Source organism: Adiantum capillus-veneris, chromosome 6 (assembly GCF_014529385.1).
Source record: "Adiantum capillus-veneris isolate H3 chromosome 6, ASM1452938v2, whole genome shotgun sequence".
Classification (NCBI taxonomy): domain Eukaryota; kingdom Viridiplantae; phylum Streptophyta; class Polypodiopsida; order Polypodiales; family Pteridaceae; genus Adiantum; species Adiantum capillus-veneris.
The window spans coordinates 102,744,894-102,889,072 of NC_140936.1; the positions used below are offsets into that span (position 1 = coordinate 102,744,894).

At 46.1% G+C, this 144,179-nt stretch overlaps 3 protein-coding genes across 7 annotated transcripts; 2 read left to right on the forward strand and 1 right to left on the reverse strand.

The window, feature by feature from the left end:
• The first annotated feature begins 15,987 nt into the window (after window positions 1-15,987).
• Window positions 15,988-116,962, forward strand: LOC147455998 (DUF1997 family protein, putative (DUF1997)). Of its 5 annotated transcripts, none has more exons than XM_086514594.1 (8): window positions 15,988-16,183; window positions 42,666-42,751; window positions 42,844-43,068; window positions 102,360-102,468; window positions 113,140-113,185; window positions 115,536-115,624; window positions 116,354-116,422; window positions 116,496-116,624. In XM_086514594.1, exons 1-7 carry the CDS (start codon window positions 16,127-16,129, stop codon window positions 116,405-116,407), a joined length of 666 nt encoding a protein of 221 aa, XP_086370720.1. In that variant the 5' UTR covers window positions 15,988-16,126; the 3' UTR covers window positions 116,408-116,422; window positions 116,496-116,624. The 5 variants fall into 5 exon arrangements, with proteins under 5 accessions (XP_086370720.1, XP_086370719.1, XP_086370718.1 ...); XM_086514593.1 differs by having other exon boundaries at window positions 15,990-16,183; window positions 116,513-116,653; XM_086514592.1 differs by having other exon boundaries at window positions 15,991-16,183; window positions 116,364-116,422; window positions 116,496-116,620.
• On the forward strand, window positions 56,717-57,485 carry LOC147455999 (uncharacterized). Its single transcript, XM_086515375.1, has 4 exons — window positions 56,717-56,766; window positions 56,863-56,909; window positions 57,164-57,208; window positions 57,316-57,485. Exons 1-4 carry the CDS (start codon window positions 56,717-56,719, stop codon window positions 57,390-57,392), a joined length of 219 nt encoding a protein of 72 aa, XP_086371501.1. The 3' UTR covers window positions 57,393-57,485.
• On the reverse strand, window positions 58,358-59,650 carry LOC147456000 (uncharacterized). The gene has a single exon (XM_086515173.1). It carries the CDS (start codon window positions 59,648-59,650, stop codon window positions 58,847-58,849), a length of 804 nt encoding a protein of 267 aa, XP_086371299.1. The 3' UTR covers window positions 58,358-58,846.
• Window positions 116,963-144,179: the final 27,217 nt, after the last annotated feature.

The window sequence follows — 144,179 nt, forward strand, 5'->3', positions numbered from 1 at the left end:
TGAGGGAATTCCAATTGGCAAAGTGGCCCTTTGGAAACTGACTATACCACTTGTGGAGGGGAAAAGCACCATACATGCATCTTCTCAGTTTAGCCCACGACTTTGACATAGTGACAAGAAGCACCTCACATGGTCAACAACATCCTTAGGAGATAGTCCCTTAAAAGTAGGACTTGATGCTGACCATCGAGAGAATGGTGGTCAAGTCCTCCACCATGATAGGATTGATGAGAGAGGCACAAGGTGGTTTTGGAGGTGATTTTGGAGAGGGAGAGGATGGTGGGTATGGTGAAGGTGACCTTTGTGACCAAGGGCAAGGCTTGGGTGAAGGTAGAGGCAATGGTGCAGGCGAGGTAGCAGAAGGCGAGTACAAGTGACGACGATGATGAATTTTCATTGAACTTATTAAACGTGCTCCACTGGACTTAAGTAACAGGCATGCATGGATGCAAAAACAAGATTTCTAAATTTAAAGCTAAAATCTAGGCAGGTGGTTGAAGTTGCTGCAGATTGTTATGGAAACCTACAACATGGCCACACTATTGGCTTGCCTCAATCTAACTTCCCCATCGGCTAGTCTAGCTTGCAAGACCCAATAGAGCGGTCCCATCGAGCATGCCAAAAATGAGAGTAGATGTAAAAGGAAATGGTGCATATTTCTCTCTAGTGGTGGGGTGCTATGGATGCAATATGCATGCAGACTCACAAGCTAGCTCAAAACTGACAGACAAAATGAAACTTGAAAATAGAACTGAACAATGAACGTTTGAAGTCAACAATGACCAAACAATAGACAAATGAGACAACCACAAGCCCTCTAAGGAAACACCTTGTACACATCCAAATGACCATACAAGACTATGGCTACTACCAACTCTACCCAATCCACAACTACACAACAAGGTACAATGGGGATGTAGAGGTTGAGGTGCAATGGAAGCCAAGGCCATTGTACGGCCACCACATATCTGCTGCTACTAGAATATCTAACCAATTCAACCCCTAGAAATTGAAAATATCTTCTATTAGTGGTCTAGTGAAACCACGCGTGAGTCTTATCACTAGTCATCTAGCAGGCCACTTGACGGTCCTACCCCGGCTCTGGTCCACCATCGCCTTGACCACTAAAGAAGTGTTGTCTCATAGCTCCCAAATGCTCTAAAGGGGTTGGTGGTCATAGGCTATCCACACTTTAAGTGATGAACACTACCTCTCTAGTCAAGATGGTGTGAGCCCCACCTGGATGGCCGATGTGTCCACATTGGGCGCCCGTCGATGGTACTATCCAAGACTGCCCGGGCACCAGGACCAAGTATGGTCAAACTCAAAGATTGTGTTCTGTGGAGTACATCCACCAATGTGGCTATACAAGTTGAGCCATGTGTAGCCCTATAGCCAGCCCCACATTGTTGTTTAGGGTGATGGTGGACAAATGATAGGGATTCTAGAAGAGTAGGGAATGTGTATTTCACCAGCACAAAAGTGGGAAGAAGGGGAGACTTTAGAATCATTTCCATTCAGATATGATAGAGAGCTTGAAGGCAATTCATCTTTAGGGAATTTATTTAGCTATAGAGAAAGAGGACAAGGACCAAAAATAGCCCCATCCCACCTCTGTTAATCTATTATGAGGAGTAGCACAATCGCATGTATCATTTACCAGTGAATTGTGTAATTTTGTAGATTTTGGTGCAATTTGATGCTTGATGTGCCTACCAAGATCGACTGCATATGGTGGGTTGGCATGATTTTATGTAGTAAATAAGGTTGGATACAGGAATTTGAGTCTAAGATCATAAATTTTTTCAAGTTGTAATGGGGTCCAAAATGGGGCTAGTATGGTCAAATACGCTCTAGTTACGAGAATTTTTTGGGCTCTTAAGCAGTTGATTGCAAAAACTTAGGGTGAAAAGGTTGGGGAAGATGGGGCTTTTGTGCTCTAAAACAGCTGATTGGGCCACATGCTTGGTCGGCTTTTACAAGGCTCAGTTTGGGCTTGGTTTGGCCAAGTTATGGTCAATTTATCAAATTTTTTGGGCAAGTTTGGTGGCTTTGTGTGAAGTTGTTGAGGTTCGGGGTGGCGGGGGGGGGGTTGTTCTCACAAGCTACCATGTGGTACCTAGGATATTTTACATGCAGAAAATAAAGTGAGCAAAGCAGTGTATATATAGCATATTGAGCCCCTTCTATTGGCATCATTAAAGAGACATGGGCTTTCTTGAGCTCCTTGAGCTCGTGTGGGCTATGGTGCTCTATCGCGAGCATTGTCCTGCCATGCAAGCTATTGTGCTTGGAGGTGTGTCTCTGTAGCACCAGCTGTGTTGCTTGGGCATCCGAGGCAAAGCTTGGTGCCCAATAAGGGGCCACCCTTTTAGTTGAGATATAAGGGGATAGTCATTACGACGTGACTGACCCTCCTTGGGGATTATGAAGAGGTTGTGCATGAGTCGGTGGTTGGGAATGATTGGCCATGAGTTTGGCAACAAAAATGGAAAAAAGGGGGCACATTTATAGAGTAGAGGTGTTTTGGGGTGTGCTATTTTGAGGAAAAGGAAGGGATCACAAGAAGGAAGAGGGGAGTTATCTTTTTTGTGATTGTTTTGGAGAGAGAGGGAAGGTTTTTTGTGGCACCTTCTTGCAATCTCAATGAGAGTGAAGTAGGGGAAGAAGATCAAAAGGAGGTTTTGTTTGCTATCAAAGGGGAAGCCGATCAAAGCTCTAACAAAGAAGCAAGGGAATTATTTATGCCTGCGGAAAAGGGAGACTCGTCTAATGAGATCGCTTTTGTGTGTGTGTGTGTGTGAGAGAGAGAGAGAGAGAGAGAGAGAGAGAACTTGGTGGGGATTTTTCTTTGAAGTGCTCTCTTGATGCCGAATTGAAGAAATGGTAAAAAGGTTTGGCAACCTATATGGTCCTCATGAGAAGATACACCAATGTGAGGAAACATCGGAAGGTAAAGCAGTGTCTATGTTTAGCACTTTCATCCTAATCATTTTGTGAATTATGATGCATTAAAACCACTATTCTTGAGAATATTATGAAGGGAAGATATACATAATGATGTCTTGGCAAAAAACAAGACCACTAAGTAGAAAGATATGCTGGTGGAAGAGTATGCCTTGAAATTTGTTTAGTCATCAAGGAGGTTATAGGGGAATAAATGGTTAAGCAATGAAATGTTGGCCAAATAAGTTGTGAAAGGATTAAGAAAGGAGTTACAAAACAATGGCGCGCTAGTATGGAAGCTACAGGAGTATCTCACTTGGTACAAGCTACAATCAAAGTGAAGAAAAGATTTGGGACAATGAGCTCCCATAAGAAGAAGAAGGGAAGCTCAAAGGCAAGATTTGACAATGATTCAAGTGGTTCAAAATGCAACTCGGATATAGATAGTAGTGAATCAAATGAATCAAAAACACAATCAAATACTCAGGAAGATTGGAATGACGAGAGAGACAATAAAACAAACAAGGTGAAAAATCACAATGGCCTACATATATTGACCCACTACTTAATGACCCGCTTTCTAGAACAAATGATGACCATCTCTCACGTTGGCCTACATAAGACAATCTTAATTAGTGTCCCTCTTGCAATATAGAAAGAAAGAGTTCTTTATTACAATTTTTTATTTTTATTTTTAAGTGCTCAGTAGAGCTTGAATTGTTCATTAAGTTGCCATGCGACACTTATCAATACACAATTTCTTTCAAGAGTTGAATTTTTTACTAAGCCCTTATGTAGGTTAAACAAGTGAAAGATCATGAGGCTTGCCTATTTGAAGAAACTAATAAAGCTATCTCAAGTGCCTTTAATTACGTTTTAAAGTTCAATATTTAGAAAATATGAAAAATATATTGTATTCAACGATGGTCTTTATTGAAAAACTAAAACGTAAGTATATCACACCAACCAAGGTGATATATATATATATATATATATATATATATATATATATATATATATATATATATATATATATATATATATATATATATATATAGAGAGAGAGAGAGAGAGAGAGAGAGAGAAAGGGGGGGGGGGGGGGGGCAAAAACTTTTGAAAGGATTTTATAGTCTTTTCAATGGTAGTTTTGTAGCTTTGTTTCTTTACCAATAGTGAAATTTTTGAGAATAGCATTGAAATGTTAGATTTTCAACCAAGCCAAAAATGGTGAAAATTCATCGTGGCTCACATAAGACTATTGAGAAGAATTTCATAACCTGAGAAAAATAGAAAGTGACAATAGTATTTTAAACAAGTGGTATATTATGTTTCCTTGGAAAAAAGTGTAACAATGGACTATTTAGATTACAATAAGCGGTTTCTTTGTGAGAGAGAAAAAAATAGAAATAAGCAATTTCTTTAGATCATCATAAGCGATTTCGTTGTGAGAGAGAAAAGTAGAAAGTGAGATTAGTATTTGAAAACATGTGGTATCACAATAAAATATTATGTTTTTTTGAAAAAATTGAAACAATAAACTATTTACATTAAAATATATTTCAAACGCATAAAAAATAATGCTTGACATAATACGCCATGCCCCTCTTTAAAGAGTGAGGTACACAAGTGTTAACACCCATGCATAAAAGAAATAGTAGAAGAAAAGTTTATTATCATTAGCTTGCCATGTGGCAATAATCCGCCGGCTTTTTTCAATGGTCTAGATTTGCACCCAAAATCCAACCCTTTACTAAGGACTATTATGTAAAGAAAAGAAGGGAAATCTATTGACAAAGGGAAAAGCTTGCCTCAATGGTTCCCTGCAGAATCCACTAAGAAATATGTAAGATGGCATGTGAAAAAAAAAAAGGAGACTTTTCTATATAGTTAAGTCAAATGACATTTTTTAAATAAGGGCCATGATCTAACCGTTAATAGAGTTTCGTTTAGAAATGGGGTATTTTAGTTTCAAAAGTTTTAGAGCCATATGAGAGAGCTAATGATATAGAAAAAAAGGGTACCCAATATACTCTCGGTCCTATATTTGACCACTATTGTGCTTTGCATAGAGAAAGATGCCCAGATATATACTTTTAAACACATACTACCATGTCGCGACATTGAATGATCGAGCAAGAATTTTGATTAGAATGGTAAGAACATAGGGCCTTGCTATAGTTCACATGCTAGTATTGGAATAGTAAATTGACAAATTCTAGTATACTATTCAGGTGTAATTAGAACCTATACTCTTTACATTAAGACCTTGCTTAGACTAAGGTCTAGAAAACTTTATTGTATGAATGTGTTGTAATGTACTTGAAATCTACATAAGGGGATTCTTAGCATGCCAGTTGTTGACATGGGTGAGTGAGGAGATTGCTAGTCAGGGAAAGTTGTATAAAGATGTCGTTCTTGGCGGTGCTTTTCTCGGTATGTATGCCAAAGGTGGCACCCTTACAGAAGTGGACGAGAGTGAGTATATATGTTATGTTTACACTGGTTGTGAAACTATGTATTGTCTCTAGATGTTTTTACCTATGCTTGGACTTTAACAAACTACTTATAGTGATGTTATTCTCTTATAGGAGTAAAGGCAGCACAAGAGGTCAAAGGCAAGTTACGTGTATCAAGAAGGGACATCAAAACACACAGTGAGTAAGCTCTACCACATTTTTCCTAAAGATAGGGTTTGGGATCTTATAAGAAGGGGTGGTTGGGTGGAGAACAACACATCATTGAGACATCATTAGTCCCTCTTACATCTCAATTTTTCACTTTTCCGATTTTCTAGATATTTTGAGAAAGTTTTGTATGAACGTTTTCTACTTCTCTGATTTTGATGCTTTTTGTATCTCAAGAGTAAGTGGTTGTTGACATTGATGTAGTTTTAGGTTATTTTGGAGCTAACATGAAATTGAGTTGGATTCTAAGAAAAGAATAATGACTTTATCTTTGGAGCAGCTCATGAAACTTGTCAAGTAATCAAGATGAGCACTTTGCTATCTTACATGCTCATGCTGATTCTTCTCTGTTTGTAAATTATAGGCTTTTGAAAAGTTCCATTTCCCAATAAAATTTTTAAAAGATTTAATCTTTTTAATTTCACTTGTGTACACTATAATTGTCATATACATATGTTTGACTATTTTTGGTAGGTGGTTGATGCACAAGTGGATGATCCTACTTTTGGCTATTTTTGGGTGTCCTTGTTCACAACTTTTTGCCAAAAAGTAATATTGCTCATGTGGGAGATTCTAATTTTAATTGATTATGATAGAGATTGAGTGTGATTGGTTGCATAGCTGATGGTCCTTGCTAAGAAATACTCACTGTGTTTTTATTAAAAACAACACAGAGTATCTTTGTCATCTTAGACTAGATTCTCATCAACAAAAGCTTCTTATTCATTGAAAAATAAATAACAATCTTGACATCTCTCACTAACAATGTAATCATTACTATGCTAGCCCATGCCATATCTTGCATAATGCTAGATACCCTTAAAAAGTTCACATACTTTACCCTATTTGGAGGTTAGAAGCCCTCAATTCACATCTCATGAAACTAAATTAGAGTCCTACTAGAGATATAAAATAGATTAGAGCCCTACCAAACATATAAAAACAAGCACATTCAAAACAGATCGACCATGTAGGCATAGTTTTCTTTGTCCAGTGTAATGTTGTGTTTTCTCCACTAGTTGTGAAACTAGATATTTCCCTCATCCACTAGACCTTCATGACTACATGCAGATTAACAAGATTGTTTGCACTTGGTGAGAACACCACACAAAACATTCCAAAACACCACATCCAGCACATCACATTTGTCAATAATGTTTGCTATTTTCAAAGCTCACCAAAATTAGCATACACGTAGCACAAAGCATTAGCAAGAATCATGTTATCTTTCCCCATGCACTAATGTAACATCCTATGTACTGGCGTACTAGTCTCCTCCCAACCATCCTTTCTTATGCATGCCTGGCATGTGGTAGTAAGCCTTAGCCTAGGGACCCTTCCCACTCGCCCTTGGACTTGCCCACACAACCCTTGCCCGCACACGACTCCCCCTTTGGAGAATAGTTTTTGTCCTCAGCAACAAAAGTGGAAATCATTTTCTAATCACACTAGTGTTCTCCCAAGTGGAACCTTCTTTAGTTAACAATCTCCACAAATAGCCATGTCGATTGAAGAGATGTAAACATGTATATAATTCTTGCAACATAAACACTTCATAGATGGAATGTCTTAATGCACAATAGGTAAAGATTACCAAAATGTGCATTGCTACCATACAATCGCTATTAAGGTTTTAGTACTTTATTATCTTGCCACTTTTGTAGGAAAAATCATAATCCAAAAAGACAACCTCGGCCACATAATTGTCTAAAAAGAGAGTGCCATAATGATCGTCATAGAGTAAGAGTGACACAAATTAAAAAATGGCACATGTGTCATATTCAATGAGAACTCATACTTTTTTCATGTAGAATTTGTCTCATATAATGATATTGATACCTCAACCGTCCATGTCAATATCCCTGCCAAAAAGGAGTTAAGGTATGCATGGTTAAACTAAACTCCATGAGATCCTAGACCAAATTGTCCACCTTGTGATGGATAACAAGTGCCATAGAAAAGATCTCTACCCTTATAATAATGGGATCTTCATAATCTAATCTTGCTCTCAAGGTTTTGGAAATCATGGATTGTTTGTCTTGCATGGTTGCTACCTTTGTAGTTATGCATGCCTTTGTAAAAAATGAACATGCTATGTAACAAAACCTCCATAAGCAAATCGTTAGTTGGGAATTTGAGTGAGATGAGTGTAGTTGTACTGCTTGTTTCACAAAAATTCTACCATATGTGTAGCATAAATGGTACAAAAACATTGTCATGCTATAATAGCATCATGGGAACCTTGTCTGCAGGTTGAGCCATCCTAATAGCTTAGAGATTTTTTCATGACCCAAAAACATTGTGATAGTCTAGGATCCTTGTCCTTAGTATACATGCCATGCATGTAACATAGAGTACAACAAAAAAATGCCTTATTGTAAAATGATAGAGAGTGGGCATAACAAATGCCACATGATTGGTTTGTTGTGATTCACAACCATGCTTACTAAGAAGAAACGATGTCATCTATTGCATGAATGTGAGAATGATGAAACTCAACCATAAACGAGTCATGGCTGGTCCATAGATACATGAGTGCCTAGAAAGAGATATTCATATTCAAAACATAAACTAGTTATATATGAAAAAATAAATTTCAATCCAAAAGTAAACTTATAAAAATGTGTACACCCTTGTGTAGAAATCATAGGCACCCTCGTGCAACAAGACTTAAAATTTGTGTGCTTATACACCCTTGTGCATGCTTTGCATGTCATACCTTGGTAGAATTTCATATATGGTTGCAAATGTTAAAAACTTTTGCTTATTTGGAATTTTACGTCCACCGTACTTGCATGCCTTGTATATCTCTTTAATGGGTGTAGCAGCAATTGTTGCACTCCTAGATGCAATATGTAATGATTGAAAGTAGCTACAGAGTATGTGCACCCCAATTGTGGAAACTGTATTTACCTCCTTGTGACTTACCTTGTGTATATAACTATTGTGCTCTCTTTGAATATCGAAAGTTCTCTTGTGATCTTGGAATCCAAATCTTGAGGATGATTGTGAAAACTCTGTGTGCTACTTGAATTTGACTAACTTTTTCTTGAAATTTACAACCAATAAATGGAAAATACTTGATTCTTTTATGCAAAACACCATGCTTCTGGTTTTTCGTTCCTCAATTGCTTGCAATTCCATGCAAGGTGTCTTTTCTTACATGCATTGACTACATTGAGCAAACTGTTAAGAGATCAGAAAAACACATTATTCGTCTTAGATGTCATAAAATATAATATCTAACCAACCCAAATGATTTTCTCATATTAAATTGATCACTTAATGTGGGAGAATAAATGGGAACAAGTGTTAAGATATAGATATGTGCTTATAGATCTATCTCAACACGGGGCCAATAGTAAAGGGGCCCAAATGGGAGATGGTCTATCAAGAGCAAGGCTAACCAATGGAGCATAAGACCTTAGGGTTAGCTTCATTGAAGACCTCCAATAATGTGTGTAAAAGTCCTTTGACCTTAGGTAAGCTAGGGCTGAGCTTGAGGTGGGAACCCAGCCCAAGCTCGAGGTGCTTGTCGTGCTTGAGGTGCTTGTCATGCTTGAGGTGCTTGAGGTGCTTGACTGGCTCCATGCTTGAGGTGCTTGACTTGGTGCATGATTAAGGTGCTTGAGGTGCCTTGAGAAGCTTGCCTGAGATGCTTGTGGGAACACCCCCTACTTCAAGTGCTTAGTCATGCTTGATGACTAAGGGGCTTGCTCATCCAAAGTCAAAAATATCCCTACAAGGAGGGGGGCGAGCCTACAAGGGGGGGGGGGATGAGAGAGAACACACACACACACACACACACACACACACACACACACACACACAAGGGAAACCCCAGCTTGAAGAGGCAACAAGGACACTTGTCAAGTTCCTTCCCATGTTGCCCTCATGGAGTGCCTGAAGCCTATTGGTCGGCCACCCAAGGGGTCCAATGATAATTTAGGATATTTAATTAATTGATTTTGCATTTATCAAGTCCTCTCTCTCAAAGGGGAAAGGGGGACACTTGTCCCAAGGCTACCCATGTTGCTTGTAATGGCTCCTGCTTGTGATTGGCTAGGCCTGGAGGGGTCCAATGAGCTTCAAGCATGAGCTACAAGGGGGGGTTGACCCAAGCAAGCTAGGGGGGTGCTTAGGGGGTATACTCACCCACACACACTCACAAACACTCTCATTGTGTACTATGCAAAGTGCAAGAGATCCCTCTCCTTCTGCAAGCAAGTAGAGGTTGAGAGCCTATACCAACACTCTTGGCTATGGAGTGCAAATCCATCCAAGAGCCATGCTTCAATGCTTGAGCTTGCCATCTATTTCTTCTTCATTACTATGCTATTATGTATGCTAGCACAAGAGTTATGATAAGTGAGGAACTAGCTCTTTCTCGTATGAAATGTTTCTTCTTCCTCTTCCCTACCCTCATTCCCTGCTAGCTCTCTCCACCTTCGAAGGTGTTTGAGGTCTAGGGACTGAGGCTTGGTATAGTTAAAGCTTTCTTCAAGTTTAGGTTATGCTATGATGGTGATGCATGAAGCTTTCCATCTTCATTGCTTCACCTAGGTCACAAGGAACACAAATCATGTATTGTAACAAGTCTCTCTTTATGGGAGAAATCATAATACAAATGCCTATTGGAGGGGGGACCGGCTCCACATAAATCCGGTCCTCAACTGTTGTCATGTTCTCTAAATTCTCTCTCTTGCAAAAGTATTGTCCATGCCAAGTTAACTAATTGCTATAATTATGTTGCTATCTTCAATTATGTCTACCCGCTATGCTCACAAAATCATTTCTTGAAAGTACACTCATTAAATTCCGCTACTCTCAAATTGAATAGGCAAATTCCATTACATTAGACATGCCTTGCATGTGATGAAAGCATCATCAAAACTCACCTTGGCTGAAAGAAAACCACTTTGAAGAGTACGATTGTCCAATTAAAGAATCTTTCATCTTTATTGCATTGACTATCATGCCAATATTAGAGCCATTGCCCAACTCTTTGGCCAAAGCTTGGTAGAAACCTACCTGATGCTACTTAAACTTGAAAAGAAAAAAATCAACTCTCGACAACTTCAAGCCATGAAGAAAAATATTTCTCAACAGAAATAGTTGCCGATCATAGGGAAGGTTGCTTGAAATTACGAAGTTTGAGTGCTTTTGGCCCCATATCAAGGATCTCTTTGCCTTGCTCCTTCAATTGAATTTTGAAGCTTCAAGTTTTCAATTTCTAAAGTTTCTGCATTTTTTGTAGCTTATAGGACCTTTGTGCTTGTCATTCCTTGCTTGTTGCAACATGGCTTACTACAAGAGTCGATGCTTCGAAGCCTTGCCCCTTTGTGGGACCAAGCCCTTGATGGCCTTTTGCGGGACCTTGGGCACTTAAGCTCATAAAAAAATATGAAAGGAAGCTCCACATCAATGGAATGTCAAGACTGTAGATGATGAGTGAGAGAAAATGGGGCCACCTGTTGCAAGCTCAATTTGATGAGCTGCATAGTCGAGTTTGCTTCAGCTTGCCAAGGCAACCTCAACGAGCCTACTCATGGTGCCTTTCATTCTGGTCGACCTTGGCCTTGCCTGTCTACAAGTGTGGTTTCCCACGGTCTCCTCCCCCACACAGTATAAATCCTCATTGCAGCTCTTTACAGGGATGCCTCACACACCTCTACTTCCTCCTCAAATCGGCAACATAGTCCAAAAATAGGAAGTCTAGAGCTAAGAAAACAATTGCATGTGGCTCCATGCAAAAGAATTTTTCTTTTTGAGGGCCTTGACCAAGAAAGAGAAGAGAAGGGTGAAAAAACCTTGCTCCTCATGAGAGTGGAAGAGAGAGAAAACATTCGAGCTCCGATACTAGTGTAATTCTTGAGGGCCTTGACCAAGAAAGAGAAGAGAAGGGTGAAAAAACCTTGCTCCTCATGAGAGTGGAAGAGAGAGAAAACATCAGAGCTCCGATATTGGCACGTTAGTCTCCCCCCCCCAACCATCCTGTATATAGCCTCCATATAGTGCCCCTTGCCTATGAGTGTCTGGCATGTGGCAAGGCTTACCCTAGGGACCCTTCCCACTTGGCCATGGCCTTGAAACATGACCCTTGCACACATGCCTAACTATAACAATCACATCTTGAATCTGCCATGTCAAGGTTTATTGTAAAAATTCATAGCTATGCCAATAGAGCGGATCATTTTGTAGATGAGCCGTTGCTCAAAGACAAGACATTTGTGAAGGAAACAAAAAAACATTTTCTTAAAGAGTGAGAGTGCATCTGGTCGCTAAAATTCTCAACATGATCATGCTTTCCAACATCAATGCCTTGCACATTGCCACATGCCTGCAAAATATACCCATACTTGACTATAGACAAGTCCTCCCTCCATGTTCACTAAAGGCCATCTTGAATAGGAAGCTCTTCAAAAGATTCTTAGACAATAGTAAAAGCTTCCTTTTGGCAAACGTTTCATGAATATTTTGCACAGTAGCTACCTAGCACTTGCATGTGACTTTTGCTGCTCCTGAAACTAATGAAAGAGCCTCTCTAAAAAATAAGTATGTGGCATGTGGATCAAGAGTGGCTAGAATTTGAAACATCCTATTATGCTAGCAAAATAATCAAAACTAAGTCATAAGCTAGATAGAATCCTTCATGTGATTAATATGTGAGAAAAAAATTCATGTGATTCATCAAAAGCACTTGAAAGATTCATAGTAAAATACATATGATACATGAAACTCAAATAAGAAATACAAAATTCCACTATACACTCGTGGTCTTGCAATCTCTACACAAAAATTAAATCCTACGTAGTTCATAAAGTAAATGAAAAAGTGATTAAAAGAACCTTCTCTTATAAGAATCTCTATTGATTTATATATACAAACAAAAATACATGTGATAAGTAAAAAAATGAACATTTTTCATGACAATATTTTCACTTTAATACAATAGTAAGCTTAGCAAATCTAGCATAATCAATAAGATATCCAAAATATGGAAATTGTGAGAAACAAGACTATTTATGTTTTCATTGCTTTGTCTTCAAAGATTGATAAAATACTTTGTTTATTTTTTGCAACGGAGACTTGGACCAACCTATTGTAATGAACAGCTCATGAATAGCTCAAAACTTAAGATCAACTTTTCAAACATGGAAACCCAAGTTTCAAGGAAAAAATTATGACACTTTATGAATGCTGAATCGTAGCCTTTTTCTTGCATGTAGCCTTTGTGAAGCTGCATGAGGTTAAAAATGACTTGTTTTCATGGGGAAAAAAGAAACCTTGCTCTAATACCACGTTGCAAAGATGTAAAAGATGATAAGTGAGAAGCGATCCATAGAAATTGGGTGTAGATTACTCATACTATATGAATTTGTATGGGGGGACCGAATGGACATGTGTAAAGCAACTACATATAAAACTCAATAAGAAGGCATTCCCTAATATCATTTTAGGATTGTTGATAATCTTCTCACATTTATGCGTTTTCACCCTTTTTATGAAAGCAATGGCTACAAAAACTCGTAGGTGATCTTTCTTATCAATCAAGTCACAAATGTTGGGAAAATGATGCTAAAATCTCTAAATTTTGGAGACTTCAGCTCATGCATATCGATGACAAAAGCAATGAAGTGGCATTCTCAGTTTCATTGCAAGGTTCGGTAAAGAAGCAAGGCAAAGACTTGCATGCGTTTGAAAAGGAAATTGGAATTCTATTAATTCTTGTGGAAGAGAATGATAATCTTGAGAAGACACTTTCGACAAAAAATGCATGCTTGACACAAGTTGAGCATATAGTTGAAGCATCTAACCATTCTCTTGCACATATAAGTGCACTCAAAGAATGAGTGAGCAAAGTTGAGCATGAATGTCTATTGAAAGAGGAAAAACTTGAAGCAATGAGATGTGACGTAAGTGAAATGAAGAAAGTATGAGTAGCTTAGTCATGGACTAAAACATGTAACAAGAATGTGGTGTCAAACTTGTCCATCAAGCATGCTATGCCGCAAACAAAAGAAGCAGACAAGGTAGATGTAGAAGAATTGAAGGAGCATAAAAGAGGTTCAATTTTTTGCTTGAGGCATGCTATGCATCATGCAACATATGTAGGCAATGTAGATGTAGAAGAACATAAGGATCATAAAAGACATTCCTTCAATTCTTGCAGTTTCTATCTACTGAGAGCTTCTTCAAAATGCACTTCAGTATGTCTTGAATTTATATATATTGTGAATATAGAGCATGAACACTAGGAGTTCCATGCTCATGAGAAGGACCAATTGAATGCACTATGTTTAAGAAAACCAAATGTAACATCATCCTTGAGATTAATTTGATCTATTTTAAATGGGTGCAATGTTTTATATATGTAGATTGCACTCTAATGCAACAAAATGCTCGCCACAAAGTATGTGAGGCTTGGAAAACCAAAAACCCATAGAGCCATTCTATGATGTAAGAAACACCTCACAAAGACTCAATACATCCAAACATTTTTGGGTCATACAAGTCATAATTGTGCATACATTTAAATAATACACCTCACAAAGACTCAATACATCCAACGGTATTGGGTCATAATACACCTCAGAAAGGCTCAATACATCTAACATTATTGGGTCATACAAGTCATAATTGTGCATACATGGGTAATGGCTACTCATGGAATGAGGGGATTGAAATTGATGAAATTATATATGAGGTAGATGTGATCCTTCTTATGGAGCCTTGGGAGCATGATGCATAGGGATCAAAGGATTAGGAAAAGTATAATGTACACTCTTAAATGTGGAGGAAAAATGAAAAACCACAAAGAGATCAAGGAGGATTGGCATGTTTGATTAAGAAACGTTGGGAATATTATGCATCTCTTGTTAGAGATAACAAGCACAAACGATACACATAGTTGAGAGTAAGTGCACCCAATCGCATGCCTATTTTTGTGGTTAGATGCTACATCTCTTATCACAATTCTAGCTTTTATGCTTTGCATAAATCTTTTGTAGATTTGGCGAAAGATAATGGGGATTTTAAGGACAAAGATGAGGTTATTATCTTGGGTCACATGAATGCATGCATAGAAACTTTGTAACTTGATACACAATATGTCATGCCGTATTACTAAAAAAGAATAGAATACTTAATCATGCATGACTGAGCTCATGGATAAAAAGGATTCTAATCATTTTGGAAAATCCCTTTTGCATGTGTGCTTGGGGTGAGAGAACTAAATATGGTAATTGCAAGCATAATATGTGAAATTCTTCTATTTGCATTGACTTTAAGCATGCACCTGCCTATGCTTCAATGGTTGAACAAATGCTGGCAAAAGACAAACCTACGTATAATGGAAAGCTTTCATGAATGTCATTTAGCCTTAGATGTTGTGAAAGGAAATGCTTTACTATAAAACACAAGCCTCATAAGGGCATCATTAAATGTTGTCCAAGGAAGAATTAATTAAATAATTCATGTCAAGATGCTCAAGAGTTAGTAATGGGCTTGGGTGCAAACAATAATAAAGAAGCTAATCAAAAGCATGTAAATTTACACAATGCACTTTTCAAAAAAAAGGCTGGAATTTTTGGATTAAATCTACAATTTCCTCAAGCTCACGAGAAAGCCGATGTATGTTTTAAATCGTGGAGACATTTGAAAGGACATCACAATAAATTTTGGTAATTTGACATACATGGACATGTATATGCATTGTTAAAATAATATGTTCAACCGCATGTAGGTGAGACGATGTGATACCATTCTCTTTCAGGTACAACTTCTCCCTTTATCCTCAATTTATGGGAGAATACAAAATTGACCACTCGCAAGGAGAGGATCTAACATGGAATAATCCAAAAGTAAACATATGGTTGGATGGTCATATGCTTAACCTTACACTTGAACATGGCATGCCTCATGATTGACCACTAATTGGATCAAGCCTTTCCATAAATAAGAATATGTGAACAATGTGACCAACTACAATGGTTGGACCTCTTATGGAAAACCTATTTGAACTATAGGCAAGAACAATACCTTGCTCATCATTAGCTGTAATTCCTCGCATCATGGAAATGGCATGCTCTCACATCTAATAAAAATTTGGGAAACATTGTGCAAACTCTGGCATGCAAAAACTTACATGTCTCGTGTTTTTAAAATAAAGATTGAACAAGACACAATAAACGATAATCATGTTAGATATGATTAAAATTTTGACTTCCACAAGTTTTAATCCTTCTTATGGTTGTTTTGCAAGGTGTAACCATTGCATTTAAAATCCCACTAAGAGATGGAGAGTAAGCTAACGAGGAGACGCAAGCAAGCTAGATTACTCAAATGCTATGTATGTGTGCACGTAAAGTCGATGGCCCCAGAAAAAAGAAAAGAAAAAGGATAGCACTTTTGAATTAGCACGACATCGTCGAGCTGACTGGCTACTAAGGGGAACAACGGATGAGCGCAATGTAGATTCTGCTGGAGCAGGTTCCATGGCTCTGGCCTCAACGTTTTTGACTCCATGTGCAGAGTCCACCAAGGATATTCAAGTGAGCTTGCTTTATCAGCCTGGCTCTATTATCTAGCAGAGAGAGAGAGAGAGAGAGAGAGAGAGAGAGAGAGAGAGAGAGAGAGAGAGAGAGGGAGGAGGGATGTGCGTAGTCCGAGCACATTTGAGGTTACGGAACATGTTTAGAGGGATCAAACTTTGTCGTTGATGTTTTATAATTGTGAGTGCTTATTTCTCCTTGTCTGAATTATATTTACATATTTGGGAGCACTTTGCAAAACTCAGGCAAATGAAGTTGATATTGTGCTAGTTCTTTCTACCTTATGTTTGTGCTAGTTTTTCCTATTTATACTTTTGTTTAGTGCTAGGCTTTGTTATGGCTGAGTCTGCCCTACATCTCTAGAGTTATGACAGAAATTCAGTACGCAGATCTTTGAATTGATGTATGTTTGTGTGTATGTATGATGTGGGTGTGTGGGAGCATACATTGGTAACTAGTTCTGCATCCACTATTGGGCACTAATGATGTCATAGTATTTAGTCGATTCTATGCATGTTGGTGCTGATGGTTATATTGTCTTGTGGATGACTACCATGAGTGTATACCTTGCACTTTCATATGGGTTTATCCAGGTATATCAAAATGTGCACTTTGTTGGAAAAGTAATGCCAGATCCATGACGGATGTGGAAGTTTATTTGTGCAAAGATTTAATGATGCCATTATTGTCAAAGTCCACGATGCGGAAGCGTAGAGACCAAGGGGAGAGAGAGAGAGAGAGAGAGAGAGAGAGAGAGAGAGAGAGAGAGAGAAGAAGAAGAAGAAGAAGAAGAAGAAGAAGAAGAGAAGAGAGTTTTAACATCGTAGGAAACTATCCCAAGAGACCCTAAAGATCTAGCCGATGAGGAGTTGAAGGAGACTCCTGAACCAATCAACCTTGGCAATGAAATAATTGAATGTGTATACAATGGAGGCAAGGGGTTGCTTATATAGCAACCTCGATAAATTGCCCTACACAAGATTTTGACAAATAAGTAAAATAAATACCTAAACGCCAAACTAAATAATGGGATCACATTGGGCAGTTCACTTGAGATGCCAAAACTCTTTAACACCCTCTCTGAAGCTCATAGTGGACATCAATAGTGAGACCAAGTCGATGAAGAAGCTACCATGGACACCCCACTGGTGGCTACCAATTGGATACACCTTGGTGTTGCTCTCCTCAACTTTGTACCTGAAAGTAATGCCATCTTGAGCATCAATTGCCTTTTTAGAAATTTTGAATTGTTGACCACGCTACGTCCGATAATCCCCATTTGTGAATTGTGAACACATCACTTTTAAAATATAAAACTCCAAGATAATGAACTGTGGAACACATCCTGTCGGCACGCCTATCCATAGTGTTTTAAACGTCTGATTGGTTCCTTGCCAGATGCATGTGCATTGAACTCCGACCTACGGGTCCAAAGACCAATAACTTCCCAACTCAAGGGTCCAAATAAATCATAGGGAGCACTCCTTGCCTCTCTCTGGCTGAAGCTAGTGGTGACACTTGTCATTTGACTAGATATCTGACGTCAAGGCCACTGTGGCCGCCGCCACGTGTGCCATGCCGATCTCTGTCAAATCTTTATTACCGTAATCTCTGTCCAGCTTGCCTTTATCCTTATCTATCTGTGAGTTCCTGCTTTTGCCTTTGGCTTCAAACTCTTGAGCAAACAAAGCGTTGAATCACATTCATAACAACTGCGGTCGTACCTCGTGGGTACCAAGGCAGCTAACTGAGTACTAGTACTGCTATCCTTGTCCAACCGACCTTTGCCACTGTCCTCTAGCAAACTCTGCCATTTGCTTTTGACTTCATTTGCCGGGTTTCTTGAGAACTGTGCTGGTGCATAGGCCGCTAACTGGATGGTGGATCCGCTATCCACAGCCACTTGTTGGTTTTGGTTGTTGTCATTGCGGGCAGTCAAGCAAGGGGGGGCCATGATGAAGTTGCGAGATCTGGAACTTCGAGTACCTTCTCGCACTCCAAAGTATGGCCGCACAAACCAAGCCGTAGGATCTCCAAGCAATACCATTTCCCAAGCCGATCCTCTCCTCTGCAATTCCCAAGCAGCTCCAATATCCGCCTCTTCGTCTGCCAATTTCCAAGCTCTTCGCAAAGTGTGGCAAATAGGGCTCTGAAATCCCCTGTCGAAGGCTCTCCAATGCGAGGCTACCAAATTCTTAGTTGTCCAAAGGTGCCCTCCATACTCACTCACTCTCGGAGCGTTTTAAAACGCTGGTACATGAGGAGAGAGGAGGGGGCACTTCGGTTAGCAACTGGGGGAAAACGTGGTTGTTCAAGGGGCTGCCCGATTGGGCGTCTCAAAACGCAAGGGCACAAGCTTGCCAAGGGACTCTTGTTTCCCTAGCCGCTGCAGGGCAGCATTTCAAAATATTGTCGGGTTGGGAGGCAGCAGCAGGAGCGTTTCAAAACGCTGTGGGAGGGCAGTGACGACGGCTTGGAGAATCCTGCTAGGCTGCGTTTTAGGCAGCAACAAAGCGTGGAAATGAGACGACGGCAAGGGTTGCGTTTTAAAACGCTAGGAGCAGAGGGTCCTCCTGGCTCCTCCAACTTGGTTGCATTTTGGGCAGCGACAGAGGGTGTGAAATGGGGAGACACCGGCGAGGAAAGTTGTTCTCTTCTCACGAGGCTGCTCCTCCACGACCAAGGCTCTTCACGCACGGAGCTTCACCAAGCAGCTCTGATACCATGTCAAAGTCAAGGATGCGCGCGAGAGAGAGAGAGAGAGAGAGAGAGAGAGAGAGAGAGAGAGAGAGAGAGAGAGAGAGAGAGAGAGAGAGAGAGAGAGTCCTGAACCAATCAACATTGGCAATGAAATAACTGAATGTGTATACAATGGAGGCAAGGGGTTGCTTATATAGAAACCTCAGTAAATTGCCCTACCCAAGACTTTGACAAATAATTAAAATAAATACATAAAAGCCAAACTAAATAATGGGATCACATTGGACAATTCACTTGAGATGCCAAAACTCAAAAATTATCTCACACATTACCAAGTCTTGGGACCACTTGTTGACAAAGAGGGGAGGGGTGGCACTAGTATAGCTCCCCTACAATTGAGTTGCAAAGCCCTACAATTGTTGACAAAAAGGCTTGACATACATGAATGAGAGGGAGGAAACTAAATGTCAGCCTCCTCATGAGAGAGAATGCCCTTGCAAGTGGGTTGCCAGCTTTACAACCAAGGGCCCTAGCCTACCTAGTCATTTAGCACGTATATAAGAGTTGAACTTGTAACACCCCTTGCTTGCAGATTTGGGATGTGGATGTGGAGAGAAGTCAAAGCTTGAAGAAGAGTTCTCATAAATAGGTTGCCAGGTTGTCTTTCGTCTAGCTTAGCACAAAGCCTACTACCTTTCATTTGAAGATGCAACTATAAACTCTGCTTCGAGAGGTGCGTGCTACTCCAATGCTAAGCACATGGTTAACAAATAGTTGGCAATTAACCTCGAACGTTAGTCTTTCCTTTCGATTAAGTCCATCCTTTCCAAAAATTGGCCTCTCTGTTTTCCTACTTAGAGGCTAGAAGCTTGCCATGCAGACTTTTTGATTGATGGCGTAAATTGCATTTCTTTCTGCAATAAGTTTCAATGGGTTTCTTTCTAAGTGGCATTTCTTCTATGCCATTTAGGCATCTAGTAGACAAGAGGTGTTACACACATAGGATAAAGCCCATAAACCTAGCAACTCTCTCCTTGGGGTTTAGATTATGATATTCAACAACTTTGAAACACTCCAATCCAGGAGCAAATGAACATCTCCAATCCAGGAGATGATTCCCAATCCAAGAGACAAAATTGTTAAAGTTGTGGCATCTCAAGTGAACGGCCCAATGTGATCCCAATATATATTTCTACTTTAGATATTTATTATACTTGTTTGTCAAACTTTGGGTAGGGCAATTTGCTAAGGTGACTATATAAGCACACCTAGCTCCCATTGTATAATCATCAAGTCATTGCCAAGGTTGGTTGGTTCAGTAGAGTCCGTCTCTCTCTCTTTCTCTCTCGTGTATTCTCCTCGCTTGTGTACGCTTCCGCATCGCCATCTTTGACATGGTATCAAAGCATTGTGCTCGTTGATAGCAAGGGAGGGGAACCGGCGCAAAGAGGTGGATTGGAGCCTTGCCAATAGGATTCCAAAACGCTTGCGTTTTTGTTGACCATAGCGGTGCCGACATTGGACTCTATCGGAGAGCGTTTTGTGTATCTGTCAATAGCGCTAGGCGTGTTGTGGAGGCGGCAAGACCAGTGGCGTTTTGAAATGCTATCTGCAGCCTAGTATAACGACATCAACTTGCAGCGTCCATTGGTAGTCTCCACAGCGTTTTGAGAAGCATGGCCTGATGCCCAAAGGTTTGGCGTGCTGTTTGGTGTTTGCATTTTGAAATGTTGCATTGCAAGAGATCTCCTACTAGCGTTTTCCGTAGGCTAGAGGACGAGCGTTTTGAAACGCTGCATGCAATGGACTTCATGGCCTTTGAGCGTTTTGATATGCTATCTGAATAGCACAAGAATTGGAGTGACCCCTTCGTTCGAGATCTTCCGACTTGAAGGTCAGTTCCTTCCCTTGCGGGGATTTCCCGAGAGACAAGCTCTCAATTCGGTTTCCGTCTGTTCCTAGAGCGAAAAAGCTCTATAGACCGTTTCGGATTCTGTTCCCAGAATCCTCTGAGCATAGGCCAAGGTTGTCCGGGTGGACGTAGTGTGAACCCGGCCAGTGTGGCCGGCCATTATCATAAAAGGGAACCAAGGCCTCATTTGTATCTATCGACCCCACTGACAGAGTGCTAGTGGTTAGCCCGTGAGGCTAGGAGTGCGCGAGGTCACCTCGAGGAGGTGAGGCCGGGTGGTATGGCACGCTCAGTCTTACAGGTGCACGCCTACGTCCTCGGACGCTGGTCGAAGCACGGGGGAGCTGCTGGATGGTGGCTATGGTCGGGTGGTTCGTCCGACCCGTGTCTGTAGGCAGTCTTTGTAGCCGGGAGATCCACTGCGAGGTTTTGTTTTTTTTACCCAAGGATTCTAAGACTATGCGAACAGGAAAGCATTATAAGCTTTCAGCTAGATATTGTGGTCCATTCTTGATCACAAAGAAGATTGGCCAAGTTGCCTATAAACTGGCTCTTCCTTCTCCTTCGGATGTTAGTGTACATCCAGTGTTTCATGTCAGCTGCCTTAAAGTAAAATTGGGCGAAGCCGACGTTGTGCCTATCGAGGAAAATCTATGGCAAGATATGCAAACTGAGTATTTCCTCGAGAATTAGAGGCAATTTTATATCATCGTACCCGTCATTCGCGCCAAAAGGCTTATGCCGAGTACTTAATTAAATGGAAGGGTCAATCTGAAAGGTTTGCTACTTGGGAACCAATTAGAGCTTTGAAAGCTGAGTATTCCCACTTTATTGATGAGGACATCAATGATTCTTAAGGGGAGAAGTATGTTATGTCCCGCTCACAGGAGAGGGGATCTAGCCTAGACGCCGTCGGGATGGGCGTCCAGTGTCCGGGCGGACATATAGTGAACCCGGCCAGTGTGGTCGGCCATTATTATAAAAGGGAGGCCAAGGCCTCATTTTAATATTTTATTAAAAAGGGCTGCCCACTTATTAAGTGGGCGGCCGGTCACTGTTTTAAAAAAATGTGGACTTGGATAAAACTCAATAAAACTGAGTGAGCTGAAAATTGATGCTATGCAATCACATTCTAGGCGTCCCCGAATGCAGTTCTCAGGCCCAGATGTAACAAACTGCTGACGTGTCAACCTACTGAAGAACGGAGCTACCAGCCGAGGGGCCTAAACCCTTGAAGAAGCAGAAGCAATAGAAGAAGCAGCAACAGATTTCCAAAAATTCCGTTGACTGCTGATGTGGTAGGACTGTACGGATTTTCGCTTTTCATGTTGGCAGTGCCGACGTGGCAGAACTGTATGGATTTCCGCTTTTTATGATGGCAGTGCTGACGTGGTAGGACTGTACGGATTTCCGTGATTTACGCTGGCATCTTTTTGGCATTGCTTTTGGATCAGAGGCTTTTGAGTTTTGAAGGCTTTTCACTGTAACTGCTTTTCAGGCCAAGGGCCTTTAAATATGAGGTTAGGGCTCATTCTCTGGCATGCTTCCTGGAGAAGGTGCAGAGTCTGGAGTTCGGCTTGTACTGAGTTGATGCAATATAAAGAACTACTGAAAGGGGCGCCAAGGTTTGGGGCCAATACTCTCTGGGGTGGAATTCCGCCACTTAGTGTCGCGTGTCTCTCTCTCTTTCAGTTTAGTTGTTATTGAAGTGCTAAAAGTCTGTTCAGTCTGTTCTTTTCTATTGGCACGTGGTGCCCGTCTTGTGACAGTGGTATCAGAGCATCAGGCGTGTGCTTTTCTGAAAGCATACCGGTCCTACAAAAGAGCAGACAGAGCTATTGGAAGTTTATTTGAGGAATCTTCGGCTCCCGATCCCGGACTTATCAACCACTCGCGCATTGGGCGTGCTCCCGTCTTCATGGCTCTCTTACAGGGCATAAGCCATAAAGAACCCAAGACAAGGAATTCATGGATTCAACAGAATATTTGTAGTTTCTGCTCAACGAGCTTCACGACATTCTTTCGCGGCATCCTCAGCAGAATCTTCCGATGCTGCAAAGTTTTCAACAATTTTTGAACTACAAGTTACCCCCTCTGATGCCCCAGGTGGTACCTCCTCCTCCGGCATTAGAGAGTACGAGAGCTTCCAACCGGCAACCTTCTCAGTCGTCTGTTCCGATCGGGGGAGTTTTTAGGAATATGGTGCAGCTAACCTTGATCCAGTGCAACCTCCTTTGCCACCGCCATTGCCCCCACCTCCACCACCACCACCGCCACCAGGCTACAATGGTTGGAGCCCATATGGATACCCTTATTATCCATAGGATATGCGCCTAACCAACCCAAAGATTTCAAAGATGGCGGCACGACAATCAAATTTTTCACTTTTTCCGGGGTGAAAGATCGCAAGAAAGCATTGCAGTTCCTACAGCAATTCGTGTCACAAAGTGATGACGTGGCGGACAACAGAAACCCTAAAATTCTTGCAAACCCTAAATTTTGCCAAAAACCCTAATTTCCGGAAATCGTGGAGGCTATTAAAAGATTTTTTTTTTTTTGAAAATGATGAGCGACGCAAATTTTGCTTTTTCTCTACAATATGAGAAAGAGAGAGAGAATGCTTTTGCTTTCAAGTTTTGACTCTCTGTGAGAGAGAGAGCAATTGCTTTTGATTTGAAGCTTTTGGGGCTCTGCTTTTGGGCATCCCTTGTAACCTTTAAATTAGTGGTGAGGGCCTCACTTCTCAGAGCATCTGGACGCAGGGTCTGATAGTGAAACCCTAGCCACTCTCTTGTACTTTGATCTGATTAATATAAAAAGAAATACCGAAAGGGGCGCCAGTCTTTGGGGCCAATATCTCTAGGCACGGAACTTCGCCAGGCCAGTGCAAATCTATTGTGATCTGTGAATTGTTTTGAAGTGGTTATTTGGTGCTGTCGCGGTTGACTCTTGACTTGGAGTGTCCAAGTCTGTTACAGTGGTATCAGAGCACGACCGATTTCTCTTCTACGGGAAATCTGATCTCCGAATTTTTTTTTCCGTGGCACCTATGGCTTCAGGCAATGATCAGTCGACTCCCTCTGCATCTGGAGATGCGGGCTGGGATCACAACGAAGATTCAGACAGAGTATGGCCCGCCTCGGCCTACTCAGGCGGAGCAAAGAGAGATGGAGCGTCGTCAATTGATTGGCGATGCAACAAAGATGATGCTCAATTTTGCCAAGGACCCGAAGATGGCAAAATATATGAACGAGACCTCTTTGGAAGAGGTACAGATGGAGTGGCAAAGAACCACAACACCACTCCCGAAACCTGCTCTCAAGCAACCTTCTGCCTCCAAGAAATATACGGAGAAGGAATTGGAGAACGTGGTTGATGCACGGATTGCTCAGCTTTTCGACATGCAAAAGAAAGGCAAAAAGCACGGCAAAAAGCAGAAGAAAGGCACTGACTTCCCGGGATATTTGGGTCGTCGGTCGACATTTGACAAGGCAAAGAAATTGAAGAACCGTGTCAAGTTTGAAGACCTACCCAGTTCTTCTTCTTCTTCTTCTTCTTCTGATAGTTCTTCTAGCTCTTCAGACTCGAGCTAAGAAGACAAAAAAAGCAAAAAGCGAAGCAAGAAACAAAGCTTCGGAAAGGGCAAGAAAAAGGCAAAGAAGGCTACATCTCGCCCAGGGACTGACAGTTCTACCGAGGACTCGTGTACAGACAGCTCAGATTCCGATGACGGAAACTTTTATGTGAACAAGAAGATTTTTTTTTTACAAAGCTAACCAGTATGACTTTCTCGAAGATGAAAGCAAGAAAGTCCGAGAGTTTAAGGAAGGTGGCCACTCAATCAAGTTTGATACTTTTCAGGATACTCAGATGCTTTGAAGGCTTTGTCTTTTATACAGCAGTTTGACATCGCTTTCGCAGGAGGACGCTATTCAGAGCACTCCAAGATTCGGAGAGCTACCTCTTACCTTAAGGGGAATGCTCGTACTTGGTGGTCCACGCTTCTTTTAACAAGAGTGCGCCAGTTAAATGGCTGAAATTTAAGAAGCTTTTTATTTCTTCTTGGTTGACGCAAGAATATGAACGAGATGTACGAGCTGCTTGGAACCATCTTCGGATGACAAAGAAAGATACAATCAATGCTTATTGTGAAAGATTTTGGAGCTCTTTTCTACCCGCCTCTTCATTCAAGAAGATCTCGTTCAGAGAACAGATTGAGCGGTTTACCTTGGGTCTACCTACAGAGATCCGAGATCACTGCTTGGAACAGAAGTCAGCTTCTATTCAGGAGTTGATGAGTCATGCGAAGCGGGGCTTTGCCATTCACTCTGGAAGTCTGACCTACCCCACAGATGAGGCCATGACACAACGAACCGAACAGACTTCAGGGAATGAAAGTAGAAAGAAAAAGAGCAACCTAGAGAAAAATGATGCACGACCCAAGCTTACTCCTGAGGAGAGAGCTCGCTTCATCAGAGAGGGGAAGTGCTTTGGATGCGGGGAATAGGGACATATCTCCGCGAAGTGCCCTAATAAGGCACAGAAAGAAGAGAATGATAAAGACGACGACAGGTCTGAGAGTTCAAGAGCAGCTTTGGAATGTGGCAGAAAAGGCAGATAGAAAAGCAGAACTGGTACCACATGGCGTGGGACCTGCACCGAATCTAATGAATGAAAGTACAAACTTTGCCGCTTTTGGGGCAAGGTGAAGGATTAGGAAGCTCTTTTGAAGGAGCCAAGGCCAACTTCTTTTCACTTGGAATTGGCGGCTCGATTTGGAATTACGCCCGACAGACTGACGCCACTGGCAGAGGTAGTTCGACTGGCACCCGGATGGGATGTTGCCATTACACCGAGCATTGGCAAACTTTGTTTGCAATGACAGGGGTGTTCAGGGCACGCGAGTGAAGTTCTACTCAGATCCCTTGGTACCACAAGAACTACGCTGTGGTTGACTACGGGGCCGAGAAAGCGACTTTGATAAATGAAGGGCTTAGAGATTGTACTTGATGAACTTTAGTTTCTTACTCATTCTTTTGGGAGAGAACTGAACGCTGGATAAAGGTTGAATATGTTTTGACGTGATCAAAAGAACAAGTATTGGGTTGTTGACATTGGAGCCACCACTCACATGACTCCCCAACAGTCATGGTTTAGCTCTCTCAAGGAGACTCGACCGTCACTATGGGTGACAACCATGAGATTCCAGTGTCTGGCACAGGCCAAATTACCCTCTTTCGTTCTACCTCAGACCCGAAGTTCAATTCAATGGAGGCGCTTTACGTTCCGGACATGGCCTTCAACCTCCTCTCTGTGTCGAGTTTGGACTCTCAGAGAGCTGGCATACACTTTGGGAGTGGCACAACCACCATTTTTGATTCTACGAGACAGGCACTATCCTTGCACGCGGTGAGTGCGATGGTTCCCCATACCACCTCACTGCTCTTCTGTCTAGGACCACAGAGTCTTCTTCTCTATGGCATGCACGATTTGGACATCTATGTTATCAGCAACTTCAACAGGCTGCTAGGACCTCTACGTTGGAGGGTTTACCAACGATACGCTCCTCACCAGGCGTATGCGATGGGCAAGCAACACAGGGTTGCCTTTCCGAAGCAAGCATCCAGCAGAGCTTCGACACCACTTGCACTGGTTCACATTGATCTATGTGGCCGGATGAGCACTCCTTCATTTTCTGGCTCACAGTTTTTGCTTGTGCTTGTGGATGATTTTAGCAGGTGTACTTGGGCTTTGTTCTTAAAGCTCAAGTCGGAGGCTTTCAATTTCGTTTGAAATTGGAAGACGATGGTTGAAAAGGAGGACTTGCACGTCAAATGTGTTCTCTCAGACAGAGGGGGTGAGTTTGTAACAAACTTAGACACTCCAAGTCAAGATTCTACCGCGACACAGCAGAGATTCACTTCAAAATAGTTCACAGTTCACAATTGATTTGACACGGCCCGACGGATATTGGCCCCAAAGACTGGTGCCCCTTTCGGTATTTCTTTTTGTATTAATCTGTGTTCAAAGTACAAGAGAGTGGGAGGGTTCTCACTCTCAGGCTCTGCGTCTAGATGCTCTGCAGAGTGGGAGCCCTGCCCACACTTATAAAGGTTTACAAGGGATGCTAAAAGCAGAGCCTCAAAAGCTGAAAGTCAAAAGCTTCATTTAAAATAAAGCAGCTATTCAAAAGCTCTCTCTCTCTCTCTCTCTCTCTCTCTCTCTCAAGCATGGCGTAAGAATTGTGTAGCCAAAAGCTGAAACTTTCGTATGCTTTTGCCACATCAGCAGTTCCGTACAGCCAACGCTTTTTTCCGCCGCAATCTGCGCCGCAATTCGCGGGGGTGCGTACGGTGATGCCACGTCAGCATGACAACGGGATTTTGGGACTGCCTGGGTGTGTGCGTGTACTGCTAGCCATGCCACGTCACTAGTTTGTGACATACCCCCCTCTTGAAAGCATTGTAATTGCCCTCGATTACGCCTGCAAAATAGACAGAAGCCATAAACTGTCTTAGCAGACACTGACTGTTAGTACCGACGCACTAAGAACACACATCTAGCACATGTACCAATCGACAGTGACATCACACGACATCACAGGACATTACTTGACATCATAGGACATAACATGACAAATCACATTCAAAATTCATTCGGATCTCAGACCATGATTAATCGGCAACGTATTTAGCAATCGCATCTAGATCCACTCGGGACCTCATAGATGCTCGATTAACTAATCCTTATTGCAATCACGTCTATCGAGATCTTTCAGACCGAAATGCTGCAATCATTTCGTCTATCAGTTCCTACACTTAGACAAGTCAATAACAAATCAATATCATATTATCGGGAATTCTAGTTCATAAGGTCATACAACAGAATACTGTCAGCTCACAGTATCCCTGAAACTCAAAAGAGACATCAGTGACTTTAGTATAAAAAATCGGGGCAATTTGTCGCACGGCACCAAATTCCGCCCAGCTGAGTTCGGGGTTCAATTTGGAATAGACTATGCTAAACCAAATGCTTCCATGTAAAGGTTCACAATCTGAGGAGTATCTGCCGGTCCTCCTGCTCCGTCCACTTCGCATCTGGGCGGAATTTGTTGCACGGCACCAAATTCCGCCCAGCTGAGTTCGGGGTTCAATTTGGAATAGACTATGCTAAATCAAGGGTGAAGTTGGGCTTATCCTGGATTCATCTAGGTATATATATGCTAAATCAAATGCTTCCAATAAAGGTTCACAATCTGAGGAGTTACCTTTCTATCTTTATGTGCCAAAATCTGTTCTAGAACGAGTATCTCCTCGTTTTCCTCCACTCCGGGTTGCTCATCTGGCTCCCCATCATCGAACACATCGCCTTTAAAAGGCTTCAGGAGACTCACATAAAAAGCATCGTGAATCCTCCAAGTATCGAGCAGCTTCAGTCGAAAGGAGACATCATTTATCTTTTTGGAAATCTGGAAAGGTCCATAGTATCTCATGCTAAGCTTTGGAAAAAGCCGCTCCTTTCCCTTTTTCTTTCTCAGGCGCGCCTTCTCAAAACGTAAGAGCACCCAATCGTTCTCTTTTAATTTCAAATCGCGACGATGTCGATCTGCTGCCTTCTTATGTCTTTCTTGAGATTTCTCTAAAGCCTCCCGGACATAGCAGCTACAGTACGGGATAGGACGTTTTATACGCGGTGTACAATACGCGTACTAGACGTATTTTTGAGAATCAAAAATAAAATACGTCCACTTTTTTTTAGATATGATACTTTAATAATGACAAATGAAGCGTTTCATGGACCTCCTCAATGACTCTTCAATATTTAACCATAGCATACATAAACAAGCACCATGAAGCTCTAAAACACAATTGATCAACTAGGAAAAGACATACATTTTGAGCAAAAAAACGTTAGAATAGAATACGTTATGAGACGTATTGTACGTTTCAATACGGGACGTCGTGTATTCTAAATAAAATACGCGTATTTTAGCTGCTATGCTCCCGGACCAAGTCCAAGTCCCTCGTGCAGTGTAACACGGAATGGGCGGAACGCAACCCAAACGTTTCGAAACGGCGTTCCGGACAAGTCCCGTTCTCGAAACGGAGTCGATAATGGAACACCGTTCCGGAACGGAGTTGTAATCGGAACGGCGTTCAACGGGGGAGAACGTGAGGCGGAACGGGCAAAAGTAGGCATTTGGGGGCAAAAATGTAGGCATTTGGGAACATATTTGGGGGCAGATTTGGAGGTAGTTTTGGGGTTGTATAGGAGTTGTTTGGGACTAAGCTGAATGGAGGTAGTTCAAGCCTTACTTTAGTCGATCGTTCCGGCCCCATTCCCGTTCCGGTCCCCCCCCCTCCTCCCTGTTCCCGTCCCATCCCGGACCCTCCCGTTCCCGTTCCCCATTCCCGTTCCGGGTAACTATGCCCTCGTGAACCGGTCGGCTTCAAAAATCTTATCTTTCGTGCTAAGAAAGGGTGGAACCTTCGTAGCAAATTCAATAATCTCAAATGGTGCCTTCCCCATCAAAGAGTAAATTGTGTTATTGTAGGCAAATTCCACCAAGGGCAAAATACTTTTCCCATGTAGTCTTCTGATCCAAAGAAGAAGACTTCAACAAATCTAGTACAACTGAATTTGCAATCTCAGATTGCCTATCTGTCTGCGGGTGGAAAGATGACGAGAACTGCAGCCGTGTGCCAATGTTCTCCCAAATAGCCTTCCAAAAAAAACTTGTGAATCTGGGGTCTCTGTCGGAGACAATCGTCTCAGGCATGCCATGTAATCTGAAGATCTGGGCCACAAACAGTCTCGCTAAGTGATTCGGCTTGACTTTTTTTTCATTGGAATGAAATGAGCTTGCTTGCTAAATGTGTCAATAACAGTCCAGATACCATCGTGACCACTCTGTGTTCTTGGGAGATCAAAAATGAAATCCATTGCAATACTTTCCCAGGGGCGGGTGGGTATGGGTAAAGGCTGTAACAATCCTTGTGCTTTATGCCTGTCAAACTTGACCTTCTGGCATACCAAGTAACTGCATACAAAATCGTCCATGTCCTTCTTGAGTCTCGGCCAAAAGAAGTATCTCTCCACACCTTTTAAGGTGGTAGCAATGCCGCGGTGACCCGTAAATGGTGGACAGTGGCATTCGGTTAAAACCTTTTCCCTCAACGGCTGTGTAACGCACATCGTTTTCTTCATCAAGTAGCCATCCCGAATGGAATATCCCGCTACTACCTCCCCATTCCGTATCCGAGTGAAAATATCCGCAAAATCTGTATCTGTGGCAGACTGATCGACCATATCCTCGAAGCTCTTATGATGTATCGCGAAAATAACCAGAACCAACGGCTTCCGGGACAAAGCATCCGCCACCAAGTTCTTTAGTCCCTACACATGGACAATCTGGAAGTGAAATTGTGACAAGATGTTTGCCCACTACATTTGCTTTTCCGATAGCTGCTTCTGTGACAAGAAGTAGCATAAATTCTGGTGATCTGTGAAGACCGTAAAATCGGCTCCGAGTAGGTAATGTTGCCACCGAGTAAGAGCATGGATAACCGCCAAAAGCTCTTTCTCATATGTCTGTGTTGTCAATTCCGGCCTTGAGAACAAATCAGCTCTCGTAGGCAATGACATGGCCTTCTTGCATTAAGACCGCATCCAGACTACGACCACAAGGCTCAAACATCACAATGTACTTCGAATGATTTTTGCAAATCCGTTAAAGTCAAAACTAGTCCCGTAGTCAATTTCTCTTTCAATGTCTAAAAGGCAGTCACCTCTGTTGGTCCCACGAGAAAGGGACTCCTTTCTGTGTCAAAATATGCAAAGGGGAAGCAACCTCTGCAAACTTTCTAATGAACCACCGGTAATAAGAACATAAGCCCAATCACAGATAGTCTTTATCTTGGCCGGGTCCATCTGCACTCTTGCAGCTAAGACAGTGTGTCCCAAAATGTGTATCTTAGGTAGGAAAAAATTCACTTTTCTTTGCATTAATCACCAACTTGTGATCTCGTAATGCCTGAAAGACTTGTAGCAGATGTTCTCTATGTTCAGCCTCATCTTTGGAGAAGACAATAATGTCATCAAAGAAAGTGCCAACAAAAGATCTATACTCTCTGAAAATCCTGTCGAGCGTTCGGTTAAAGGTTGCTGGAGCATTGGTAAGCCCAAAAGGCATCACCAAAAACGCGAATAAACCGAAAGTCGTCCGAAAAGATGTCTTGTAGACATCTCCTGGCGCGATTCAAATTTGATGATATCCGCTCTTCAAATCGATCCTGCTGAAACAAGGGGATCCCTGTAATCTGTCTAGAATATCATCGATCCTAGGAATCGGAAATCTGTTCTTGATGGGTGGTGATTTTGTTGAGAGCTCTATAATCGTTGCACATTCTCCAAGATCCGTCTTTCTTCAAAACCAACAACACTGGAGAGCAGTATGGTGAAGTACTCGGCTGGATAAGACCCTTTTCCAAGAGGTCTTTCACTTGGTTCATAAACTCTTTATTCTGGACTCGACTCATACGGTAAGGTGGCTAGTTTGGTGGTGTGCTTCCAGGTATCAGATCAATGGTATGATCCTTGGGACGAGCTGTTGCTTGGCAGGTCCTCTGAAAAGCAATCGGCATGAGTGTGGAGAAAAATCATGGCGTTCTTTATCAAGGTCAAAACATACTCGACCTTCAATCATCATTCAGTTCTCTCCAGAAAATCAAGGAAAGAAGCTGAATTTCATCAAGTACAATCTCTGTGCCCTTCATTTGTCAAAGTCGCTTTCAACCACGGCATTGTTCTTTTGGTACCAAGGGATTTCGAGGAGGATGTCACAACCTCCCAAGGGCATTACGTAGAAGTCCTCGTGCCCTGAACACCCCTGACATTGCAAACGAAGTTTGCCAATGATCGGTGTAATGTCATCATCCCGTCCGGGTGCCGCTAGAATTATCTCTGCCTGTGGTCTCAGCCTGTCGGGCGTAATTCCAAATCGAGCCGCCAATTCAAGTGAAAAGAAGTTGGCCTTGGCTCCTCCATCAAAGAAAATGAGGGCTCCCTATTCTTTCACTTTGCCCTTAGTGCGGCAAAGTTTGTACTTTCGTTTATCTGATTCGGTTCGGGCCCCACGCAATGTGGTAAGTTTTGCTTTCATCTACCTTTTCTGCCACATTCCTCTGCTGCTCTGGAACTTTCTGGCCTGTCTTCGATCTGTTCTTGTTGTGCCTTTTTGGGGCACTTTGCGGAAATGTGCCCATGTTCCCCGGATCCAAAACACTTCTCCTCTTTGAGATAGATAACCCTTTCTCTAAGAGTCTGTCGGGGATGTTTATCATTCTTTTCTTTGTTCTGGGAACTCTTTCTCTTTCTACTTTCATTGTGAGAGGTCTGATGGGTTCTCTGAGTCAAGATCTCATCAGTGCGGTAAGTCAAATTTCCCGAATGTATCGCAAAAACCCCGTCTCACATGACCCATCAATTCTTCAAAAGAATTCAACTTCTGTTCCAAGCAGTAGTCTCAGATCTTTGTAGGAAGTCCGTAGCAAAACCGCTCAATCTGTTCCTTAAACAAGACCTTCGTAAATGAAGAGGCTGGTAGGAAAGAGTTCCAGAATCTCTTGCAATAATCGTCCAAATAATCTCCCTTGGTCATTCGAAGATTATTCCAAGCATTTCGTATATCTCTTTCGTACTCCCGAGGCAGCCAATAAAAAGCCTTTCAACCATTTAACCGGAGCTTCCTTTCTCAATAGAAGAGTGAACCACCATGTTCGAGAATCTCGGAAAGGATTCAATTCGAGTGTCCACCTTCTTTAAATTCTTTTACCTTCTTGCTTTCATCTTTGAGGAAGTCATATTGGTTGGCTTTATAAAAAATGTTTCTTCTTTGCATAAAACATGTGATCGTCGGAGTCCAAAGTATATGAGGATGAGTCCTCGGTAGAATTGTCAGAAACTGGGCGAAATCTAGGCTTCTTTGCCTTTTTCTTGCCCTTTCCGAAGCTTTGCTTTTTGCTTCGCTTGTCCATGTCTTTCTGCGAGTACAGGTTCTGCTTTTCTGCACTTGTGTGTCTTTTCGGCTTTACTCCCTACCTGAGAGGAGAAGCAATGGCCACATGCCATCTCGAGTAAATCTTATCAATCGGGTAATTCCTCAGATGTATCACCAATCTCGGGTCCTTGGAGTACTTAATCAATCTGTTCACACATATGCCAATCTGCAGTTGACGTTTGTACTCCTTTTCTAGCAAACTTGTCCGAATTTTTTTTTTGCCCAAATCTTCATTCTTTTCTTCAATTCTCCACCATATAGGGTTAGTGCAGCCCAACAGAAAGAGATTATGAGTCAGGTCAACGAGCTTTTAGAGAAGGGGCTGATTCAGCCCAGTTCATCCCCTTTTTGTTCGCCTCTACTCTGAGTGCAGAAGAAGGATGGTTCATGGCGCATGTGCATTGACTATCGCGCCTTGAATAAGAATACCATCAAGAACAGGTTCCCCATACGGAGATAGATGACATTCGTGATCGGCTTGAGGGAGCGTCATTGTTTATAAGGATAGACCTAAAGAGTGGGTACCATCAGATACGCATTAAGCCAAAAGATGTCCATAAGACTGCATTCAGGACAACATTTTGTCTCTATGAGTTTCTTGTCATGCCATTTGGTCTCACAAATACTCCTGCCACGTTTAATAGAATGATGGACATAAGTTTTAGACCACACAGAAACTTGGTGGGTACCTTCTTTGATGACATGATTGTCTACTCAAAGTCCGAAGAGGAGCATAGGGATCACTTGACCACAGTTTTCAATGAGTTACGCAAGAAGATGCTACTCATTAATGCGAAGAAGAGTGAATTCTTTTTGGAAGAGATTCACTTTCTTGGGCACATTGTTTCAAAGGATGGGGTATGCATGGATCCCGTCAAAGTGGAAGCAATCAAGTCGTGGCCAGACTTGAAGCCCGTATATGACATTTGAAGCTTTCTAGGCTTATGTTCCTAATACAGGAGGTTCATCCGAAATTTTGCTGAGATTGCTTCTCCACTCCGTGCACTGCAAGGAAAAGGAGTTACTTTCAAATGGTCAGCCAAGGAAATTTTAGTGTTCAAACACTTGAAAGAGAAGTTGACTTCAGATTCGGTAATCATTTTGCCAGATCTTTCGAAACCTTTTGTGGTTCAATGTGATGCGTGTGGCCATAGTCTTGGTGCAGCTCTACTGCAGAATGGCTGAGTAGTCGAATATGAGAGCATAATTCTTTTGAAGACCGAAAGGAACTTGCAAGTCTATGAGAAAGAATTGCTGGCAGTAATTCATGCTCTCACTAGTTGGAAACACTATCTGCTACGGGCTGATTTTGTTGTCCAAACAGATTATCAAACCTTGCGATATTTTCTCACACAAACGAAGTTGTTTGAGAAGCACATGCCATGGGCAAACATCTTGTCAATGTTCCATTTTCAGATTGTGCATGTGCAAGGGAAAAACAAGGTGGTGGCTGATCCATTGTCACGAAAGCCCCAAATTTCAGCAGTGTCAATTCCGTACCATTGTGAACTAGACGAAATGAAGACACAATATGCTGAAGATTCAGATTTTGCAAGGATCTATGACTTGCTTGTTGATGGGCAACATCATGAGCACTTTATGCTTAAGAATGACTTTCTCATGATGCATGGAAAGTTATGCGTTACTAAACAATTACGGCCAAAGATTTTGATGGAAATTCATGCTCCACCTAATGCTGGGCATCGTGGAATTGATGCGATAGTGAAAGGGGTTGAGGCATTCTTCTATTGGCCAGCTTTGCGTCAAGATGTTGACACATTTGTAAGTTCATGCTTAGTTGCCAAAAAGTCAAATTTGACAGGCAAAAGCAACCGGGATTTGTTGCCGCCATTGCCGATCCTTGATAGGCCATGGGAAAGCATAGCGATGGACTTTATCTTTGATCTTCCGCAAATAGCAATGATGGGATTTGGACTATCATTTGTAGATTCAGTAAACATGCCCATTTCATTCCTGTTAGGAAGAAGATAAAGCCTGAACACATGGTCAAGATATTCATGAGCAATATCTTTAAATATCATGGAATGCCTCAGTGAATTGTCACAGGGATCCACGTATGACGAGTCTTTTCTGAAAGGCATTGCGCTAAAGTTCTCTTCTTCGTTTCATCCGCAAACTGATGGGCAGTCAGAAGAGGCAAATTCTAATGTCTTGGATCTGCTCAAATGTTATGTGTCAGAGCACAAGGCAACTTGGGAACACCATCTCCCATTGGTTGAATATGCTTACAATAACATTGCATACGTCAACAGGTAAGGCACCGTTTGAGATAGTGGAAGGAGGGATAAAAGTCCCGCCCATTTTGTAGACTAAGGACAAGATTTTTGAGGCAGACAAGTATGTGCAAGATGTGGATGAAACATACAAGAAGATAAAGATTGCTCTTGAGAAGACTCGGGCTAAGCAAAAGAAAGTTGCTGATCGTCACCGTCGTGAACTTTATTTTCACTTGGTGATTGGGTGCTTTTGCGCTTTGAAAAGACAAGGTTAAGGAAAAGGAAAGGCAAGGAACGTTTGTTTCCTAAGCTCAGTATGCGATATTATGGTCCTTTTCAGATTTCAGAAAAGATCAGGGATGTAGCTTACGGGTTGAAGCTACTAGAAGGCTGGAAAATACATAATGCTTTCATGTCAGCCTTCTAAGACCCTTTGTTGGTAATGTGCCGGAGGATATGCTTGATGAGGAACAACCCGAAGTGGAAGAATTGGATGAGATCCTTGTTCTTGAACAGATATTGGCACATAAGGAAAGGAAGTTTAGAGGAAAGGTTGCAAGACGCTACTTGGTGAAGTTCAAGAACTGTCCATCTTTGGATGCCAAATGGATGGAAGAGTCTGAATTGGTTGATTCACTTCAGCTATTGCAATTGTACCTTGAAGCCTTTCAGATGGAACCCACAGTGATTTGATGTGACCTTTTTGGAACAAGGCAAGAGCATGGATCGTGATGCTCAAGAGCGTAGTTAAGCAATTGTATCTACTCTTTCCATACAGAATTTAGCTAGAGAAGTTTGTGCTTGAGAGTATACTAGAAGACTTCTATGCTTGATATATGTGTGGTAGCTAAGTTGTTGGGATTGTTTAATCGTCCAACACTACATTTCCGGAAGCATGTATATCTTGGATTCCGATCATCGAATATATGTGATATTAGGAGATATTGACATGTATTATTGGCATGCAAGCGAGGTCGCTTGCAATCTTTCAAGGGTGGGGTGTGTCACCAGGAGGTGTATTTTTCCTGTTGCCTTCCATAAATAAGTACTAGATATTTTTATTTATTTTTTACTTTTACTTGTTTTCCTCGGAACCCTTGAAAAGGTGCAAGTGGACATTGCATGGCCAGTGTGAAACGGCTGTGGCCGAACAGGTTTCTCGCATCGGGAGTCTAGGTCGGTCAGTCTGGGATTGGTCGGGCTAGTTAGCACTGAATTCTGATGAGTATGGAAGCCTGTGTGCACCAAATGAAATTTGGGCCACTCGAAAAGTCACTTACAACTCTATAAGTGAGTGGGAACTAGGGTTTTAACTTAAAAAGGCAAACTGGACACTTGGCAGGAGGAGAGCAGCGTGCAGGACACCTCAGCAAGAGGAGGCGCCCAAATGAGGTTGAGGGCTGATTTTTGCCATTAAGTGACCTACAGTGTGTGTGAGTAGTGGGTGCAGGTCTACAGCTTTAATGGAAAGCTTGCCTTCTCCTCTGTCTCATGTAGTGCTATGACTTGCTCTCGTACATCTCTCTCCCCCCTTTGGCACATATGGTAATGCCCCACTAGTTGGGCTACTCAGATGAATATGTACAGTTCTGGGGGTTTATGCACGTTTGCCAAGGGAAGAGCCTTCTAAACAGGAACCCGATTAGCTATTTGCTAATCCCCCAAAGGTACGCACAGTTCCATCGCGAAAGATTGCGAGTTTGGAGAGTTTTCTTATGTGAAAACTCGTCCAATTCACAAGGGAAATTTCCCATTGCGTGCGGGAGTCCTTGGGACACGCGTAGGCGTGTTCGCTCCGCTAAAAACGATCTGAAATAGGGAATTACAGCCTGCTGTGTTTTTCTGCAGGTTTAGGGTTTCACACCTAAACTGCAAGGGAACACCAGAGGAGCTTCATGAGAGCCTTGGGATGCGTGTACAGGCTTTTGGGCACCCGGCAGTGAAAAACAGAGAACTACAGCCCGCTGAATTTTTGTGACAGCTCACCAGAAAGCTACCAGATAGCGAGGGAATTCGCCCTAGACAGGTACTTTTGGCCTACAGGGGTTTTTGCGCCGTTATGTTGCCGAAATCAGGTCGGAAACCCGCATTTTCAGCCCTCTCCAGGTTTGGACAGCTTTGTGAAAGCTTGTACTAAGTGGTCGGATTGTCTATCTTAAATTGAATAAGAAAAAACCGAAAGGGGCGCCAGTCTTTGGGGCATACAGGGTGTCGGTCTCGTGTGCGCAGTGACATTCTAGTCGCTGGACACATCTGTGTTCTCTTTCCTTCTCAGTGCTCTGTGTAAAGTTAACAGGTAATTGAAATAGTAAAGCCCTATGCGTTGTACATGCTGGTTAAACATGGTATACAGAGGGTTGGGTCCTCTCATAAGACAACAAGAGGGGAGGAGAGCTCATGGCTATGGAGCTCCCCCTCCCCTTTGCGTAGGCATGTGGCACTGTGTGTTGGCTCTACGTGGTGGTGCTTTTGGCCTTGTCAGTGGTGGCGGCAGATCCGGTGGTTGTTAGCGTTGTCCGCTTGGGGCAGTTTCTCACTTGGGGGGGCCAAAGGGCCTCTTTCTTTTATGTGAGGGTACCCTCCCACCTACTGGCACTTCCGCAAGGCCTCATAAATTGGGGTTCAAGGGGTGGTTCCCATGCGGGTGGCGGGTCATTTAGGAAATTCCCAATCCGAGACCGACAAGTGTGAGATAAAGAAGTGGTTGCTAAATATGTAAAAAGACACCTTTTTTTTGAACGTTTTGGCAACAGGAAGGGTTTTTTTTTTTCTGCACTACAGAGAAGAGGTGAGGAGTTTCTTTTGAAGGAAGGCTTGTAAATGCTATCTAATTGAAGCTAGCCCTTTTCACACATCAATTTCTTTGCCATCTTCCCTTTCCCTCTTCTTTTATACTTATCTCTTGCGTTGTGGTGCCGACTGAGTGCTCATCTGGGGCCATTTGTGTTGGAGAGAGAGAGAGAGATTGAATTATCATCCACGGAGGTCATATATGACCCATGGAACCAAAAACACATTACAACAATTCCTTCTCAGTGCGGGCTGATACATATCAGCTAAGGATTGAGGGTCCATCAAGAGGGTAGAGTAGAGAAAAAGAGAAAACACAAACCTAAGGAGGGTCGGCTGAGGGGAGGGATGGTTTGGGGTTTCGAAACTCCTGGATGAGCCACCCCGGTAGACTACCCATTTACCTTGTTTACGTGCTTCATGCATCTTCTTGAGCTCGCTCGCTTTACTCTTGAGTTGATTCATGGTTAATTCTTCAGCAATCCAAAGCTTTTTTCCCTTGAGAAGTCGAGATTGACATAGCAGGTTCAGACGCTCAGCTTTGTCCTTGAAAGTGAGTGTGCAATGCTCGGATGGCACATGTCTATGTGTATCGTTGATCCAGGAAACAGTTTCGGGCTTGATGTAGACAGATTGAAGAATGTCATTGAGCTTGATGATTGCTTCCTCGAGGGTGTCCTCCGTGGTACACCATGGTGAGTGTAGCCCCCCAATCCTGACCTTGAGGCCAAGAGATTCTTGTAGGGCTGCCTGTATCTTGGTGTCAATCTTCTTATGTGTTGCTTCAAGTGATTCTTTCTACACTGCCATGACAGTTTCTGTAAGTGAGGCTTCGATTGCGTGTGCTTTTTCAAGCAGAGCTTGGCTCTCTACTTCCTTCGCATCTTCAAGCTTGCGTAGACGTTCTTTGAGTCTTTCATTCTCCCCAACGAGTTCTTGAATATGAGCCTCAAGGGCTGTGATTCGTGCTTCTTGGCGGGCCGCGGGGTCCTTCCTTGGTGCCGCTGCCACCGCAAGAAAGCTCTTGCGCGCAGTAGGGGTGCCAAAAGACGACATCGAGTCGGAAATTTCTGTTGGGCACGCAGTGGTGTGTGGGATTGAAGGCTTATGTTGATTTAAATTTTTTGGAGGTATGAAGCCAAGCTTTGGTATCGATGAGCAGAGGGTGGGGATTCAGTTCGACGGGTTGAGACAAAGGGAGAAGGCTTTGGGGTGGTGGTAGCACAGAAGGTGAGGAGTTAACCAGAGCAGTTGAGCAGTTGTGCCGACGAGCAAGTCGCCACAGCAGTAGACGCCTTGTTGACGAGAGTGTCGCAGAAGAAAAACGCGCATGCGAGTAGGTCGCTGTTGACGAGTATGTCGCAGCAAATAAAAAACGCGCTGTTGACGAGTAGATCTTGGGCATGGGCAGAGCTTGGGCATTAACGCCCCCCACAGGGCTGCCCTTGCCTAGGGGAGACTCGCAGGGGTTGAGGCTGAGGCTTAGGTTTAGAGAGAGAGAGAGAGAGAGAGAGAGAGAGAGAGAGAGAATGAAATGAAATGTAATATTAATGTCTTCAAAAGGCCAAAATGACATATGAGACCAAACGATTACATGTGGTGAAATTAATACCAAGTCTGGGTACAAAAAGTACAAAGATCTGAAAAGAAAATAGTGGGTAGGGGTGGGGTGAAAGCTAATACAAAAGGAATACAAAGGGTGAGTTGATACAATGGAGCTCTCTGACAGTCGAGGCATCATATACATATACATCAGTATCCAAAAGGCTATAAAGATTCATTGTCCTCCAAGGTAGGCACTCTGTCGGGATGGCTCCTATGTCGTGCCAGTATGGTATGGATCCTCTGTCGCAATCTGCGTCGATGTCAAGAGGGCCCCCTCATCCGTGGGCGACGGGATGACCGATGTCACGTGACACATCCAACCCTATGTGTTCGTGGACAAGCTACAACATGACCAGGGTTCAGTTTAGTCAAGTCACTCTAGAATAGGAAGTGATCTGGCACTTTTGTGAGTCTGTTCGCAGACCGTGCATGTCCAGACACTTAGACTAGATGCATATCCTCTGGTTGCACACAGCATGACCATCAGAATTACCATTAGAATCCATCAGGGGAATTTTCCAGTGCATTAAAACCTATTTTTCCTATTTTTGACATTTTTCACTTATTATTTTGAAGTGACTTTTGTTGGGAACTAGGTAGGGCAATTTTGCTAAGATAATATATAAGCAAACCAGAGTTAGCACTTTTTGGCAGAAGAGGCAGCAGGAACCGGTGTGTTCACAGGCAACTTCTCAGTAGGACCCCAAGATACCTAGCGTTTTTGCTCCACAACAGATGGGCTAGCGTTTTTTGGACAAGAACTCAGATCAGCCAGCGTTTTTGTTTCTGCATCAGCCTGGTGACAGAACCACAGCAGACCAGCCTAGCGTTTTTGGATCAGCCTGGACCTCAGCGTTTTCGCAGTTCCGGCGCGACAAGACAACAAGAAGACCATCGTTTCAGTTTTCAGCAGTTAGCACCCACAATAGAAGTCCCAAACCTCGCAGATCTCACCTTCCCGCAGCAGATCCTCACCGCACGGTCAGATCCCGCGACGTTTGCAGATTCAGCCCGGAAAACGCAGATTTCAGCATCTGCGTTTTCAGCGCGTCATCGTTGCATCGTCGCCATCGATATCGCCACCGACATAGAGTCAAAATTCAGCAGATAAAGATTTGCAGATTTCAGCTATTAGCATTTCAGCCGTCTCGTCGTCGTCCTCATTGTCGTCGACATCGTCGGCAAGTCCGAGCATTGTAGAGATTTGTGCAATCATAAGTCGTCATAGAGAGTGGGGCCTTCGGAGGAGGGTTTGACAACATTCTGGTGTCGTATTCTTCTCTCTCTATCTCTCAGTCTCATGCACCTTCATTCACAGTGTTTATCCACTTTGTTTGTGTCCATTGCACTCTCTCACTAAAGGAACGGAAGGCTCTCCCTTTCGTAAGTAAAAGGAACCCTTGAGCACAGTTCGGAGCACTCATCTTGAGCAAAGTTCAACATTCACTGTTGCTGCACCTTACAACCGAGAAGAAGAGAGAGAGAGAGAGAGAGAGAGAGAGAGAGAGAGAGAGAGAGAGAGAGAGAGAGAGAGAGAGAGAGAGAGAGAAGAAGAAGAAGAAGAAGAAGAAGAAGAAGAAGAAGAAGAAGAAGAGAGTTTTAACGTTGTAGGAAACTATCCCAAGAGAGCTTAAAGATCTAGCCGACGAGGAGAGTTGAACTGAAGACTTGTTATTCAAGAGGGAAATGGCATAACCAATCTACCACACTTGGGTGATAGAAAGGTTATACCATTTTCCTCTTTTATTAGCGTGCACACACACCCGAGAGAGAGAGAGAGAGAGAGAGAGAGAGAGAGAGAGAGAGAGAGATGAAATGAAATGTAATATTAACGTCTTCAAAAGGCCAAAATGACCTATGAGACCAGAAGGTTACATGTGGTGAATCTAATACCAGGTCTAGGTCTGGGTACAAAAAGTACAAAGAACTGAAAAGAAAAGAAAATAGTGAGTAGGGGTGGGGTGAAAGCTGATACAAGGGGAATACAAAGGGTGAGCTGATACAATGGAGCTCTCTGATAGTATCCAAAAGTATATATATAGCCTTTTAGATACTGATGTATATAATATATATATATATATATATATATATATATATAGAGAGAGAGAGAGAGAGAGAGAGAGAGAGAGAGAGAGAGAGAGAGAGAATTGTTAAAATTTTTTGAAAGGGTCTGGGTGCCTTTTTAGGCCTGGGCTATAGAGAGGCATGTTGTGAGTGCTCTGTGTGTGTTTTTCCCATATCCAACGTGTCCTCTTTACAAGTGGTTGTTGGGAATTGTGACGAACATGTAAAAATCTTTGTTTGCTGATATATTGTCTGCCGTATCTTCTCTACATAATTAGGATAGTAAACCACACCGCAAGTCTCTCCCTTCCAGTAATAGTTTTTTATCTGACATAAATTACAATGCCATGCCAACCAAAACACCCAAGAAGCCCATAAACGCCAATGCATTCCTCTTTTGAGTAGACTCATGCTCTGCTAACAGTTTGTTCTCGCTTCGCCATAGCATACCGATCATATCTACCAAATCAAGCGGAAAAAGAGACAAAAAGAGCTGGATTTCTGTGAACTCTCTTGGAATCTGTCCCAAATTTGGACCCACAATATCTTGAAACATCGGAAGTCTCTTGAATGTTCCCTCAGGCTCTACATGAAGCTTGCCCCCACTTTTCCATGAGGGCATGAACACATTAGATCAATCTGTTTCATCATTACTATTGTGCAAGACACGAATTTCTGCTTCCAAGAGCTCATCCTCACACTCATCTTCTTCACCTACGGATGCATGTTTGTCTCTAGAATCATCACATGCTTCTTTATCAACAGGTTGACCTTTCTTAGTGTGTGGCTTCTGCAACTTACCCTGCTTCTTGAGCTGCTTGTACCTCTTCACAAAACTATGGCTCCTCTCATGAATCCCATTGTGAGCAATTTGAACTCAAAGGCATTCAGCAAATAGAGGGGGCTAACTAATCTGGTTGATGGTCATTACATCTTTAAACCAAAGACCCATTGTTTGGGCTATCTGGTAAGTATTGCTGCTTAATTTGAGAAAGGAAAACAGATATTTATGCACGTGCCAGGGCATGAGGAATGAACTCAATTGACCTCATACAGTATTAGAATGTGTTTAATTTGTCTGATGGTTTCTAATATAATTGCTTATCACTGCTGCAGTTTGTGACTGGCCATGCTAATGAACAGTCATGCTACTTTACATTTGATCAGTCCAAACCAAGTGTTCGGAAGCACTCATCATTAAGGTTAGGACTAAACCTGTGTCTAATTTTTTCTGGTCTCTTAAATCTTACTTTTTTGGTTTTAGTGTACTCTTCTGACACTGAAGTGTCCCCAGCAGAATATTTTACCAGCTCCAAAATAATGAGAAAACACCTTCAAAGAAGAAGGTAGCCCATCTGAAGGTGCAACAAAACCAGATTCTTCCGCTTCCTACTCATCGTAGTACATTAGGAGCACCAAGACCACTGTGTGATTTTCTATCTCAAAGAGCGGGAATGGAGTCAATGCTAAATGTTAATGCTTTGCAAAGCCATGAATATATTGGCTCTAACATTTTCAGGTAAAAATGTTTTTCAAAGCAATGAGATGTCTTTCACAGTTTTACCATCAACTGATTTGTTCTAGTTCAAATAGTGTTATGTCTTTGCTGTATGAAATGGAGGTCCCACAGACAAGTTTTGTTTCTGAATACAGAGCTTAGCTAGAATTGTATCTTTTGATTTTTCAATCTTTCAATTTAATTAATCTATGTAATGTGGGTAAAGCTTGATTAGATTCCGGTTGGTCCTTCAAAATAGCATTAAAGTTGCTGCCATTACCGCTGTTCTAAGAGCTGCATACACCCTAGCAAGGGTGTCCAAGCGCGCACTGCCTAGGGTCTATATGGTGGTGATCACACAACAACATAGCTCACAAAGAAGTGTAGGGTCCTGTTTTAGGGCTTCATTGGCATCCTAACCTAAGGCCTTGTTCACACTCACTGGACATAACTCAAGTGCCCATCTTAGATGTCTAGGGACGTAACACTCAATCATCCTCCATCACAAAAAGGGGCCAAAGAGCTAAAGCCTTTGGTAAAACCAATTGCCCCACTTAAAAGTTAAATAGCCAAAAAAAAAAACATTAGCTTGAAATCCAATGTGAGCATTTTTCACAGCCTAGTGAAAAAGAGAAAAAAGCCACCATATCATTATCCCAAGGGTGATCAATTTGTTTCCCCCGAGAAAAGATCCTTCCATTAGTTAAGAAAGCTGCCCATAGGGCTACAACCACCTACACTAGAGAGGGCTACATCAACCATAAGGGGAGACTCTCCAATGAAAAACAGAATATGTACAATGGGGGCTAAATCAAGAGATGGGAGGAGGAAAGAGCCACACAGGTGGGTGGTAGTGCCATCTGGGCTCACCCTGGACCATGGTGAAGAAGGGCCTTGGGCGCCAAAGTCGCAGGAAAGCCTCTCTGCGCGCTCCCGCGTGCGGTCGGAGCTGCCCTGAAGGCTCTCGAACTGACCCTTGAGAGTATGGATCAACTCCAGCCAAAAGTCACGAAGTCTTTGCCGGTGGGATAGGACGACTCACGAGCCTCAAAGATGCAAAAGCAACGGGCCCGCCAAATGAACCAAAGTGTCAGGCCACGGACGAGCTCCCATCACACCTCTCTCACTGCACCACTCCTGGGGGGTAAGCTCTGTAGCAAGCTGGAGTGTAGGTCGACCCCCCTGGATCACTATCATCCTGCAGGTGGAAGATAGCTCAAACTGAAGCGCAGGGCCCATGAGGGTGGACCAAGCAGCAACACCCCAAGTGTATTGTCGCGCTGTGGAAAGAGCTGGCATCAGCCGAAGAACCTGAAGCCAAACCTGTTGTGCCATGGGGCAGTCCCATAGACAATGACACTGACTCTCCAGAGGGTGGTCACAAGTTGCACAAGCTGCCGAAAGTCCACTATGTACCAGCCAGCTCCCCACTGCTGTAGCTCTGGAACAAAGTGACTCGCCTCGGCTGTGGAGTCCCACAACCGCTCCTAAAAGCCTGACAAGAAGTCAGCTGTGAGACCCTCTTCCTGCCAATGAAGTGCTATAGCAAGACGAGCCTCTCTCCGTGCAGCTAGTATGTGACGCCCCAATCGAACAATGTACTGAAAGAAAGGGATCTTAGGATGGTCGGTTGAAGAGAAGGGGTCTCTTCAAAACCACTCTCCAAGGTCCCACTACGCTCGTGCCAGAGGGCAACTCTCCCAAGCCCAAAGCCTTCAATGGCGTGTCTCAAGAGCTGCTTGGTTAGGATCCGTGACACAGGTCCTCCCACAGATGCCCACTACTCGCATCCTCTGAAAACAACACTCTGCAACCTATTGAGCCTCTATTGAGACTCTATGTAGTCGACCCTCGCCCTGGATCTCGAAGAACATGGGGGGTACGGACTCTGAGCAAGCACAAATTGCGATGAGGACCTCCAATTGTGTGAAGGCCCCCATCCATCTCGGAGCTGCTGTCTCTAGAGGGGTTAGCCACTCCGCTGGTAAAGCGTTTGTGATGTCTTGGCACATGTTGTGCACCCCTCTCATGCCTCGTAGGTGGAAGCTCTGAACCTCCTTTGGCAAACCTGAAAACTGAAGCCAGTCGTCGAGAGTGCGGGCCGGGTCCTCTGCCATGGGACCCTTGAGGCCTACTACCAACCAGGTGGCCTCTCTGAGTACAAACCATGGGGTTCCCAACAAGGGGCTGTCTCAAATGCTCCTCTATGCAATTGGGCTGGTGCTGCTCTAGGCCACTCCTTAGCTGCTCCCAAGACCGAAGTAGGCTCACAAAAAACCGATCCTCCAATCTCTTGCTCAGACCAACTCTGCGTATCTTTGTGAAGATCCACCTGATGGAAGGGCTCCAAGGGCCTCCTGCATGAGGCACTCGAGCTCGAAGTTGGTGAAGCAACAACTCCTTCCAGGGCTCCTCCCTTGGAAGCTGTTCTCTGATAACAAACTTTCCAAGAAGGGCTCTCCTTTGCTGTGCTAGGTCAATGGTCCCCAGCCCCCCCTGAGAAGATGGTAATGACTTGCCAGGCTACTTTGGCCCGGGCTAACTGGGTGTCGTGCCTTGACCAAGAAAGTTCCTAATCAGCCTCTGAAGCTGGCTAATACAGGAGCTCGAGAAAATCCAGCAAGACATGATGTATCACATAGTAGCCAACAACACCTGGTTGGCCACTACAACTCTGCCTACCAAAGAGAGCCGTTCGGAACTCCAATGCAACAACTTCCTCCTAATGGACAGGAGGAGGGGAGGAGTCTGATGCTCGGGGGACAAGTCCAGGCCAACATGACAACCCAAGTATTGAACTGTAGTCCGAGGGTGGATCCATCTAAAACCCTCTCTTGGAGACCAATCCGGTGTAGGAACATTGCCAACCCAGAAAGCTATAGTCTTCCTCCAGTTGATCAATGCGCCTGATGCACAACAGAACACCTCAAGATCCTGCTCACACCTGTGCAGATTGGCCTCTTGGCCCTTCAAGTACAAGGCTGAGTCGTCGGCAAACTCAACGTCAAGAAGCTCATCTGCCCTAATAGGAAGCTCAAGACCACGCAAACCAACCTGCTGAGAACCTAGAATCTGCTCATCGCCTTAGCATAGAACAGAGAGAGAATGGGGGCAAGAGGGCAACCCTGTCTGACCGAACGCGTGAGCAAGAAGCGTTCCCCTCTTCCCCCTGCCAAGAGCATCTGATTGTACGCATGCTTGTAGAGAGCTGACACACCTTTGATCCAAGCATTTGAGAAACCCATCCTGCAGAGAGTGCCTCCAGGAAGTCCCAGTCAACTCTGTCGTAGGCCTTCTCAAAATCGATAAGAAGTATCACCAAATCCTCTCCTCAGAGACGCACTACGGCAGAGGCCTCCCAAAGAGTGAAGATGTTGTCAAGGATACTACGCTCCTTGACAAAACTTGTCTGGGTCCCATGTATGATGCTCTCGAGTAGCGGCTGAATCCTCAAGCTCAGAGCCTTTGCCAGAATTTTGTATGATGAGTTGAGGATAGTGATGTGTCATCATCTCATCCAAGGAGCCTCCCTCCTTGGGAATAAGGTAGATCAGGGCCTCACTCATGCTGTTAGGCATCTCACCAGTGTGCAGGGTGTACTGAAATGCGTTGCAAAGATCTGAACCAAGCAATTCCGAGTACTCCAAAAAGAAGCTGGGAGTCAAACCGTCCTCCCTTGGATAGCTACCACGGGGGAGTGCTCTGAGGGACTCATGGAGCTCCTCTAGCTTAAGAGGGAGCTCTAGTCTCTATCGCATCTCCTCAGTAACAAGGCAAGGCATCTATGCCTAGACCTGCTCTCTCCATGCCTCCTAACATTCTAACTGAGGCTCAACCTACAGTAGAACACGGTAAAAGTCAGTAGAACTGTACGCATATCCTCGGGCTCTGAAGCAATTGACCCGTTCGGTCTTCTCAACTGGCTGACACTCAAGTGTGCATGGCGTGGCCCCACAGTCTCAAATCCCCCCCAGTAACTCTTATCACCCACTTGGGTCCACTGAGATACCTGCCGATGGAAGGCAAACTCATGCCACCTCTTGTTTAGCTTGCTGCATCTGCTCCTCCAACCAAGGACTGTCTGGATGTTGCTTCTGCATCCTCTGCAAAGAAACAATCCCCCGTCGGAGACGCTGCTCCTCCTCCTTGGCTGTAGCCAAGCGAGCTGTAGACTCCTAGAGGCAGAAACAACTGAGCTCTGCCAGTCGAGAGGCCATTCTACCAGCAGGGGTGTCCTGGGTGTCCAAACTCGCTGTCCACAGTGCCTCCACTCGCTCTCTAAGCTCTGAATCCAGCAAGATCCTCTCAAGGATGCAACCCCCCCTCCTATGTTTGTCTGTCATGGAGAGTACTGGCCCATGGTTAGAAAAAGTAGTCCCTGCTAGGATGCAGGCAGATCCCCCATGTCATAGATGTGGTCGCTGGTGTAGAAGAGGGCGGTCAGAGCGAGAGAAAGCCAAGCTGTCTGGGGGCCTCACAAAGCCAGAGTGCTGCCAAACATCAGAAACCCTCAATAGTCATACATAGACTCCCAAGCTATCAACTCAGCCCCGTGCATAGAAGCATGGCCACCTCCAATCCTGTCCGAGGGATCCTCCAACATGTTGAAGTCTTCCCCAACACACCACTGCTCTGCATGCAACAAAGACTCTACAATATGCGACCAAAACTCTGCTCGTGCACTTGCCACGTTGGGTGCATATATGTTCAGGAAACCCATGAGGCAACCCTGAACTGCATAGTAATCCACTGTGCCCTGCCTAGCACAATAACACCTCTGCCCACAATGGCCTGCTGCCATGAGTCCGCACTAGTCATACATACCCCGCCTTGGATGCCTCAAGGGCCAAATGCATCTGACCAAAATGTCTCATAGCGACCACGCAAAATCTGACCACATTGTCTAATGCGGCTCTCGCAGAGATGATGCTCCTATAGCATAAGAATATCGATCTCACCACCCACAAGGCATCGTTGAATCTCTTGATGCAACCGACCCCTCTGACGTTGAAATTGGGCCCCTCCTAATCCTTGCACATTCCATGAGATGATCCTCATGGAGTCAGTGAGAAAGAAGAGATGCTGCAGCAACAGCCAACCTCACTATCGCTGAGGCTGGCTTGGATGGGGAGAAGTCCGCATCCGAGCGACCTCTAGACAAGCACGACTGAAGTGACTGTCCCACCCAAGCCGAGCGTGTAGTCCGTAAGGCCACCTCCTCTGTCCAAGAATCCTCGTGTATAAATACATAGCACGGGGGGTTCTGAGTGTCAACAAACAAGTGTACCGCAATGTGCTTGCAACCTGCTGCATCTGGCGGCGTCTCACTAAACTTGGCTAGAGACCAAAGTGTCTGTAACAGGTCTGTCACCCCCAAGTCCCCTGTGTGGTGTAAGAACTCAATGGCCTGGACCTGGAGCCAGTGCAGGGTCCACTCTGTATGGTTCCTGCCGCACACCGGAAGAGAGAAACCTACCTCTGTATTTAGAGCCTTAGTGCCTCGGGTAGCTAAAAAGAGGACGTGAACTCGAATTTCGAAAACAAGCTTCCTCCAAGTCGGAAGATGGGTCACCAAGGAAGCGTGTAAGCTGTAGTCGAAGAAGTCCCATCATCTGCGAATGTCGAAGTTGGTCAAACCACGAGGAACTACTGCAAAAGGAGAGGTCCGGATCAACAGAGGCGTCCTCAGGTGGGGCTGCCCCTCTCGAGCCATGGGACTCATAGCAAAAGCACTACCAAGAGACCGTCTTACTGCGGATGTGTGTCCAGCCCCCTACATCTGAGGGGGATGGGTTGGGAGATGAGACTGATGGCCCCACCGAGGAGAGAGGAGCGGGAGGGGGGGGGAGGCGGTGGAGGGGGCCTCCTCAGAGGACTCCTGCTATAGGAGGTCAAATCAGTTCCCTGTTAGAACCCAATGCTGCTGAGCTGCAGAAGGACGGCCACCAAGGGGGGTAGTGTGGCGAGCCCGTCCCTGTTGACGGCAGCCAGGCACCTCCTGCCAACCATTAGCTGTCACAAACTGCTGACGTGGCTGGCCCCCGGACACACACACACCCTGCTGACGTGGCAACAATGCAGAAATTGCACCGATAGGCTGACATGGCACTGTACGGACAACCGCAAAATGCGTTGACATGATGACGTGTCAGCGTATGGACTTTCGTGATTTATGCTGATAGTACGGACTTCCGCAAATCGTGCTGCCAGCTTTTGGGGATTAATGCTTTTGAGTTGAGAAGCTTTTGAGAGATCAATTGCTTTTATTTTTAACCGATTTTGGGGCTCTGCATTTTGGCAACCCTTGTAACAATAAATAGCTCTCTTTGGTCTCATTACTCAGAGCATCTGGACGTAGAGTCTGAGTGTGAGATCCCAGAGACTCCCTTGTACTTTGTACAGAGATTAATATAAAAAGAAATACCGAAAGGGCACTCGTCTTTGGGGCCAATACCTCTTGGCACGAAACTACGTCGGACCGTGTCGTCTTTTGTGAAGTGTTTTGAAGTGAATCTCTGCTGTGTCGCGGTAGAATCTAGACTTGGGGTGCCCAAGTTTGTTACATCAGCTGGCTGGTTGTTGGCCTTTGTCGAGGTACCAACCTATGTGTCCTGGGTATCTGTCTGCTGGGCCTGCTCAGCCCTGGGAGGCTGCGCAAGTGGGTCGAGATCTCCTACGAGGACAGGCCTTTGCTAAGTGGCCCATTTGCTTGAAAATGAAACACTGGTTCGGGAGACCCGAATACTCCACACGCTGTCTGATCCAACCTCCACTTGCCTGAGGCAGCAGTATCACCTTCGGGAGGGAGTGTGTGTCTCGAACAAGAACCACACAGTAGGCAAACGTGCGGCCTTGGCCACAACTGAAGGTGCAGTGCGTGGTGACTCCGAAACCGTCCCGAACATGGAACCAATCCTGGGAAGTAAAGGGAGATACTCTCTCCTCAGGCGTGAGAAGCAGACCGAAATAGGCAAGTCGGCCTCCTCCTCAAGCGCATTTGTAGTAGGGTCAAAATCATGTTGCCATCGTCTAAAGTAAGCTCGAGTTGCTCGGATGCCGAGCGGGCTCGTCAATATCACCTTGGCCGTCATCTCTGGAGACTCGAACTCTATCTGGTTATACCCTCTCTCGATGATCTGGACATTGGTGATCTTGCCCACATCGAAGAGGAGTCGGGCCAAGCTCGCTTTCTCTTCAGGCGAAAGGTGCAAGCCGAAGGGTCGGCTCCGCGGTGTCGGGCAAGGGGCCTTCTATGGAGTCCCTCTGAGGTGGAGCAGGGGCCGCCATTCTGTGTCTATTGCTGTAAAAAAGACGACGTGGGCGTCGAGGCGTTAAACAGGAGGCTGAAAAAACAGCCTACAAGCAGGTTGATAGTGTGGCAGGAAGGGGAGTGAGGCGGGGGGTTTGGAGAGGGGGGGAGCGCGTGAATTTAGGGATTTTTGGTGGTTATGCAGCGATGGCGGGCGAGCAGGCAGGGCTGCCAAGGGGTGGGTGGACAGGGGCGTAGGAGGCGGGCAGGGGCGGATAGGCAGGCTGCGGCGCCAAGGGAGCTGCACCCAGGGGCGGCAGAATCAACATGTAGGGGAGAAGGATACGCGAGGGCGAGAGGGGGCAGCTTCAAGTGATGGCGGGGGGGAGCGAGCAACAGCAATGAGCAGTCGAGTGCATTCTTCTTGAACTTGTGCTTTTCCCAAGGGTGATCATGAATAGATTGGAAACTTAAACACATAATGGGAATGCCTCCCAATCTTTAGAAAACAAGATTGCATAGTGTTAAATATTGTACACCCTTAAGGGGTCCATCTCTTAGTTAGAACTGGGTAACTTAATTGACCAAATGGTAAAAGATTAGCTTGGAATCCACATGGATGATGGGATAGGCGAAGCTGGTGGAGAGCGAGTACAGTCGATAGCTCGCCCACTTCAAATCACACTTTAGGTGCACAAACTTCACATTAAACAATTTCTGCAAGAGGCAAGAGAGGCCGAGTTCCTTCCACAGATGTGTTGACCCCTAAGGTAGACGTCCCTAGCAATTTTTCTTTATTATGTTCATGCTACAAAGTAGTTCAACTACTATCTATTTGAAGAGGCAATATCTGCAAGACACAAGAGAGGCGGAGTTCCATATGGAGATGCGTTGGCTGCTAAGGTAGGTGTGTCAGAGTGTGCTGCGGGAGAACAGAGGAAAGAATTTCGAATGTGAGAGAGAGAGAGAGAGAGAGAGAGAGAGAGAGAGAGAAATGAAATGTTATATTAACGTCTTCAAAAGGCCAAAGTGACCTATGAGACCAGAAAGTTACAATGCGGTGTATCTGATACAAAGTCAGATTAACAAAATAAATTAAACTAGGATAACAAAATATAAATACTGCGGGATCCTAAACTAAGCAGTACAATGTGAAGAAAATATGGGAGGGGAGTAGAGATCCATCTTCATATGCACTCTCGACGACGAAAGAGTATGGCTCGAATCCTTTGCTGTAGCCTCCTTCGAAACTGTGTAGCTCCTCTTCTGCATCGGGGTTGTCTAGATCTCCCTAGCTCCAATGCTCGGTCTATGAGAATGCCAGTAGTGCGGGTAGACCTCTCCACTGTTGGCTGCTCCTCTATCTGTTCTTCTGGGTGTACAATATCTAGTGTAAAGAAATCTGTGATCTGTCTCTGGTGTTGTCTCTCTTCAGCTCTCCTCAGTAAAGTTTCTCTATGCCTGTGTAACTCAAGTAGATATAGCCCAAGACATCTCTGATCCTCATAACTCATGACTCTAGATAGAGGCCCGAAACCTTCTCTGAATAGACAATGAAAACGGCCTCGTATCTCATAGTACACTGTGCAATGACATATGTAATGTACTTCTGTCTCTGGCTCTAGATGGCATAAGCTGCATATCCTGCTATCTGCTAGTGTCCCTCTGAATCTGCCAGTCTCAATCTCGAGCTGATGTGAGGATGTGCGTATTTGGCCAATGGCACAACGCAAACCATGAGAAAGATGCGTGTCCATATAGCTAGGTCGAATCACAAACCCGTGAGGTGGAGAAGATGCTCTCTATAGAAAGCCATCTTTGTGCCCAACTCCTGTAACGGCTCTATCCATGTCCTCCTCGTGTCCAGCTGGATCAGATCCTGATGAATAAGTCTATTAATCTCTACCCGTGTCAGAGACCTCAAGGGTGCCTGTAGAGAGTATTGAAAAGGAGGCAACATGTCCATGGTGAAACCATGTTTTTGAAACCATGATGCCATGTGTGCAAACCAGCATGATGTATCCCCATTAAGAGCTAATTGTCTGGAGGACTCTAGAGCCACCCTGGCATATCTGTCTCTGGTAGTATCCCACAGATTGTGTACAAAGGAGACTGATCTGGTAAGCGCCTTAATCTCCATAGGGGGGGCAGCTAATTCCGCTCGAATGATATCATGCGGTACGGAAACCTTGGCTCTAATCAGCCGAGAGATCATAGATACCAGGGGCTTCTCCATACGCCTCCAGCCATCTTGGCCTATAGAAGGTCCCCAAACCTGCACCCCATATAACATAGTAGAAGCAACCAAAGTATCAAAGAGCCATAACTTTGTCCTAGGTTCCTGGAACTGAACCTGCGAACACATCCTCTCCATTCCTCCCAGAGCCGCACCAGCTCTAGTTAGTCTAGTCTCTGCTGCTCTTCTCAAAGAAAATCTCGGCCCAGTAAAGACTACCCCCAGGTAAGTGTATGCATCTGTATACTCCACAATCTCCTGACCATATTTGAAAGTAGGTACTGATCTCCTAATCCATTGCGGTGTGGTGTTAAACACCATAACCTTGGTTTTACCTAGGTTTACACACAGTCCACTATCCTCTGCAAAACTACGTAGTGCATCCAAATGTCGTTGCATACCTTCCGGTGAGTCAGATATCAGCACAATATCATCAGCATATAGCAACAATGGGATCCACGTCCCTGCCAGCTGGGCACCCTTGTCACCCTCTCTGTCAATGTACTCAGACACCTCATCAACATACATACCAAATAGAGTAGGAGACAATGGGCAGCCCTGTTTCACTCCAATAGTAGAGTGAACTAAATCAGATACCCCTTCCGGAGTGCGTACATGTCCTACCACTGATCTGTACAAAGCCATAATCTTCCAAATCACCTCTATGGGCACCCCCATCTCCTGCAGTCTGCGCATCAATCGAGCTCTTGGTACCATGTCAAATGCTTTGCGAAAATCCACAAAGCTACAATAGATCCGTCTCCCATGTGATCTGCCCTCCTCAATGATGGCCTTGAGTGTCAGAATATGATCAAGAGTGGAGAAACCCCTCCTGAAGCCGGCCCGACCCTTTGCTCGTACACCCTCGCCCTCTGCCCAATTACTCAAGTGGTTCTCCAGAATAGATGCATACAACCGTGCCAATGTGTGTCCAACCATAATAGTGCGGTAGTTCCCAGGCTCTGTAGGGTCCCCAGCCTTGAAGATGGGCACAATATTAGACAACCTCCAAGTCTCAGGTAATCCCTCACACATGGCACGATTGAACAACACTGCGAGAACCTCCATCAGCATATCCCTGGCATGTATAAAGTGCTCCGCTACTAGACCGTCATGATCATAAGTCTTCCCAGTCCTCATCCTGTCGATGGCCCTTTGTACCATCTCAGGTGTAAAGAAAGTGCTTGTAGCTGGGCAAGGCTTGGTAGGGTCTGGAAGGGGTTCCTGTCCAGGAACCGTATATAATGATGTCGCAGATTGGCCCCACACATCAGGTGAAGTAATCATTGGGGGAGGGGAGTGCTCATGGAAGAGTCGCCATGCCTCTCCTGAGTCCCTACTCAAGAACATCTGATATAAGTCTCGCTCCATCTGAGCTAGGTAAGCTCGCTTCTTCCGTCGCACAAGGCGTCGGAAAGCAATCCGAGAGTGTCTGTAAGTGATGACTCCTAAAAGAAGATCCCTCTGAAGCTGGGCTCTCATCTCTTTGCATTCCTCCTCATACCAACTATTCTGGGGCATGCTCCCAGAATGTCGTCTCTTGCCCGGTTGAGTGTGTGGGTATGCCACTGATGCAGCCCCATGTAGTGTCTCAGTCAATAGAGTGGTGCACTCCTCCACTGAGAGGCCTGTATCATTTGTACCAGCTGCGCCTTCCAATAGACGGTCCCAAATCTCCTCTGTATAAACGAAATCAGTCTCTGGAGTAAATGTATAGCGGGTGTGTGACTTGCCTCCTGATGTCTGGGTTGTACTATATTGAAATTTGACGGACAATGTCAAGAGAGCATGATCTACTGCTATGCCCACTGGCCTGGCTCCCACTGTGAGATCCTGAATGTAGGGGATAAAGCTCGGTTGTGTCATAACATAATCCACTGTACTGGCCCCATGTCTGTGTGGAAAGCATGTGAAACTGGCTGCTCCAGGAAATCGCTGTAAGCCATTAAGTATAGCTAATCCATGTGTAGTCGTCATTTCCATGAGGTATCTCCCATATTCCGTCTGCTCTCTATCATCTGAACATCTGTCAAGTCCCAACTAGCCCACATCCAGCTCTCTAAGCATCTCATCTGAAGTGTCATAGAAGATTGTCTGCGAGTTGCCCGTTCGGGCATTGAAGTCCCCTAGGAGAATGATATCACCATCCCTAGAAAACTCCCATATGTCATCATCTAGTATCAGGGTTTTTTCCGTACGTACGTCTGGCTGCATTCAGTACCGTACGGTACTTTCGTACGGAATCCGTACGTACGGTACGATTCCGTACGTGAAGTGCTTTAAATTTTTTTTTCGGCCGTCGGTTCCTTATCCGCCTGGTCGGATTGTTTGGGTGAGGCTTTTTATAAGCCAACCTATGCTATACCTCTTATTACCACAACAGAGTAGCAGAAAACAGTCTCTGGAGTCTGCACAGTGTCTGCACAGAGACCAAGGAAGGGTGGAATGCCACCGATAAGGTTCTTTCTCCTTCCCTCCCTTCCTCCCTCCCTCCCTTTGTGTTTGGAGTCTGCAAGCCTCAAGGAGGCACTCTAGAGTCCTGACCTCGCGAAAGATTGTAAGTTTTGTATTCAACTTTGAAGTGTGCGTTAATTGTGTTGCAGAGTTATCATGCCTCGTCGACCTAATCCTCTTTGGGCCGAGCACACCAATGTCCTGAGAGTTGTCAACACAGAAGGCCAAGCAAGTTCAGGGACTCGCACTTGGGTGTGCAAGTACTGCGGAGAGCAGATGACCAGTACAATTACCAGGGTTTTGAAGCACCTAACTGGTATTGGCACCACTGGACATTGTGGGGGTTGCGAGGCTATCCCGCAAGCATTGAGGGATGCCTTGATTTTGGAGCATTTTCCGCCAGGATCTACTGCATTGTCACAGTCAGGGGGAGCACGTGCAGCAGCAGCAGCAGTAGCAGAGGATGCCTTGCAGGATGCATTACTTGGAGATATTGGCGGCTCTGCGTCTGCAGCGCCATCATTTGCAGGCACTAGTAGAAAGAGAGCTCGTGTTTCACAGGCTGAGGATGAGGGTGCTAGTGCTTCAGCAGCAAGTGCAGGTGGGGTTGAGGGTGTACGTGGCCCAAGGCAAACCACATTGCCATCACGTGTACACAGTGATTCATGGGTAAAAGAGCGATAGAAAGTTGCAGAGATGGAGATTGTGCGGACTCTCATAGAGTGCAACATTGCATTCAATGTGTTGAAGACTGATCAATGGAAGAGGATGGTGAGAGCTATTTCACAGGTTGGTGCTACAGATTCCTGGAATGGTCTTGATGACCAAAAGATGCGCACTACCATGCTTGACGACCAAAAAGAGATCTTAGACCGAGCATTGAATCCAGTGAAGGTTGGGTGGCAACAATTTGGATGCACTATGCTTTCTGATGGGTGGAGTGACACGCGGAGGCTCCACATTATCAATATCCTTGTTTCCTCCTGCTTGGGCACATACTTCTTACGAGCCGTGGATGCAAGGAAAGCTGGAGAACGCATTTTGTGTGGCGTTCATCTGCAAACATATTCGCGAGGCCATCAAGGAGGTTGGGGAAGAGAACGTCGTGCAGTTAGATACTGATTCCTGACCATGTGGCATGCACATTTGAATTTTGCATACATTGTCCAACGTAATAATGTCCACACTTCATTTAATATCTTGTCATGACTCATTGTAGGTGGTCACTGATAATGCCTCCAATTGCAAGGCCATGGGGGATATGGTGGAGACTGAGTTCAAGCACATTGTGTGGACACCATGCGTTGCACATTGCTTAGACCTTCTCATGGAGGACATAGGCAAACTTCTCTGGGTGCAGCCTACAGTGTCTGGTGCGTCCAAGCTTACCACTTCTTTTCCACAAAAAACACCGGGCCTTGGCAATCTTCAGGAGCCACAGCACAATAGACATGATGAGTCCCTCGAAGACCAGATTTGCATACATGTATCTGGTGCTTCAGAGGCTGTTCAGATTGAGAGATCCACTATTGCAGAGAGTTGTGGATCCAAAGTGGAGATTGATGCACCACGCTTAGTCAGAGGCGACCAAGTACATTCAAAGAAAGGTTCTTGATGAGACCTTCTGGACATAGGTGCAGTCCTTGGCAGTGGCTCTACAGCCATTTTATGTACTACTACGGGTCACAGACATGGAGGGCTCTACACTTGGGTTGGTGTATCATCTGTTTATGCAGATGAAGACACACATTTCTAGATGTACCTCATTGACACAGGATCGGGAAGTACAAACTACAAAGTGCTCTAATGTCCTCATGTGACATGTCTATTTATAATTTTTCAAAATACATACTTATTGTGACTATTTTGTTTGCAATCGTGATGATATTTTGGCTATTGTAGAGACTCGATGGCAGTTCATGCGTCGTCCCATCCATGGGATGGCTGCAGTTGTCCATCCTCTCTACAAGAGCCAAGAATTGTTTGAGGAGGCTTCATTGCTCACGCTACGCTCTGAATATCTGAACATTATATATGATGAGGATGAGCAATTGATTCTGGATTCAGAGATGAGTAGCTACATGAACAGTTTAGGACCCACCTTTGTGCGGTCCGTAGCATTGAGAAAGGAAGCTACCAAGCTTCCTTTAACATGGTGGCAGAACTATGGACGCCAGGGCCTTCCCAAGTTGTGCCACCTTGCATTGCGCATCCTTTCTCAGGTGAATACTGAAGTCTGAATTATAATTTATAATTATTGAATGATGAATCTATATTGTCACACGTGACACTTGTGACCCATGAGTGTTCGCTATTTGAATTGCTGTAGGATTGCTCAGCTGGGGCATGCGAGCGCAACTGGAGTGCATACTCTCTTATTCACACGAAGATCCGCAATCGTCTTAGCACCAAACAGTTAGAGAGACTGGTTTATTGCCGTGCTAACATGCGGCTTGTGCACAGCTTTCATGCCTTGGGGACACCCAAGCAGGTGAGATTTACATGCACATTTATGAAAACAAGTCAATGATCAAAAGACAGTGTTGAATCATGGACTATGTTTTAACTTTTGTCTTGTCATTGTAGGTGGATCCCACATAGTTGAAGATGGTGGCAGATCCTACTGCGGAGGAGGTCAATGCACGGATTAGAGATGAGCAAGAGATCCTTCGAGAGTTGCACAGGGAGCTAGAGAGCGTGGATCGCCGGGTCACTAGATCTCGCTCTCGAGCTTACAGTATTCCTCTTCGCATTGTTGCTGCAGATCCAGAGGTTGCACACAGAGAGAGCATTCGCAGAGGAAAGTTACCCGTTCGGCTTGCTCGTAGACGAGCCAATGAGGCTGTTCGATTCATCCACACCCAGAGTTCAGAGGCTGATGATCCAGATGAGGGTGATGCACCCCTAGCATCTGTGCCAGAGGAGAGAGAGCTCGATTGTGATGATGAGGGCAATGTCTTGACAGATGGAGACATGCTCTCTGAGTCTTCATCAGACTCTGATGATGATTTTGAGTAGTAGTGATTGCCCAGTGCTTTGGGTCTCAGGACTTGGACATTTGTCATGACTCATTTATGCTTTTTATTTTGTTGCTTGAGCCACCCAGACTCTTTATTGAGTGACTATGTTATTTTTGTATCAAGATTCAGCATTCAGTTATGTACTTTTGACTTACACTATGCCATGTGGTCTGGACTCGATTCTAGCAGTTACTTAACTTGTGGGGTGACTTTAAGTGTTTTTTGAAAGTTGTGGCTATGTTTAAGTATTGTGCAGTGTTTTTAAACTAGATAGGTTGTATATAAATTTGAAATTCTTTGTATTTTTAGCTTTTAAAAAATATACTACGAATTTTACGTACCTTATGGCCCAATCCATACGGTACAACGTACAGTACATACCAAACACGTACTGAATACTATGTACCTTACAACCTTGTCTAGTATAGAGAAAGGCGACTGCCCTCTGGATGCAGCATACACTGATGTACTGGGAGGAAAGTAACATATGGCAATATATAGGAATCGACATGTGTCAGCTCTCAGTCTTACCCACATATATCTAGCATGATCATCTCTTCGTACAATATGCAGTAATGGTTGTAGTTCCTCTCTGAATAGGACTGCTACTCCTCCTGAACCTCTACTCCCATGCTTAGATCTCGCATTTGTCCTGTGAGCTGTCTCCCATCTGTATCCCACCACATGTGGCATCACCTGTCCAGGGGCCTGATGAGTCTCTGAGAAGAATACAATATCCTTGTCTTTGAAACTGTCCTCAAATGCACCCACGTCCAACCTCATAGACCCATTACAATTCCAGGTAGCCATCTTCAGCGTGGTCCCATATGTCTCGCACCGTCATGCAATGCGCCGCTCTAAAATCAGCACCCGTCCATCTCTATAGAAGGCCATCTTTCCCTTCTCCCTTGCCGCTGTAATCTCTGGCATTACCTCTCTCATATGTGCGAGCTGTGAGAGAGTCAGGTCATCACCAAGGAAAATACCTGTCTTTTTGAGAGTAGGCCTCTTCCTCAAGAATTCCTTCTTCTCTTCCAACGAGGGGAAGCGTAGTATGAGGGCTCTCCCTTTTGAAGACTCTCCCGTGCCATCACTTTTCTTACCTACCCTCCATGCCTTTGTGTGCAGAGGCTTCTCCATCCCCATCATGGATGTAAGGCTTGTGACCTCTTTCTCCACATTGTTTATGTCCTTGAGACCAGTCACTCTCACATGCAGTGCTCGCATCCGCCTTCTTTGTTCCTCTTCGAGGGTCATGTTGATAAGCGTCGGTGTACAAGGAGTTTCTTGGCCTTTCCCTTTCTTGGCGACCTCAATCCATTTTTCGGCCTCGTCCACCTTTTTCTGTGTCCTTGTTATCATCTCCGCCCATGAAGATGTTTTTGCCACACTCGGTTTTTCTTCCTCTGTGATCATCCTTGCCTGTTCCTTGATTTCCTTGATTTCATCTATTACCGAGGGCTGAAATTCGCCTTCCTCTAGTCCACATCTTACTCTATCAGCGAGCTCCTGTTTGAGGGCTGAGACTTCTTCTTTGAGTGTCTGTATTTCTTCGTTAAGGCTCTCTTTCTCCTTCTTCCATTGTGCGCCTTCATTGAAGACCATCTGAAGGAGGTTGGCCTTCTCCTTCCACCATCCTTCCATCTCTGTTTTCCACTCCTTCATTTCCCTCTCCATCTGCGCCATCCGCTTGTTCGTGAGCATGAAATTGCCTTTGCTCGCGACTTGCAAACAGGTGAGACATTGACGGCATCCATGTCCTGTGCAGGGTCTTGTGCACAAGAGATTGCTTCCATGCTTTGTCGTGCAAGAGATGTATCGGGTTCACTTACCATTTCGCACACAGAATTTTCCACTGAAACCTACGTGTATGATGTCGCATATGATATCCAGCTGAGCTACGCGTATGATGTCTTCCCAGCTACATGTAGGATGCCTGACCTACGCGTAGAATGACGACCTACGCGTATGGTGTCTGTTGACCTACGTGTATGATGACCCTCCTATGCGTATGGAGTAAAAGCGCCTACCTGAGTGAATGTTGTTGCCGCCTACGCGTATGATGATGCCGCCCGTGCGCTCTTGCCGACGTCTACGCGTATGATGTCTCCGTCGGCATTGTTTTCGCCTGCGTAACTGACCACCAGCTGCTGCTGTCCAGCTTTTATGCAGTAAAACCTCAGATGATAAGAGGGCCTTGCGCCAGATGCCTGAACTCCCAGCACTGTCCAAAGCTGTCCTGCTCATATCACGCAGCCCCTGGCTGCTTGAGAATGCTTGCAAGTGAAGGCTACCCCGAAGGGCGCAAAGCATGTACCCGGCTGAATGTAGATGATGCAGTCCCCAGCGGGTCTGCCCTAGCTTCAACCCCTGTAGGAAAAGAGCGTCTACGCAACCCCCTGCTGGAGATAACCCGCGCAATCAACAAGCCCGCTCAGGGCGCAGAATGTACCTGCTCGCAGCCCCCTTCTGAGGTACTGCCCCGCTGCAAGAGCTCGAGATAGAGCCCTCTGTGATATCCCCAGCACAGCCCTACTGTGGCTGCTCCGACCTGCAATAGTGTGATGAAAACAGCCCTTCCAGGGTGTGACCTGTGGTATCCGAAACCAGCCCCCGCTGGAGGGGAGGCCTGCTGTGTGCACCCGAAACCTGGGATGTAGGGGCGCAACCTGCTACCCCGCGACCTGCTCCTGCTCCTGCTAGAGAGAGAGAGAGAGAGAGAGAGAGAGAGAGAGAGAGAGAGAGAGAGAGAGAGACGAAATGTACTCTGCGTATCCGTGTCGTACGCTAGGGTTTGCTGCTGTCTGCAGGGGCCCCTTCAGCCTCGCGCTCAGCAGCCGGCCAGAGAGAGAACTGTCCTCCTAGCTGCAGAGAGACCCTCGCGCTCAGCCCGCCACAGAGTTCAGCCTCGCGCTCAGAGAGAGAGAGAGAGAGAGAGAGAGAGAGAGAGAGAGAGAGAGAGAGAGAGAACCGCACAAGAAGACTCCACCAAAAATCCGGGAGGTGATCAATAGGGCTATGACATTCTTCAACCTGCAAGGAGAAGCAGTATATGGTGCAAATCTGAAGGCAAGGTCGGAACCATCCAACATACCCACCAAACCAATTCCAAACCTAAATCATCCGTCAAACAGGAGAAGAAACAAAAAAGAACAAGCATTAAATAAGTAAACATACACGCACAAACACCTCAACCACAAGCAGTCATGGAGAACACACTCACCCCAAGCACATGCAGATCCGCAGCACAAGCATCACACAAAAGAAATAAGGCATATACAAGCAAGCAAGCTAAACATACAGAAACCATGAGAAACAAAGATAAGAACAACAAACAAAACGAAAGAAAAGAAACTGTCGCAGGCAGCATAGGTGGCAAGAGGGGAACGGATATCTGGTGAAGGTCGCCAAGTAGAGCACTTGTGGTTTTGTAAACCTTAAGTGTACCAAGCCCCACTTTTTTTTGGAGAGAGAGAGAGAGAGAGAGAGAGAGAGAGAGAGAGAGAGAGAGAGAGATAGAGATGAAATGTTATAGTAACGTCTCCAAGAGGCCAAAGTGACCTATGAGACCAAAAAAATTACAATTGGTGAATTTGATACAATGTCTATGAGTACAGAAAATACAAAGAGCTGAAAAAACTGAAGTTGAAACGAAATAGGCGGGGAGGGGTGATGGGGTGAGGGCTGATACAATGGCTTAGCTGATGGATACACATCACTAGTGATACAAATGAGGGACAAATCATCAGAGGTAGGCGGGCCAAGCTCAGATGAGATCCCTCATCAGTCGTTGCCGAACCTCATCAATATCCTCCATGGTCAATACTCTGACTGATCGTCTCGCATGTCGAGCTAGGATGGTTTGAATCCTCTGCTGCCACCTCCGTCGATGATGTGAGACCCCCCGTGGTCGTGGACGCCTGGGTCTGCCTAGCTCAATAGCTCGATCAATCAACATACCTCTTGTGTGGGTGGGACTTGAGATCTGCTGTGATGACTGCTCCCTTGGCTGGTGTAAAGAAGTCTGTGATCTGTCTCTGAGATTGGCTCTCGGCCAATCTCAATCTGAAGCTGATTTGAGGATGTGCGTATCTGCCGAATAGCACACCATATCCCATGAGATAAAGTGTGTATCCATGTATGCAGGCCTAATCACAAAACCGTCCTTTGTGAGTTGGAGAAGATTTTCTCTATAGAAAGCCATCTTCGTGCCCAACTCCTGTGCCGGCTGTATCCATGTGCTCTTGGTATCTAGCTGAATCAGATCCCGACGTATGAGTCTGATGATCTCTGTCCGTGTGAGAGATAGGGAGGGTGCATCCAAGGAGTACTGGAACGGAGGCAATCTATCCATGCTGAAACCATGTGACTGAAACCATGAAGTCATCTGCTCATACCAACATGCTGTGTCACCCTGCCTTCTTGTTCATAATCCCTGTTCTGTGTTCTAGATGTGAGTATCTGTAACAGGGAATGGCAGTTCTTCCTCGTTTCTGTTCCCCATGGCAATCTATCCATGCCGAAACCATGTGACTGAAACCATGAACTCATCTGCCCATACCAACATGCTGTGTCACCCTGCCTTCTTGTTCATAATCCCTGTTCCGTGTGTTAGATGTGAGTATCTGTAACAGGGAAGCCATTCCTACCAGCTTTGCTTCCTCTTGGAGAAGGACTTGGCTAGATGGAGGAGATATTGGTGACTGGGGAGTAGATAGGGGCAGAAGTGACAAGGTTGGTGTAAAGGAGAGCCGAAATCACTGGGTTGAGCCAATATATAGATGCTTGTGGAGGTAGTGGTAGGGGTAGCACAGGATGTCGACCTGGTAGAATTGTCTTCTTCTCTTGTAGATGACAAGGTGACAGGGTTGGTATAAAGGAGAGCTGAAATCACTGGGTTGAGACAAAGATGTAGATGCTTGTGGAGGTAGTGGTCTGGGTGGCGCAGGATTTCGACCTGGTAGAAAGGGTTGTCATCTTCTCTTATAGGACTTAAAAGCGCTTCTAAGAGGACTTGGCCGGGTGTCCCTAGACTGCCTGGTGCTGGTCATACATGAGCAGTGTATACCAACCACTTAACCTAACCCGGCTGAATGTTCGACCAGATGGGCTTAGCCTTGTAGCTGGGTCTAGTCCACCCAAGTGGGTTGGACTGAGGAGTCGATCAGATGGGCTGAGCCTTGTAGTGGGGACTAGCCCACCCACGTGAGCTAGGTTGAGCTTGGTCGGACCCAAATGTGCTGAGCCAACCTCCAACTAGTCGACCTTACAAGTAGGAACTTTTGTAGCCAATCCAAGACTTTCCGGAGCCAACCATTAGACTAGTCCACCAACTCGAGGCTCGAGCTGAGAGTAGTTGACCTTTGGCACTAGTCCACCTTGGACTAGTCGGTCTGTTGAAGCTGAGCCAACAAGTAGGAACTAGTCCACGAAGCTGAGCTGAATCTGGGTGCAGGGCATAGTCGTGATGGCCAAGGTCGGCCTCAACTGAGTGAATTTTATTTTTGAGGTCCTGACTCCCACCGAGCGTGCCAAAAAAAAGAGATCATGAGGTTCAAAGGGCTTATCAAATCCTTCCACTGCTTGAAAATTGTCATCGTGGCCTTCCCTTCCATGTGCTATATGCAAGAAAATGTCGAGCAAGTTGTCAACTTGGGCCTCTCTTTCCTCCCCACTGTTCGAGGACTTATCATGATCATTGGTATTATGATTTATCATCGTCTGTGACTCCAACCTCGACCTCTAGTTCCTCATACTCCTCTTGCTCATTGTTATTGATCTTCTTAGGATTCTCCATTGTTGCTAAACGTAGTTGTCAGGTCTGGATTGCCCATAAAATGAGTAATCAACTGTGCTTTGACACCACTGTAACTGGTTGGTCTACTGCCCAGGCGGTAATGGCTGACAAATCAGTAATTTCAGCCCACAAAAATGAAAAAGAAAGCCCTCAAAGTAATGATAGATATAAATCCTTGTTTGATGGTTGCGAAGTAATAGAGCAAGGCTCGTTGCCGCTCGCTCCCTCCCCGCCATCACTACCCCATCCCCCTCGTGCCTCCCCCCCGTTGCTCCGCCCCTCCCGTCGTCGCGCTGTTGCAGCTCTCCACCTCTCTACCTCCTTTTCGCGTGCTGCCTGCCCACCCAACTCCTCCCTAGCTTCGCTTCGCCCCCTCCCCACATTACATCTTTCTTCTCCTGCGACCCACATCCTCAACCCTCGCGTTATCTATGGGCTGAATTCGGCCTCCTGGTGGTCTTCGCTGACGATTTCGCCTTCCTTTTTCAGCAGCAGACACAGAATGGTATCCCCTGCTTCATCTCAGACGAACTCTACTGAAGGCCCCTTGTCCAACAATGCAGAGCCGACCCTTCGACTTGCTCTTTTGTTAGAAGAGCAAGTGAGCTTGGTGGCCGAGGTGGAACGACTTCAAGCCACCTTGGTCATCTACAGGATCGCTGGCTTAGGACCCAGTAGAGGCGAGGTTCAGGACTTGTTCCAGGCCCGACTCATCACCGAAGTGGGCAAGATTACTGATGTGTAGATTCTTGGGAGAGGATACTATCAAATAGAGTTTGAGTCTCCAAAGATGGGAGTGAAAGTGATTTCGATGAGTCCGCTTGGCATTTGGGCGGCTCGAGCTTATTTCAGACAGTGGCACCATGGCTTCGATTTGACATTAGATGTGCTAGAGAAGGCGGCAGACCTTCCTAGTTGAGTGTGCTTCCCTAGGCTTGAGATGGGAGTGCCTCCCCCTATTTCGAGGATTGTTTCCATGTTTGGGATGGTCCTGAAGACAACGTGCACTTCAGCTTCAGTTGTGGCCAAGGCCGCAAGGCTACCCACTGTGCGGGTTCTTGTTTGGGACACACACATACACACTCCCACAGGTGGTTCTACTGCCTCGAGTGAGTGGTAGTTGGATCACACTCAGTGTGGAGTATTTGGGCGGCCTCCCAAACCAGTGCTTCATTTGCAGACAGATGGGCCATCTTGTGAAGGCCTGTCCATGGAGGAGGACTCGTCGACTCGACCCTCGACACCATAGTTACCAGGAACGGGAACGCGGAACGGGAACGCCGAACAAAATGCCATTCCCTGTTACGGGTACTCACGTTTGAAACACGGAACGGGGATTCGGAACGGGAACTTGGAATGGGAACGGGGAACGGAGACCTGAAAACGGCCATTCCTTGTTACTATGCTCGACACAGACACAGTCTTCCAAAGCTGGCAAGGCTCAGGAGGCAAAGCGGCAGGGAGCATAGATGGGTACCCCTTCTGAGACAGGTGCCCAGGCAAACGAGGGTTGACAGCAGATTCGTGGCCGGCGCCGTCAGTGGACAGGCGCGCTAGTCTGGTACCCTGGGTGGTCGGCTTGCACCAGGCGAGCAGCAGCAGGTTTCATAGGAAACCGTTTTGACCCTCTACGACAGGATGAGATGGCAGATGTCCCTTCCACGTCAGCTTCGCCACTGCCAGCCCCTCCCCCTTCCCCGGCTTACCATCCCCACTTCTCCGCCTCCACCTTCACCTCCTCCACCCACCCCCTCCGCCCCTCCCGCTAGTCCTTCCGCCCCGTCGCCTGACCCCTCCTCCCATCCCCCTCGTCGGTCCAGGGGACATGCCACTCTTCGGTAGCTTGGAGATCTCTTGGTAGCGCATTTTCCACGAGCCACTTGGTGCCAGAGGAGCAGCCCCATTTGCGGACGTCCCTTTTGGTGCAGGCATCACCTTGTGTGGCATTCCGTCGTGGGTTGACTAGTTTTTACATTCGTCCCCGCCGGAACTTCTTTGACTACGATTTTACACATTTTCTAGGCGACTCTCGTCCTGACCTTAAGGCGGCTTGTTTCAGAGTACATGTTTTGTTTTTGACAGCCAAAAGGGCAAAGGCACTGAGTGGACTATGCATACAGTGCTGGACTGCTCCATGTTCAGGCTTGTGTTCTCTCTCCACATGCGAGACTTGGGGGTGATAGACTTGATACAGAGTCTATGGCCGTTGGCCAAGTTCTTTGTGACACCACCAGATGGAGCAGGATGTAGACACATTGTGGTATGCTATAGAAGGGAGCTTTCATCAATCAAAGCTCTTCAATGAGTGGTGAAGAAAATGGACCAGCTTGAAAGATGTAACAAAGTATCTTTGTGGGTATGTAAAGGAGATGGAGCTGCATGGAGTGCCTGAGGCAGAGATGGTTCAAAGTTTTGAGTTGGTTGCGGTTCGTGAGATCAGAGAGCATGTAAGGGGAATTAGAAATGAGCATGGGGAAACTTGGGAATTATTCAAATTAGCTCGAATGAAGAGTATTTCAAGGGGGACTATGAAAGGATGACAAAGAGAACATTTTTTAAGTGGGTAGTTTGACCAAAAGAGGGGCTTTCACCTACCGAACTGCCAAGGGAATTTGAATGGCGCTATGATCAGTTGTGGGCCACAAGAAGTCGAGGTAGAAACGAAAAAGAGCCTCCTAGAACAGCTTCTCCATAAGAGATTTTTATACTTGAAGTGGCTATGTAGGAAGCTACTAAAGAAAAGAAGAAGGAAGCAACAAAAGGCAAAGCAAAGAGTCCAACTTACAAGCTCCAATCTGATATAGAGGCAGCGACAAATCTCAAAAAGGTTTTGGAAGAGAGGATTCTGAACAGGAAGATTGAATTCACCTTGGGTGAAGTCCTTAGCATAGAAAAGCGGGAGTTCCATGAAGAAATCATTGACATTATCAAAAGAAAGCGACAATCTCTTACTGAAGCAATCTATGCACAGGGCGAAGGTGAGACTTTAAATGCACAAGGAGTACAAGTTTATGGTGAGCAAGGTGATGAAAATGTTGTTGGATGCTACAAGTTTAAAGAAAGAGTAAAACATGTTCACTTCTTGGATAATGAAGATGAAGTCGAGACAACTCACAAGAGTTATTACTCCAAGAATCGTTGGGCAAGAGCAACTACTGAGACCTTGGTAAGAGTGGGAGACTTAGAAGAGGCATACATTGCGCTGTTAGATCATGGGTCAGAGGTTAACCTAATGTCCAAGAGTCTATATCAAAAAGGAAAATGGCCAATCGATATAAATCATGGATGGATGATTCTGCAGCAAATAAGTCCAAATGTCAAGGTGACTATAGGGGATATGAAAGATGAACAAAACTTCCATGTTCAGGAGATGTCTACATATCCTCTTATCCTTGGGCAGCCACACATCACTGTTACTCGTATGGAAACAAAGGTGATGGACGACAGGTCAGCTTATGCTAGGATAATGAGTAGGGATGGGAAGCGTGCGGTTCAATTCCTTACTCTTTGTGTGGATCATGAAAGGAACGGGACAAGAGCAACCCTTGCCAAAGACAAATAAAGAACTCAAGGCCTACAAGGATATGAGGGGTTTTGGCCATGTATAGATACATATCCCTTTGAATCACAGGAAGTCCAAACGAAGGCTTTGATGAAAATGCTATGGATGAGGACGAAGAAAGAGAGGATTATGCGTTAGATTTAGTTGAAAGTGATGATAAAATTGACATGTGTATTGACTTAAATGAAGATTGAATATGTAAAGAGTTATATGTGCCACATGCCGGAGAATGTGCAGGTTTAGAGGGGGTGGATGTCATGTTGTGGCACGTTTATAATGTGAAATCAAAATGTTCACCTCAAAGTTTATGCCTTTTGCTACGTGGGACTAAATGCTACAATGTACATAATGTTATATATGTGAAAACGGTCACCATGGTTGCAGTCGTGTACATACATTGCCAGGGCGGTGAGGCCCTGAACGTGGCACTACGGTGTGTCTCGTCACATAAAAACATGACCAATTTGGTTTAGAGATGTACATATGTCAAAGTGCATGGAGATGGCACACTTGTTTCGCCTAGAAAGTTCAGTGCCTTCAACCAAAAATAGCAAGTTTCGTGCTTAGCCATGAACGATGCATCTAAAGTGCTTGCCAAGTGGAAAAATGAGGTTCAACATATAATTTGAGCGTAAGGGGATTTTTCCACAATTTTAGGAATTTTTCTCAACTCATGGCATTTTTAGGCTAGAAATGGCAAAAAATGGTAAAAAATAATTAAAAAATGGCTCAAAATGCCACATCATTCATGGGGCCTTCTTCCATGGTGTGTTGTGCATCCTGCGCTGTTCCAACTCCGTGTTGAGCGTGTGAGGGTTCCGATTAGGGTTTCCTCTCTTCAAAAAGGTGTGTAATCTTGTCTCTGGAAGTTCTCAAGCTTCCATGAAATGGCCTCGACAAAGAATAGAAGGATGAAATAAGTGGTTTTATTGGGGCAAACAGACATTGCAACTGTAGTCGAGGCTACACTAAATCCACAAACACACAAGAGTTTTGACTTAATCTTGGTTCTTTTGTAGAGCAAAGCTTTCATGGATGGAGTTTTGTTTATTTTTAGTGTGTCTTTTGCTTCAAATCTTTTGCAACTCACTTGATTTTGCTGCGAATTCTCAGAGTCAGAGGCGTGATGCTTTCCTAGCCGCATTGCGCACTTCTTGACAACGTGGAGTTTGCTGATGACTCAGGCATGTTTTTGGAGGGCTGTGAGGCCAATTTGCAGAGGTGTGCGCAGGCCCTAAAGGTGTTTTGCTGTACGTCATGAGCATTGATTAACTGGTGAAAGACGGTGACTTTTTGGGTTGGTGATGCCATTTTGTTCGGCATATCATCCACAAAGTGATGGATGAAGAGAAAGGGTTAATCCGATTTTGGAAGAAATGCTTGGACATTATATGTAATCAAGATTGGCTTCTTGGGAAGAGTATTTACCTTTGGTGAAGTTTTCTTTAATAACTTATTCCATTAAGCCACCGCGATAACTCCATAGCAGCTTATGGTTATTCTCCTATCTTTCCGACAAACTTTGTCTTGTAACGCAAGGTTGTGTTAGCAGATCAATTAGGACAAGAAATGGAGGACAATAAGATTCGTGATCAAATGTCTAGAGCTCAATGGCAATATCAGAACAATGCAATCAAAAGTCAAAGACATGTGGAATTCCAAGGAGACCTTTTTCTACACTTTGTAGCGCCTCATTGCTATGAGATCTCTACAACTTCGTTCGAGGTGTTATGGATCTTTCAAAATCGTGAAGATGACTCTGCTCTCAGTTACAGATTGGAGTTACCAACCTCCTGGGGTAAAATTCATTTGACGTTTCATGTTTCCTTGTGATACTCGAGTGCTAGATGTTACCGGTTATGTTTTAGAACTCGGAGATGAACACCTTGCTCTCATTCGGGATTTTGGATGTTCTTTAGAAGGAAGCGTGAAACATGATTACTAGAGAAATTTTTGTCAAATGGAAGACTTGGATGAATCATATTAAACACAATCTGATGAAGACGTGAAAAATTAGAGAGAGTGTTTTCGAGATTTCTTTGTCAAACTCCATGCTAGCAGGTATTCGTTAGTAGAGGGCTATAGTTCAGCTGGGAGGGACCAATCTCTTGATTATTGTGACTCGCTATTTTTAGCTTCTTTTGGATATTATTTCCTTACTAGTTTGGACAGCGGCCTTTGGCCGCCTCTGTGTGTGTGTATGTGTGCGTGCGTGCGTGCGTGCGTGTGTGTGTGTGTGATGTGCGCGCGCAGGTGTGTGTGTGTGTGTGTGTGTGGAGTGAAGAGGTGTACGCGATACAATCCAAGGAAGTTGTACAACAGAATCAGTACACGCAGGTCTCCCACCAGTCTGCGCAGATGCAGCTCGTCACTTTGCATAAGCGCAGCAGACGGGTCCTGGATTTTAGGGTTCGCGAATCTATTGGAATCCCTATAGCACAGGTCTGAACGTGAGCGGAAAACCTAATACGTAGGGACAGGAAACCCTAATCGCGTCGCCCGGCTTTGCTGCATTCGTCAATTCTTTTTCTGGATCCTTGCGCAGTGTGTTTCAAATGCGCAGGGATTTTTGCAAAGGTTTTTTTCTCAGTACAATTTAGCAGCGAAGTGTACAAAGTCTCTACAGTTAATGTAAAGTTCATTTAGCAGGTGAACAGAGGGTCTTTTTCAGTTCAACAGCAGGTGTACAAAGTTTTGTAGTGTTCAAGCATCTAGCAGGTTTCAATTCACATAGGGTTTTGAAGCGAATTTGTTCTTTCATGACTGAGTTGGCCTCCGATCTCGATCGGGTTTATAAACGCAGGAAACAGATGGCCGCAGAATCCTCAGAAATGGGTGCGCGGAACGCTTGGGAGGGTCAAGAGCCCACCATTGAGGTGCTTATCCCAGTTCAAGCTCTCATGGACCCAATGGTGCAGTATGCTCTCAATGCGGTTATTTTGTTCTTTCCGGGCAAGATGCCCACTGCGCAAGACGTGGGTCAGTGGGTAGATTCTCTTCTTAAACGCCAGACTGTCCGGGGTGTCTACTTTGGAGCCAGAGGATTCTATGAAGTCTTGTTGGCTGACACTGACGCTTGCAACATGTTGCTTGAATCATCTCCTTTGTTTTTTGGTACTCAGATGACACATGTACTGCCATGGGCTCTTACTAAAGATTATCAAAGCCTTATTCGTCACAAGTGCCTAGTATGGGTCGAAATAGTTGACTTTCCGCGCACCTGGCGACACTTTCTTCTTGTGCTTGCTTCTTGCTTGGGGAAAGTAATATGTCCTCCTAAACTTGATGCCAATACAAATAGGTTTTGTGTGCTTTGGGACACGGATGTTCCCACTCCTCAAGGTATTACTGTTAACTCGGGGGACCCTCTTATTGGCAAGCGTCCTTTCAAGCTCAAATGTGGGAAATTTGCGAATTCATGTTTTCGATGTGGGAAATTTGGACACATGCAATCTGAATCCTAAGACTCATTTGTAGCCGCCTCCTTTAGCTGTTTCGCAGCTTGTTGTTTCCAATGGAAAAGAGGACTCTAATTCGAGATCTACTTCCATTGGGGCCACTGCCTTGCCTGATGTACCACCTCTGGTTAAAGGCAAAGTTAAATCTGCTGGTTCCCCTAACTCTCAAAGCAAAGGAAAGATTGCCGTAGCTTAGGAGACGCAGAATAAGGGTAAAACTGTGGATCCTGGGGAAGGGTCTCCTTGGTCATGCAGAGGTTTAGGCCGTGGAAGAAAAACCCAAATGGTGGGATAGAAGCACAAGGAACAATCTGCAGACTTTCTCTATCATGTCGTGCCAGTTGATACGAACGTGCCAACAGAACCTCAAACGAAGGGATAGAGCAATGATCCAAAGTTTGAAAACTCCCACCCTCGCATCGTGCGGGACCAACGTGATGGATAGAGTTCAGAGAGAAGTGAAACAGAGCTTTGATGTTAAAACTTAAAGATTCTCGCATCGTGCGGCACCAAAAAAAGTACAACACCACAAAAATACGGGATCAAGCTTTATATAAGGAGGTAAAAAATGACCGTTATGGACACGTGTCATTCATGTACACATGCCACATGGCATGATTTCAATGGTCACTGTACAGATGGTCGGTTGTATAAAAAGATCGAGTCACGTGTTCATTTTTCACCTTCCCCCAGACAACACGTTCGCGTTTTTTTGTACCTCAAGAATCCTCCGGCATCTCTTCTTTCATCGACTTGCACATCCTCTTTCGTATTATTTCGTCGACCCGCACACCCTCTTTCTGCCTGATTTACTCACCGATTGCTACATTCTTTACATTTTCCCGCACAACACGATAGCGAGTACTTCCACACTTTTGGAGTGCATCTTATTGCATCCTGCAATATTTCATCATCTTCCCGTACGACGCGATAAAGAGCTCTTCCACATTGTGGATGGAGGGTGCTTGCCAATGAATGGAGATATCGTGAGTCAAGGTGCAGGATGACTACACTCACTGTAAGTGTGCATCTCATGTGCCATTGATTTATTTTGATTTTTGAACTATGTATGTATGTACTCATGCCCTTTAATTTCTTTTTCTATTTGTTTCAGTTGCATGACTATCTAGAGTCTTGGGTCACGTGGGTGAGAGAGAAAGCTGTTTCTATAGTTTTGGAAAGATCAATAAACCCAAATGATCCAAAATCTCCTTTTCCACCAAAGAAAGGTAGAGCCACCAAGGGTTTGGATGAAAAGAAAATGGATCACAAGAAGAAGAGTCGTACAAAGAAGATGCATACAAAGAAAATCCCTTCAAAGAAAAGGGATCACAAGAAGAAGAGTCCTACAAAGAAGAGCCATGCCAAGAAGAGTCCTACCATCCACCTCTGCAAGAGAGGGCTACACCAAGCATGATGGGGAGACTCTCCCAATGAAAAAACAGCATATATACAATGGGGCTAAATCAAGAGATGGGAGGAGGGAAGAGCCACACAGGTGGACAGTAGTGCCATCTGAGCACCCTCTGGACCATGGTGTAGAAAGGCCCAGGGCGCTAGAGTCGAAGGAAAGCCTCGCGGTGCTCCCGCATGCGGTCGGAGCTGCCCTGTAGTCCCTCAAGCTGTCCTCTGAGAGTATGGATCAGCTCTAGCCAAAAGTCACGAACAGTCTCTGCTGGTGGCACAGGGCGAGCCTCAAAGATGCGGAAACAACGGGCCCGCCAGATGAACCAGAGAGCTAGGCCGCTGATGAGCTCCCAACACTCCTCTCTCTCACTGCACCACTAATGTGGAGTAAGGTCTGTAGCAGGCTGGAGTGTAGGTCGCCCCCCCTGTATCACTATCATCCTGCTGGTGGAAGATAGCTCAAACTGAAGTGCCGGGCCCGTGAGGGTGGACCAAGCCGCTGCCCCCCAAGTGTACTGTCGAGCCGTGGAGAGGGCAGGCATCAACCGAAGAACTCGTAGCCATACCTGCTGGGCCGAGGGGCAGTCCCAAAGACAGTGTCGCTGACTCTCCACCAATGGTCACAGGCTGTACATGCGGCCGAGAGACCACTATGCACAAGCCAGCTCTCCCTACTGCTGTGGCTCTGTGTGCAACCAACCACTGGAACAAAGTGACGCGCCTCGGCTGTCTGGAGTCCCATAGCCTCTGCCAAGAAGCTGCCAAGAACTCAACTGTGAGGCCCTCCTCCTGCCAATGACGTGCTGCAGCGGGGCGGGCCTCTCTCTGTGCTGCAAGTATATGACGTCCAAGCCGAACAGTGTACTGAAAGAAGGGGACTCCTGGGCGGTCTGCAGAAGAGAAGGGGTCCCTCCAAAGCCACTCACCAGGATCCCACTGTACTCGTGCCAGTGGATAGCACTCCCAAGCCCATAGCCTCTAGTGTCCTGTCTCAAGAGCTGCTGGGTCAGGGTCTATGACGCAAGTCCTCCCACAGATGCCCACAACTCGGATCCTTTGGAAACATCACTCTGCTACCTGCGGGGCCTCTACTGCAACTCGCTGTAATCGTCCCCCACCTTGAAGCTCGAAGAACAGGGCTGGGACAGTCTCAGAGCAAGCCGTGACTGAAATGAGAACCTCCAGTCGTGTGAAGGCGCTCCCATCCACCGGGGTGCTACTGGCTCGAAAGGCGTGAGCCACTCAGCTGGAACTGACTCTGAGATGTCCTGACACATGCTCTGAACCCCTCTCATGCCCTGTAGCTGGACAGCCTGCACCTCCTCTGACAAACCTGTGAACTCTAGCCAGTCACCTAGAGAGCGCGTTGGACCTGCTGCCATGGGACCCCAGGAAACATGAGATCGACTACCAACCAAGTGGCCTCTCTGAGTGCTAACCATGGGGTTCCAGACGAGGGGCTGCCGTCGGCGCTCCTCCATGCACGTCGGCTGTCTCTGCTCTAGGCCACGCCGTAATAGCTCCCAAGAATGCAGCAAACTCACAGCGAATCGGTCCTCCAGTCTCCTGCTTAAACCAACTTGACGCAACTCTGTAAAGATCCATCTGGTCGAAGGTTGCCAAGGGGCTCCTGAATGAGGCACCTTGGTACGAAGCCTCTGCAGCAAGAACTCCTTCCAGGGCTCCTCGCCTGGAAGAAGTCCTCTGACGACGAACTTCCCAAGAAGGGCTCTGCTCTGCTGTGCTGGATCAATGATCCCAAGCCCTCCCTGCGAACAAGGAAGTGTGATGACCGACCAAGCCACCTTGGCTCGGGCAATCTGTGTGTCGCGACCTGACCAAAGGAAGTTCCTGATCAACCTCTCTACCTGGCTGATACAAGAACTCGAGAAGATCCAGCAAGAAGTGATGTACCACATAGTCGCCAACAACACCTAGTTGGCAACTACTACTCTACCAGCCGGCGAAAGTCGTGGTGAGCTCCAATGTAACAGCTTTCTCCCGATGGACAGGAGAAGAGGAGCAATCTGCTGCTCGGGGGACAAGTCCAAACCAACCTGACAACCCAAGTACCGAACTGCAGTCCCTGGAGGAATCCACCTAAAACCCTCTCTTGGCATCCAATCTGGCACAGGAGCACTACCAACCGAGAAAGCCACTGTCTTTCTCCAGTTGATTAGTGCGCCCGATGCACAGCAGAAGGTCTCCAAAGCCTGCCCACATCTGTGTAAATTGGCCTCCTGGCCCTCTAAGTACAAGGCTGAATAGTCTGCAAACTCAGCGTCCTGGAGCTCATCTCCCCGTATAGGGAGTGCTAAGCCCCTCAAACCAACCTGCTGTGACACCAAAAATCTGCTCATCGCCTTCGCATAGAACAGAAAGAGAAAGGGGGCAAGAGGACAACCCTGTCTGACCGATCGTGTGAGCATGAAGCGCTCACCTCTACCTCCTGCCAAAAGCACCTGACTGTGAGCCTGTCTATATAAAGCTGACACCCCTCTGATCCAAGCATCTGAGAAGCCCATCCTGCGAAGTGTGCCCTCTAGAAAGTCCTAGTCAACTCTGTCATATGCCTTCTCAAAATCGAGAAGAAGAATCAGAAGGTCCTCCCCACGGAGACGTGCCAGGGCAGAAGCCTCCCAGAAAGTGATGATGTTGTCAAGGATACTGCGTTCCTTGACAAAACCTGTCTGAGTCCCATGTATAAGGCTCTCCAAAAGTGGCTGAATCCTCAAACGCAGAGCCTTGGCAAGAATTTTGTAGGCTGAGTTGAGGATGGTGATGGGGCACCACTGTCGAATCTCATCCAAGGAGCCACCCTCCTTCGGAATGAGGTAAATCAGGCCCTCACTCATGCTATCCGGCATCACTCTTGTGTGCAGAATGTACTGAAAGGCACTACAAAGATCTGGGCCAAGCAGGTCCCAGTACTCCAAAGAAGAAGCTGGGAGTCAGCCCATCCTCACCTGGACAGCTACCACGAGGGAGGGCCCTAAGAGCCGTGTGCAGCTCCTCAAGCTGAAGAGGTATCTCTAGCCTCTGGCGCATCTCCTCAGTCACAAGACAAGGCATCTGCGCCCAAACCTGCTCCCTGCATGCATCCCGTCTCTCTGACTGGGGCTCAACCGACAGTAGCTCACGGTAAAAGTCAGTAGCAACTGCACGCATATCCTCAGGCTCACAAACAACTGACCCATCGGGTCTCCTCAGCTGATTGACCTTGGCATGCGAGTGCCGAGGTCCCAATGTCTCAATAAAAGCACCTGTCACTCTGTCACCCACCTGAGTCCACTGAGATGCCTGTCGGTGAAAGGCAAACTCATGGCGCCTCTCCTCTGTGCAAGCAAGCTCCTGTCGAGCCTGCTGTAACTGCTCCTCCAACCATGGACTGTCTGGATGCTGCTCCTGCATCCTCTGTAGTGAAGCAATGCCTCGTCTGAGACGCTGCTCCTCCTCTCTCATTGCAGCCCGTCGAGCCAAAGACTCCTGGAGAAAAAAGTGGCTAAGCTGAGCTAGGCCTAAGGCCACTTGGTCTGCAGGAAGAGCCTGGCTGTCCATGCCCTCTGTCCAGAGAGCCTCTACCCTCTCTCTGAGTGCTGAGTCCAACAAGACCCGCTCTGGGATGCGAAGCATGGTGCTCCCACTCCTCTATCTGTCTGCCACTATGAGGATCACTGGTGCATGGTCCGATAAGGATGTCCCTGCCAGGATGCCCACTCATCCCCCCAAGTCACTGAAGTGGTCACTAGTGTAGAAGCGATCTATCCGCGATAGATTCACTCCTCCCACTCTGCGGTCCGATCTAGAGAAGGCAAGACTCTCTGGAGGCCTCACAAAGCCAGAATGCTGCCATGTATCCGAGACCCTTAAAGTCATACACAACCTCTCCCAAGCTGCTAACTCGACTCCATGTACAATAGCATGGTTGCCTCCGATCCTGTCAGAGGGGTCCTCCAACATGTTGAAGTCCCCTCCTACACACCAATGGTCAACCTGTGGCAAGGACTCAACAATCTGTGACCAAAACTCTGCACGAGCACTCGCCACATTGGGCGCATAGATGTTCAGGAAGCCCACAAGGCCACCCTGAACCTGCAAAGTAATCCACTGAGCCCTGCCCGGCACAATAATCACTCTGCCCACAATGGCCTGCTGCAATGAGTCCGCAATAGTCATACATACCCCGCCCTGGATGCCTCCAGGTCCAAAAGCAACTGACCAAAAGGTATCATAACGTCCCCGCAAAATCTGACCACATCGCCGAATGCGGCTCTCAGACAAATGGTGCTCCTGAAGTATAAGGAGATCAATCTCTCCTTCCACAAGGCAACGCTGAAGCTCCTGACGCAATCGGCCCCGCTGTCGCTGAAACTGGGGCCCACCTAATCCCTGCACGTTCCACGAGACGATCCTCATGGGGAGCGAGAGAGAATAGATGCTGCTGCAGCAGCAAGACGGGCTATCTTTGAGGCAGGCTTGGATGGGGAGTAATCCGCATCCGAGCGTCCTCTAGATAGGCAAGCCTGTAGTGAGTGCCTGGCCCAAGCCCAAGTAGAGCGAGCCGTGCGCAAAGCAACCTCCTATGTCCAGGAGTCCTCATGAATGTATACATAGCAAGGCAAACACTGCGTATCAGCAAAAAAGTACACCACAATGTACCTACATCCTACTGAGTCTGGGGGTGTCACCGCAAACTTGGCCAGTGGCCACAAAGTCTGCAGCAAATCTGTAACTCCAAGTTCTCCCATGTGGTGAGAGAGCTCGAGAACTTGTGTATGCAACCATCCCACCACTGAGTCTAGGGACCACTCTGTCTCGGTCCGACCACAGAGGGGAAAGGAGAAACCAACTGTTGAGTCCAAGGCCTCTGTCCCCCTAGCGGCGAGGAACAAAGCGTGGACCCTGAAGCATGCTACCTCGTGGTCTGCTGCGGAATCGCCGAGAAAGCGAGTGAATCCGTAATAGAAGAAATCCCAGCGGCATCGGAGGTCAATGCTCGTCAGACCACGAGGGATAGCTGCAAGGGAAGATGTCTGAATCTGCAGAGGGGGCCGCAAGAAGGGCTGACCCTCTCTCGCTAGGCGACTCATGGCAAAGGCACTGCCAAGAGATCTCCTAGCCGCCGGGGAGGGACGAGTCTCCTGAGTCGACTGAGGTATTGAAGCAAGAGGAGGGGGGAGAAGGAGCTGGGGGGGGGGGGGGGGGGGGGGGGGGGGGGGGGGGGGGGCGGAGGAGAAGAGAAGCGGGGTGGGACGACAAAGACAAGGGGGCGAGGTGGAGAGTGGGCGGGAGGGCGGGGGAGGGGATGAGGAGGAAGAGGGGAAATTTGAAGGTGGGGTGGCTGGCGAGGGTGAAGCGGAAGTGGAGGCTGGCGTAGGGGGCTCCTCCTGCTCAAGAGGACCAAAGCGATTCCCCGTGGGAACCCACTGCTGCTGAGTAGGCACTTGAGGGCCACTCTGAGTGCCAGGCTGCCTCTGTGGCCCTTGGCGTCGACGGCCACGGGCCTGCTGCCATCCCTCCTCCGCTGGAGCCCCAGGCTCGGAGGGTGGCTCAAAATCTGTGCGCTGTGCCGCTGGCTGTGGCTGCAGCCTAGCCTTGGCAGGCTGGGGCTGAGGCTGAGGTGCAGGTCGTGGCCTCCTCCGTGGACAGGCCTTCGCTAGATGGCCCATCTGTCTGCAAATGAAGCACTGGTTCGGGAGACCCGAGTACTCCACACTGTTTAAACCAACCCCCACTCACCCGAGGCAGAAGGATGACCTTCGGGAGCGTGTGGGTATCTCTGACCAAAACTCGAACTGAAGGGATGCCAGCCGCCTTGGTAGCTACTGATGCTGCCATACGAGGTGTCTCCAGGACAGTCCCGATGGCGGAGCCAATCCTGGAGAGAAGTGGAAGGTACTCCCTCCGTAAACCCGGAAAGCAGACTGAGATGGGGATGTCTGCCTCCTCTACTAGCACATCCGAAGTCAGGTCAAAACCATGTCGCCACTGTCGAAAGTGGGCGTGTGATGCTCGGATGGCCAGTGGACTCATAGCTATGACCTTGGAGGCCATCTCGGAAGTCTCGAACTCGATCTGGTAGTACCCCTGTCCGAGGATCTGGACATCCAAAATCTTGCCCACCTCTGCGAGAAGGCGGGCTTGGAGAAGGTCTCGCAGCTCTCCTCTGCTAGGACGGGTGCCGAGAACCTTGCAGATGACAGAAGTCGCCTGCAAGCGCTCTACCTCTACGGCAAGGCTCGCTTGCTCTGTCGGCGAAAGAGCAAGTCGAATGGTGGGCTCAGCGGGGTCGGGCGAGGGGGCTTCAGGCGAGTCCCTCTGTGGCGGAGCTGGAGCCTCCATCTGTGTCTACTGCTGAGTCGAAGAAGCGGATGGTGAAGAAGAACTGCAACCGAGTACGCCGAACACTAGTCCGAAGAAAAAACGATGCAGAGCCAGGTGCAGAAAACCTTCGGGGGCAAATGCGGACAGGGGGGGGGGGATGGAGGGAAGGATATAGTGGCGAGCGAAGGAACAAAAGGCTCCGGGGGGGGGGAGAAAACAGCCAGGGAATGGGGGGGCAGCGGGCGGGTTAAAGGGCAGCTAGGGGCGAGAGCGGCGGGCAGCTGGGGGCAGCGATGGCAGGCTGGGCTGGGAGAGGGAGACAGAGCGAGGGCGAGAGGGGGGGGCAGGGGAGGCAGCGCGAGGGCGAGGGGGGGCAGCGCGGGGGGGGGTGGGGGGGCTGGAGGCAGCGCAAGGGCGAGAGAGAGGGGGGGGGGTGAGGGGCAACGATGGCGCAGGGGGGGGGGGGGGGGGGGGGGAGCGTGCAGCAGCAGCGAGCGTTACATCGCAATCTTAGCATGTTCCATCAGCAAGAAACGGATCTTTTTCCTTTCTTCAAGAATCGCTTAGGCAATCCTTACATTTTGCCCTTGATGTTGGGGACATATCCCCCGATATCTTGCAGCTTTCCTATGTTTGCTTCTAGCCGCCTTTACATTGTGGAACGCTTTTGTGTTCTTTCCTTTGTATCTATTTTCTGATGGGTTTTCCTCACTTTGAGGTTTCCCATTTGTAAATAAATCAAATCAGATTTACAAAAAAAAAAAAGTGTGTGTGTGTGTGTGTGTGTGAGAGAGAGAGAGAGAGAGAGAGAGAGAGAGAGAGAGAGAGAGAGAGAGAGCGTTGAGTGCCGCTTGCAATACTGGCCGCTGAAATCATATTGGCATGGCCTAAATAACACAAATAATAAAAAAGGTTGGTAGGGATCGCTGCAGGCCACATTGACCGGAGGATTCTCTTGCCACCACGTGGCCCGGGGGTTTTGGGGGGGGGGAGGGGGGGTGCGCTCTCTGCTATATTAATATTATAGATTATAGATTCTCTTGTTAAGGCTCATGAAGTGTTGTGCCTATTCGACGGGATATCTCGTGAAAGGGACACGTTTCTTAAGAAGGTCACAATTGATGAATAGCTATAACCACTTCCAAAGGACACATCCAATTGTTAAACCCTACACAAGTGTGTGACTCTTCATTGTACCTCTTCGGCCTCTATTACTCTATTTAAGGAGGTATTTTGTGAATTAGTGCAACCAAGTTCGTCAAGTGTCTTGTGCGTAGAGAAAAAGAGAGTCTAAGTTTGAATTTTGAGTTAAGTGTTTTAAGTCCGAGTTTTGGAATCTTCACAAGCTATTGTCCACCCATTCATACTCTTTGTAGCCCTTTGGCCCTTCAATCCCCTACACATGCATGCCTAACAATTGGTAGAGCCCTCGTTATGCTCGAGGGTTAGAGCTTCATCCATGCATCACTCATGTAGCCATGTAGATCTCCAGTTAACACTTAGTTTGTAGCCATTATTCTGTACCTTCGTCCTTTTTCGTGGATAGCGAGAAGGGACACTCATGTACATCGATTTGTCTCATAGGCTAATCGTGGCCTCTAGCAGATGTTGGGAAGGCTTTCTTTTTTCCCTTCTTGCTTTCACTCTCATGCTTTTGTGAAGAGTGCCATTGATTTTTTATGATTGCGAGGATCAGCCTCTTCTCTGACCACACAACCTCTGTGGTTTTACCACATGACTTTAAGCATTTGCATATTAAACACTTGTTTGTCCAGCCTGCGATCACAATCTTCTGACTACAAAGGTGCCATTCAAATTCCATGGATGACAGCTAGCTAAACTACCGAATGACAAAAGTGTGCCAAATTTGATTCCAACTTATCTAAAACATGAGGCACTCTGGACTTTCGTGGTAGTCATGGAAAAGCAATCTTCATTGGGTTGTGCTACCTGACATGTCACGTGACACATCCAGCCCTGTGTGTCCGTGGACAAGCTACATCATGATCAGGGTTCAGTCAGTCTAGATTTAGAAGTGATCTGGCACTTTTGTGAGTCTATTCGTAGACCGTGCATGCCCAGTCACTTAGCATAGATGCATATCCTCTGGTTGCACACAGCATGATCATCAAAATTCCCATCAGAATCCATTAGAATCAGTTAGGGGAATTTTCCAATGCATTTAGCCTATTTTCCCTATTTTTGGTATTTTTCACTTATTGTTTTTAAGCGACTTTCCAACAAAAGTAGATAGGGCAATTTTGCTAAGTTAATATATAAGCAAACCCAAGTTAGCACTTTTTGGCAGAAGAGGTAGCAAGAGCACATGCTCAACACTCATCTTCTCAGCAAGAACCCGCAGTACCCTCAGCACCCGCAAGCCTTGGCGAGCTCCCTCCCCAAGCCTAGCGTTATCAGATTCCCTTCATTGCTAGACACTTTCCACCCCTGGCGTTTTCCAGATTGGCTTCATCGCCACAGATACAATCAGCCCTAGCGTTTTCACAATTGCTAGCACTTCCACAGCCTGGCGTTTTCAGCCTCCCCATCATCGCCAGCTTTTCCTCAGCCCTAGCGTTTTTGCTAGCGTTTCCAAGGCAGCCCAGCGTTTTGGTTTTCAGCCATAAATGCAGCAGAGGAACAGCGTTTTCAGCCCATTGGACAGCAGCAGATTCAGCCCTAGTTGGTTGCAGAAGACCCCCATTTTCAGCGCTCGAAAACGCAGCCAAAACAGTCATTTTCAGCCACCAAAACAGTCCCGGAATTCAGCAGATAGAAGACCACAGATTTCAGCCCGAAAGTCGTTGTCGTCATTACCGTCGTCGTCATCGGCATAGTCCGAAGTTGCATCAGTCCATTGCATCCGCGTTGTACTACTTTGTGCAATCATAAGTAGACTACTCTCGCCGACGAGAGTGGGGCCTTCGGAGGAGGGTTTTACAACGTTGGTGCAGCTAAAGTTGGTCCAAGCTAGGAGATGGTCAATGCCAGGCAGAGGTAGCATGTGAGTGCAGTGCAGAAGGCTAGGGCAGGTACCAAAGCCCTAGGCAGCCCAAGGATAGTGGAGGTGTACGCTCGAAGTGGTTTTTCAGGCCAAAGGTGTGCTGGAAAGAGCCAAGCAGGTGGGTGGCCTTTTGTGCCCGAGATGTGGGTTTTATGTGCTAGAATGTGGTCTTCAGTGTGCTTTCCAAGCCGGTCCAGACGGCTTGTCAAACGGAGCCTTGATGCTCAAGATATTGCAGTTTAAAGAAAGAGTGTGTTGCAGATCCCCGACGGACAGGGCAGCTAGGGACAGGTGGCCCGGGCTGGTGTCAACGGATACATGTGTAGAGCTCGAGTTGTGGAGCGTGCCTGTCTTCTCGGATTGCAAATTGGAGCTCTGGTGAGCAAGATATGATCAGGTGAAGATTTTCCAGGGGCCGAGTCCGAGCCCACCTGACCGCATTGGAAGATGTGTCATCTGGCAGTTTTGCGGCTTCGCCAAGGTTCTCAGTGGCAGTGTTCATTAGGTCGAGCTAGCACGAATCGACTGCACGTCAATCGGATGCTCGGTTGGTCAGATACAGCGAGATGAAGTTGGGAGCATTTGGGTGGTGAACAGTTGCAGATGTTTTTTTTTTTTTTTTGTTGTTGTTTTGGAGGCCTTAGTTCGAGGGCGCCAAGGGATCGAAATGCAAAGACGGCAAGTGTAGACAGGGCCGGGAATGTGGAGTTTCAAGGGGTTTCTTTTGCTTGGTAATCGGGTCCGGGAGCAACAAGGGGAAGCCGGTAAAAGAGGGCCAAAAGGGGTTTTAAATATTTTGTTTGAAGATTTTTGGTAGGCAGAAGGGGCCATGAGACCCATGGCTGACACGTGGTGCCCAGGGAAATCCCATATGCAAAATGGCGACCGGAAGTTCCTCACTACATATAGTGGGCCGTAAGGCCTTCAAGGAGCATGAGAAGGAGAGGAAAGGTCTCTCCTTGGTGGCTATGGCGCAGGGGGCAGGCGGCGCCAGTGGCGCTGCGCAGGCGGACACTGTCCGTTTTGGTGGCGGTTGACGGAGCGGGGCGTCGACGCGGTGGCGCGCGCCCGCCGGTGGACAGCTGACTGTGATGACGTGTCGCGCCCGACATAGGGGTGGTCCCGTGGCCCCAAGATTTTAAAGCAGGAGAGAAGGGGCAATAGCGACATCGCTATTGCCTCCGCCTCTCGAGTAAGAGGAAAGTCTCGCGAGGGTTGAGTATAGAGAGAGGAAAGACCATCCGGGGAAAGTAAAAAGGACAAACCAAGGCAGAGGGCATCCGGGCAAGCAAAAGTTGAAGGAGGGCCAAGTGAATAAAGCAAGGGCAAGGTAAGGTTGGACCAAAGTGGCAAAAGAGGAGTCGGTTAGGGAGGATAAGACAAAGTCAAGGCATAAAGGGCAGTGCAAGATTGAGGCCATAGGGTAAAAGATAAAAAATAAAAAAATAAAAAGCCTAGGGGCAATAGCGACGTCGCTAATGGCCCCCCCCCCCCCTCAAGAGCAAAAGAGAGAAAGAGAGCAGATGGAGAAAGGCGGTGCCCCCTTCCCAAGAGATACCAAAAAAAGGTGCCACATGGACCAATCAAATGGCAATTTCCCAAATTGAACCCCCCACTCTATAAAAGTAAAAAATGAATCAAATTGGGGGCTTTTTTCTTGGCCTTTTGAGGTGCCGTTTGAAGCCAGCAAAGTGGAGCTTTTGGACAGAGGAGTGTGCCTGTCAAGCCCTTTGCATTTTTCTTGTGTAAATGGCCATGGTGATGGCAATGTAAGTTTGTACAGGTGTTTTGTGGAGTGCAATTGAGTCGTCATTGGCTCGCCTTGCTGTTGTTTCTCCTTCCCCCCTTCTCTTTCTCCTGCTTTCATGATTCTCCTCGGTGCCGGCTGTGTAGAAGTGTGTGCCCCCCCGGACCGGTGTTGTTTTGAGTGAGTGAGATTGAGTGGCTGTGTGCGTGTGTAAGGGTGGAGACAAGCCGTGGCAGCATGTGTGTGTCATGTGGTGGTTTTGTGGAGTGTGTGAGCAGTGGCAATCGAGCAGGCGGTGGTCTGCTAGTGTGAGTTGTGTGTTTGAAGGTGTTTTCCGAGAGGATAGGGGTGCTGTGAATGCCCTGAGCTATAGAGAGGCCCTTGTGTTTGTGCCGGGCGTGTTCCCCCATTCCCCCTCTCCATCTTCTGGTGCCCCCACGGAGGAGTATGGTGATGCTCCTAGTTGAAGACAAAGCAGTGATTTTTGTGATGCCAAAGGTGCGGCCTTTGAAGAGCAGGTGCTGCTAGTGATGGCTTGGGCAGGATTTCCCATTTTCACTGCGTTGAAGATGCGGAAACTTGACTTCAAGACTACGGATTATTCGTGTTGGAAAACGGTTTATCGAGAGAAGATGGTGCAGTACAGGTATTCCCGCTCCTGGGTCGTGGTAAAGCAAAGCTATGGTTCGATAGCCTGGGTGAAGAAGAAAAAGCAGATTGCGAAGCCCTAGAGGCGGCTTTTCGAAGCAGATTTGTAGCGGATGCGCAACTAGATGAAGTAAAGCGAAAGCTGGATGGTTTGAAGCAAAGCTTGAAGGGAGATTTTCAAGCGTTCGAGTGGGAGTTCGAAGCCCTTTGGGGGAAGTTAATCAAGGTAACTGCTGCAGAAAATGCCAGTTTTTTGAAATTTAGCAAGTTTTTGGATTGCCTGCATGAAGAAGTCCGAGATAAGGTGGAGTTAGATGGCCCAATGTCGTATGAAGAGGCAGTAGCTCTAGCGAAAGGGCGTACCAAGAAGATTTTGAAGAAGCGCGAGGCTAGGCGGTGTTTGCAAGGTGCGGTGATGTCAAAGCAGTGTGAGGTGGTGGTAGCTGAGCCACAGGTGCTGCAAAGAGGAGTGCAAGTACGAGAAGAACCAAGGGTTCTTTGGCTACAAAGAGACAGAATGGTTCCTATGCCGAAGATGCCGGCTAGAGCGGTTCCAATTGTGGAGGAAGTACAGGTGGTTCCAGAGTGGACAAAGGAAGTGCTACCAAATTCGAGTGAAGCTGTTGCAGCTTCATTGGAGTGTGGTAAAGAGCAAAGAGTGCGGTTTGCAGACGAGGTTGAAGCAGTGAAGCTAGAGGAGATTCCTAAGCTTGAAACCGAAGTGGAGACGGGGTCGAGTGACAGTAGCTCTATGGACGCAGATACAAGTTGGGAGACCGAGTCATCCCAATCCATGTATGATGAGTTCGACCTCTTACATGTGAGTGGAGAGGCAGTGAATATGTGCGAGGAGCAGCAGGAAGTGCAAGCCGAGGTGCAGTCTAGCCCTACAGGTGATGATGTGCAGGTAAAGCTGGTGTGCAATGCCATGATAATGGCCATAATGATGAAGGTAGCAGTAGAGTATGCCATGGTGGTGCAACAGGTGCAAAATTTTGCCAAAAGGGATAGAGCAGTTGTACCTATGGAAGAGGACGAAGAGGATGTGGTAGAGAACGAGTTTCTCTCTTCCTTGGCAGAGATTGAGGATGCAACAGTAGAAGAGCAGGTGGTTGAAGCGGACAAGTAAGCAGTGCTTATCAACCTTGAAGGGCCAATTGACGAGGAGGAGCTCGACGATGCTGGAATTGAGTGCATGACGGGTGAGAAGGGAAATGTGGAGTCAAAGAAGGAGGTGCTTCCTATGCAGTTGGTGCCCTCTATGACAGGTGATGCGGATTCCAAGGTGGTGTCTAAGCTTTGTAAAGAGGTCTGTGAGTGGTGGTTGAAGGGAATGCTAATAAAGGCAGCTGTGCAGTGTGCTGTTGAGAAGGTACATGATCTGCTAGACGAGGATCTAGCTTTACATGGATGGGAGGGTGAGTCAGATGTGTTAGGTCTGTTTGGTGCAAGTGATGGTACAAGCCGGTCTTTGGATGGTGAGCACGAGAGTGCTCTATTTGGTGTTCTTGGAGGTACTTGGTTGCCAATGGATAGTTTATCAAGGAGTGCTTGGATTGGTAGAAGAATGTTGATGGCAGTTTGGCTATGCAGTTGGGTGTGTGCCTTGGTGTGGCACTATGCAAGGGTGTTGCAGGTGGATGGAAAAGACCAATGCAAAGTGTTCGACCCAGGTGGGTGATTACAGGGAAAGCAGGGGGTTGGGCAACCCGCATGAGCAAAGACCGCGGGTAGCAGGTGACAGTTTTGTACATATGTTAGGTGTTTTGCAGTGTACAGTGAGTTTGTTTGTGGGGTGTTTTTTAAGTGCAATAAGGCCATATGTGGTTGAACATAAATGTTCAACGAGGGGGTGGGCAATGATGGTGCAGCTAAAGTTGGTCCAAGCTAGGAGATGGTCAATGCCAGGCAGAGGCAGCATGTGAGTGCAGTGCAGAAGGCTAGGGCAGGTACCAAAGCCCTAGGCAGCCCAAGGATAGCGGAGGTGTATGCTCGAAGTGGTTTTTCAGGCCAAAGGTGTGCTGCAAAGAGCCAAGCAGGTGGGTGGCCTTTTGTGTCCGAGATGTGGGTTTTATGTGCTAGAATGTGGTCTTCAGTGTGCTTTCCAAGCCGGTCTAGACGGCTTGTCAAACGGAGCCCTGGTGCTCAAGATATTGTAGTTTAAAGAAAGAGTGTGTTGCAGATCCCTGACGGACAGGGCAGCTAGGGACAGGCGGCCCGGGCTCGTGTCAGCGGATACATGTGTAGAGCTGAGCGTGCCCGTCTTCTCGGATTGCAAATCGGAGCTCTGGATAGCAAGATATGATCAGGTGAAGATTTTCCAGGGGCCGGGTCCGAGCCCACCTGACCGCATTGGAAGATGTGTCATCTGGCAGTTTTGTGGCTTCGCCAAGGTTCTCAGTGGAAGTGTTCATCAGGTCGAGCTAGCACGAATCGACTGCACGTCAATCGGATGCTCGATCGGTCAGATACAACGAGATGAAGTTGGGAGCATTTGGGTGGTGAACAGTTGCAGATGTTTTTTTTTTTTTGTTGTTGTTTTGGAGGCCTTAGTTCGAGGGCGCCAAGGGATCGAAATGCATAGACGACAAGTGTAGACGGGGCCGGGAATGTGGAGTTTCAAGGGATTTCTTCTGCTTGGTAATCGGGTCCGAGAGCAACAAAGGGAAGCCGGTAGATGAGGGCCAAAAGGGGTTGTAAATATTTTGTTTGAAGATTTTTGGTAGGCAAAAGGGGCCATGAGACCCATGGCTGACACGTGGTGCCCAGGGAAATCCCATATGCAGAATGGCGACCGGAAGTCCCTCACTACATATAGTGGGCTGTAAGGCCTTCAAGGAGCATGAGAAGGAGAGGAAAGGTCTCTGCTTGGTGGCTATGGCGCAGGGGGCAGGCGGCGCCAGTGGCGCTGCGCAGGCGGACACTGCCTGGTTTTGGTGGCGGTTGACGGAGCGGGGTGTCGACGCGGTGGCGCGCGCCCATCTGTGGACAGTTGACTGTGATGACGTGTCGCACCCGACTTAGGGGTGGTCCCGCGGCCCCAAGATTTTAAAGCAGGAGAGAAGGGGCAATAGCGACATCGCTATAGCCTCCCCCTCTCGAGTAAGAGGAAGGTCCCGCGAGGGTTGAGTATAGAGAGAGGAAAGACCATCCGGGGAAAGTAAAAAGGACAAACCAAGGCAGAGGTCATCCGGGCAAGCAAAAGTTGAAGGAGGGCCAAGTGAATAGAGCAAGGGCAAGGTAAGGCTAGACCAAAGTGGCAAAAGAGGAGTCGGTTAGGGAGGATAAGACAAAGTCAAGGCATAAAGGGCAGTGCAAGATTGAGGCCATAGGGTAAAAGATAAAAAATAAAAAAATAAAAAAATAAAAAGCCTAGGGGCAATAGCTACGTCGCTAATGCCCCCCCCCCCCTCAAGAGCAAAAGAGAGAAAGAGAGCAGATGGAGAAAGGCGGTGCCCCCTTCCCAAGAGATACCAAAAAAAGGTGCCACATGGACCAATCAAATGGCAATTTCCCAAATTGAACCCCCCACCCTATAAAAGTAAAAAATGAATCAAATTGGGGGCTTTTTTCTTGGCCTTTTGAGGTGCCGTTTGAAGCCTGCAAAGTGGAGCTTTTGGATAGAGGAGTGTGCCTGTCAAGCCCTTTGCATTTTTCTTGTGTAAATGGCCATGGTGATGGCAGTGTGAGTTTATACAGGTGTTTTGTGGAGTGCAATCGAGTCGTCATTGCCTCGCCTTGCTGTTGTTTCTCCTTCCTCCCTTCTCTTTCTCCTGCTTTCATGGTTCTCCTCGGTGCCGGCTGTGTGGAAGTGTGTGCCCCCCCGGACCGGTGGTGTTTTGAGTGAGTGAGATTGAGTGGCTGTGTGCGTGTGTAAGGGTGGAGACAGGCCGTGGCAACATGTGTGCGTCGTGTGGTGGTTTTGTGGAGTGTGTGAGCAGTGGCAATCGAGCAGGCGGTGGTCTGCTAGTGTGAGTTGTGTGTTTGATGGTGTTTTCCGAGAGGATAGGGGTGTTGTGAATGCCCTGAGCTATAGAGAGGCCCTTGTGTTTGTGCCGGGCGTGTTTCCCCATTCCCCCTCTCCAACGTCTCTGGTGTCGTATGTCTCTTCTCTCTCTATCTCTGAGTCTCATACACTTGCACGCACAGTGTCCATCCACTTTGTCTGTGATCATAGCACTTTCCATTAAGAACGGAAGGCTCTCCCTTCCCTAAGAACTAAAAGGAACCTTGAGCATAGTTCGTAGCACTCATCTTGAGCAAAGCGCAAACAATCATTCCGCTGCACCTAACATTGGTATCAGAGCTTTGGCTGTGTTCTGTATCACTCTAGGAAAGAACCACAAGAACCACAAGAATTTTTTTTCTTGTTGAGGTCGCACGAACCCAAGTTCGCTTGGGCGTGTCGATTCCTAATCGTGTTTTGTTGAAGAGTGACAGGAATCCCAAGAAAGAAGGGCTTGTCTAGCCTCCCCTTGTGTCTCTTTTCACCGATTGAGAGCGGACCGTGCACTTAGCAGCCGGCCAATCGACTAGAGGTGGGAAAATGCAACCTTGGTGTGAGCGCAAGGCCGCCAAGGGGTGCGCCCGCGGAAAGGAGTAGAACTCGGGTGAAGAGAAGATCCTTCTCAAACGCGGTTTGCAAGTGAAAGTAAACCTCAAGAACCTCAAGATTCTCAAGAACCCAAGAACCTCAAGAACCCAAGTTCCTCGTGAACTTAAGAACCCAGAAGAACCACAATTGCAGAATGGTCATCACTCGAAGCGGAATGGATACTTCGCTTGGAGGTGATGAGCATGAGAGAGGTGAAGAAGAATTTTCCCCACCAGGAGATTTTTCTGACCCTTCCCATCTATGACAAGGATTGCACTAACTCCTGTGGAGGCTTTCGACAAGAGGATGACGGTGAGGAAGTTAGAAAGAAAGACCTACGAAGAAGAAATGGAAGCCATAAATCGTGACTACAAAGAAGACATGGCAGCCATAGAGCGTAGTACGATTTGGCAGAAAAAGAAAGTCAAGCAAGATTTGATCGCGAGAACAAAGCAATAATGCAAGAGATGTTGCGACTCTTTTCTCAGCCTCAGGCACAGATGCAAGAGATTCAGGAAAAGGAGACTCTCTCAGTCTCTTCTTCTCCAAAGCATGATACACAGGATTTGCATGATTGTGTGAAGCATGATGATGATTTGAATGATATTGACAAGCATAATGATTTGGATGACAATGACAAGCATGATGATTTGCATGATCAAATGTGATTTCTCACAAGCATGATGAGTTGCATGAAGATGATATGATTGTTCACAAGGATGATGTGTTAGTGGATGCTTTTTCTAGCGAAGGTAACCTCGTTGTAGATTCGATCAATCACGAAGAATCGATCTTGGCTTTCAAGTCGAGGTTCACAGATCCTCCACAAGAAGATTCGATAGATCCCGAAGAAGCGATCTTGGCTCTCGAGCCTAGGTCCAAAGAACCCTCACAGGAAGTATTATGTGTTCGCATGATTGATACGTCCACATTGTAGGAGTGTTTCATTCGTGATCGTTTCCTGTATTTTAGTCAGCATCTTTATGTGATCCCTTTTCCTAGGCATGACCTATTGTATGTTGAGCACGTTTCTCTCATGAATGAACACGAATGTATGCGGATTGTTCATGAAAAGCTGAAAAGTATGTATGTAAGGAAGTCACATTCCATGTCTCTTCCTTGGCATGACACAGTTGTAGAAAGAGCACATGAAAGTATGAGCACCAAGCATGGGTATTTCCATTGTGAATTGCCACAATTGATTGCTTTAGATCATCAGAGAAAGATTCGATCTCATTGTTTGCATGTGTTTGATCAACGGGTTGTCACTCCGTCTCTATGTTCATCTCCATTGCATACACAGTCTTTAGCGAAGACAAGATTTTTTCCACTCACTTTACATGGAATGGGTATGTTCATGTTTTTGTGTTGGAAGTGGTTTCAGGAATTTTCAGCCATGGAGATTCTTGAAGATGAAAGAAGCAGGATACTCGACGAAGTTGAAGCATCGAAGAAGCCACAGTAGACTTTGTGTCGCTTTCGGCGCGGCCCAAAGAAGCAAGCCTTGTAGATCTTTATGAAGTTCAAATATCGCACGACTCACACATCAGAGTGGGCCGGCGAAGAGTCCCTTCCAGGATTCCGGATGCTTTTGGCGATCTCCCTCGATGCCATATAGTTCGGTACCAGTGCCTCACTTATAAAAGGAGGGGATGTCACGTAACACATCCAGCCCTATGTGTCCGTGGACAAGCTACAACATGATCAGGGTTCAGTCAGTCCAGTCAGTCTAGATTTAGAAGCGATCTGGCACTTTTGTGAGTCTATTCGTAGACTGTGCATGCCCAGTCACTTAGCATAGATGTATATCCTTTGGTTGCACACAGGATGATCATCAGAATTCCCATCAGAATCCATTAGAATTAGTTAGGGGAATTTTCCAGTGCATTTAGCCTATTTTCCCTATTTTTGGTATTTTTTACTTATTAATCTTAAGTGACTTTCCAACAAAAGTAGGTAGGGCAATTTTGCTAAGTTAATATATAAGCAAACCCAAGTTAGCACTTTCTGGGAGAAGAGGCAGAAGGAGCACATGCTCAACAGGCATCTTCTCAGCAAGAACCCGCAGTACCCTCAGCACCCGCGAGCCTTGGCAACCTCCCTCCCCATGTTACGGGGACTCTCGGGACACTCAAGATGAACACCTTCACCAAGAGGCCAAGGGCCCGCAACTTAGAGCTCACATGTTGGGAGGTTCGCATCCACTGACTTGAGTCCCTTGGGTGGCTCGTTGATGGGCTTGTCCAGAAAACGGCCCGAGATCACGTCTTGCTTGACGCGCGCGGGAGCCTTGGTGCACCGCGCGGAGTTGAAGTTTAGTTGAGTGCTGAAGCGTCTTTAGGTTCAAGTTGAGCAAACGAGGCTATTCGGGCCTTGAGCGCATATCTGAGAGGTCACTCTGGAACTTTCTCAGGCCACTTTGGGCTATCTTGGAAAATTGCCCATTTACCCGGACCGCCTCAGGTCGGGGTAGGCTGAACCTGCCAGCAGCCCGTCGGTTGAGAACGAGGAGCGCCACGGGCGCGCGTGCATGAATGTGCATGGCTGATCTCGAAGAGGAAGCCGAGGTCTCCGCGTGGAGCACGTAAACGTCCAAATCGGACATACCGTCTGCGTGTAGCGCCAAGCCGACGCTCGCCGAAATAAACCGACTACGAATCTGCCGCAGCCTTCGTCTGCGAACGAGGAGCGCCTCGGGTGTGCGTTCGTGAATGTGCATATATGAGCTTGTAGAGGAAGTCAAGACCTCCGCGTGGAGTACTTGAACGTTCAAAACGGAACACCTGTCCGCATGAGGTGCCTTGCCGACGCTCGCCGAAGAGACCCGTTGGCTACTAGCCGACGGCCCCGAAACTGGGTCATGGAGTCCCCATGCGTGGCGGACTCCCCCGATTACCTCCACGTGATGAAGTGGAGGGGGACACTCCCGTTACCGGGCGCTCTGAAACCCCCGCACGCGTCCGTAGTACCTAGACGGTGTGGTGAGGAGAAAACATAGGTCAGGACTATGTCCCATCGTCCGTCGTCCCCAACCGGGTCCATCGCGCGTCCCTGCGGCCCGTGCGACGGCTAGCCGAGATCGGGTGGTCACCGTCCCACCGTCACCCCGGGAGCTTCGAATCAACCGGAGCCCAACATACACCCCCCCCTTAGAGAACTCTCGTCCCGAGAGTAGCATTGCTAGGGTTGGAATTTCCCTGGTTAATGCTTTGGAGGGTGTAGAGCTACGTGCGTCTACGAAATCCAAAATGGGCTGTATGAGCGGTCTTATTGATGAGGCAGTGTCTATCTCAAATAGCCGTGCTTGCTGAATGCAGAAAAAGATGTGGGTAGCAAGTCCGCTTGGCACTTTTGATGGGGCTTGAATGATAGATGTATGTACATTGAGGGGCATAGAACAAGTAGCTGTGATGATTCATGCCGAGGAACCTGTCTATTCCAGATATTTTACCTGTAGCTGCAGTGACGATGCAGCTCTCGTCTTTTAGTGTGAGAACCAAGTTGCATTGATCTCCACTGCTTCTTGGAAGTTGATTTGTTTGACTTTGTGTTGATTCCTTCCTGGATTGCGACGAAGGTCCACTTCGCGTTAAGCTGAGTTGATTACATGGTGCAACTCCCAAGCACCGAAAAGGATTTGCTCGCTTCGCGTTCCATGGAGAGTAAGGTACTCTGCTGAAGCGAATCCTTAGGCTTGATTACCGAGGTCCCGGTCCTCCTGAAGATTTGGCCTTTGGATTTTCCTTCTTGAAGCACTTACTGAGTGCTCATTGTAGACCTGGATGTCTTGATATGAGCTTACCTGCTCGTTGAAGTAAGGTACGTTGCAGAAGGTACCTTTTAGGCTTATTGAGCACCCGTCCGTCCCTTGACCAAAAGATGAAGCCTATCTGATAACTTCCTTGGCATACAAACCAAGGTTTTCCTGAGACTGTCGGAGGGACAATCCCATTGATACCTTGAAGCTTTGGCATACTTCAGGTTTCGATTGAACCTGAAAGTTCGGATGTGAGTCTCGCAAACTTGAGGGCAAGACTTGAAGTAGGTAACTCGTAGAGAAGAAGATTGGCCAATCCGCTTCTGTTCCTCGTTATCTGCTTGAAGCTTGTCGCTTGAGTTGAGCGTGAGTGCTCACATATATCTGTTTAGATCTGGAAGAACTTCGACTTGTTCTTAACAAACCTGCCTTCGTTGGTCGACGAAAACAAACCTGAGAATCACTCATCTTGGGTCTTCGTGTTTTCCCTTGCTTAGATCCTTTGCGATCTTGATAAAGGGTTGAAGTTTGGTTGGAAGAAAGAGGGTTGATGGTGGGGCTCATCCTCTTGAGCCCGATGTGGTCGCACCACATTCCTTTTCTTGTGTGCCCTTTGAGGCTCCATCTTGAGCCGAATGTTTGGGCTTTGAGTGCAAGTGTACCTGTTGAGGCTCCTGTCTGAGCCGAATGTAGGTGTACTCTTCGTGGTACCTGTATGGCTCCTTGTGAGCCTGATGTAGGCATATTTGCTGTTTTTTTCCCTTGGAGGGGCTCCTGTCTGAGCCCGGATGTAGGTGTCTTTGCTTGAGGGTCTATGTCACCGTCGGGGTGGACATAGCCTTGATTGCCTTCTTCTGCTGAAGATGTGCCCACTCTGATTGGGTTGATGTTGGCTTGTGTGTATGAGCAGTGCTATCTCGTAGACCGTCACTGCGGGAGGCATCACTCAACCTCCGGCCTTCTTGAGAGGGGGCCTTCCTCATGTGGCTCTTGCGTTGAGCCGTCTTTGTGGGGGGCTATCCCCGAATCTGTGTGCTAAGGAAAAAAGATGCATGGCCCGCCTGCTTGCAGGCCTCCAGCTTCGCTGTGGTGCTCGGTCCACCACTTCTAGGTCATCTCGCTTCGAGGGTTAGGTTGTGCTCGGTCCACCTCTTTACGGTCATCCGGCTTAGCTGTTGGGGTTGGTGCTCGGTCTATCCACTGCGGGTACCCGGCTTCGCTGGTCTGGTTGGTGCTCGGTCCACCCGAGTCAAAATTGGGTCCCCGGCTTTGCTGATGCTAACTGACTCTCATATAGCCTGATGGTCTGCAGGCACATGTCCTGCTTGTGAAGATCCTGTCTTTGTGTGTTGTTGGGGCTCTCATGGTAGCCTGATATTCGGCAGGCACTAGTCCTGCTTTTGAAGTTCACGTCGCTGCTTTGAGGCTCTAGCTGTAGCCTGATAGTCCGTAGGCACTGGGTCTTTCTTTTGATGATCTGTTTGTTTGTTGCTGCTTGCGTCTTGGTTGAGTTGGGGTGTTTTGCCTCGAGGGGGCTCAACCACTCTCGGGTGTTTTGCTGAAGGCCCGGGCTCAACCGCTGATGATTGGGGCTAGGATTCGGTCATCTTGCCTTCACCTGCTGATTGAATTCTCCTCAAGAGGTACTCTCGACCTCACGCTGATATAGCGCGGCTCTTTCCCTGCCGGCTTGTCTTTGCCTATGATGAGGAGGGCCTTCCTTGGCTCCTACCTCGCTGCTGCTGTGCTACTGAATGGAGGGGGCTGTCTAGCCTGACCTCGGGAGAGTCCCACTGGACTACATGCTGGGTTGACATCTCGTTGTCCCCTCACGGTGAAGAAGCCTTGGCTCTACTCCTTTGCTTTGACTGCGTCGAAGCAGGCCTTGGTCATCTTAGGATAAACTCTGGCTGGTGGCTGGCTGCTTTGTGTTGTCTTACGTCAAGTCACCGCGTCTCTGAACTGCGCCCAACACAACCCAGGAGATATTTAGAAGGATGAGCAACCCCGTCCCATCCCGGGTGCTTTGTAGCTCGCGGCTTCGTTGTGTCCTTTGTAGTTGATACATTTTGTGGTAGCATCCTTGTACCTATGCCTACTTCCTCTGAAGTGGTCTCAATCCAGTCCTTAGGTTCCCGCCCCAAAGCTGCATGAGGGTGGAGTATTCCTAACAGGCCCTCCATCCACGGTGCTATTTGTTCCGATTTCTCACGGGGGCTTGCCCAGGTGATTCTGGTGAGACCTACACTTAGCTCCGCTGCTATGACGGCTAGGTTCCCAGGCCTTGGCCGCTAAACTGCTTTGCTTTTCTTTCCACCTGTGATTTCTTGAGCTGGAGATGCCGTCCAAGCTTGATTGCTATTCGGGCTCAAAGCCCTTGTAGACAAGTGCACTTTCCGTCGATGTTCATGTCAAGGATCACACTCCCTGTACGTCTTCATTCCTTGTACCCTTTTGCTCGGTGATGTTGGGTTTGCATGTTTTGAACGAGGGACAGCCTGTCACGCTGCCCGTGACCCTGCCACAGGGGTCTATGTGCATATGCTGCATTCTGAAGTTGAGCCACTGCCATTGTGACTCTGAGCCTGTGCCACGTAGGCTTGAAGTGCCAATGCTAAGTCACCTCGCCGTCCTTGTTGATAGGTGAGGTTGTATCTGAATGAGTCGGTCCCTTACCTTGGGCCGCTATGCCAAGCCTTACCAATACCAGGTTGAAGCTCAATGGTTGATAGCCACGATTGACTCCGGGTCCGCTTACCTCTTCACAAGGTGCTTGTCAACTCCTGACGAGCCTGACTGATAAGAAATTGCATATCTTGAGGGCGATCCAAATGGAGGCCGATTGTAGGTGATTGCTGAAGGGGTACACTTAGCATTGTGTCCCCGCGGCTGCCCAATGACTGGCCGCTGCTTTGTTCTTGATAGCTGCTTGTTGAGCATGGAGGGTCTCTTCACCTAGAGTCCCCGCCGAAGAAAATTTGGAGCCGACGTATCCTGACGACTCGAATACCCCTGATGGGCATGTCTTCTGTGTATTCCTTGAGCCACGGTTGGGCATCTACCGCCGGGCTTCCCACATTCCATGGAGTCGCTTTACTTTGTAACCGCGGTCACATTTCTGGTGACCCAGTGCGTTTGCATCGTTGGCTCGCACATCTGTGATCATCTTGGCAGTAGATTTTGCGTACTTTGCTTTTGTTGTCTCCGATGGAGATCGCGGGTTTAGCTCTGATACCAAGTGTTACGGGGACTCCCGGAACACTCAAGATGAACACCTTCACCAAGAGGCCAAGGGCCCGCAACTTAGAGCTCACATGCTGGGAGGCTCTCATCCACTGACTTGAGTCCCTTGGGTGGCTCGTTGATGGGCTCGTCCAGAAAATGGCCCGAGATCACGTCTTGCTTGACGCGCGTGGGAGCCTTGGTGGCACCGCGCGGAGTTGAAGTTTAGTTGAGTGCGGAAGCGTCTTTAGGTTCAAGTTGAGCGAACGAGGCTATTGGGGCCTTGAGCGCATATCTGAGAGGTCACTCTGGAACTCTCTCGGGCCACTTTGGGCTATCTTGGAAAATTGCCGAAATGGGCCCCGGACCGCCTCGGGTCGGGGTGGGCTGAACCTGCCAGCAGCCCGTCGGTTGAGAACGAGGAGCGCCACGGGCGCGCGTTCATGAATGTGCATGGCTGATCTCGAAGAGGAAGGCGAGGTCTCCGCGTGGAGCACCTAAACGTCCAAATCCGACATACCGTCCGCGCGTAGCGCCAAGCCGACGCTCGCCGAAATAAACCGACTACGAATCTGCCGCAGCCTTCGTCTGCGAACGAGGAGCGCCTCGGGCGTGCGTCCATGAATGTGCATAGATGAGCTTGTAGAGGAAGTCAAGACCTCCGCGTGGACTACTTGAACGTCCAAAACGGATCACTTGTCCGCATGAGGCGCCTTGCCGACGCTCGCCGAAGAGACCCGGCGGCTACGAGCCGACGGCCCCGAAACTGGGTCATGGAGTCCCCGTGCGTGGTGGACTTCCCCGATTACCTCCATGTGATGAAGTGGAGGGGGACACTCCCGTTACCGGGCGCTCTCAAACCCCCGCACGCGTCCGTAGTACCTAGACGGTGTGGTGAGGAGAAAACATAGGTCAGGACTATGTCCCATCGTCCGTCGTACCCAACCGGGTCCATCGCGCATCCCCGCGGCCCGTGCCACGGCTAGCCGAGATCGGGTGGTCACCGTCACCCCGGGAGCTCCGAATCAACCGGAGCCCAACACCCTAAGCCTAGCGTTTTCAGATTCCCTTCATCGCCAGACACTTGCCACCCCTGGCGTTTTCCAGATTGGCTTCATCGCCATAGATACAATCAGCCCTAGCGTTTTCACAATCGCTAGCACTTCCACAGCCTGGCGTTTTCAGCCTCCCCATCATCGCCAGCTTTTCCTCAGCCCTAGCGTTTCCAAGGCAGCCCAGCGTTTTGGCTTTCAGCCATAAATGCAGCAGAGGAACAGCGTTTGCAGCCCTATTGGACAGCAGCAGATTCAGCCCTAGTTGGTTGTAGAAGACCCCCATTTTCAGCCCTCGAAAACGCAGCCAAAACAGTCATTTTCAGCCACCAAAACAGTCCCGAAATTCAGCAGATAGAAGACCACAGATTTCAGCCCTAAAGTCGTCGTCGTCATCACCATCGTCGTCATCGGTGTTGGGTCCAAGCCCTTGTTGGTCAGCCCGTGGGAAATCCTCTCGTAGGCAGCGTAACCGTGAAACGTGTTTCAGCAGGCCTGAAACGCGAAACGGGTGAAACGGCCGAAACGTTTCACCTGCAAGGTGAAACGCTTGGAGTGAAAAATTGCCTTTAGAGAATTTAGCCATTAAATAGTTATTTATTTATTATGTATATGCTATTTCAAGGTTAACATAGCATGTGTCTCTACTCACTGCACTGTGAACACCTATTTTGTTGATACATAACTCTATATATACACAAAATTTTCGTTTCGGTCAGACGTTTCACTGAAGCCTTAGCCTAGGGTGAAAAGTTTCGCGGTGAAACGCCACGTTTCGGGTCTGAAACGTTTCACGGTTACGTTGCTCATAGGCATGCAATAGAGATCTAGTTAAAGTCAAGTTTGCATGGCAAATTGCCTTACATATGTAAGTTTTTAGAAAGAACAAATTAATCACAAAAAGCGTGTTCTGTGTTTTTTTTGTTGTGTATCGAGTCTCTCTCTCTCCTCTCTCTTTCTCGCTTCTGCTCCACACCAGCCTCCACGCCATGGCAACCCTTCGACTGCATCCACCATAGCCGCTCCAACCCCAACAACTGGTATCAGAGCTTCACGCTCGCGTAGGAGGTTGAAACGAAATTCTATCTATCACATAGCCTTCCTTGTCTGTTGCCATATCCGCAGAGAAGAAGACAAAGAAGCGCACGCTGCTCCCCTAGGCGTCTGCAAGATGGCATATCAAAACGCAGTCAAATCTGCAGTAGAGCGCCTCATCGTCTTCCTCCTCCTTGGTGGCTACTTGGTGCAAACACAGCATCTTAGAACGCTGTGCATGAGGTGATCATTGCTAAGGTGCAGGTGGGAATCATCGGCAACATCAGCACTATGTGGGGATTGTTCCCAGGTAGACAACAAGTGACGAGCATCACAGTTGACAGCACATCTCAAAATACAGTCAGTAAGCGCCAGTTTTGTGCATATCAAAACGTTCCTGTTTTTGTGTGGTGCCAAGGAGGCGGCGAGCTATCAATCGAAAGCATCCTTTAACACTGCTGGCTGCAACAAAGGCAAGCCCAAGTGGTTTCGCAGGCAGGAGCTCAACCTGTAGAGCATCTCAAAACTCTGTTTACACAGAGAGCTACTCGCGTTGTTGCAGAAAGCTTGCCAACCATCAGAAACTACAGGTCGTTATTTTTAACAAAAAATAAAGTGTTAATTAAAACCTTCTATTAAAGCACGGGTTCCCACCCGATCGGCTCGGTGTTCTGGTGATCATTGAAAAAGAGCATTTTTTTTGGCAATATAAGCATCATCTCACAGATTCGGACGTATTTTGGAAGTGAAAGCATCTTGTGGCACTGTCATCGGCTCGACGACGGTAATTATGATTGATAAAAGTAATGCCGGAAAAGAGCAACAAGGCTCATCCAACACCATAGCTCACGTGATAAGCAAGTCACTTATGATAGGTGTAGACCTACAGTTGCAATACATGCGGTGCATAGGCATGTTCCAAGTGCCAAGCAAGCTTTACGACATGTTCGAACACATCGACAATTACCAGAACGAAGAAGAATCTCCTTCGAGACTACAGTACAAGTTTTCAAAACTATTTTTTGTCACTTTTGGTGTCATAGAGCTGTCCTCTTTTGTCTATCATCAAAACCATCATAAACTTTCCAATCAAATCCTCTTTTTACTTCATCATATGTCAGTCATGCCATGATAACAAAACTTTGTATGGGTTATAGACACTGCCACCACACAGATAAGTGGTAAGACCTCCCAATTTTTGTCAGTTCTCAGCCTGTTTTTACCGCTTCTCATGAGGTTACTGGGTACACCATAAACCCAAGGTTTGGCAGTGAACCAAAAACTCCATTTTTGGTAGCTAACTTTTTTGACTTACACCCTATCTGTTCAAGGGGGGTTACAGACATAGCGCCAGGTTATGGATAAACCAGAAATCCTTGGTTGTGAGAAAACCTAATACTCACAGTTGACGAGTACACCAAAAACTCGAGGTATCATGAGTTTCTTGTCCAGTTCGGGCTTGAGAGGGGGATTGTTGGGTCCAAGCCCTTGTCGGTCAGCCCGTGGGAAAGCCTCTCATAGGCATGCAATAGAGATCCAGTTAAAGTCAAGTTTGCATGGCAAATTGCCTTATATATGTAAGTTTTTAGAAAGAACAAATTAATCACAAAAAGCGTGTTCTGTGTTTTTTTTGTTGTGTATCGAGTCTCTCTCTCTCTCCTCTCTCTTTCTCGCTTCTGCTCCACACCATCCTCCACGCCATGGCAACCCTTCGACTGCATCCACCATAGCCGCTCCAACCCCAACAATCGGCATAGTCCCAAGTTGCATCAGTCCATTGCATCCCCATTGTACCACTTTGTGCAATCATAAGTAGACCACTCTCGCCGACGAGTGGGGCCTTCGGAGGAGGGTTTTACAACGTCTCTGGTGTCGTATCTCTCTTCTCTCTCTATCTCTCAGTCTCATACACTTGCACGCACAGTGTTCATCCACTTTGTCTGTGATCATAGCACTTTCCATTAAGAACGGAAGGCTCTCCCTTCCCTAAGAACTAAAAGGAACCTTGAGCACAGTTCGGAGCACTCATCTTGAGCAAAGCGCAAACAATCATTCCGCTGCAGCTTACATGACACTACGATGGTGTGTGACAGTTAGGTATGGTCATAGTGAGTCTCATTTCCTCCTCATTTCCCCATCATTGTGCATCTTTTCTCTATTCATGTTTGAAGGCTTGTGCCTCAGCATTTGTGCTCTTCTATGCTCTTTCTTGGGTTGCATACACTAAGCAAGATTTGTGATGGGAATGGGATCGAGCTAGCTAGGGTGGATGAAAGAGAAACATGCTGCACACAAGTAAGTGTGTGTTGGCTAGATTATCACTCAAGCGAATCAGGTTCCAAGATCAATTAACTTGGACTTATAAACACGATCTTGAGTATTTGCTAAGCCATCACAAGCCTGCCACAAACAAGGGAGATGTAATGCAAAATGGAATGGTTTATTCATTCATGACATGAGCTTTAAGTAGCTCTATAGTCTTGCACCACTACATGTGGGATAATTACACCTTTCCTCTGTACTCTAGGACAAAGCTCACCTTACAATCCTCCCCTTGAGGTTTGGACTAGGAAGAAACTGGAGAAACTGACATCTTTGGCACACTCCAATCTAGGAGCAAAAAAGAACATCTCCAATCCAAGATGCAAACTATCTCTAATCCAAGAGATACTCAACACCTCCCCTCAAAAAGTTGTATAAAACGGAGATCAAGCTAGTCCAAGCTATCTCCAAACAAATACAACTGAAGGGAAAAGGCAAACAAAAGTTAGAGAACGTCGTTGTGGACTAGAAGGCTATTGCTGCCTGTGTCGAAATGCCTCCGAAGCTGAACTGTTGATAGTGACGATGCCAATCGTTTGTTGAGTGAGGGTGTTGATTCCCGCTGGCTATACGCTGGTCTGCACAACTGCTTTTGCTGGGTGCAGCTCGGTGACTAGTGGTGTTGAGATTTGAGATGTGAAGAAATAGATTTGATGAACGATATGCTGCGCATTCAACATTTTTAGCGAGGCAGATTTGGTTGATGCCAAATTGAACTCCAGCGCTACTGTGTAGGCAGAGCAACACGTGCAACATGATGATGTGGCAACATGATAATGTTGCAGATAAGTGTTGTCGATTTTATTGTTGATGGCGCTCCTCAGCAGGGAGCCCGATTGCAGGTCAAACCAAAGCTACAAATGGGCACCGAAATGAGGGCATTGCATTTATGTCGTTGTCAGCTCAAACTCGTGGGCTGAAGATATGGGTGTACGGGAAGCAATAAAAAGCCGCTGACGAACCTCCTTTTGATTTTTCAATTCTATTGTGTGTGTTGCCTCCTTTCAGGTCCGCCAGTGGACGGCTATTGGCCAAGTCGGTGTCCTCCTTTAGAAAAATCCTCCCTTTGACCCTTAAAAAAGGGTTTCTTCATGCGTGATCAAAAGCTAGTAGAGTATTCTCACCAAAAAAGGTTACGAGCATTGAATGCTCCCAGGCACACACACAATATTGGGCTTCTGCTGCTGCAGTAATTCCAGAGAGTGAGGGTGTGCAAGAGAGCAAAATTAATCAAGATCTAGAATAGGCAAATGAAGTGCTATTTTAGCATGGGTAGGCTTGACGGGAAGCTTTGAATGGGGCTACACACACACACCAATGGAAAATGCTAATTTTGCTAAAATGAGGAGCAACTATTGAATGCAAATGTAACTTCCTAATGGCAAGTTAATGAACTCTAATGCTAATGAAGCTTCCAATTAGCTAGTGAGTAGTGACCCAAGAGTCTTTAACTCAAGAACATGCTCATGCTAGCCAATGGAATACTAATTAGGCATGCGATATGCAATAGAAGAGAAAACCTAATAGGTCTAGCTAATGATGATTAAGGAATACTAATCATACTACGCAAATGCATAATAACGAACCTAGCTAGCATACCCGAGCTCTGATACCACTTGATGGGAACGGGATGGAGCTAGCTAGGGAGGATGAAAGAGAAACATGCTGCACACACGTGAGTGTGTATTGGCTAGATTACCACTCAAACGAATTAGGTTCCAAGATCAATTAACTTGGACTCATAAACACGATCTTGAGTATTTGCTAAGCCATCACAAGCTCACCACAAACAAGGGAGATGTAATGCAAAATGGAACGGTTCATTCATTCATGAAATGAGCTTTAAGTAGCTCTATAGCCTTGCACCACTACATGTGGGATAATTCCACCTTTCCTCTGTACTCTAGGACAACACCTTACAATTTGGTTCCATAGCGGAGCTTTATGGTAGGATCCTTACGAGCTCCTATTGAGCCCACACAGACATTTCCATTGTGATTAGTAAAAACAGAGACTACTTACACAAGGCTAGTAGAGAGAACAAGCGATATGTTTTTGACAACGCAAAAAACAATTGACAGTTCTTGCTGGTTGAGAACTATGAAATAGCGATAAGAGAGAGGGTCTGAGAGGCATAGTGCTAACAAGGCTCACTGAGCAAGATGCATGATTCTTGACAACATAGAAGCAGGGAGGGATTTTGTGAGATCAAGGCTCAGGGGGAAAATGCGTTAGCTTTTTGTGTGTTGACAGGTTTGAACGTCATGCTCTCAGGCTGCTTATTTTTTAATTATGAGCTGTGTTGGTGCATTAGATTGAAAGCTAGACTTTGTTTAGGTGGATACTTGCATTTTAGTAGGACTGTTAGCTGACAGCAAGTTTGGGCATGTTGTTAATTTTATCTGGTCATTATCAACTTTTCAGATGTACATTACCAAAGCTGGAGATTTTGAATTTTGAGGTGGCTCCAGTTGTGGACCTTTCAGTTGTAGCCAATGAACAAGAATGTGTTGTAGAAATGCTATCATGCAAGGTGAGGGCTAACATGGAAAGACTTCTTATCCTTTTGATGTTTGTATTGTAAAGCAAGGAGCATGTTGATAGCATGTCATGGACATGGACAACACGGTCAACAATTTTTTTGTGCTTTCGGAGAAGATAAGATAGGAGACAATAAGCATCTTGTAGAAGACGACTCATCAAGGAGTTTCTTGTTCTGAGGTCACTTGAGGGGAGATTTCCAGATCCAATGTCTTGATCTTGACTTGTTTCGTTCTGTTTATTAGTGTTGTTGCTTTGTTAAGACCTAGGCCTTGTTATGGATTGCCACAATCTAGGTGTCACAGCCTAGTCTAGTATTGATGTGTCACACTGAGATTGTAATTGAGGCCTTGTTCCATTGGTTTTCTCCCAGAAAGGGCTTCTGAGTGCAGTCACGGGGAGAGACCTTTTGCTTAAGAAGGCTTGATTCTTTTTATTGTAATCATGCCAGCATGCTGCAGAACGACCTAGAATCTAAGTTTTGAGTGCAATTGGTTGACATCTTGTAGAAGAAACAGCTGCTTTGCTTGAACTTGTTTACGAGCACTTGCATTTCTTGGTACTCGCATTAGTTCTAGATTGTGTAAATCTTGTAGATCATCTGCTTCTTTAGAAGCAGCCTACTTTATCTCTAAATCCATAGAATCTGAGCTTTCATGTTTAATGGCTTCTGCAAAAGCATCCCAACTAGCATCATATTCCTCATAAACCTCATAAATTGTTTCATGCGTATTAGAACTATTTCATACCTGGCGTTTCTGAAACCCCGGGCTACACTTTGTAACACTAAAGTGAAGTGTATTGGAGCAATGAACACACCCTTGAAGGCCAATATCCCTTGCCACAGTGAGCCCACTATCTATAAAGTTCATGAAGTATGTTGGAGGTGAATTCGTGAGGTGGAGAACATGCATTGCTTGGACTCTGAAAATATGATTCTTTAGAATCCGTATTATGGCACAAATGCGGGCTTCGAAGGGCCCACTTAAATATCAACATGGGAAGGCTGCACATATACTCCATCACATGTGTGTTCAAGCCTGCCCATATTGCATAGTGAAGAAACGTACATTTATTACATTTTGATCTACCTTTGGAACTACACATAATTGTTCACAAACATTTCTTTTATGTAAATGTTGCGAAATGCAAACAAAAATTTGAATACATTTTGGACTGTATAGAACTTTACATATCGCAATGATAGTTGGCTGACACTTAGCTAGGTAGTGAACGACATCTTAACTCAAAACCTGTTGATTGAAGTATAAGTAAGATCCATGTGCGGAATGTACAATGATTTATAGACAAGATATACATGTGAGGTAACTTCATCTACTATCATGACTGTTATTGTCATTTCAACAGAGAAACTTCATGTTGTTGATCAATATGGAGATGGTAAACCTTTGAACCTTATTGTCCTTAGCATAAGGTTCCAACCCTTATTGCCCTTACCATATGAAGGTTCTAACTGATAAGAGCATTCAATAGTGTAGCCGACATGGCAAGGTAAAACCCATACACCCAACAAGAGATTTCTAACCAAGAAGCTATTATACCATCAATAATTGCAACATCAACCAAGTTGAATCGCATTAACCTTACAAAACCATCTTTGCTGGTTCTACGACCACATAAGACTCTCATCTGATGCTAGCTAGTCTCATGTGACACCTTCAAATGGAGTGACTCTATCTAAACTCATGGGTCTTATAGCAAAGCCATAAGAGTGAATCAACATTGACTTTATAAGGTGAAGCTATAGGAAACAATATATACATGGTTTCCTCATACTTGTAAGTCAGAAATGTAGGAAACTAAGTACAACTCACTTACAATGCCTATTGGCATCTAAAGCTCCAAGCTATCATGCTGCACACCCATTGAAGTCTAAGACCAAGCATAACAATGACATCTACTCTTTGTTGCGCCAAGCTGATTTGGGCTCAATAGCCTTGATTTACTCACCCACACATCAAAAGGGACTACACAGATTGGGTGGAGCATACTAGACATATTAATGAAACAAAAATCTACAATAGCATGATAGTTGGATTGTTGAAGGCTCATTATGCTAGGAAGGCCCTTGGTGACTAACCATCTAGATGTCAATGGGAGATGCAACTCAAACAGGTAACACATACAACAACGTGATAGATGGATTGTTTTAAGGCTAATGTATCTAAGAAGGCTCTTGTCATACTCACTCAGATGGAGGAGAGGGAATCACCCGAGATATGATCGCCTACAATAGCTTGGTAGATGCTCGATAGAATTCAAAAATCCTTTTGTATGTTTGATCCAGATGGAGAGAAGACTTGATGCTTTCCATGCAAAGATAAGAGTGTCAACACTTGGATGTTTTGCAAGAACTTCCACTTTGCAACTTCTAATCAGTTGCTCTTCTGCTCTTCTAGGCCTAGTATTTGAAATTTATGGTCTTGTACCTCTGAGTCCATTGGTTGCATGCATCTAATTAAAGTCCACCTTTCCCAAACTATGGCCACCATGAGAAGGTATTAAGGTAAACCTTGTACATGAAGAGTGAGGAGAAGGTTAATTGCTTACATGACGAAAACCTGGAAGGAAGAAATCAAGATTGCATGCCTACAATAGCTTGGTAGATGCTCGATAGAACTCAACAATCCTTTTGTATGTTTGATCTAGATGGAGAAGAGAAAGAATAGTGTAACCACGATCGCTTACGACACGTGTGTATGGACTTGATGCTTTTCATGCAAATAGTAGTGTCATGCGCAAAAGTACACTGAACTCTTTTGCAACAACTTCGGTCAAAAGTTAGTGACGTGGCAAGGCACAGGGGAGTCTGGACTCACTGGACTAGGGGCCTAAACCCTAAAAACAAGGATGTGTAAAATCTACTGACGTGGCACTTGTAGTAGTGAGTGTAAAACGTAGAAGGGCCGTTTGATGTGGGACCCATTTCTTTCTTTATTGCTTCACAAAAGGTACAATAGCCGATGTACTCATCCTTTGCTTCCACATATCGGAATTGTCACAAGCTTGGGCACCCCAAGTCGAGAATTCGGCACGACACACGAGAGAATCACTTTACTTCACAACTTTAAAATCACAATTCAATTTGGTCGACACTGCCGGGTGTAGTTCCGTGCCGAGAGAGATTGGCCCCAAAGACTGGCACCCCTTTCGGTATTTCTTTTATATTAGTTCTTGAGCAAAGTACAACTCCCAAGGGGTCCTCTGCTCTCAGACTCTGCATCCAAATGCCCTTGAAAGGGTCTTTTTATTCTTACAACGGATGCCAAAAGCAAAGCCCCAAAAGCAAATTAACTCGAAAGCAATTGGTCCAAAAGCAATTGGCTCCAAAATCTGCCCCAAAAAGCATTAGCGCAATTTGTGGAAATCCGTACTGCTATCCATACAGTTTCTACCACATCAGCACTCCTGTTCGAGGGTGGTCACGCCACGTCACCATTTTGTGACAGGAATGCCGGAGTGAGCCCCCAAGGCCGTATTTAAAGGCCCTTGACCTAAAAGCACAATACATAAAAAGGTCTACTCCCAAATGCTATAGGGACCAAAAGCTTGCGCCAAATCCCAGTTCCGTGTTTTGCGGCCTGTTCGTATAGGGGCCAAACTTTGAGGCAAGTGCATCATATGGAAACTGAACTCTGCTCCTTCGTGTCGACTGTCCTCTTCTCTCTCTCTCTCTCTCTCTCTCTCTCCAAGTTCTGTTGTTGTAGTTTCTCACGTTGGTGCAGCCAAAGTTGGTGTCTGCAGGGAAGTGCCCTATGCCAAGCTATGGGTGTCAGCAGGTGCAGAACAAAGTGCAGAGGCCAATGTGGAAGACCTGGGCAAGCAGGTGTTAGTGGAAATGTATGCTTGATGTGGTTTTTTAGGCCAAAAGGGCTTCAAAATGGTCCATTTGGGATGACAGGTCAAGGTGCCCGAGATGCTGGTTTGAGGCCCTAGAATGTGCACTCAATTCCAGCATTGTCGAGCTCTTCCTCGTCGATTGGCTCTTCAAGGTCGATTAGCACCACTTGCTTATCATCTTCAATCACGTGCTCTTCAAGCGCGTGCTCCACTGCTGCATCATGCTCCCCTACCATAGGCAAGGCTGCCCTATCCCTTTTGGCAAAACTTTGCACCTGTTGTACCACCAAAGCACATTCCACCGCCACTTTCATCAACATGGCCATTAGCATGGAACTATACATCACCTTTACCTACTCTTCACCTGTAGGCTTGGACTGCTCCACTCCGTCTTCATCAAGCATCACGGCTTGCACTTCACCTTGCTCTTCGCACAAATTCACTGCCTCTCCACTCACATGTAAGAGATCGAACTCATCATACCTGGATTGAGACGACTCAGTCTCCCAACTCGTGTCAGCATCCATAGAGCTACTGTCACTCAGCTCAATCTCTTCCCCTGTCTCGAGCTTGGGAATTTCCTCTAGCTTCACTGCTTCAATCTCCTTTGCAAACCGCACTCTTTGACCTTTACCACACTTCAATGGAGCTTCTACAGCCACACTTGAGCTTGGCAGCACATCCTTTGTCTGATCCGGAACCACTTGCACATCCTCCACAAATGGAGCTGCTCTAGCCGGCATCCTTGGCATAGGAACCACCCTGTCTCTGTAGCCAAAGAACCCTTCGTTCTTCTCGCACATGCACTTCTCTTTGCACCATTCTTGGCTCGATTGCCACCGCATCAACTCGCCTTAGGACCACCACACTTGGCAAACTCCACCTAGCTTTGCACTCTTCAGAATCTTTTTGGTTCGCCCTTTCGCTAGAGCTACCGCTTCTTCATACGACACCGAGCCATCTATTACGACTTTGTCATGTACTTCCTCATGCAAGCAATCCACGAATTTACTCAAATTTAAAAAACCGGCATTCTTTGCAGCAGTTACCTTGATTAGCTTTCCCCAAAGGACCTCGAACGCCCATATGGACGCTTGAAAATCCGCTTCCAAGCTTTGCTTCAAACTGTCCAGCTTTCTCTTTACTTCGTCCAGTTGCGCATCCACAACAAATCTGCTTCGAAAAGCCGCCACTAGGGATTCACAATCTGCCTTTTCTTCATCACGTAGGCCATCAAGCCATAGCCTCGCTTTACCACGAACCAGGAGCGGGAATACCTGTACCGCGTCTTCTTCTCTCGATAGACCGCTCTCTAGCACGAACAACCCGTAATCTTGAAGCCAGGTTTCCACATCTTCGACCCTGGTGAAAATGGGAAATCCGGACCACGCCATCTCTAGCAGCACGTGCTCTTCAAAGGTTGCACCTTTGGCATCACCAAATTCACTGCTTCGACTTCAAGTAGGAGCATCAAACAGCTACTCCGTGGGGGCACCAGAGGATGGAGAGGGGAAACACAGCCAAAACACAAACAAGGGCCTCTCTATAGCTTAGGGCATCCACAACACTCCTATCCTCTCAGAAACACCTTCAAAAAACACACTCTACACTAGCACACCACCGCTCGCTCACTTCTCAATGCTTACACACTCCACAAGACCACCACGCAATGCACACCTACTGCCACATTCAGTCTCCACCCTTGCACACGCACACAACTGCTCAATCTCACTCTCTCACACAAAGTACCGTCGGTCCGGGGAACGCACACATCCGCACCGGCACCGCACACAAGCAGAAGAAGTAGAGAACGGGGCAGGGGAAACGACGCGAGAGAAACACCATGGAAGCTTTGCCATTGCTCAAACACCCTTCACAACTAATTTACATAAAACAGTGCACCCACACGGTCGTTGGGTAAGAAAACGCACACTTGGGGCTTTGCAGGCACACACCTCTGTAAAAAAAAGCCCACCCAAGAACTCACACACTTTCTCTCTATGGCTCTCTACACACTCCCAAAAGACCTCTTGGGCAAAAGCCTCCAGGCAAAAAGCATAAAAAATAAGTAAAAAATGGCTTATATAGGAGGCCTCTCTCAATTTTGGTATCTAGGCTCTGATTGGTCCATTTGGGCACTCTTTTTAGCAACTTTGTAAGGGGGTGCACAGCTTTGTATCTGCTCTCCTTTGCACTTGAACTTGAGGGGGGGTGCACTAGCGATGTTGCTAGTGCCCCTTGGCATTTTTTTATTTATTCTTTTTTATCTTTATTTTTTCTTCATTCCCCCCTTTGGGAGGCTTAGCCTTGCACTGCTCTCATTTGCCCCTTGTCCGCCTTGAACTGATTCTTTGGATCCCCTTCGACCATCCTCCTCTTCACTTTCCCCCCCCCCCCCCCCCCCCCCCCCCCTTCTCTCTCTCTCTCTTTCTCTCTCTCACAAGACCCTTCCCTTACCTCACTGCTAGCGAGGTCACTAGTGGAGGGGGGGTTTGGACTTTGATTTCAAAAAGGGGAACTGCCGCCGACGGGTTCGCCACGTCAGCAAGTAGGAAGACTACCGCCCGCCAGACGAGCAGACCGCCGTTGGCTAGTGGTGCCTCTTCTCCACCCAAAACGCCACCAATTCCACCCAACGCCGCCTGACGCGCGCACGCAATGCGGTGAGGGGCACCGCCATAGCGAGGGTCTTGGAGAGCTCTCTCCTCAATGCACACCACAAAGGAACCATGACACAACTTATAAAGACCTCGATATTGGCTCCAATTTTCGCATGTGGGCTCAATGGAGAGCCACGTGGCAGCACATGGGGCACCCCCTCTTGGGGTGGGTTGGAAAAACTCCCATAAGCATAGAAAAATTCAATCCTTTTTGTGCCACTTCGTCCCCTTGCCATTTTCTACCTGAAGCTCCAATTGCCAGGCTGCAAAGACCGGCCAAAACCCCACTTCCCCGGCTCCGTGTCCCACAAATCCCACCACTTTCCAACTTCCTCGGGCTCACAAACCGAGGCTGTCAAATTGCCAAAAACCAAACTGGCACCTTGACGTCTTCAACGTGCAATATCTCTCTGGTCCGGGCTTATATTGACGAGCAACGACTTCCTATGGCCTTCCCTTGCCGCATATAGCACATACAAACCTTGGCGAGGACTTGAAGACCACGATGGCATGCATATCAATGTAGTCAAATCGGCACAGACCCGACCCGATCCCCTGCAAATGTTCAACCGGCCATAACCTTCAATCTAGAGCTCTGATGTGCAATCCAAAAAGACGTGCATGCTTCATAATTCAAGCACTACAACTTTATCCGTTGACATCCGCTCTGGCCACCTGTCCCCAATTGCCCTACCCATCGAGGATTTGCAACACCTTCCAACTTTGAACTGCAATATTTTTCACATCGGGGCTCCGTTCGACGAGCCGTTCGGACTAGCTTGCACAGCATCTCGAACTTTATGGCAGGGAAGAAGGATAGTATGGAGCCAAAGGTAGAAGAGCTTCTAGTGCAACAAGTGCACTCTATGACAGGTGATGCGGATTTCGAGACGGTGTTTGTTGCCGTAGCAAATAAACGTGCTATCTTCGAGGTTGGCTTGGATGGAGAGTAATCCACATCCGAGCGTCCACTAGATAGGCGTGACTGCAAAGAGTGCCTTGCCCCAGCCCAAGTAGACCGAGCCGTACGTAAAGCAACCTCCTCTGTCCAGGAGTCCTCATGAATGTGTACATAGCATGGCGAGCACTACGCATCAGCAAAGAAGTGAACCGCAATGTGTCTACATCCTGCTGCATATGGAGGGGTCACCGCAAACTTGGCCAATGGCCACAGAGTCTGAAGCATGTCTGTAACTCCTAGGTCTCCCATGTGGTGAGAGAACTCTAGGGCCTATGTATGCAGCCACTCCAACACTGAGTCGAGACTCCACTCAGTCTGGTCTCTGCCGCAAAGGGGAAAAGAGAAGCCAACCGCCGAGTCCAAGGCCTCTATCCCCCTAGCTGAAAGGAACAGAACATGAACCCTGAAGCAGGCTGCCTCATGGTCTGCTGAGGAGTCGCCGAGAAAGCGTGTGAAGTCGTAGTCAAAGAAGTCCCATCGGCGCCGAATGTCAAAGCTCGTCAGACCACGAGAGACTGCTGCAAAGGGAGACATCTGTACCTGTAAAGGGGGTCGCAAGAAAGGCTGTCCCTCTCTCGCCAAGTGACTCGTGGCAAAGGCGCTGCCAAGAGATCTCCTAGCAGCCGGGGATGGCCCTGCCCCTTGGGGCGACTGTGGAATTGGAGCGGGAGGGGAGGGTGTAGGAGCAGGGGGAGGTGGGGGAGAAGAGGGGTGAGGGGGATCGGCAAAGGTAGAGGGGCGAGGAGGAGAGGTAGCGGGAGCAGAAGGCGGGGGGGGGGGGGGGGGGGGGGGGGGGAAGAGGGAACTCGGGGCGAGGGGGGGTTGCCGAGGGTGAAGCTGAGGTGGGGATTGGAGCGGGGACCTCGTTCTGTTCAAGAGGACCGAATCAGTTTCCCCTGGGAACTTAATGCTGCTGGGCAAGCGCCTGAGGACCATCCTGAGTGCCAGGCTGTCGCTGTGGCCCCTGCCGTCGTTGACCACGAACCTGCTGCCATCCCTCCTCCGATGGAGCCCTAGGCTCGGAGGGTGGCTCTGCCTGTGTGCTCTGTCTCTCTGCCTGTGGCTGCTGGTTTGCCCTTGCAGGCTGGGACTGAGTCTGTGGTGTAGGTCGGGGCCTCCTCCGTGGACACGCCTTCGCAAGATGGCCCATCCGTCGACAAATGAAGCACTGGTTTGGGAGGTCCAAGTACTCCACGCTTTGTCTAAACCAACCCCCACTCACCCGAGGAAGGAGGATGACCTTCGGGAGAGTATGAGTGTCCCTAACCAGAACGCGAACTGAGGGAATGCCGGCCGCCTTGGCAGCTACGGAGGCTGCCGTGCGAGGTGCCTCCAGGACAGTCCCAATCGCTGAGCCTATCCTGGACAAAAGTGGTAGGTACTCCCTCCGCAAACTAGGAAAGCAGACGGAGATGAGAATGTCTGCCTCCTCTACCAAAACATCTGAAGCAGGGTCAAAACTATGTCTCCACTGTCGAAAGTGGGCTCGAGCTCCTCGGATGGTCAAGGGGCTCATGGTGATGACCTTGGACGCCATCTCGGAGGTCTCAAACTCGATCTGATAGTAGCCTCGTCCAAGGATCTGAACGTCCAAGATCTTGCCCACCTCTGCGAGAAGGCGGGCCTAGAGAAGGTCATGCAGCTCTCGTCTGCTAGGTCTGGTGCCGAGAATCTTGTAGATGATAGAAGTCGCCTGCAAGCGCTCTACCTCTGCGGCTAGGCTCGCTTGCTCTGTCGGTGAAAGAGCAAGTCGAATGCTGGGCTCAGCGGGGTCGGGCGAGGGGACTTCGGAGGAGTCCCTCTGTGGCGGAGCTTGAGCCTCCATCTATGTCTGCTGCTATGAAGAAAAAGCGAAGAGTCGTTGACGAGAGGAAGCCAGGGATGCGAGGCGTGGCTGGCGGGCTGAGGCAAATGGCGGGGCGGCAGGGGGGCAGGGCAGCGGCAAAGGGCGGGCGGGCAGCGGGCAGGGTGATGGGCGGGCTTGGGTAGCGGGCAGCGGGTGGGGCGGGGGGCACGCTGGAGGACTGCACGCAGCAGGTGCGGGCGGCAGGGCGCGTGAGGGCAGGGGGGGAGCAGCGATGGCGAGAGGGTGGGCGCGGCAGCAGCAGCGAGCAGCGAGCTCCCGTATTGTTTATTTCTTTGATACTTTGTTGCTGTAACACAACCAACTTGTCTGTTTTCATAGAATTCGGATTTGATATCATATCCCTCGTGGATATAGAGGTACTCTAATGAGACTTCGTGGCTGCCTTTCTTCTTTTCATGTGCTTCCTGCCTTACTCGTTGATCAGCCTTGGCAAGATTGAAAAGTCAAAGTCAAAAAGCCCATTAGTGCTAGTTCTGCAAATTATTTCTATCAGTCTCTTATTGGACGAAAGCATTGGTTGGTTGACAAGGTCAACAAGGCTTTGCGGGTCAAGAAATCTGCTGCTTGGTGGAGATGTATTGTTTCGAGGCTGGCAGATTCAACGTCCTTACAAGGGAAAGGTGTTTCTTTGGCGGGCTATGGTGGGAGGGCTTGCATTGGGAGTGAGTTTGTGTGGCCGTCGTCTTTCCAATGGCATGTGTTTCTTTTGCACCACTTTCAGAGAAGACAACGGACATTGCTTCATTACTTGTCCTCTTGCCAAGAAAATATGGACCTTTGTTTTCATTTCGTCGTTACTTGGGGGTTTTTGGCATAATTGGACCACATGGATTGCCTTTGTTTTTGATGGTGCAATTGGTATTCAACAGCATGTATTTAGGTTGAGAGGTATTTTTCCTTGGAATGTTTCTTTGCTCACCACTACTGGGGTCATTTCTGTGGCAAATACATGGGTTGGGAAGAATGGCACTTGGTGGCGACATTCATTGCTTGATCGTCTAGCATGACTGCTTTGCCATCTTGGTTATGGGCTTTTCATGTTCATGTCCAATATGGACTTCTAGCCTTTGTCCATAGTTGTTTGATGGGTCATTTGACCACGTACATTTCTTTTAGGTGTACCACATTACGAAAATAAAAAATAAAAAATGAAATGAGTTGTTTTTGTATGTCAGCAAAAGTCATACTAGACGTATGAGACCAAAAAAACTACATAATTGTGAGTCCAATGATCTGAAGAGGTTTGTTATCTGCATGTTTTGTTGCTATCAATTAGCACATAAATTTTCTTATACATTCTTTTCTTTTGAACAGTTTCAAGGATCTGAAGTTGTTGAAAGTCAGAACGAACGTTTTTCAGGTAGTGATCGTAATGTGTAGTTTAGACTTTTGTGTCAAATTTTTTTTCCCTGGAATATGTTTAAGACAACAATTATTATGATTCTGGACGAACTTGTTGCATCTGCCCTAGAAGTTTAAAATGAGGATACAATGCCAAGAATTAAGTGTTAGGTGACCTCATTTGCAAGCTTTTATTCATGGGATTTATACATTGCTTTTTGTTCAATGCGTTTATCATTTTTCTTGCATAGGTATATTGCACAAGCACAGGCGTGCGCACACGTGCACACGCAGATACACACCCACACTTTTATTTAATTGAAAACCATTCTATTATCAATATAGCTGGTACATGAGCTGATGAATTTTATAGAGAAGTTTTCAGTGCCTAATATGTTGGAAGCATGGCATCCATTCTTTAGCAATCACAGAGAGATTGAAAGATAGAAGCACACAAACAAACAGAGGAATCAAAGGCAGATTGTTGGAATAGATAGAAAAGCTAGCCATGCACTTCGGCAGAAGTCCAAAATCAAAGCTTCCATCTGTAAACGATATAAAGCACAGACATCTTACTCCAAAGGGGGACCAAGAACTGCCTTGCATTTGGCTAAGTACAAAACAAATGTGGAATACTTTTAGGTTGTGGTGCACGACAACATGCATCAGAAGTACAGCTTTTAACAAGTACTTGAGATATCATGGAGTGCTCCAACGAGACATGGCCGAAAAATCAGATGTTATTCAAGTTGCACCTTACGTATCTAAATGACTTGAAGCCTTTTCCACACCATTTCAGATGCTTGTCCAAGCTGCCCATGTAAAATTACATATTCAAATGACGCGAATCCTTTTTCTCACCATTTGAGATTCTTGTCTATGCTACACCAGAAATTTCATCCAAGGTTTGGAGATAGATATTATATGTAAACACTATCATAAGAGCATGCATGTTTGATTGACAATAAGATCCTCAAAACTGCCAGTTTTTGCCTTGCCGCACATAAAGGTGGAATAGCCTCTTATGGCATAAGATTTGTTTGATAAGATCTTATGATGCTGAAGACCCAATTTATATCTATGGCATCATAAGAGAACGCATGTTCGACTGACAATAAGATCCTTGAAACTGCCAATTTTTTCCTCGCTGCTCATAAAGGCGGAATAGGTTCATATGGCATAACATGTGTTTGATAAGATCTTACGATGCTGAAGACCCAATTTATATCAATGGCAAGCTTGAGGGAGAGATAATACAAAGCCCTCACCATTAGAGACATCATCATAAACACAAATCCCTAGAGACCATAAAAACAAACCTTGAGTGAAGCTTGAAGTTAAATGGATTAGAAAAGAATGGAAACAAATAGATCTATGGAAGATTGCCAAATGATCGATGCCTTCTTCTCCATCGAAGCATACAGATGACTCAATGAAGAGGGGTGTTGCAGAAGGAAAATGAAGAACTTTACCCTCAGATATCCCATCCCCATGTCATACTAGAAGTCATGGCAATCATTGGAATGTGCTCCTGCACCCATGGTCAATGTAGCGTGCTGATTTTACAGCTGTAAACTCTCTAAACCTGGTTTCAATTCAATGTATTCATCCATTTTCATGGGTTACTCTTCGTATGTGATGCATAGTGATGTGGGTAATGGTTATGTGCTTGAACTTTCTGTGGAAATCAGTAAAACATAGGGCCGTTGTGCTTTTGTATCCTCCGCCGGTCGCCATGTGGTCGCAGTTATTATGGGGAAGGAAAGGACATCAGATGTCTTTTCCCTACATCATCTCTGTCTTTCCCTTGATCTTTGTCCGTTTTGCAGTCACGAGAAAACACCTTTCAACACTTGGCTGCAAGTGTGAAAATACACTATGGAACAGACTGGAGAAACCATCCATTATTTGACCAAAAAGGAAGCAAAGTGGAGGAATTCATTGTAGAATACAAATCAAAGAAAGTAGACATATGATTCAGGCGAACGATTACCCCAGCAGGTCGATTGACTGGTGCAGAGAATGGAAGGGACACCGGCTGAATTCCCAAGTGCATGCCACACCTATAGCGCAACATTATCAACAAGTGGGTGTGTCCCCTATGTGATAAGTACAGTACCCCTTTATAGATCTAGTTCACACCCTTCAAAATTTCTTATCTCCTCATGTTCTACCATACCTTGTAGCAGCTCATTATACGAGCATGCTGCAATGTGCTTGCTCTTAAGAGTGGCTTATGGACGTCGTTTAGCATAGTATAGAAAATACACCTTATCTTTTGTGGAATATTTTGAGCAATGAGCAAAACACTGACAACAAGCTATTGTTGTGATAAGTTGGTAAAGAGGCTCTGGTTTCCTTTTCAACAGCAAGCATGCGGAATCAGCTTACCTGGGACAGCAAAAATGGCAATGGTCAAGTACTGGAAGTAAATGTGGAGCTAAATGTCGCGCTAGAGGTAATTTTTACTTTCGTCTCTGCTTAATCTTTCTAAATCTGACAGAGACCATGTATACATTATTTTAGGGTATGTGATCTGCAAGGATTAGCTAAATGTTAGGATGACGGTGATGGGTCAAATTACTTGCTGACTTAAGATTAGATGTCCAGCGTCGCTTCACATTGTACACAGTATTTATTCCTTTCAAGCATGAGAATGATAGGGATGCTTATTGGTGCATTTCCTTGCACGCATTGTCAAGAAGGTAATGGACTTGTTGTGCTTGTTGGTGCACTGACAATTGTGGAGGTAGCGTTCTGATTCCAATGTTAGTTCTCTCATAATGCCTGCTGTCAAATAAATTGTCTTGTCATCAAACATGTGGATGGACTCTTATGACATTTTAGTAAGCGATACCTATTATTACAAGGTTGAAGAACTCATTCAAACAACTACCCTCGTTCAATGCATGTGCCTTTTTATGGTGTAGTTTTTGGTGTCATTGAATATGGCTTCTATCAATAATAGAGTATTCATTCAGAAATTTAATTGGAGGCAGACTGTAATGATTTAGACACCACAAATGCATCTAAAATGCATGAAAACCTTAAAAGCAGATGTCCACTGACCTTTTCTAACATTGTTTGATTGAACAATGTCGATATATCAACTAGGATGTTCTCTTCGGTTCCCATTGGTCTCGCAAGATCTGTTGGTACAAGAATATAACATCAGTTTTATTTTAAGTGTAATGCAGGTGTACACACTGCCTTTCACCCTTTTGCCTATTTCCGCGGTTGAAACACCAGGCAATGTGTATGTCTCTAGAATCACTGCTGTTTACCAATTCTATTTTTTCTTGTAGAAATTGGATTATGATAAGTTAAAGTGATGGGTTGTAAGCAGGATTTTGCAAGCCATGGTAGACCGAATGGTACCACTTTTCATCGAGCACTTACTCGATGACTATTACCGGTGGTCGCAGACAAGTGATGATTTGCAGGCACCGGCTGAAGAGCTGCTGTGTGAGAAATCAAGCTCGTAGTGCTGTGACTGGAGGTGGTCCTGGTGCACCATGTGATGCCATATTATTCATGAATTGATTAAGCAATGTAGTTAATGCAGAGGGGGGGGAGTGTTTCTTCCATTATTAATTCTTGTATCAAGTGGCACGGATTCATTATACCTCAAGGCACATCTGTGTGCTTATCAAATTTACCATTCATGTTGTAACAAAAGATAGCCAATTTGTAATATAAGCAAAGCATAGCCAGCATAATTCAGGCTATAGCTGCAATATGTCAAATGAACCATTCTGTCAAAAGTCAAATGGTGATATTATCATTGCATAGCAAAGCTCACTCTGTTATTTTTGTCAAATTTTTTAATGCTTTTTCAGGTTTCTTTTTGTCTCTATGTTTGGGCCATTTTAGGATGAGTTAGAACCTTCTTTTAACTGCTGCTTACTATTTTTGGGCTTCATTGGCACTCATTTTCAAGAGAGGGAGTGTTGATGTGGAGTTTTGAGCCCATGTAAAAAGGGTATACTTTTCTCAAACCTTACCGTAGTGTGTAGAGGCTGATGGCTTGTTTAGGATGACTCGATACACATATTGCACAATAGCTCTCTGTTTGTGTCTTTAGAGGTGAGGGTTACATTGGCATTTGAAAACAATAAGATGAAAAAGCACACATCTGAGGCTCCCAAGTGAAAGAGCCCAATTAATGTAGCAGATTTCAATGCTTCTTATGCAAAAGCCAATTGTATGTCTAACTCCCTTCACTAACGATTTCTAAAGGAAGTCAAAACGGTAGTGTTTGCTTACTATCAATGTTGCTTTGATTGTTTTACTTTTCCCTGGTTGAGAGACACATGATGTTTAAAATTTATTGTTTAGTTTATGTAGGATGAAGCCTAGCATAAAAGTTATGGCAATTAGAATGTTTGATTTCCTCCTTAAAAATTGCTTACATTGAGTTAGCAACAATGCATTAATCCGTTTTGCTCCTTGAAAAAGTTGTTGAAAATCTTGCCTTGTCTTTCACCAAATGAGGAGCATATGCACTATCTATACTATTAGTTTTTTTCTTTTGTTAGTAGACTTCCTTGACAAGAAAGCTACCAAGTATATCTCGATGCACATCCTTTTAACACAAAAATACTATGTGTCCAATCGTATTTCTTGGACTCAATGGCTCAAATTGTGCCTAATTTATTAGAGCATATGGTGTTTGCATTCGCCATTTTTCTTTTGACATGAGAAAAGTCCTCATATGTTTCATTGAATGATCTTTAGCGTAACAATATAAGAAAATTCAATTTCCATGAGGAGCAAGTCACTAAATGCTACCTTCCCCCTCTTTAGCAAACCAATGTATCACACACACCATCCATGTGCCCTAAAGCTACAACATCATTTGCCTAACCAATAGAAATATTGTCACACAAAAAAATTAAATGAAGAAAATTTAGCAAAATTTGTTCTTGGCATTGACATTTCATCCATAGATTTTCCATACATTAGACGCAAACGGGTATGGAAGTATGTTAGACTCGGACGCATTTGGGAGTATGGCTCCCCAATTGGACACGTGGAGAAAAAACTATGGTTTCATCTATCTTATGGGGGAGACATAACTCACCCCTTTGATCAACACTCAAACAAGAAAGTGGTGTTTCACCATTATCAAAATAACTTTGTAAGTGATCACGCACAAACTTTGTTATGCATAGATAGATTAGAAGGAGAAAATTGAAATACATTCCTTTGGAATCATCTTTTATCTATCCTAGGGGAGTAATAATGCAACCACCGTGATCAAAACTAGAACAAGAAAGGGACCACTATCACAAAAATTTGTAAGTTGTGGAGACGAAGGCCTACAACCTTGAATGAAAGTGAAACACCTATGGAGGGACTCCATATGATGTACAACCATGGTTTAAGACACTCTTCATCTTTTTTTTGCTTGTACACCATTGGGGATCTTGCATTGGTGCTTCTTGTGTAGTGTCATGGAGACGAGCTCTTAGAAGATTTCTAGAAGAATCTAAAAGGTTCTAAATAATTCTAGAAGAATCTAGAAGGTTCTAAAAAGTTCTAGAAGCTTGAGGAAGAACCTAGAAGGTTCTTAATCTCCATAAACTTGAGGAAGAACTTAGAAGATTCTTAACTTCCTTAAGCTTGAGGAAGAACACAAAAGGTTCTTAACCTCCTTAAGCTTGAGAAAGAACCTAAAATGATCTTAACCTCTTTAAAGCTTTTGCATAAATAGGGGTCTTGGGCTACAAGCCCCTCAGTCTTGCCAACAGTAGTTGTGAGACTCCTATGAGATAAGTCATCTTCTAGTTCTTGTCTTGTTATCAAGTCTTGCCTTGTAAGTCAAGTTTTGTAATTACATTCTCTTAATCACATATTAAGTCTTGTAATCAAGATGAAGTGTTGCAATCAAATTTCAAGCTCTTGTTTATTGTGAGCACCTCCTCTCACTCTCTTCTCTAGTTTGAGATGCACTCATAATAGTTTGGCAAGACTCCATTTCTTGAATTTTCCTAGCCATGTAGTCTGTTTTGGAAGGTGTTATGTCTGGATCACAAAACTTGTAGCAAAAATTGCACGAGTTACATGAGAGCAACGCGCGATTACAAGAGGAGCAGCCACACTCCTTAAGTCTGATGGTACAGGAGCTTCAACGCCAGATCCAAGAGCTACACAAAGGTAGCCATGTCATTATCAAACCATGCCTTCAACATACCTACTCCAAAATAGAAAGGAGGTTAACCTACGTAAAAAGTTTGATGGGACGAGATCAAAGTTTAGAGGCTTTCTCCAACAAGTGAAGATGTTCATACGCATGCAACCTGAGCACTACCTTGATTGTGCTTCTCAAGCTGGTCTCATCGAGAATGCTCCTCTCAGGTATGGCCCTCTCTTGGTTTGGACCCCTACTTGAAAGGGACTCTTCTCTACCGTATAACTTTGAGGCCTTTGTAAGAGAGTTTTCAGCAACCTTTGGGGATGTAGATAGGGCAAGAGTTGGTGAAACCAAGCTTCGCAAGCTATGACAGGGCTCTCAGCTTGCATTAATCTATGCATCAGAATTTAGGCAGCTCACATGTAATTTAACTTGGCATGAGAATTATTTCATCAACCAATTCCGGTGGGGTCTAAAAGATGACATAAAAGATTTTTTGATTACCATGCCAAAAGTCCAAACCCTAAGTAAATTCATGTCCAAAGCCATAGAGTGTGACAATAGGCTCTTTGAAAGATGACAAATGAAGAGGCAGGAGGCAACCTCACCCACTATCTCTACAACAATATCCTCTATTAAAGGGGGGCTTAAGGGACCGCGAAATCGGCACCAAACCCATGTAGATTGATGCAACAAGGTTTAAACTGCTTTCAGCACAAGAGAAGGAACGTAGAAGAATAAATGGGCTATGAATGTATTGTGGGATGCTTGGACATACTACTCAAATAGTTCCAAGCAAAAGGAAACCTAAGACATAGAGCATTACAACTCTATCAAGTTCGAGAAACATGGACGTCCAACCTCAATAGAGACCGTGCGGTTGGACCATGTGCACACGAAGACTCAACAAGGTCTCTTCCTACCCTTGATGCAACGTCCAGTTTCAAAATACCAATAAGGATTTGCATAACAAAAGATCAAATGGAGGTGAAAGCTCTATTGGATAGTGACGCCACCACTTGTTTCATCGATGAAGAATTTGCTAAAAAACAAGGTTTAATGCTTGTGGAAAAACCAGCTCCAGTGTTTGCGGAGGTGATTGATGGCCACCCACTTGCCTCAGGAGACGTCAGGTTTGAAACCCAACCATTGGAGATAACAATAAATGAGTAGGTCTCTAAGATAGCTTTCAATGTCATACACTGCCCATCAAATCCATTGGACTATCTTGGCTCAAGTTACACAATCCGAATGTTGATTTGAGGTCTTAAAGTGTTGAGAAAAGACGGCCACAACATGACAAAACCAAGCATGTCAAACCACTCTATGTTGGAGCCAACATCTTCATGCATGCAACCTGTCATTCTTGATTTATGCAATATCATTTGACTCCTCCATAGAAAGGAACATGGAAGTGTTGCCCCCTCAGCATCATGATTACAACGATGTATTTGAAAAGAAGAATGGATACATGCTTCTTGAGCATCGACCTTATGATTGTGGCATTGAACTACACAAAGGGACTCAACGACCCTTTGGTCCAATATACAAGCTATCCCAAGATGAGCTTGTAGGGCTTTGGAAGTACATTAATGAAAACCTAGGCAAGGGATTTATACAACATTCAAACTCACTAGCATGGGCACCAATGCTATTTATAAAGGAAAAGGATGGGTATGTACGCATGTGTGTGGACTATAGAGGCTTGAACAAGATCACAGTCAAGATTTGTTATCCTCTACCATTAATTCCTTATCCTCTACCATTAATTCCTGAACTCCTCAAGTGACTTGGAGAAGCTAAGTTTTTTTTTTCCGAGAAAAAGATCCTTCTATTAGTTAATGAAAACTGCCCATAGAGCTACAACCACCTCTGCAAGAGAGGGCTACAACAAACATGATGGGGAGACTCTCCCAATGAAAAAACAACATATATACAATGAGGCTAAATCAAGAGATGGGAGGAGGGAAGAGCCACACAGGTGGAAGGTAGTGCCATCTGAGCACACCTTGGACAATCGTGTAGAAAGGCCCAGGGCGCCAGAGTCGAAGGAAAGCCTCGCGGCGCTCCCACATGCGGTCGGAGTTGCCCTATAGTCCCTCAAGCTGTCCTCTGAGAGTATGGATCAGCTCTAGCCAAAAGTCACGAACATTCTCTGTTGGTGGCACAGGGCGAGCCTCAAAGATGCGGAAACAGCGGGCCCGCAAGATGAACCAAAGTGTCAGGCCACTGATGAGCTCCCAACACTCCTCTCTCTCACTGCACCACTCCTGTGGAGTAAGCTCTATAGTAGTAGGCTGGAGTGTAGGTCGCCCCCCCTGCATCACTATCATCCTGCTGGTGAAAGATAGCTCAAACTGAAGTGGTGGCCCCGTGAGAGTGGACCAAGCCGCTGCCCCCCAAGTGTACTGTCGAGCCGTGGAGAGAGTAGGCATCAGTCGAAGAACTCCTAGCCACACCTGCTGGGCCGAGGGACAGTCCCAAAGAGACTGACGGTGACTCTCCACCAAATGGTCACAGGCTGCACATACGGCCGAGAGACCACTATGCACTACCCAGCTCCCTACTATTGTAGCTTTGTGTGCGACCAGCCATTGAAACAAGGTGACACGCCTCGTTTGTCTGGAGTCTCACAACCTCTCCCAAAAGGCTGCCAAGAACTCGACTGTGAGACCCTCCTCCTGCCAATGATGTGCTGCAGCGGGGCGGGCCTCTCTCTGTGCTGCTAGTATATGACGTCCCAGCCGAACAGTGTACTGAAAGAAAGGGACTCATGGGTGGTCTGCAGAAGAGAAGGGGTCCCTCCATAGCCACTCACCAGGATCCCATTGTACTTGTGCCAGTGGACAACACTCCCAAGCCCATAGCCTCCAGTGTCCAGTCTCAAGAGCTGCTAGGTCAGGGTCTATGACGCAAGTCCTCCCACAGATTCCCACTACTCGAATCCTCTGAAAACAACACTCTACTATCTGCGGGGCCTCTATTGCAACTCGCTGTAGTCGTTCCCCACCCTGAAGCTCGAAGAATAGGGCTGGGACAGTCTCTGAGCAGGCCCTGACTGAGATGAGAACCTCCAGTCGTGTAAAGGCTCCCATCCATCGGGGTGCTATTGGCTCGAGAGGCGTAAGCCAATCAGCTGGAACTGACTCTGAGATGTCCTGACACATGCTCTGCACCCCTCTCATGCCCTGTAGCTGGAACCCCTACACCTGCTCTGACAAACCTGTGAACTCTAGCTAGTCACCTAGAGAGCGCGTTGGACCTGCTGCCATGGCACCCCAGGAAACATGAGGTCGACTACCAACCAAGTGGCCTCTCTAAGTGCTAACAATGGGGTTCCAGACGAGGGGCTGCCGTAGGCTCTCCTCCATGCACGTCGGCTGTCTCTGCTCCAGGCCACGTTGTAAGAGCTCCCAAGATCGAAGCAAACTCGCAGCGAAGCGGTCCTCCAATCTCCTGCTCAAACCAACTCTGCGCATCTCTGTAAAGATCTATCTGGTCGAAGGTTGCCAAGGGCCTCTTGACTGAGGCACCCTGACATGAAGCCTCTGGAGCAAGAACCTTTTCCAGGGCTCCTCACCTGAAAGAAGTCCTCTGACTATGAACTTCCCAAGAAGGGCTCTGCTGTGCTGTGCTGGATCAATGATCCCAAGCCCTCCCTGAGAACAAGGAAGCGTGATGACCTACCAAGCCACCTTGGCTCGGGCTATCTGAGTGTCACATCCTGACCAAAGGAAGTTCCTGATCAGCCTCTCTACCTAGCTGATACAAGAACTTGAGAAGATCCAGCAGGAAGTGATGTACCACATAGTCGCCAACAACACCTGGTTGGCAACTACTACTCTGCCAGCCAGAGAAAGTCGTGCTGAGATCCAATGTAACAACTTTCTCCTGATAGACAGGAGAAGGGGAGAAATCTGCTGCTCGGGAGACAAGTCCAAACCAACCTGACAACCCAAGTACCGAACTGCAGTCCCTTGGGGAATCCACCTGAAACCCTCTCCTGGCATCCAATCTGGCACAGGAGCACTACCAACCGAGAAAGCCACTGTCTTTCTCCAGTTGATCAATGCGCCTGATGCACAACAGAAGGTCTCCAAAGCCTGCACACATCTGTGAAGATTGGCCTCCTGGCCATCTAAGTACAAGGCTGAGTCATCGCCAAACTCAGCGTCCAGTAGCTCATCTCCTTGAATAGGGAGTGCTAAGCCCCGTAGACCAACTTGCTGTGACACCAAAAATCTGCTCATCGCCTCCGCATAGAACAGAAAGAGAAAGGGGGCAAGAGGACAGCCCTGTCTAACCGAGCGTGTAAGCATGAAGCGATCACCTCTACCTCCTAAGTACTTGACTGTGAGCCTGTCTGTACAAGGCTGACACCCCTTTGATCCAAGCATCTGAGAAGCCCACCCTGCGTAGAGTGCCCTATAGAAAGTCCCAGTCAACTTTGTCGTATGCCTTCTCAAAATCGAGAAGAAGAATCACGAGGTCCTCACCACGGAGCTGTGCCAGGGCAGAAGCCTCCCAAAAAGTAAAGATGTTGTGAAGGATACTGAGTTCCTTGACAAAACCTGTCTGAGTCCCATGTATAAGGCTCTCTAAAAGTGGCTGAATCCTCAAACTCAGAGCCTTGGCAAGAATTTTGTAGGCTGAGTTGAGGATGGTGATGGGACACCACTGTTGAATCTCATCCAAGGAGCCACCCTCCTTGGGAATGAGGTAGATCAGGCCCTCACTCATGCTGTTAGGCATCACTCTTGTGTGCAAAATGTACTGAAAAGAACTATAGAGATTTGGGCCAAGCAGGTTCCAGTACTCCAAGAAAAAGCTGGGAGTCAACCCATCCTCACCTCGACAGATACCACGGGGGAGGGCCCTAAAAGCCGTGTGCAGCTCCTCAAGCTGAAGTGGCATCTCTAGCCTCTGATGAATCTCCTCAGTCACAAGACATGGCATCTGTGCCCAAACCTGCTCCCTGCATGCATCCTGCCGCTCTGACTAGGGCTCAACAGAAAGTAACTCATGGTAGAAGTCCGTAGCAACTGCACGCATATCCTCGGGCTCACAAGCAACTGACCCATTGGGCCTCCTCAACTAACTGACCTTGGCATGCGAGTGCCGAGGTCCCACTTTCTCAAAGAAAGCACCAGTCACGCTGTCACCCACCTGAGTCCACTGAGATGCCTGTCGGTGGAAAGCAAACTCATGTTGCCTCTCCTCTGTGCTAGCAAGCTCCTGTCGAGCCTGCTGTAACTGCTCCTCCAACCAAGGACTGTCTGGATGCTGCTCTTGCATCCTCTGTAATGAAGCAATGCCCCGTTTGAGACGCTGCTCCGCTTCTCTCGTTGAAGCCCGGCGAGGCAGAGACTCCTGAAGAAAAAAATGGCTAATCTGAGCTAGGCCTGAGGCCACTCTGTCAGCACGAGAATCCTGTCTGTCCATGCCCTCTGTCCAGAGAGACTCTAACCTCTCTCTGAGTGCTGAGTCCAACAAGACTTCTTTGCCTGTCTGCCACTGTGAGGATCACTGGTGCATGGTTCGAGAAGGAGGTCCCTGCTAGGATGCCCACTGATTCTCCCAAGTCAGAGAAGTGGTCACTAGTGTAGAAGCGATCTATCCGCAATAGGTTCACTCCTCTCACTCTGCGGTCCGATCTAGAGAAGGCAAGACTATCTAGGGGCCTCACAAAACCAGAGTGCTGCCATGTATCCGAGACCCAAAGTCATACACAACCTCTCCCAAGCTGCCAACTCGACTCCATGCACAGTAGCATGGCTGCCACCAATCCTGTCAGAAGGGTCCTCCAACATATTGAAGTCCCCTCGTATGCACCAATGATCTGCCTGTGGCAGAGACTCAACAATCTGTGACCAAAACTCTGCACGAGCACTCGCCACATTGGGCGCATAGATGTTCAGGAAACCCACAAGGCCACCCTGAACCTGCATAGTAATCCACTGAGCCCTGCCTGGCATAATAATCCCTCTGCCCACAATGGCCTGCTGCAATGAGTCCGCAATAGTCATACATACCCCACCCTGGATGCCTCCAGGTCCAAAAGCAGCTGGCCAAAAGGTATCATACTGTCCACACAAAAGCTGACCACATCTCCAAATGCGGCTCTCACACAGATGGTGCTCCTGAAGCATAAGGAGATCAATCTCTCCTCCCACAAGGCAACGCTAAAGCTCCTAATGCAATCGGCCCCGCTGACGCTGAAACTGGGACCCACCTAGTCCCTGCACGTTCCATGAGACAATCCTCATGGGGAGCGAGAGAGAACAGATGCTACCACAACAGCTAGACTGGCTATCTTCGAGGCTGGCTTGGATGGGGAGTAATCCACATCCGAGCGTCCTCTAGATAGGCGTGACTGCAGTGAGTGCCTAGCCCAAGCCCAAGCAGAGCGAGCCGTGCGTAAAGAAACCTCCTCTGTCCAGGAGTCCTCATGAATGTATACATAGCATGCAAACACTGCATATCAGCAAATAAGTACACCACAATGTGCCTACATCCTGCTGAGTCTGGGGGTGTCACCGCAAACTTGGCCAATGGCCACAAAGTCTGCAGCATGTCTGTAACTCCAAGTTCTCCCATGTGGTGAGAGAACTCTAGGACCTGTGTATGCAACCATCCCAACACTGAGTCGAGGGTCCACTCTGTCTCGGCCCTGCCGCAGAGGGGGAAGGAGAAACCAACTGCTGAGTCCAAGGCCTCTGTCCCCCTAGCGGCAAGGAACAGAGCATGGACCTTGAAGCAGGCTGCCTCATGGTCTGCAGAGGGATCGCCGAGAAAATGAGTGAAGCCGTAGTCGAAGAAGTCCCAGTGGTGACGGATGTCAATGCTCGTCAGACCACAAGGGATAGCTGCAAGGGAAGATGTCTGTATCTACAGAGGGGGCTGTAAGAAAGGTTGACCCTCTCTCGCTAGGCGACTCGTGGCAAAGGCGCTGCCAAGAGATCTCCTAGCCGCTGGAGAAGGCCCTGCCCCCTAGGTCGACTGTGGAACTGGAGTAGGAGGGGGGAGAGAAGGAGCTGGGGGAAGCGGTGGAGAAGAGGGGTGGGAGGGGGCGATAGAGGTAGAGGGGTGAGGTGGAGAGGCGACGGGAGCAGAAGGCGGGGGGGAGGATGAGGAAGAGGGGGGAAACTTTGGGGGGGAGAGGCTGTCGAGGGTGAAGCTGGGGTGGGGGCTGGAGTAGGAACCTCCTCCTGCTCAAGAGGACCAAAGAGGTTCCCCGTGGGAACCCACTGCTACTGAGTAGGCGCCTGAGGGCCACTCTGAGTGCCAGGCTGATGCTGTGGCCCCTCTCGTCGTCTACCACGGGCCTGCTGCCACCCCTCCTCCGTTGGAGCCCCAGGCTCGGAGGGTGGCTTTGCATGTGTGCCCGTGTCGCTGTGTGTGGCTGCGGGCCAGCCCAGGCAGGCTGGGGCTGAGGCTGTGGTGCAGATCGAGGCCTCCTCCGTGGACAGGCCTTCGCTAGATGGCCCGTCTGTCGACAAATGAAGCACTGGTTTGGGAGGCCCGAATACTCCACACTCTGTCTAAACCAACCCCTACTCACCCGAGGCAAAAGGATAACCTTCGGAAGCGTGTGGGTGTCTCTGACCAAAACTTGAACTGAGGGAATGCCAGCCGCCTTAGCAGCTACTGATGCTGCCGTGCGAGGTGTCTCCAGGATAGTCCCAATGGCTGAGCCGATCCTGGATAGAAGTGGTAAGTACTCCCTCCGTAAACCTGGAAAGCAGACCGAGATGGGGATGTCTGCCTCCTCTACTAGAACATCCGAAGCCGGGTCAAAACCATGTCTCCACTGTCGAAAGTGGGCACGTGCTGATCGGATGGTCAGTGGACTCATGGCTATGACCTTGGGCACCATATCTGAGGTCTCAAACTCGATCTGATAGTAACCTTGTCCGAGAATCTGTACATCCAAGATCTTGCCCACCTCTACGAGAAGGCGGGCCTTGAGAAGATCACGCAGCTCTCCTCTGCTAGGTCGGGTGCCGAGAATCTTGCAGATGATCGAAGTCGCCTGCAATCGCTCTACCTCTGCAGCAAGGCTCGCTTGCTGTGTCGGGGAAAGAGCAAGTCGAATGGTGGGCTCAGCGGGGACGGGCGAGGGGGCTTCGGACGAGTCCCTCTGTGGCGAAGCTAGAGCCTCCATCTGTGTCTACTGCTATGGCGTAAGAAGAGGGCGGCGGGAGGACTCTGCAAATAGGCGCGCAGAGCACTGCCCCAGAGGAGACTCAGTGCTGAAAGAGCCGACTTGCAGGGAACTATCGGGATGAAAGAAAGCAGGCGGACGGGGCAGCGGGCGGGGATGGCTAAGGCGGGAGCGGTGGCAGCAGCGGGTGGGGACGGCTGGGGCGGCAGTGGTGGGTGTGGGCGGCAGCAACGGGCGGGGGCAGCGAGGACAGGCAGCACGGGCAGGCAGAGCTGGGTGGGGGGGGGTGGGGGGGGGGGGGGGAGCGATGGCGCAGCGTGGGGGGAACAGCAGCAGCGAGCGCAGGTCAAGAATGGGCTACCTTCCTCTTGATCACATAGTCAAAGACCGATGGAAAAGCTAAGTCATTCACCAAGCTAAGGAAGATAGTCTCCTGACCCACGTATGGCCACTTTGAGTATGTTGTCATGCCATTTGAACTAGCAAATGCTCTAACAATCTTTTAGCACCCGATCAATGATATTTTTCATGAGTATTTGAGGATTTTGTGGTAATATACCTAGACGATTTTTTGATATTTTCTAGAAATAAAGAAGAACACTCTTTCTTTAGTTTACATTCCAATCATGCTGGCCTGTTTCTCAATCTCTTACAATCAGCCATAAAATGACCAAGAGTTTCATAACAAACATCCCCATTTGACTTTCAAATACTTACATCACATGCCCAGTTTCTTCCTCAAGTCTTCTTTCTCACCTTGTGTTCTGGTGAACATCAATGGGGTTTGGGCTCTCCGACGTGTACGACTTTTGTGGCAAGATCTAGCATGCATGGTGGCACCAGAGTTCCTAGTCCTACAAATTCGCTCCCCATCAAGCCTGTTTCAAGGATGTTGGCCCTCAACGCTCAACATGGAAGATGGTGTATGGATCTCCGTTAGAAGCTAGTGTCTTTGTCTCGTGGATGACGATGTTTTGTGCGAGGTGATGCAGCATGTGGGCCCCCCCCTTATTCGGATCTATTGTGGTATGCTCTGATTGTTTTTTGGAGGGTGGTTCCTTGATTAGCCTATAGTCATGCTTTGTTTGTGGAAGGTGTTTATGGGTCTATCTATATGGCTATCACTGGATCAGTTGTAATTTTTTTTATCACCCATGGTGTTGGAGAAATTATGTTCGTGAGGTGAGCCGGGTCAGCACGGGCTACTTCCTAAGGTGAGAGAAGGACGCACAACATAAGAAAAAGCTCCAAAGATACTTGGAAACCCTTATACTGATACAACTCAATGAATTTGGAATCTAAATACAAGAAATTGATTGCAATTGGCACGCTTTGCTCTAAAATCTAATCAGATTGTGAGAAAAAATATGATTACCAAAGCTACTGGGCAAAGGGGAGCATGGGTGAGGACACACTTTCTTTTCCCCGCTCCTTCCTCTTTCCCTTGATTTTAGCTGCTTCACTTCTCTTCACTTGCTCTTCTCAACGACCTTCTCTTGATTTTGTACACATTGTAGATTTCTTTTCTTCACACTCTTTTTTCCTTTAATGAGTCCCGTGCACTACCTCTTCATACACAAGATCGACAAGTCGTCACAAAATTACTTTCTACCCGTCAATTTGGAACATAATGCTATTGTTTTCCTTGGTCCCGCTCACATGCAAGATTTTATGCGCATAGAGGACCTTCCTAGCCCTTGAAGTGGCTTGCATGCCCTTAACCTTTGACTATTTTTAATGCTTCTTGTTTTTTTCCATAAAAATTTATCTTTTCTCTTGTATGAGTGGCCATTGTGTGGCCTTATGGTGGGCAGCCATCACTCCCCCCACCCTCCCCCACCCCGCCCCGCACCCGCGCACGTGCACACACACACACACACTGTTGGCATACATAATCACCAAAGCATCATGAGGCACAACGTCTTTCTCCTATGGCCATGCCAACATTTCCTGCTATTCAACATAGTCCAAGTCATGACATTCCGGATGGGAAGCCCATCAAGAACTTTATTTGCTTTCTCGTGGACACCATAGTTGGCAGATATGGTGCAAGTATAAAAATTTGTTCTCATCCAACCACTATTCCACTGTGAACATGCTATCAATAATATCCAAACCTTTGGCTTCATGTAACCATAGAACTCTAGGATCATAGGGAAATCTTAAGAATTTTCCCATTAGTGCAGCACAACCATCCAATAATCCATAAACCCCTCCATCATTTATCATGTAAATAAACTATCATAGCATGTAAGCATCATGAACACCACCATGATCATACAGTATGTAGATCAACTACCATAGAAATGTGTACATAACCATGAGCTCCCGGATCAAATGGCATAAGAAGAAATTGCCCAAACACTGGAGCTTCATAATATCCACATGAGAATACATTACTTGTCCCTGTCAAGCCAAGGGCTAGTTTGAATCAAGCTTAGGGGTTCTATATAAGGGGCAAAGGCTTGGTGGAGAGTAGGGTTCCAAACACTCTCGTCTGATAGTGGTATCAAAGCTAGGTTGCGACAAGATGTGGAGTTATTCTTGGAAAAGGGTCTCTCTCTCTCTCTCTCTCTCTCTCTCTCTCATGAAGAGGGCCATGTGGGCATGACCGCCTAGAGGGGAGAGGGAAGCGGGTCGACGAACTCATAACAACGTGAGGTCAGGCTTGTTGCATTCACACTGGGGAGGGGAGGCGTTTTTTTCTTCTTGCTCTCCCTCTCTTGAGCTTGCTACAAAGCGAGTGCTATGAGCAATTATTTCTCCGCTCTGCACTACCCAATAGTGGTGCCATCTCTTGGAGGTCGTTGCGTTTGCAGGCGGGCATCCACCCAAGGCCAAGCGCTGCCCTTTGATTTTAAAAACAACTCCCAAGGGAGTGTTCCCACATCACACCCCCCTTACCTCCTCTATTCTTGAAAGAGTAGTACAAGTAAAAAAAGTTGAAAGGAGAGCAGATTTCGGGACGAGCAACATTCCCAAACCTTTGCAAATTCACAAAATTTCAAAAAATTCATAGAATTTTAAAAGTAAACATCTCTTTGATATTTTTTTATCGGCGGAGATCTCTCATTATTTCAATGTGGAAGTAACACATACAAAAGTGGTGCACAAGTGTTGTATCGCAACCTTGATGTAGTAGCCGACCTTTGGTACACACAAGTTGGTGTGTATACATGGGTTGATATAAGGTCACACATTGTGAATCTTGATACACGATGGTGCTTCGCACAATTGTATTAAGTATAAGTTAGTGAAATGACTCAACTTGCCCCAGAGTTTCCACCACAATGCCGTCGAGATGTGGGATACTCAAGTGAAGGATGTACCATTGGAGATTCAAGGGTATCACATGTCTGTGAATTTTCAAGTCATGAACATAGATCGGATAGATGTGGTCCTTAGTCGGGAGTGGTTATATGGTTTAGAGTCATCACTAAAACGTAGCTATGAGCACAACATTTTGATGTTTGAATATAATGGCGTACACATGCTATCATACTAGGGAATTTGGGAGGTCATTTCGGAGGGCCTTATTTAGGAGAGAGAAAAGGAGGCACATCCAATGAACATCAAGCCAAAGTAATGTAGAAATAGGAAGAAATAAATCAAAAAATTCAAAAGAAAGAGAAGAACATGAGGTAAAACCTTGTTTTTATGGTGTTAGAGGTATCTATATGTGGGCCCAGGGTCTGAATGTAGTTGTGGTGCTAAAAGACAACTACGATACTGTATCATTCTCCCACCATCAAAATCTCTCGCTCCATTAACCAAGTGTCCAAAACTGAATTTCCCTCCATTGGAAGCAAGTTCACGCTTTCTTCTACCATGCAGAAAGAGCCATGGTTTCTTCTTCTTCTTCTTCCCACCCTAATAGCTCTAGGGGTTGTTGTGCTCTCTCCCCAGAAAGGCTTGCCATTAGTCTCCCAAGGAGTCCAAGTAGGACCATAAGCTCTATCACTATCTCAAACGTTATCAATATAGATAGTCAATGGCAACAACAGATAATATACAAAGGTTATTGGGTTCTTATGCAATCAAGAACGACGAAAAAATCCTCAATGACAAATCTATTTCGTTCAGCATGGAAAGCACGAGTGCTAGATTTCAAAGTGGAGGTGGGCAAGAAAACTGTTAAGGAAGTTTTGGTACAACATGTCTATAGTCACTCCGATGTGATTGCTAATGGCGGAGATGTCTCATTGGCTTATCATCCTTGATGCAACTATGAGTGTGTTCATACCCTCCATCTCTATTCTTACTTTTACAACTTGCTGTTCTCTTTATTTGTTTTTTCTTTTGAAGAGGTAGAACAATATTAACATAGCAAGATCAATTTCTCATAAGTTCTTCATTCGTTTCAGTAGTTAGAATAGGTGTCTTACATTTTGTTGTTGCAATTGCAAATGTCTATCCTTCATCATACAAGGAATGGGAGCCACTAGAGTGTATTATAGGTCTCATCTGTGTAACCCATGCTAACATTGGGGTTTTATAGTATGATGGAAGAACTAGCAAGAGTCTTGTAGATGAGGGAATTTTCTTCTATGAGCATTTCTACCAGCTCAACCAAGAAAATAAAATAGGTAATCTGGTTAAACTCCCTCTCCCTACCAATTGGAGCTATATTGACTGGACAGTCTCGGACACCACCATGTGTGAGGCTCTCAGAAGCAGGCTGTTTAGGGATGTGCAGAGGTCCCTATGAAATTCAGTGCCCACTAAATTGGTTAAGATTGCTAATTTTGTCCTATAAGTTTATTCGTGGAACTATTTCACACCTGCCACATACATGTTGCAAAGACAATGTTGTATGTAAATCTCTAGATGCTTGCTTCTGTGACAAGTTGCATGGTATATTAAAGAGGTGGATGGCATACATTGTGAGGTTGCACTGGACACTTTGGTGGCCAAGGACATGATTGTCACACAGTCCCTTCTCATCTCCTTCTGGTACCAGCGCTCTCAAATTGTTATAGGCTACTCTAAGTTTATTCATGTTGATCAAGAGTCAGAAGGCCTTGAGAACAATGGTGCCATAGATGTGGAGGTATTCGACAAAGAGCTCAACCTTGTGATAGTGGTCACAATAAGAGAGCAATTCAACCTTCTGCAACTTTGGCACGACATCGTGGACGAGTCTGCAGAGAAGGAGCCCTCACTGTTCTATTTCTTAATTGGTGGATGCAGAGTTATGCAACGACGGAAAAAAGAGATTGTCTGTAGAGAACTAACTGGCCAAGTCCAAATCGTGCCAATGTAACTTGAATAAATCTATATTCATGAATTCCATTCCAACATTTCTTGCAATTTGGTTATGAGATGATTCCCACTATTTGGTTATATTTTTATTTCAATTGTAAGATGAGGTCTGTCTCACTACCTATGTCCTTTTGTTAGCTGGTAGTGTGATAATTGTATATTTTGAACAACATATGTTAGAAGTTGTACACACTCTACAGAAAATGACTGCTTGGCGGATTATTATTTTTTGTAATTATTCATTTATTGAAAAAACCCGACATTTCACCTTTGTAAATATTGGGACTTACAGAAGTTTCCAGATTGTATCCCAGTTTTGACATTTAGATTGAGTAGATGGTTAAATTGGAACATTAGGGTTTGAGATTGTAAGGTATTTATACCACTTTTTGACCTTAATGAAAAAAACCCTTTGTCATTTAAAAAAAGTTTGAAGTCTGTGAGTGAGCGTACTGTGTACGAGAGAGAGTGAGAGCTTCATCTTGACGCTACGCGTGCACTGGTGGTCGGAATCGAGTGCAGAGAAGTGCAGAGCTTCATCTTGACAGGATAAGGCCAGGTAGACAAAAATTGCCAGACATCCTACCTAAATTGTGCCCAGGCATTATTTTAAGACCAAAACCATAGGATGGCTGCATGAGCATGATCTGCATGATATATTGAGTGACTGAGAGAGGTTTTCATCTCAATTGGGTGAGAAAATTGGGTTCTAAGAAGACTTTAGCACTTTTGACTGAAAAAGGCTAGAACAACTAAAATTGGGGTCTTTTGAAATCCAAACCAAAATTTAAGCATACCACTGGGTTGCTGACATCAAGGGGGAGCTGTGGATCAAGTCTGGGGTCAAACAAGCCAAAAAGACATCCTACGTGTAGGATGTCATCTGTGTGATTTTGCACTCCAAACTGAGTTTTGAGCATACCAAAGTGATTAGAACCTTAAGGAGAGTCCGTGCTTTGCATTTGAAGCCATTTTGAGGAAAAAGACATGCTACGTGTAGAATGTCTAAAGCAAGAAATTCAAGCCAGAAACTGATTGTAGGCCTAGCAGGGTGTTGTATAGCCTGAGGCAAGCCTTCTAGTCAATTTTGGTCCAAATTGGAGTTGATTTGACTGGTTAGACCAACAACATGCTGATGGAACAGATTTTTGATCCATTTACCAGCTTATAGGTGTCCAAATCAAAAAGTAAAAACAGCTGTGGACTCAGCACATCAAGGGGAATCCATAGTGCAAAAATCTAGGCAAAACAGAGCAGGAGACATCCTACGCGTAGGATGTCTACTAGGGCTTAGTGAAGAGAAAATTTGATTGAGGTTATACATTGATGTTCTATTTGACTTTAGGATTCCAGAACTTCTTTCAGATTGGACCTTGTTTGACCTTTTGACGGAGCACAGACTGAATTAAGACTTTTTAGGTAAATTGACCAACATCCGAGGAAAGTACAGTTCCAGACTAGCAGACCTAATCCAGAACATTAGAAGTGTATAAAATACAGTAGTGGTTGAGGTTAACTCTCCAGTTATACCAATCATTACTAAGATCACCTCTAGTGGTTAAATGCATTGATTCGATTGCCGAAATTAAACGCTTGTGTACAGGTATATTCAGCGGCAAAGCAAGAAGTTGTGCAGAAATTGATCCTTTGCCAGGTGAGTGGTTGGATTTGTGTAAGTTGCATTGATAAGTTTGATGAATTTAAGATCAGGAAGATACATTTTTAGAGACCAAAAGGTGGCAGGTGATCAAGGTAGCTTAGTGTCCACCGAGGAGAGTGTAACTCAGGCAAGGCTAAATCCACTAACATCGATTATTGAGGAGGGTAGTGATACTGACACTTAATCAGATAAATCCTTCTTCATGATGGGTAGTCAACAGCCAGGAGGTTTCACCTATGACGGACCACTGCCAGGAGGAAACACCTCCCTAAATCATTTGAACGATTCCAAGTTCATTGTAATCTTCTTAGAAGGAACAAACTCGAGGGGAGCCCTAGTTTATTCTGACTATCGAGGACGCAAGTGTATTTTTATTGAATAAAGGCCGGCTCAGAGACTGGAGATAATTCGAGTCTATGATGATGGAGATAGATTCCGAGACGAAAAAGGGAACCACTATCTGATAGTTAGTAACCCTGAAGATTACAACAGATATGGAGATAACGTGGCGAAAGGAAAAATGGTTTCAGAAACTCATGAACCGCCACCAAACATTGATCGACCTGGAGCGCTTTTTATGTATGATAAGAAAACAACCAAGGTCTCAACCTATAATGAGAATGTGGGAATTTACAAGCATGAGAGCGAGGGAATAGTCTCTTACTTCCGTTGCAAAGAACCCTACCCAAACGAGTTAAGCAAAGACAAGGTTCTTTACTTATTCTCTTATGAAATTGCTATGGGGAAGGATATCGTTTTTGTTGATAGGTACGGGCGAGAATAAAAACGTATTCTCTCAGAGGAAGTAGAAAAGGCAACAGTTCCAGAAGCATCAACATATGCCCCCGAAGAAGTGCGAAGAGCCACCTACACCCCTAGCAAGTTGACAAATCCATTTTCAGAAGAGTACGACGCAACCTCACATTCTACCCGACAACAGATGTTTAACAACCAGAGCCAACCAGCAACTTAGCCATCATTGCAGGCATGGCTTCGACAGAGTGCAACATTAGAACAAGACCGAAACCGAGATGGTTATCAAGCCGCACGAGGGCTAAGGGATTTACAAGAACCACCACTCTATTCAAGGTATCAAGGTGAGAGTAAGCCAAAAACTCAAGGGTCAACAGAGCCTGGAAGACCACCCATAGAACGAGTTCGAAGAGATGAACCATCTCTTGCAAGAACTGTTAGAAATTATGGCTTAGGAGCACCACTGGGAGAGGAACCCGGCCACTACCGAAGGCCAGAGGAGGTATATAGATTGGGACGAGGAGATCCAATGATGAGATTTGTAGACCATCGTAGAATTAGACCTTCTCAAGTGCAAAAATGGGTAAACAAGAAATACACGGGAAACAGAGATCCTAGAGATCATGTAGCAGCCTTTGTGCGTGTAATTAGAGCTGAAGAGGTGTTAGACTTCCCTACCCAATTTGCAGGGTTTGGACTAACCCTAGAGGATGACGCTACTACTTAGTTTGACTTTGTGGAGCGTAGAGACTTTGAGTCTATGGAGGAGATGTTTGACGAGTTTATTGAGGAATTCTCACAAAGGAGGATAGCTCATAATACAGTCTCACAAATCCATAAATTCAAACAGAAAGAAGGGGAATCTGTGCGAAAGGCAGCCTTACGACTTAAAAGATATGTCAAATTCTGTCCGATGGAATAATTGTCAACTCAGTCGAGACTTATGCTTATATTTATTCAAGGACTAAGGAATGCAGATCTCCAGAAGGACTTACATATGAAGAGGAGCATGATGTTAAATGAGTTAACTAAGGAGGCTCTTTACCTTGTAGACAATTGTGCGGTCTACAAAGAGGGTGAGTTCAAGGATCTCGACGATGATTCATCCTTGCAACAAAGTGGAAGCAAGTCCGCTAAGACATCACCGAAAGGGGAAGTAGCTGTAAGCCAAGAGCAGCTTGTAGAGGAAGTGCTAAAAAAGATTAACTTTTACGCCAAACCCTAGGCTAAACAGCCCAAGTGGTGTGCTATTGAACAAAAATGGACAAACCATGGGACAGAGGAATGTTATTATAACAAGGGATATGTGAGAGAGAGACCTTACGCTCCTCAAGCTCAGGTAGCATCTCCTCAAATTCCACCGATGCCTAGGTATCAACAGGCAACCTACCAGGACCTGTAGGTGTAGAAAGACCACAACCAGTGTTGGGGCAACAACCACCCCTACCAGGATTATGACTAGTTGGCATAAGATACACACCAATAGTAACCAAATCAGAAGAGAAGGCTTTGGTGCCTATGCATGCATATTACGAAGATCCCAATTGATATGCTGCAAATCCTGTCTATTATCCACCAGAAGAATCCTCAACGCCAGAACCATGGAGCATGATAGGAGGTGCAGGACCACCAACAGCTGCACAGGCAGCAGGAGAAGGAAGGTATAGCTTGGATGAACGAACCTTGTTGTCTCATAGCCAACGGAGGCATGGGCGGGCAGAGACATGCATACCAACAAAGAGGAGCTCAAGGAGCACCTCAATAGCCTAAAGGACCCTGCTACAAGTGTGGTGGAGACCATTGGCTAAGAGATTGTCCTCATCATGAAATCATTAGAGTCAACGCATATTGCACCGAGTGTGGAGTTACTCATTTGATTCTTGATTGCCTTAAGAACCCGAGCAAAGGAGCAAAAACTACCTTGAACATACTGGAAGCAATGCCTTCCAGTGGAGGGTCAGAAAACAAGACAATCATACCTATTCAGGCAGTAACACGAGCCCAAGCTCAAAGAATGACGAACGAACCCATAATTGAAGAGCCAAAAACCGATGCCCAAAGTTCATAAACAAAAAATCAGAGAAGCACTTGGAAAGCTAGAAAGGCGCGTGTGAAAGCTAGGAGAGAACGAGAGCAAATAACTCTATCCGAGGAGTTAAAACACACAAAGGATAGATTAGAGCGGTTAGAGGATCTAGCTAGCCTAAGCTCACACACTGCGGCAACCATAGCACCCAAGGAAATAGCAGAACCCAAAAGTGCAGGATCAGGAGGATCAGTACTGGCAGACAAGGTAAATGAGTAGTTAGATGCAATTTTAAAAGCTTACCAAGCCAAGCTAAAAAAGAACCAAACTCAAGAGCAAAGATGGATGACTTATCCATATGTTGAAATAGAAAAACAGAGGTTGTAAATGTGTAGAAAGATGATTGAAACAGCTCAATCATTGATGGAAAACCTGCTTGGTAAACCTGCAAGTTGGCATGAAGTACCAGCTCCAACCCCTATCAAACCAACTTTAGAGAAACAAGTAGAAACGAAGGAAAGACTCACGAATGTCTCTGAGTCTAGGGGAGAACCTATCATAGTGCCAAATACAACGGATGAGACAAGTGAGGGGTTTCAACCTAAAGCATTGGTAGAAATGGGTAAGGATTGTGACGGTCTAGATGACCCGTGGAAGCAAATCCGTGAGGCCAACGAAGCTAACAGAGTGAGTTACCACATGAATAGCACGAGAAAAGAGAAAAATGAGAGCTTACCTCCAATTGAAGAATTTGAGGCAAGATCACAAATGAACTTTGATATGCATTCACAAGGGGGAGACCAGGGATCAATTAGTTCTGGGCACAGCCAACCGGACTCGCTGAAAACTCTACCCTCTTACCTAGGAGAGTATGAATCCAAGTCGGAGGTGAGAGAAATCCCATCTCAAAGACTTTCTTCTAACAGAGTGATGCATTCACAAGGGTTGATTGAGTTATTGTCCACTTCTATGGCATGCACAATCGCATTAGCTGAACTCCTGAGATTACGACCAAACATGTGGACCACAGTAGGCAAATGCTTAGAAAAATTTGGAGTGAAAGACCCCACCTCGAAGCTTCAGGAAGGGATCAGAGAATTGGACAAGCCTCAACTAAACACTAGGCCAGTACCTTTAAACAAGGTTGGAGAGTATTGCGAGGGAGAAGATGGAAACACCACGCTACCATTAGAATTCCAAGGAGTAGTTTCTAAAGCTATTCTTGACAGTGGAGCAGGAGTCGCTATTGCCACTAAGGAAATCTGGAAAAAATGGGAAAAACCAACTTTGAGAGCTACCAGAATGAAATTGCAATTAGCAGATGGGTTCATGGAAAAGCCTCTAGGACTCTTAGAAAAAGTAATTGTCACTTCGTGCGGAATCGAGTATGAGCATACATTTGCAATAGTCGATTTCGACAAAAAGAACAATTACGAGATCATCTTGGGAATACCATTCATGCGACAATTAAAGATGGTCCAGGATTGGGGTTACGACCACATATACCTCAGACATGGCGAGACAATAACCAAAATACACCTAAAAGACCATAGTTACAAAGATGTGAACCAGACACCAGTGAAAGAGTTTGATTCAGCTACATTAGCAGGGTCGGAACTCCCTGCATGGTTAGGGCAACAAAAAGAGCTATGGATGTGCGGAGCTTCACATTATGGGAGCTTAAAAAGAGAGGAATGCATCTTAGAAAGAGCGATTGAGGACACGGATTATATTCCGGAACCTTTTCTTGAAGATGCCTTAGAACCTCTAGAATGGGAACACATACTAGCAACATTGGATGTCTGTACCATTACAGATAGTCCAACGACAAAATTTTGCGATAAGGATGGCTATGATGTGCTACCCTATTACATGGTAAGACTTATACCAAGAGGAGATGAGATGGTAGAACCACCAGAACAAGAAGAGTTTTATAACTCCTCTGAGCATCTGGAGGTAAATAATGATGCAGATAATGAGTGTTCAGACAGCTCAAGTGAGCGTGGGGAGAAAACAGAGAATATCAAGTTTTATGATTTTGCCAATTAGCACCCTAGACGCCAGGAACTCTATAGGAGAAAACGAGCAGAAAACAAAGCAAGAGAGAACCTGATGCCCAGGATCAAAAATAAAACTCACTATCTAATGCTTGTCAAAACAGAGGATTGTGTAAAGGACCAAATATCAGGAGGATTCTAGAAAGTTCGAAGGGAAAGAACGCGACAGGAAATAAAACAAGTATAGAAAGCTAAAATAGAAACAAAATCACAAAAATCAAAACAGGAAAAAACAAAAGACCCAGAGTGGACCAAACCGGAGCGTAAAAAGAAATACCAAGAACTGAAACGGTCATTATGAGAGGTATGGACTACTGAGGGAGAAAGTGATGGTAAGGAGGAGTGAGAAAAAGGAAACATGAATGTACCATCACACTATCGAAAATTCACCATCCAGGACAGAAAAATCATAATGACACCACCACTCAGGGAAAGAATAAACCAGGAATCTTACGATGGGCCAGAAAATGCAAAACGAATAGACTTCGTTGAACCAGGTGAGAAGCCTCAGCCGATCTATATAGCAACTGACTTAGAGCCTGAAGAAGAAGAACGGCTAACACAACTTCTTAAGAAGTATAAAGATGTGTTTGCATGGTCCTACAAAGACCTCAGAGGAGTTGATCCATCGATATGCCAACATACAATTCCTTTGAAATCAGATGTCAAACCTAGCAAACAAGGTCCTTATACATATAATGACACATTTGCTAAACGAATCAAAGAGGAGATTGATAAGCTGATGGATGTTGAATTCATCTATGAAATCGAGCATACAGATTGGGTGTCACCCATTGTGGTTGTCCCCAAAAAGAACGAAAAGCTGCGAGTGTGTGTGAACCTCAAAAAGGTAAATGCAGCCACCATAAGGGACAATTATCCCTTACCGATCACAGAACATGTACTTGAGAGGGTGGCCGTGAAACGGGCTAATTCCTTTCTAGATGGGTTTTTAGGGTATAACCAACTAGCAATTGCAATAGAGGATCAACACAAAACAGTGTTTGCCACAGAATGGGAAATATATGCGTATAGAGTTATGCCTTTTGGCTTAACTAATGCCCCAACCACCTTTCAAAGGTTAATGACGCATGCGTTCAAAGAATACCTAAGAATATTCTTAGAAATATACATGGATGACGTTACCATATACATGTATACATGTGGTAGTGATGTGTGTGAACCACACTAGGACCGCCGGGGCATTTTTTCCCTCTTTAGGAGGTTTTTTCCCCCAAGCATTGTATATACGCCCATCACTCTAGGGTTATCTATTTTTCTATTGCACACTAAGTTATACACTCTCTATTGTGTCCCTTGAGCTTCCTTCGTCTTCTCCAAGATGTGTGTGTTGCTCTACAACCCTAATTCCAACAATTGGTATCAGAGCAGGTTGCGTCCTCCCGGACTTAGTCGCCAGTTGCTCCAGTACACGCCTGCTCATTTTGTCTGATTTCAGTGAGCTTTGGAGAGAGTTCGTAGGTCTGCTCAGATTTTTTATTTGGACTCATTTCAGCCTCCGTTTCCACGTCAGGCAGTACTGCACAGGGTATTTCGTCATTTTGTGCAGAATTTTTGTCAGTGCCGTTTTTTGCATAACAGGTGCCTTATAGTCTTCTACGGTTTGTGCTATATAGCACGTGTTGTTCCCGCTCCGTTTCTCCTATTTTCGGGCGATTTTCACATCAAGTGCAGCATTTACCATGGCTGACAACAACAACTCATATGTGTTCAAGATGTTTGCTGCTAAGGACAGGTTGGATGGGGACAACTACCCTATGTGGGCTTATATGATGCAACATGTTCTTGTGTCAAAGGGCGTCTGGAACATTGTGCAGGGCATTGATGTACGTCCTGGTTCTGAGGATGTAGGTGATGTTGAGGATGTTGCAGGTCTTCCTGCAAGGATTGCTGTTGTTATAGTTGTTTTGCCTATGGCAGAACAAGCTCGTTGGGATGTTAAGGATGCGCAGGCTCATGCATTGATTGCATTGTCTGTGAAGTGCACCATTGTTCCTCACATCCGTTTAGCAAAATCTGCAAAACAGGCTTGGGACATTTAGGCTGGTCTTTATGCAAGCCGCAATGAAGCTAAAATTGCTTTGCTGCATAAAGAGCTGGAGTCGAAGATTATGCATGAGGAAGATGATATGGACACTTTACTTGCTAGTGTCAAGGATATCAATGAGCAACTCATTTTTGTAGGTGAAGTCATCTCAGACAGTTCCCTAGTGCAGATTGTTCTTGATGCCTTACCAGATTCTTACCAGACTTTTGCTAGTACTTGGAGACTTATGACCCAAGGAAATCCTGAAGTTGTCAAGTTTGATGCATTATGCACATTGCTGTTGCAAGAGTCACTTTCCAAAAAAAAACAAGACTAGGCAGCGTGCAGTTGAACATGCTTTTATTGCTTCTCAAAGAAAGGGTGGTAACAGCAATGCAGCCACTTCTTATGGTTCTGCTGCGAGTGGCAAAAATATTGTTCCTAATGCTTCTGCTAGCAACACTTTGTCTGGCAATTCTGGTGATAAGGGCAAAAAGAAGATGCGTTGCCATGATTGTAAAGCTAATGATCACTTGATCAAGCAGTGTCCTAAGCTGAAGGCAAAAGAGGCTAAGAAGAAAGAGGGTGGTTCCACTGCAAATGCTGGTTCCACTACAAATGCATCCATTGTTGAGTCTTCTGTAAAAGGAGACTGTAATGCTTATGTTGATGCAGAATGGGCTTTTAGTGTAGAGTGTACTTACAATCCTGTTGTCCATGATGCATGCTTGTCAGTTGCTGCAGATTCACATGTGTGGTATTTTGACAGTGGTGCTACAAAGCACATTACCACACATCGTGAATTTTTTACCTCTCTCGAGTCCCTCATGGGAATTCAGTCACTTGTGCCAATAATGCCTCTTATCTAGTTCAAGGAGTTGGAAAGATTGTGCTTACTTCTACTAATGGCAGTTCTTTCACACTTGTTGATGCACTTTATGTACCTGGGATCAAGAAGAATCTCTTGTCTGTATCCGCACTTGCTAGACTTGGACTTGCAGTCAAGTTTGTGGATGACAGATGTACAGTTCATGATCTCAGTTTTGGTGATGAAATTGTTGCATCTGGGCTTTTGTGTCGTGGGCTGTATAAGCTCACTTTGTATGACAAGTGTGGACAAAATTTTGCAAATGCTGTTGCAGATTCAAGGGCTATTTTAGATGCAAAACTTTGGCATGCACGTTTTGGTCATCTGAATTTTGCCAGTTTGCTGCGTTTGCAAAAATCTGATATGGTTGCTTCTTTACCGCCTCTTGAAGCACCTGTCAAACATGTTTGTGAAGGCTGTATTTTGGGTAAGATGCAACGTTCTAAATTTCCAAAGGATGGTTGAGTTCGGGCCACATGCAGGTTGCAGCTTGTGCATAGTGATGTTTGTGGGCCCATGCAAAATCCGTCCTTGGGCAATTACCTGTACTTCGTGACTTTCATTGATGATTACTCCAGGCATGCACGGGTATTTCCGCTTAAAGCGAAGTCCGAAGTTTTTATGTGCTTCAAACAATTTCTGGCTATGGCTGAAAATGTCTCGAAATGTACTATGGGCACCCTCTGTTCCGATCGAGGGGGGGAGTATATGTCTCATGAATTTAATGCATTTCTGGCTAGTCGTGGGATAAAACACCAATGTACAGTGCCTTATACACCTCAGCAAAATGGTGTTGCTGAGAGGAAAAACAGGTCACTGATAGAAATGGCACGATGTATGGTCAAAAGTCAAGCTTTGCCACATTCTTTTTGGCTTGAGGCCATCATGTGTGCCACTTATGTACTTAACAGGTGTCCTACAAAAGCTTTGCAGTCTATTACTCCATATGAAGCATGGCATGATAGAAAGCCTTCTATTGAGCACATGAGTGTTTTTGGCTGTTTGGCATATGCTTTGGTGTCACAAGTGCAGCGCAAAAAATTGGATGATAAGGTTGTCAAATGTATTTTTGTTGGTTATAGTGCTGAAAGAAAAGGTTACAGGTTGTATCATCCGCAAGCAAAACGTATTCTGGTTTCACAGGATGTAGTGTTTGTGGAAGATTCTGTTCAGCCCTTGTTGTCATGTACTAGAGACAGTAATGTAAGCTCACATGACATTTATGACACTTTGTTGCCTCTTTTCAGTGGTGGAAATACGAATCTAAGTTCCAATGAGGCAAATGTACAGCCTATGGGGGTTTCTGAAAATGTTACAGATCAGCCTATTACTGATGCTCATGTACATGACGTACTTGATGAGGAAAGGGCTGAAAATGAGCAGAGGTATGCCAAAATGGCTGGTGCACACTTTGCGTGACAATAAATTGGATGCACCTTTGTCTAATCGTACTCGTTCAGGCTCTCGCCATGCATCTTATGCATCAGATTTTTATGCTTTGGCTGTGTCTAGTTTACATGATGTTGAGGAGCCTCTGTCTTTTGATGAAGCACAAAATTCAGAAAATTGGATGGCTGCCATGCAATCAGAATATGATGCACTTATAGAAAATGACACATGGACTTTATGTGATTTGCCTCCTGGCAAAAAAGGCCATTGGTACGAAGTGGGTTTACAAGTTGAAACGCAAGCCGGATAGTGAGATCGATCGCCATAAGGCTCGACTTGTTGCAAAGGGTTATGCACAGCAAAAAGGCATAGATTATGAAGAGACTTTTGCTCCCACTTGTCGTATGACTACTGTGCGTTTTCTATGTGCATTGGCAGCTCATTTTGGTTGGGATGTACATCAATCAGACATTGTTACTGCTTTCTTGAATGGTGACATATTTGAGGAAATTTATGTAATGCAGCCTCGTGGTTTTGTCATAAAAGGACAAGAGGAGAAAGTGTGCAAATGTAGCAAGGCTTTGTATCGGTTGAAGCAATCTCCTCATGCTTGGTATGAGAAAGCTGACACTCATTTGGTCAAACAAGGCT

Bases quoted from the DNA above. Each gene is read 5' to 3' on its own strand.
- LOC147455998 (XM_086514589.1), top strand. From the start codon at position 16,127: ATGGCTCTGGCCTCAACGTTTTTGACTCCATGTGCAGAGTCCACCAAG. The intron at 42,752-42,843 runs GTTAGGACTAAA...AAGTGTCCCCAG, and splicing joins CGGAAGCACTCATCATTAAG to CAGAATATTTTACCAGCTCC. The intron at 115,625-116,363 runs GTAATTTTTACT...AGTGTAATGCAG, and splicing joins AGCTAAATGTCGCGCTAGAG to GTGTACACACTGCCTTTCAC.
- LOC147455999 (XM_086515375.1), top strand. From the start codon at position 56,717: ATGCAGATGAAGACACACATTTCTAGATGTACCTCATTGACACAGGAT. The intron at 56,910-57,163 runs GTCGTCCCATCC...TATGGACGCCAG, and splicing joins GACTCGATGGCAGTTCATGC to GGCCTTCCCAAGTTGTGCCA. The intron at 57,209-57,315 runs GTGAATACTGAA...GAATTGCTGTAG, and splicing joins CATTGCGCATCCTTTCTCAG to GATTGCTCAGCTGGGGCATG.
- LOC147456000 (XM_086515173.1), bottom strand. From the start codon at position 59,650: ATGGAAGGATGGTGGAAGGAGAAGGCCAACCTCCTTCAGATGGTCTTC.